Source organism: Pan troglodytes, chromosome 7 (genome assembly GCF_028858775.2).
Source record: "Pan troglodytes isolate AG18354 chromosome 7, NHGRI_mPanTro3-v2.0_pri, whole genome shotgun sequence".
NCBI classification, from domain to species: domain Eukaryota; kingdom Metazoa; phylum Chordata; class Mammalia; order Primates; family Hominidae; genus Pan; species Pan troglodytes.
Genome location: NC_072405.2, coordinates 139,045,275 through 139,189,453, shown reverse-complemented (window position 1 = coordinate 139,189,453; position 144,179 = coordinate 139,045,275).

Below are 144,179 nucleotides of genomic sequence, written 5' to 3'. Positions count from 1 at the left end.
GGAGGCAGGAGAATGGCATGTACCGGGGAGGTGGAGCTTGCAGTGAGCTGAGATAGCGCCATTATACTCGGGCCTGGGCGAAAGAGCGAGACTCCATCTCAAAAAAAAAAAAAAAAAAAAAAAGATAAGAAACGCTTTTTAAATAATCACAGCAAGATGCAAAGGAAAGAATCCATATACATGGGTTGTAATATCAGATGGTTTTCTAATCAAACATGAATCTTTAGGAACTCTTAACTTCAATGTTCTTATCTCTAAAGTACTTCTTAACTTCAATGTTCTTATCTCTAAAGTAGTACTTGTTCTAAAATTTATTTAGCTTTAAATTTTAGAATCTTGCCTATTTGCAGACAGATCTCTAGAGCAGAACTTTAAAATAGAAAAGTGTATCTGTGGAAAGCACGCCATTAAAAACAAAAACAACCACTGCAACAAAAATGCTCCTTTACTTATAAAATGAGCCAAACAAGAACACAGAATGATTTAAAAACAAATCTAAGTCATAATTCCAAGAAACATAGTTTGTTCTTTTTCCTTCTCTTTTCACTCCGTAGGACACTTTTCCAAGCCTTTTAGCCTTTGATGCAGAACAAGCAAGAGGACTCTACTCTCATAATAACTGTAATCCTCTGCTTCAGGCACCAGACACTAACACTCCGCCAGACCTTCACCACCCCGTGAAGCCAAGCACCAAACCACAAGCGGAATGGCTTGCAGGGTAGACAGCATATTGCCCTGATGTTAGACATGGAACTGCTAGGTCAGCTCCTATATTTAGACAGCTGTTTCACCATTGGAAAAATTACTCTCTCTTTTTCAATCTAAAAACACACATAACTATATATATATGCAAATGTATACATGCACACATACACACACACACACACACACACACACACACACCATCCTGAGGGCTAGCTAATTCCTAAAGAGAGTGAACAACTTGTCTGTGAGTGCACCCTTCATATGAGACCAACCAATCCAATAAACCATGTACTTAACCACCTCTTTTATCAAGTTTTTACACCCCAGGCCACTATTCCCCTGTATTAATCACCCTCAGGTCAGGTCGTTGTCAATTAGGGACAACCTCTATGCCCTAGAGCCTGTCAAAAATCTTCAAATTAGCCAGTCTATAACCTGCTTATCCTGTCTTGCCCTTTTCTTCTTGGAGAAATCACAATAAAGACTGGTTGCAAATTCACCTCACCCCCTCTGCTTTCTGACCAACTCTGGTGTTTCTCTGTATGGCCCTCCCATTACCTGGAGTGTCCCTTCTTTTGGGATCTGTAAGTCTAATTGTATTTTCAGAAATAGTTATTTCCTGACCTATTGGCTTTTCCATACCTAAATAGTAATAAAACCTATACTTTAAAACACATACAAACACACGTATATACATTAATGGCTAACAAAATAGTTACCTTTCCATTTATAGTATCTAGTAAAAGATGAACCTGATTTCAAATCCCACATTCTAATTTTGGTTTAATTCTTTTGGGAAAATGTAGGACTCAATTTCATTCATTGTTATAAAAACAGGGCAATAGAAACTTGTAGGTAATTCTAAGAAAAAATGCATTTATGTATGCGTGTGTGTATGTGTGTGTTTAGAAGGAGGAAGAAAAAGAAACTTCTTATAAAGTATAGCTACATTAAAGTCAGTGTGTAAAGAAGAAAACCTTGCATTATCAATGCTACCCTTGAAAATTACTTAGGAAGCAGCCTAATGATTTTCTATGTGCCATTTTTCAGTGAGTTCAGTAAAACAATCTTTTTAACCAACATTGGAAATTTGTTCTTGTGTTGAGGTGCCAGATGAAATTTTGGCTTGGCCAGGTGCGGTCGCTCACGACTGTAATCCCAGCACTTTGGGAAGCTGAGATGGGCTGATCACCTGAGGTCAGGAGTTCGAGACCAGCCTGGCCAATATGGTGAAACCCCATCTCGTCTAAAAACACAAAAGTTAGTGGAGCATGGTGGCAGGTGCCTGTAGTCCCAGCTACTCTGGAGGTTGAGGCAGGAGAATTCCTTGAACCTGGGAGGCGGGGGTTGCAGTGAGCCGAGATAGTGCCACTGCACTCCAGCCTGGGCAACAGAGTGAGACTCCATCTCAAAAAAAAAAAAAAAGTTCAAAGAATTCTCTAATGCCCCCTCATTGCCACCCCAAATGTTTTCTGTTATTTGCATGTTCTATTAGTATGTTCTTCAAATGTTACATTTAATGAACCAATAGCAATTCATTATTATCAACTAAAGCGCATAGTTCACAATAGATTCACTCTTTGTGTTGTACATTTTATGGGTTTTGACAAATCACAGTTTTTCCTTTTCCTGAATGTTATATAGTTAAAATTATGTAGTATGTAGCCTTTTCAGATTGACTTCTTTCAGTTAGAAATATGCATTTAAGGTTCTTTCATATCTTTTCATGACTTTATAGTTTATTCCTTTTTGTTGCTGAATAATATTGCATTGTATAGATATACCACAGTTTGTTTATTCATTAACCTATTGAAAAACATCTCTTGGTTAAAGCTATTATAAACATTCTTGTGCAGTTTTTGTGTTGATATAAGTTTTCAACTCATTGGGTATATACTAAGGAGTGTAGTTATTGTGTTTATGGTGTCTTCGTCCATTTGGGCTGCTATAACAAAAATATTATAAAGTGGTTGGTTCAAACAACATTTATTTCTCACAGTTATGGAGGCTGAGAAGTCCGAGATCAAGGAACCAGCAGATTTGGTGTCTGGTGAAGACCTGCTTCCTAGTTCATAGGTGGCTGCCTTCTCCCTGAGTTCTCACATGGCAGAAATGGCACTGGAGATTTCTGGATTCCTTGTATAAGGGCACTAATCCCATTTATAAGGGCTCCACCTTGATGACCAAATCACCTCCCAAAGGCCTTACTGTCAAATGCCATCACATTGGGAATTAGGTTTCAACATATAAATTTGGTGGAGATGTAAACATTCAGTCTTTAGTATATGGTAAGAGTACTTTTAGCTTTATAACAAACTGCCAAATTATCTTCCATTTTTCATGTGACACTTTTCATTTTTATAAGCAATGAATGATAGTTCCTGTTGCTCTACAACCTCACCAGCTTTTGGTATTGCCACTGTTTCGAATTTTAGCCTTTCTAATAAGTGCATAGCGGCATCTCATTTTTGTTTTATTTTCAGTTCCCTAATGCCATATGATATTGAATATCCTTTCAAATGCTTATTTGCCCTCTCTATATCTTCTTTTATGAGGAATATATTCAGATTATTTTGCTCTTTTTAAAATTGGATTGTTTTCTCACTTTTTTTTAGGATTTTTTGGTGTATTTTGGATATAAGTTCTTTGTCAAATCTATGTTTTGCAAATGTTTTCTTCCTATCTGTGGCTTGCCTTTTTATTCTCAACTTTCTTCACCATTTACAGTATTTTTAATTAGGATATTCATCATATAACATAAAATTCACTACTGAAAAGTCTACATTTCAGGATTTTTCAGATATTCACTCTTTTGTGCAACTACCACATCTGTCTAATTCCAGGACATTTTTATCACTCCATACCTACTAACAGTTAGTTCCAATACCCTTCCCCTCTTCCCTGGAAACCACTAATTTAGTTTTTGTCTCTATTGATGTTCCTACTCTTCAATTTTCATGGAAATAAAATTGTACAAAATGTGGCGTTTGTTTCTGGATTCATTAAATTAGTATAATCTTTCCAAAGTCCACCAATGTTGTAGCATGTAACAGGACTTAAATATCTCTTTTTATGGCTGAATAGTAAAGGTTTGGGTTTTCTTTTTTTCTTTTTTTTTTTTAACCCGTGTAAATCCTCACAGCATTTATTATTAAACTTACTCACTCAATATTAGCAGACTTATATATAAGTCAAGATTCTAACAGGAGATGAAAGATACACTCAGAAGGAATTCAGAAGAGAACTTAAGGTAGGCACTACTTATAGGCAGGGTTCAGAGAACCAATAAAATGTGTTGAAGTACCAAGAGATTGACAATTTGCGAACCCCTTACATCCTGAGGAGGTAAGAAGAAGATAATATGTTCCTAGAGTCCCTCGGAAAGCTAAAACCATGAAAGAAGGGCATTCTGGCAGAAGTTTTTATTTTAGAGGTACACAACTGTTGCAAAAACAGCAGAAAATACATGGACAAAGAAATATTAGTGTAGATCCCCAATCTCTTGTTGATTGATTTTCATTGGTTGAATGAAAGTGGAAGGTTGATCAAGTCTGATGGCTTCTGCAACTCAGAGAACAGAGGAGAATGGAGCAGAGACTTTTTGCGGAGAAGGGGTAAATAGGATAACCAGCATAAATTATATTTAATTCCTTTCCAACTTTACCTGTTCACTGGAGACATTGTTAAATGAATGAGCAGATACAATTTAGCACACAAAGATCTGACTGTCTACACCCAGAATGGTTGCATTGGCAAAAGCCAGGACTTGGTATCACATCTGTGTACCTACTGCTGTGTTATTTTGAAAAACTGATTCATTATGCCTCTGAGCATGAGTTGTTTCCTTCATGAAAAATAATAATATTACCAATGTAATGGCTGGTTTTGCATCTCAATAATTTAGTGTATTAGACATATTGTAGTCACTCAAATGGTTGCTATGATCATACAATATTAACACTTCTTAAAAAATCAGTTGAAAGTGAATAATTAAATATAACTGTAGTTATAGATATTCATTCTAAATTTTCCTGAAATTAAATAAAAAGATATTCAATAAAAGGCAAAATGATCCAATTCTAGTCATTAGCAAAACTCTGTTGTTTTAGTCAATCAATATTTGTATGAAAAATTTCAACATTATTTCCTCCAATACTATTCTCCAGTTATTGGGAGAATCTTTCTAACCATCACTGCCCCATTAAGTCATGGTCAAAATGAAATTTGCCATGATTGCATTATGTTTGATCACTCTGATTTCTGGCTTAAAGAAGACTTTCAGAAAGAAAAAGAAATAACATTAACAATTCAGTTTTTGGAAATATTCATTATATTTAACTACTGATAAACTTTTTCTTCCTTTTCTGGTAAACAGTCCTGTTTCTATTGGAGAAATCCATGCTCTATGGGTTGAATGTGACATACCTGGCTCTTTTCTGCATTCCCTCATACAAAGATGCATACTTCACCCAGGTTAATAAAACCAATGTACCTTATTCTCTGAAATTAGGAACTTTAAATAGATTGTTCTTATTTATAGTTGCCAAAAAAGACTATTTTTCAGTGAACTGGCAGTATAATGTGGACTTGGGACCTTCAGCAGCCATCTTTTCCATTATGTGCAAGGTATTTGAGAGGGAAGCAAAGTGAAGGAATGGGAAATGAAATAGACTAACAATGTAACCCGAACCTCTAGGTTTGGCCAGGCTTGGCTTTCAATTCACCAGTTTTGTAAATAGAAGTAATAAATGGTTGGCCGGGCGCGGTGGCTCACGCCTGTAATCCCAGCACTCTGGGAGGCTGAGGTGGGCGGATCACGAGGTCAGGAGATCTAGACCATTCTGGCTGACACGGTGAAACACCGTCTCTACTTAAAAAAAAAAACAAAAACAAAAAATTAGCCGGGTGTGGTGGCGAGCACCTGTAGTCCCAGGTACTCTGAAGGCTGAAGCAGGAGAATGGCATGAACCCGGGAGGCGGAGCTTGCAGTGAGCCGAGATGGTGCCACTGCACTCCAGCCTGGGCGACAGAGTGAGACTGTCTCAAAAAATAATAATAATAAATAAATATAAAAAATAAAAAAGAAGTAATAAATGGGTTTTTTTGTTGTTGTTGTTTAAGACAGATTGATTTGTTTCTGTTTCTTGCAACTGTCATTCTGTTGTATAATATAATCATTTTAGTCATCACAGATTGAAACATGGACTATGAATCTATTCTCTGAATCTTCCACCAACCACCTACCCAGAAGCAAGGTCTCAAATGTGTATGTGTAGAATTCCATCCAAGCAAATGTATACCTGTTCCTCCACCCACTGCTAGTCATCTGGGGCAATTGGCATCAAATTCCCTAGTGGCTTCATTCTCTGACATTCAGGCTGTATCACACATGAGTGGTGTGCTTCCTTAACTAGCCTACCTCAAAGCTCTTACTAAAATTAGGTCTCACAGCCTCTTCAGCTGCTTTCTCCGATGCTCACGCCCTCATCTTGGTATGCTGGATCCCACATCTGTGATGATGACATGAGTTGTCAGATAGAAAATGGCTCCAAGGGAAAAAAATAAGAATATTCCTCTCTAAAGATTGAGAAAAGGGGAAGCCAGATCCAGACTATAAACCCTTTCTAAGACTTTCAAGGTAGGCTAAAAAGTGTTCTTCTAAGCATGGAACATCCATAGTCCATCTTTCTACAGGAGAAAGAGACAAGGAAATCACCCAAATTTTAACCAATAGATAAAAATAGTTTTTAACTATTCAGTATACAGGCATGTATGTTTGAGTTAATTATATGTCTCAGTTTATGGCACATATTATTATTGTTTCATATAAGATTGCTTTAGTTTTTTATTATTTTTATTTTCTTTTATCTTTTTCTTTCCCGACTCTATTTCCTGATCCCTCTCACAAGTAATCTTTCTATTTATAGTTTTCTTTTGATTTGTATGTATTTTTACAAGTTTTTTTTTTTGCTTTGTGTGAATTGCATTATCTATCTCATTTTGTATTTGTCTTTCTCTGACAAACCCTCCATTTTTAACAGCCATCCGTTTTTCATGTGAACATACACTGCTCCGTTTTTCTTTTCTAATGTTTTTTATTGGAATACATATAAGATATACTATCTTAATAATTTGTAAGTGTACAGTTCAGTGATAGTAAGTACATTTATATTGTTCATGCAACACCATCATCAATCTTCAGAACCCTTTTAATGATATAATACCGAAACTACACACATGGAACAATAATTCCCCATTCTCCTCTGTACCTAGTTCCTGGCAACCATCATTCTCCTTTTTGTCTCCATGATTTTGAATACTCTAAGTACCTCAAGTAAGTAAATTTATACAATAATTGTCTTTCTTGTGGGTAGTTTATTTTATTTAACAAAACATCTTAAAGATTCTCTCATGTTGTAGAATATGTCAGAATTCCATTTCTTGATAAGGCTGAATATTATTCCATTGCATGCATATACTGCATTTTGTTTGTCCATTCATCCATTGATGGACATGTGGGTTACTTCCACATTTCAGCTACTGTGAATAGTACTCCTATGAAGACGGGTGTACAAATATCTCTATGAGATACTGCTGTCCATCTTTTGATTATATTCCCAGAAGCAGAATTGCTGGATCATATATTAATTTTATTTTTAATTTTGAGGAACCACAATAGTGTGTTCCACAGTGGCCAGTGGCTATACCCTTTTACATTCCTACCAACAGTGCACAAGGTTCAATTTCTCCACCAACATGTTATTTTCAACAAAAACATTCTATTTTCTGTATTTCTTTTTTTGCTAGATTATAGCCATCCTAATGGGTGTCATTTTCATGCGCGTCCATGTGAAGAGACCACCAAACAGGCTTTGTGTGAGCAACAAGGCTGTTTATTTCACCTGGGTGCAGGTGGGCTGAGTCTGAAAGGAGAGTCAGCGAAGGGAGATAGGGGTGGGGCCGTTTTATAAGATTTGGGTAGGTAAAGGAAACTTACAGTCAAAGGGGGTTTTTCTCTGGTGGGCAGGAGTTGGGGGGTCACAAGGTGCTCAGTAGGGGAGCTTTTGAGCCAGGATGAGCCAGGAGAAGGAATTTCACAAGATAATGTCATCAGTTAAGGCAGGAAGAGGCCATTTTCATTTCTTCTGTGGTGGAATGTCATCAGTTAAGGCAGGAACCTGCCATCTGGATGTGTACGTGCAGGTCACAGTGGATATGATGGCTTAGCTTGAGCTCAGAGGGCTGACATTCCTGTCTTCTTATATTAATAAGAAAAATAAAACGAAATAGTGCTAAAGTGTTGGGACGGCGAAAATTTTGGGGGATGGTATGGAGAGATAATGGGCGATGCTTCTCAGGGCTGCTTCGAGTGGGATTAGGGGCGGCGTGGGAACCTAGAGTGGGAGAGATTAAGCTGAAGGAAGATTTTGTGGTAAGGGGTGGTACTGTGGGGTTGTTAGAAGAAACATTTGTTGTGTAGAATTATTAGTGATGGCCTGGATACGGTTTTGTATGAATTGAAAAACTAAACAGAGTAAGAGAAGGAGAAAAACAGGTATTAAAGGACTAAGAATTGGGAGGACCTAGGACATCTAATTAGAGAGTGCCTAAGGAGGTTCAGCACAGCCTTGCCCACAAAGATTATTTATTTACTTTAAGAGTTAAGAGTGGCGGTTTGGGGATAGCACCAGGAGATATCAGCTGTGATGGCTTGGAGAAACAGCGTAAACGGCAGTGGAAACAAGAGCAGGGCACGTGTGAGTAGTTGAGAATGGTGAATAGGAGTATGACTAGAGAGAAGATAGTAGGGATGACAAGTTTTTTGGGGCACAGTCTAAGTTGGTCTGGTGTCTGGAATGAGACTGGGGCCTAACAAAAAGGAACGTCCATACAGGAGCTCAAATGGGCTGTACCCTGTAGCATTCCAAGGACAGGCCTGAATTCTAAGAAGGGAAAGCGGTAAAAGTACGTCCAGTCCTTTTAAGTTGGTGGCTGAGCTTGGTGAGGTGTGTTTTTAAAAGACCTTTAGTCCATTCTACTTTTCCTGAAGACTGAGGACCGTAAGGGATATAAAGTTTTCACTGGATACTAAGAGCGAAAAACTGTGTGGCTGATTTGACTAATAAAGTCCGGTCTGCTATCGGACTATATAGAGGTGGGAAGGCCAAACCGAAGAATTATGTCTGACAGAAGGGAAGAAATGACCGCGGTGACCTTCTCAGACCCTGTGGGAAAGACCTCTACCTATCCAGTGAAAGTGTCTACCCAGACTAAGAGGTATGTTAGTTTTCTGACTTGGGGCATGTTGAGTAAAGCCAATTTGCCAGTCCTGGGCGGGGGCAAATCCCCGAGCTTGATGTGTGGGGAAGGGAGGGGGCCCGAATAATCCCTGAGGAGTAGTAGAATAGCAGATGGAACACTGAGAAATTATTTCCTTGAGGACAGATTTCCAAGATGGAAAGGAAATGAGAGGTTCTAAGCGGCGGGCTGGTGGCTTTTACTATAGCATAGCCTGCCTCTGCTGGCGTGTGGCGATTAGGCCTGGTGGAACCGCCATCAATAAATCAAGCGTGATCAGGGTGAGGAACAGGAAATAAGGAAATATGGGGAAATGGGGTGAATGTCAGGTGGATCAGAGAGATACAGTCATGGGAGTCAAGTGTGGTATTAGGAATAATGTGGGAGGCTGGATTGAAGTCTGCACCAGGAAGAATGGTAATTGTGGGAGACTCAACAAAGAGTGAGTACAGCTGAAGGAGCCAGGGAGTATATGTGTCAGGTGTGAGGAAGTAAATAGATTTTGGAAGTTATGAGAACTGTAGAGAGTGAGTTGAGCATAGCTTGTGATTTTGAGGGCCTCTAAAAGTATTAGGGCGGCAGCAGCCACTGCACGGAGACATGATGACCAGCCTAAAACAGTATGGTCAAGTTGTTTGGACCAAAAGGCTACAGGATGCGATCCTGGTCCTTGTGTAAGAATTCTGACTGCACAGCCCTGCACTTCAGCTGTGTGTAATGAAAAGGATTGGGATGAGTCAGGGAGAGCTAGGGTGAGGGCAGTCTCTAAAGCTGTCTTCAAGGAACGGAAAGAGGAGTGGGTAAAGGATTTAGGATCTATGGGGTCAGCTAGGTTTCCTTTTGTGAGTTTATATAATGGTTTTGTTAGGATGGCAAAATCAGATATCTAAAGTTGAAAGTATCTAACCATGTCTGGGAAGGAAAGGAGTTGTTGTTCTGTAGAAGGGATTGAGGTTTGGGAGATTAGTTGGACACGATCAGCAGGGAGAGCACGTGTGTTTTTATGAGAATTATGCCGAGATAGGTAACAGATGAGGATGAAATTTGGGCTTGACTGAAGTAATTGGGGCTATTTGTGAAGGCTTCTGGCAGTACAGCCCAGGTAATTTGCTGAGCCTGATGGGTGTGAGGGTCAGTCTAAGTGAAAGCGAAGAGAGGCTGGGATGAAGGGTGCAAAGGGTTAGTAAAGAAAGCATGTTTGAGATCCAGAACAGAATAATGGGTTGTGGAGGGAGGTATTGAGGATAGGAGAGTATATGGGTTGGGCACCACAGGGTGGATAGGCAAAACAATTTGGTTGATAAGGCTCAGATCCTGAACTAACCTGTAAGGCTTCTCTGGTTCTAGGACAGGTAAAATGGGGGAATTGTAAGGAGAGTTTATAGGCTTTAAAAGGCCATGCTGTAACAGGCGAGTGATAACAGACTTTAATCCTTTTAAAGCATGCTGTGGGATGGGATATTGGCATTGAGCCAGGTAAGAGTGATTAGGTTTTAATGGGATGGTAAGGGGTTCATGATTGGTCACTAAGGAGGGAATAGAGGTGTCTTATACTTATGGGTTAAGGTGGGGAGATACAAGGGGAGGATGTGAAGGAGGCTTTGAACTGGGGGAAAAGGTGGCAGTGAGGTGTGGCTGTAGCCCAGGAATAGTCAGGGAAGCAGATAATTTAGTTCAAGTGTCTCAGCCTAATAAGGGAACTGGGCAGGTGGGGATAACTAAAAAGGAGTGCTTAAAAGAGTATTGTCTAAGTTGGCACCAGAGTTGGGGAGTTTTAAGAGGTTTAGTAGCCTGGCCGTCAATACCCACAACAGTTATGAAGGCAAGGGAAGCAGGCCTTGAAAAGAAGGTAACGTGGAGTGGGTAGCCTCCGTATTGACTAAGAAGGGGACGGACTTACCCTCCACTGTGAGAGTTACCTGAAGCTCAGCGTCCGTGATGGTCTAGGGGGCTTCCGAGGCGATTGGGCAGGATCAGTCTTCAGCCACTAAGCCGAGAAGATCTGGGAAGGAGTCAGAGAGCCTTGGGCCACAGTTCCAGGGGCTCTGAGAGTGGCTGCCAGGTGAGTTGAACAGTCCAATTTTCAGTGGGGTCCCACACAGATGGGACGCAGCTTAGGAGGAATCCCGGGCTGCGGGCATTCCTTGGCCTGGTGGCCACATTTCTGGCATTTGTGGCAAGCTCCTGGGGGAGGCGGGCCTGGAGGAACACCTGGCCACTGCAGTTTAGGCGTTTGGAAGTTCTTGTGTGCTGGAGATGTGGCTGGGGTTTGTCTCACAGTGGAGGCAAGGAATTGCAATTCAGAAATATGTTGCTACTTGGCTGCCTCTACTCTATTATTGTAAACCTTGAAGATGAGGTTAATTAAGTCCTGTTGTGGGGTTTGAGGGCTGGAATTTAATTTTTGGAGTTTTATTTAATGTCGGGAGCAGATTGGGTAATAAAATGTATATTGAGAATAAGACAGCCTTTTGACATTTTAGGGTCTAGGGCTGTAAAGCATCTCAGGGTTGCTGCCAAACGAGTCATGAACTGGGCTGGGTTTTTATACTTGATGAAAAAGAGCCTAAATGTGCTCTGATTTGGTATAAAGAAAAAGGAGCATTAACCTTGACTATGCCTTTAGCTCCAGCCACCTTTTTAAGAGGAAATTGCTGGGCAGGTGGGGGAGGGCTAGTCATGGAACGAAACTGTAAGCCAGACTGGGTGTGAGGAGGGGAGGTGATAAAAGGATTATAGGGTGGAGGAGCAGAGGCTGAGGAAGAATTGGGACCTAGCTTGGCCTGGCGAGGAGGGAAGAGGTCAGATGTGTCTGTACAAAGGAAGATTAGAAAGACTCAGCGACGCTTGGGATTGGGACTGAGGGGACAGGTGGGAGGGAAAAATGGAAGATTTGGGATGAGTTGCATTGGGAACAGAGACTAGAGAGGGACCGATGTGTGAAAGAATACCAGGACGTCAGGCACCTCAGACCATTCGCCCATTTTACGGCAAGAATTATTTAGATCTTGTAGGATGGAAAAATTGAAAGTGCCATTTTATGGCCATTTAGAGCCATTGTCAAGTTTGTATTGGGGCCAAGCGGTGTTGCAGAAGAAGATAAGGCATTTAGGTTTTAGGTCAGATGTGAGTTGAAGAGATTTTAAGTTTTTGAGAACACAGGCTAAGGGAGAAGAAGGAGGAATGGAGGGTGGAAGGTTGCCCATAGTGAAGGACGCAAGCCCAGAAAAAAGAGAGAGTAGAGACACAGAGGGAAGGGGTTCGGGGGTTGTTACCCTCCAGAAAAGTGGGAAAGGGGTCGGGGCACGGAAATAAGGGATTGGGGAGCAGAGATAGGATGTTGGGGAGTGGAAATAAGGGATGGGGCACAGAGATAAGAGGTCAGGGCATGGAAATAAGGGATTGGGGCGCAGAGATAAGAGGTGGGGGTGTGGAAATAAGGGATCAAGGCACAGAGATAAGAGGTCGGGGCACAGAAATAAGGTATCAGGGGTTTCTTGCCTCCCAGAAAAGCAGAGAAGGGGTAGAGACATGGAGAGAAGGGGTTGGAGTTCTTGCCCCTCCCCCAGAAAAGCGGGACTTGCTGCTAAGGGTGAAGGACCAAGGCAGGCATCCCTGCATGGTCAGACACCTCTGAAACATGGGTGAATAATCAGAGAGGTGTCCCGGCAATGATTAAACACCAAGGGAAGGCTGCCTTCCCAAGTCCGTGACCGGCGCCAGAGTTTTGGGTCCACAGATAAAACGCGTCTCCATTCTCTACCAGAAAAGGAAAGGAACTGAAATTAAGAGAAGGGAGAGATTGAAGGGTGACGCCAAGATTGAAAGGAGAAAGTGGTTGAGGGATAATGAGAGAGGTGGGAGAAGAGAATAAGAAGAGGCTGCTTACCCAACTTAAAATTGGTGAGATGTTCCTTGGGCTGGTGGGTCTGAGGACCCGAGGTCGTAGGTGGATCTTTTTCACAGAGCAAAGAGCAGGAGGACAGGGGTTTGATCTCCCAAGGGAGGTCCCCCGATCCGAGTCACAGCACCAAATTTCATGCATGTCCGTGTGAAGAGACCACCAAACAGACTTTGTGTGAGCAACAAGGCTGTTTATTTCACCTGGGTGCAGGTGGGCTTTGTCTGAAAAGAGAGTCAGCGAAGGGAGATAGGGGTGGGGCTGTTTTATAAGATTTGGGTAGGTAAAGGAAAATTACAGTCAAAAGGGGGTTGTTCTCTGGCAGGCAGGAGTGGGGGTCACAAGGTGCTCAGTAGGGAAGTTTTTGAGGCAGGATGAGCCAGGAGAAGGAATTTCACAAGATAATGTCATCAGTTAAGGCAGGAACAGGCCATTTTCATTTCTTTTGTGGTGGAATGTCATTAGTTAAGGCAGGAACCTGCCATCTGGATGTGTACGTGCCGGTCACAGGGGATATGATGGCTTAGTTTGGGCTCAGAGTCCTGACAGTCATGGTTTCCTCATAGTTGTGATTTCCATTTCCCTGTTAGTGATGTTGAGCATCTTTTCATGCTAATTGACCATTTGTGAATCTTCCTTGGATAAATGTCTATCAAAGTCTTTTGCTCATTTTTAAGTCAGGTTGTTTATCTTCTCATTGTTTAATTTTAAAAGTTATTTCTATATTTTGGATACTAATCACTTATCTGATATAAGATTTGCAAATATTTTATCCCATTCTGTGGGCTGCCTTTTTACTCTGCTGATAGTGTCTTCTGATGCACTGTAAAATTTTTTTCATGAAGTTTGTCTATTTTTAGCTTTAGTGCTTGGGCCATTGGTGTCATATCCAAGAAAGCATTGCCAAATATAATATTACAAAACTTTTGTCTTATTTTCTTTTAGGGGGTTTATACATTTAGGTCTTACATTTAGGTCATAGATACACTTTGAGTTAATTTTTGTATATGTTGTTGGGAAAGGGTTTAATCTCAAATTTTGCATATAGATATCCAGTTTTCCCAGACTAGAGTCTTCCAGCTTTATTCCATTTTTTTTCAGGATTATCTTGCCTATCCAGCATCTCTTTAAAATTCCATATTAATTTTAGAATGGGTATTTCTATTTCTGTAAATAATGCTTTTGAGATTTTGGTAGAGATTACATTAAGTCTATAGATTACTTTAAGTAATACTGTGGTTTAAATGTGTTACCCCAAATTCATATGTTGAAAACTTAATCTAAAATGTAACAGTGTTGGGAGGCGGGGCATTTTGGAAAGTGTTTAGGATATGAGGGCTTTGCCCTCAGAAATGAACTACCATTGTTATAAAAGAGCTTGATGAAGGAAGATTGTCCCTTTTACTCCCCAGCCTTCCACATCTGAGGATGTAGCCAAAAGGCTTCACCAGACACCAGAAGTTGACCCTTTGATTTTGGACTTCCTAGCCTCCAGAACTCTGAGAAAATAATTTTATATCTTTATAAATTACCCAATCTGTGGTATGCTAATATGACAGCTCAAAATGGATTAAAGCAAACATTATTGACATCTTAATATTGTCTTCCCAGTCTATGAAGACAGAATGTCTTTCAATTTATGTCTTCTTTCATTTATTTCAGATACATTTGGAACTTTTCATTATGCAAGTGTTTTACCTTCTTAATTGATTACTATTTTACTCTTTTTGATGTTATTACAGATATAATTTTAAAATATTTACTTATGAGAGTGTTGACAGTTTATAGAAATGCGACTGATTTTTTTCGTGTTGATTTTATATTTTACTACTTTGCTGAATTTTTTTATTCTAACTGGGCTTTTGTTTGTTTAATCTTTAGATTTTCTACATGTAAGATCCTATCATCTGTTAACAGACATAATTTTATATTTTCCTTTCTGATTTAAATGCCTTTTGTTATTATTATTATTTGCCAAATTGCTCTGACTAGAACTTCTATTATTATGCTGAATAGAAATGGTAAAAGCAAGCATTTTTGCCATGTTCCTTATCTTAGGGGAAAGGTTTCAGTTTTCAGCATTGAGTACGATACTTGCTGTGGGTTTTACATATATAGGTTTTGTTATATTTAGGTCATTTCCTTTTTTTCTCAGTTTGTTTAGTGTTTCTCTCATAAGATGGCATTGAATTTTGTCAAATGCTTTTTTCTGTATCAATGAAGATAGTCACATGTGTTTTTTTAATTATATTAATGTGATATATTACATTTATCCATTTTTATATGTTGAACGATCTTTGCATTCCAGAAATAAATTCCATTTGGTAATAGTGTGAATCTTTTTAATATGGCTTGCTAGAACTTTGTTGAGATTTTTTGTATCAATGTTTAAAAAGGTGTGAAGGTTTTTTTCTTGTAGTATCTTTGTCTACCTTTGGTATCAGGTTAATGCTGCTTCATAGAAAGTTAGTAACTGGTTTCCTTTGGTTAGTGTTGTGTTTCCAAGAATTTGCCTATTATATCTAAGTTATTCAATTTGTGTAGACTTATAGTACGCTCTTATAATCCTTTTTATTTCTGTACAATTGGCAACCATGTTCCCACTTTCATTTCTTATTTTAGTAGGTTGAGTCTTTTTATTTTTAGTTCATCGAACTTAATACAATTAAAAATGTTAATGTGGTTCGGTTTTTCAAGGCAGAATCTTTTGGTATTATTGATTGTTTTTTACTATTTTTCTATTCTCAGTTTTATTTTATTTCTGCTGTAATCTTTATTTCCTGACTTCTGTTACCTTTGGGTTTGTTTGTTTCCTTTCTCTAGTTCATTAAATTATAAAGTTGTTTTTGCTTTGAATGTTTCTTATTTTATAATGTAAGCATATATAGCTATAAATTTCTTCATTTGCACAGCTTTCTCTGTGTCTCATAAGTTTTGGCATATTGTGGTTTTATTTTCATTTTTCTCTATTTTCTAATTTCCTTTGTGATTTCTCATTTGATCCATTGATTGTGTAAGACTTTTTTGTTTAATTTCTGCAAATATATAATTTTTTTAGTTTCTCTCCAGTTACTGATTTCTCACTTCATTCTGTTGTGGTCAGAGAATATACTTTCTATGATATCCACCTTTTTAGACATGGGGAGGTTTAACTTGTGGCCTAACATATAGTCTATCATGAAAATGTCCCAGGTACACTTGAGAAGAATGTATTTTCTGTTGTTTTTGGAAAATGTGTTCTGTATATGAGTTAGATCTGTTTGCCTTATTGCATTGTTCAAGTTCTCTATTTCCTTACTTATCTTCTGTCTGGTGGCTCTATCAAATATTGAGTGTAGGGTACTAAACTCTGTAGCTATTACTGTAGTATTGTTTATTTCTCCCTTCAATTCTGTAAATTTTTACTTCATATATTTTGATGGTCTGCTATTAGCTTTGTAAATTTATATAATTGTATTTTCTTGCTGTATTGCATCTTTTATTATTTATATAATGTTCTTTTTCTCTCTTGTAACTTTTTAAAAACTTAAAATCTATTTTGCTCGATGTTAGCCTAGCCACCCCTACTCTCTTTTTGATTACTGTTTGCGTGGAATATTCTTTTCCATTCTTTCACTTTCAACCTATTTGTATCTTTGGGTCTAATGTGAATTTCTTGTAGACAGCAAATAATTGGATAATTTTTAAAATCTATTTTGTCAATCTCTGTCTTTTGAATGGAGAATTTAGTCTATTTGCAATTAAAGTAATTATTGATAAGGAGGGAATTACTTCTGTTATTTTGCTAATTGTTTTCTATATACCTTATAGCTTTTTGTCCCTCACTTCTTGCATTACTGTCTTCTTTTGTGCCTAGTTGATTTTTTGTAATTAAACTTTTAAATTCTTTTCTTGTTTCTTTTTGTGTAAATTCTTTACATATTTTCTTTGTAGTTAATATGAGGATTATACTCAAAATCCTAAAGTTGTAATACCCTTAAGTTAAATTTATGCCTGCTTAACTTATATAACTCTGCCCTTTTTATAGTTTTTAGTACAAAACTCTGCTCTTCTAACAGTTCTGTCCTCATTTCTTTCTGTTATTAATGCCACAAAACTTCATTGTTGTACATTGTGTGTCCAAAAACATAAACTATTAATTTTTAAATGTAAATGAATCCTAAATAGTGTTGAAAGAGAAATATGCAATACTTACATTTTAGACTAGTTTTTTAATGTGTTAGTCTCTTTAATTATGTAGACAACAAATAAAAATATGGTGCCACACATCATCATTATAATAATACTAGTTTTAATAATTGCCCATGTATTTACATTGACTGAGATCTTTATTTCTTCATATGACTTAGAGTTACTATCTAGTTTTCTTTCATTTCAAAATGCAAGATTCTCTTGAGCACATCTTGAACAGCAAGTCTAGCAGTGATAAACTCCCTCAGCTTTTGTTTATCTGGGAATGTCCTTATTTCTCTCTCACTTTTGAAGGATAGTTTTGCTGGATATGTGATTCTTGGATAACAGGGGTTTCTTTTGTTCATTTTTTGTTTTTTGCTGGACTTCTACATTCTTACAAAAAAATCAACTGATGATCTTATTGAAGATCCTTTGTGTGTAATGTGTTACATCTCTCTTGCTGCTTTCAAAATTCTCTCTTTGACTTAAGACAGCTTGATTATAATGTTTCTCAGTGTGATTCTCTTATAGTTCATTCTTTTTGGAGTGGGAGTTTATTGAGCTTCTTAGATGCTTATATCATGTCTTTCATTAAATTAGAAAAGTTTTCAGACATTATTTCTTTAAATATTGTCTCTGCCCCTTTTACCCTCTGTTACCCTTCTGGCAATGCCATGACATCTATGTTGGTCTCCTTGAAGGTGTCCTACAGGTCATGTATGCTCTGATGCTCTGATCAGTTTTCTTCATCCATTTTTCTTTCTGTTTCTCAAATTTGACAATTTTTTTGTCCTATCTTTGAAATAGTTTTTTTCGCTTGCTCAAATCTATCTCTAAAATATTCCAGTGGATTTTCATTTTCATTTTTATTTTAATTTTTCAGCTCCAGAATGTTTTTTCTGTGTGGTTTATGTTAGGTTTTATATCTCTTTAGACATTTTTTATTTGTTCATACATTTTATTATTGACTATCTCTGTGTCATCTTTTGGTTCTTTGAGAATCTTTAAGGCTGTTGTCTGAAAGTCTTTTTCTAGTAGTTCTGTCATTAGGTCTTTTTTGGAGACAGTTTTTATGGATTTACTTTTTCTTTTGGGTGGGTCATACTTTCCTGTTTCAGTTTTTTATTAACCTTGAGATTTTTTTGGTGCTGTTTTTTGTTTTGTTTTGTTTTGTTTTTGTTTCTTCATAGTTATAGGCTGTCTCTGTGTGAAAGATCAGTCTAAGTTGTAAGCTTAAGGTATTCTCAGGTCTTTTCTGAGCTTGGGCCTACCCCTGAGCATGCATGGTGACTTTCTAAATTTTCTTACATATGTAGTTGCTTTTGTGTATTCTACTCTTCAATGTCTGACTCTCAAAAAAAGATGAAGAAAAAAATGAAATGAGGGGGATAGCATCAGTCCTTTAACTTCTCTGGAAATCACCTCAGCAAGAGCAGAAGAAGCTTGCAACAATGGGAAGAGATATAAAAACAATGGTCACAGCCTCATTGTCTGGACTTCTGTGGTCAGAAGCAGCAATCAATTATCAAATCACAGTTACCTAGTACTTAAAGACTAGGGCTCTTTTGGCCCACTCCTTCCCCTTTAAGCTATCAGCAAGCTGCTCCAGGAACAAGTTAACATCTGCCCACCATGGGGTTGAGGGATGGGGAGTGGGTAGCTGCTAATGTGCTAATAGCTGAAATCGGCTGAAGTGAGCAGCAATTTATGAAGCAAGGCTTCCTCTGGAAGTTTTAAGCCTTCAATAGACTTCAAAGTTCCAAAGTAGTTACTTTGGATATATTCTGCCATTGTAATTGTTGTCTAGGTATGGAGACAGATTCCTGCTGCTTCCTACTCTGCTACATTTCCAAAATATTCCTTTATGGTTTGATTTTTATTGCTGAAAAATTCTCCATATTGAATGTCCAACATACATTACCTATTCGTTCTCCAAGTGATGGATACCCAGGAGGCTTCTAACTCTGTCAACACAAATAAACTGCAGTGAGTAGCTTCAAGCAAAATTACTTATAGAGCTGAGTGGAATATATATCTCAGAGAGAAATTTTAGGGTTACTAGAATGTATAAATCCATTAGTCAGCAGTGTATTAAGTCTCCTTTATCTGAACATCTGTCCATGTCTGGTGTTAGCTATCTTTCTAATTTCTGCCCTTTTCACTTATAACCATAATTGCATAAATTGAAAGAAATCATTTGCTAAATAAAGCTGATCATGCATTCAAAATAACACATTTTGATCAAGTACAATGATCAGAGACTCCATCAGTAAAATTCACCACAACTTAACTAAATTTATAAAGACGAAAGAAGAAAAATCAATGGATACATTTAATTTAGAAAAAGAACATAATAAGCGTTAGCACCATTAATGGTTAAACAAATAAACAATAACAACAAAAACAAATAGGAAATAAATGGAAATATTCTCAACTTGATGGACATTACATAATGAAACAAACTAATAAGCAAATAAAACAATTGATTGGCAAACTTTGGCCACACATCTTCTAGTATGATTAGCAAGACATGAATGCCTATCTCATCAGCAATAATATATGAAGCAAGGAAATGAAAAAAATAGGTATTAATATGTAAGTAAAGATATAATCCTTAAAGATGATTTTTTTCTACCTGTTAAAAAGTAATCAAATCAATAAACTGTTAGAATTTATAAGAGTTCAACAATGATTCCTGATACAATGTCACTCTTGAGAAATCAACGTTCTTTCTTTACACAAGAAATAAGCAACTAAAAATGTTTGAAAATAAAATATTATATAATATAGCAGAATACTAAGGTTCCTAGAAATTAAACTAACCAGAATCACTAGATTCCTATGGGCAAAACATTAAAACTCCAAACAGGACATAAAAAGTAATCTGAATAAATGGAAAAGCTTCCATGCTTTTAGACTGGATAACATTTTAAAGATATTAATTCTCTCCAGATTAAGATACAAATTTGATGCAAGCTCAATAGAAATTCTAATTATATGGTTTTAATATACTTAGTAAACCTATTCCAAAACTTTAAGTTGACTAAAAATAGCTAAATTAACTATAAAAATAGTAAAAAGGGGAAGCTTGCCTCTACCAGATATCAAGAGATGTAGTAAGACTGTAGTAATATAAAGAGCGTTTTATTGGTGTAAAAACAGGCAAATTGACTAATTTGATAATAAGTAGCTCTGGAACAGCCTCATTAGCATGTGACATCTAAATATATGACAAAGTTGGCACACGAAATTAATGGGAAAAGGACAAATTATTTAGTAGACGGCAAGAGCACTACTGGTTCATTTTCATGTGAAAAATGAATCCAGATCTTTATCTAACACCACATATAAAACATTGAAATCTGGAGGGATTAACATCATAAATGTAAAACATAAAGCTATAAATTTAATGGGAGCTTTGCCTCGTGTTTAAAATAAAAAAAAAAAGAATATCTAGAACAGAAATCAATCTTCTGCTGATTCAAAAGAACATTTCCTCCCCCAAATACACCAGGCTCAAGATACAAACAGGCAAGTTACAGAAAACTAAAGCAAATACGTGCATAACAAGATGATCAAAATTATTCATAAACAGAGATGTACAAATTTAAACACAAAGAGATAGTACTGTGCACTTATAGAGTAGCTAACCATATCTTTCTAGACCATATAATTCCTCCTCCTTTTAGAGTTACAGAGGTCTCTGTATTAAAGTCCACCATTAATAAGTCGAATTTTAAGAGGAGCTCAGAGAGAGCTTTATAAGATATTTATTATAAAATCATTACCCTTTAAAAATAAGCTCTCCCTCAGAAAATAGTTATTAAAGGGTCTCAATAGAAGGGCATGGGTATAATCATTAGAGTCAGTAACAAATGTTATTACTCTGGTCATCTCAGTGATACAAAAGAAACTGTGCTATTTAGCTGTGTGCTATGAAAGAATAAGTTATGGTTTGGTTTGTTAAAGTACATCATGTCTTCTTTATTTCTAGTGCTGCACTTACCTCCATGAGCTGTGAACATTAAAGGTTCCTATTATAAGAAATAGTAAAACAAGTTTGATAATTGAAACCATTCCATTCAATTATTTAATTAGTATTCATCTATTCATTATCATATCTTTATTCTTCATATTGTCTGTAGTCAAAATGGACGGGAAGAATAGTCTTCTTTGTCTTATCGGAGTTTTTAAATGCTCCCATTCTTTTCATAGATTTCATGAGTTCAGGGCTGCTTTGAGATTTACTTTTTTAGTCTCTAAAGCATTACTTCCAATGTATATTCTGTAAGATTCTTCTTTACAGGTTGACCACAAATAGTACATAATTGTGGTGGGTAATTTTATGTGCCATCTTGACCATGCTAAAAGATGCTCAGATAGCTGGTAAAACATTATTTCTGGGTGTGTCTGGGAGGGTGTTTCCAGAAGAAATTAGCATTTGAATGAGTATCTGCGAGAGAAGATCCACCCTCACCAATGTGGAAGGGCATCAACCAATACATTAAGGAGCTAAGCAGAACAAAAAGGTGAAGGAAGAGTAAATTTTCTTTCTCTTTTCTTGAACTGGAATATCTATCTTCTCCTGCCCTCAGACATTGGAGCTCCTTGTTCTCAGGCCTTCAGAACATGCCAATTTCTACAATAAATTCACTGATACACACACACACACACACACTCACACACACACACACACACACCCTATTGATTGTGTTTTTTTCTGGAGAGCCCTGAGTAATATGAAAATCAGGATTCTTCTTTACCAGTTATTCACCAACAATAGAGGACTGTTCAATAAAAGAATTTCACTTCATTTCAACAATCTCGTTATCACTTATAGGATATTTTGTCACACACACAACAACAATGAAATCTAACCTTGCTATTGCAAAACTCATAAATTTAAAAATACTCTTTAGCAATTTGTGTAGGAGGTTTGTGGCCTTTATTGGGAAGAATAACACCAAGCGTTTATTTAGCTGTCAATCAAGGGAACAATGAATGTGAACGCTAGCCAGTCTATTGTTCTCCTTCCCAGGCCAACAGTCTTTCAGTGAATATCATAAAAGGAATGCACAGGTGATTAAACACCAAGTTTCACACACATATGATCATGAGCTCTTCTGGTGTGATTATTTCCCCAGAAGCCTCATAAAACAGTTTTGAATCACCTCTTCCACTATCCAGGTGAAATTTCCTCCAGTTGAATGTACTAACTCCTATCCCTTCAGCTAATTGGTTGAGTACCCAGATGACTCTACTTGGAGAAGAAAGACAAGATATTATTGTACACACCACTTTCAATGGGGGAAACACCTTGGGAAGTGTTACTGCAGCTTACTTTTAGAGAAATGGGTAGAACTTGGCCAGTTAGCAAAGGGAAAGGCAAATGCAAGCTGCAGAGGTCGAGGGAGATAAATCTAAAGGGTCTGGCAAGAGGAGGTGTTCCAATAGAAATTGGGTCACAGATGATGTGACAATTGTGCAAGAATGTAACAAACCATTCATATAGTGGTTGGTTGTACATATTGAAACAATCAGTGGACTCTTGTATGCATTTAGTCTGCTTAGTTCAATAATGTATACAGTTGACCCTTGAACAACGTGGATTTGAACTGTGCTGGTACGTTTAGATGGGGATTTTCTTCTATCTCTGCCACCCCTGAAACAACACGACCAACACCTCCTCTTCTCCGTCCTTTGCGGCCTACTCACTGTGAAGACAATGAGGGTGAAAACCTTCATGATGATCCACTTCCACTTCATGAACAGGAAATATGTTTTTTCTCTTCCTTATGATTTTTAAAAAACATTTTCTTTTCTCTTGCATGCTTGATTGTAAGAGTGCAGTACATATTATATATATATATACATAAAAATATACAAAATATGTGTTAATCAGCTATGTGTTAGCCAACTATGTTATTAATGTAAGACTTTTTATGATTTTCTATATAACATTTTCTTTTTTCTAGCTTACTTTATTATAGGAATACAGTATACAGTACATACAACATGCAAAATCAGTGTTAATCAACAGTTTATGTTATTGGCAAGGCTTCAGGTCAATAGTAGGCTATTTGTAATTAAGTTTTCTAGTTAAAGTTGTATGTGGATTTTCACCCGCTTGGGGGGTCGGCACCCCTAAGCTCTGTTTTGCTCAAGGTCAACTGTATAATTTTTCAGCCTTGGCCCATTGGCAAATGGACAGAAACATTTGTAAACTTTGCAACTACAAAGAAAAGTACAATTTGGGGGCAATAAAAAGTTAAAATTTCTTTTGGATGTTGATAGAAACTTCAAAGAAAGATGATGCAAGACTATGAATACAAATAAGTTTTAAAAATCATGTCAAAGATAATTCCTTTTATTGTTCTTAGAACACTGTAATGTATAGAATAAACTCAGTTTTAAATGTATTTGGAAATGTTTTTGGGTTTTATGTCATGTGAATGTCTACATAGAAAAATGTCCTTTTTGTTGTTTAAGTTAAACTTTAAGTGTAAAGAGCTGAGCTAGTCATCTTAAGAACACTGACATAATCTATCCCTGCAGGTAACAGTGGAGTTTAATTCACCTTTTCCCCCAAATCTTTGGTGTCCAGTCCCATTCTCTAGTTCAAAGATAACCAATATAAAGCGCTCAATATATGCCCTTAAATATTATTAATAGTATGTTCTTATAACAACTTAGTTTTTATATGTGTGTTTTAATTCACATAAATTATATTATGTTGTAACCTATCTTTTTTCTAACTCAATACTTTTGTTGTGATCTACCCATGTAACTATGAACATCTAGTTTGTGTTCCCTACTGATGCCCAGAGTGTGTTAGTGAACAACCATCACTTACTTATTTCCTTAAAGATTAGCTTTGGTTGACTTCAGTTCCTTGACACCAAAAATAACACTGAAAAACAGGCTTTTATATGATCACTTACAAACATTTGCAAGAATTGTTCTGGTTTATACACATGGGAAAATTGCTTACATGCCTCCCAGAATGGTTGTTACACTTTACTTTCCATCAACAGTGCATAAAATTTCCTATCTCTTAAAGTCCTGACAACAAATGATAGTCTCAATAGTTGTATTTTTTGCCATTCCAATCGGTGTAAAGTAGTATCTTGTTGTTTTAATGCTTATTCCTGTGATTTCCGATGAGCTCAAGCATATCTTTGTATACTCTTCAGACACCTGTGCTGCCATTTCTGCAAATTGCCTGGTCACTCTGCCCATTTTTCTACTATAGTTTTCTGCTTTATTCCGCTAATTTGGAATTGAGGCATATCTCAGAAATTAATTTCTCTTTAATTTTAAATATTAAAAATATATTTTCCCAACACAGCACTCATTTGTTAACACTGCCTAAGGTATTGTCTCAAATAAAGACCCAGAAATGTATAGAATTATTTCATTTGATGATTTTGTGCATTGGAATCTTGTTTAACTAGCTTTTCATCACTTTTAAGTCATTAGGATATTCTTGTACAAGCCATTCTATTATACAGGTACCGTTTGAAGTATTTCACACGCCCTAGCATGTTTAGGTCTAGGAACTACCTCCAAGCAAATAAGATCGCTGTTGTTGTTGTCCCCATTTTACAGATGAGAAAACTGAAGCATCAACAAATTAAATAACTTGCCCAAAATTACATAGTTTGGACGTGAAAGAATCTATGTTTGAACTCAGGTTACCTGGGCTCAAGAATTCATGCTCTTATAGTTAGGTTTTTAATACCTCTAGTGTCCACTTTTTCAAGTTAACAATATTAACTTCTTTCTTTCCTTCCTTCAATTTTTCTTTCTTTATCCCTCCCTCCCTCCCTCCCTCCCTCCCTCCCTCTCTCTCTCTCTCTCTCTCTCTCCCTCCCTCCCTCCCTCCCTCCCTTCCTTCCTTCTACTACCACTTAAGCCCCTGCCGTATGCTGAATATAAATTAGTAGTTATAGTTGTTATTTAAGCCATAAGCCTAGATGAGGTCACCAAGAGAGAATGACTCCAGATAGGGCAGGGAACACCAAGGCCTGAGCCCTGGGATATTCAACATTAAGGTGGGGTCAAAAAGGAAATACCAGAAGAGGAGGCTGAGAAGGAGCAACCAATAATGTAGCAAGAAAATCAAGAGTCTTAAATTTCCTGGAAGCTCAGTGAAGAAAATGTTTCCAGAGGGAGGAGCGATCAACTGCGTTAAATGTTGCAGAGGATTCTAAGTGAGTTCTCAGAACTAACTGCTGGGTGCAGCATTAATAACCTGTACAAGAGCAGCCTTGCTGGATGATAGGAGCTTAAGAGAATGGGGAAAAGAAGAGTTGAAATCATAGAGCAGAAACCATGGGTTTTTTGTTTGTTTTTGTTTTTTGAGACGGAGTCTCCTTCTGTCGCCCAGGCTGGAGTGCAGTGGCGCCATCTCGGCTCACTGCAACCTCCGCCTCCAGGTTTCAAGTGATTCTCCTGCCTCAGCCTGCCGAGTAGCTGGGACTACAGGCGTGTGCCACCACTCCCTGCTATTTTTTTTGTATTGTTAGTAGAGACGGGGTTTCACCGTGTTAGCCAGGATGGTCTCTATCTCCTGACCTCATGATCCACCCGCCTCGGCCTCCCAAAGTGCTGGGATTACAGGTGTGAGCCATTGCTCCCAGCACATACCAGGTTTTTTTTAAAGGATTTCTTCAAAAGAGAATGAAGAAAGAGGGTAGCAGCTGGAAAAGGAAGTAGCATCAAAACAGTTAGGAAACTAGTTCACTGCTATCTATCTAATTATACCACAATTTATTCAACCATTCTCTGTTGATGGCTATTTTGTTGATGGTAATAATGTCATAATGAAGATACTTATACATAAAAACTTATAATATAAATCATGTTTTTCCTACCAGCCAGTCATCTCAATACTTACCCATATATACTTATAGATGACAGTGTTTTGTTATTTCTATGGGCCAGATTTGCAGGTGATATGGTTTGGCTGTGTCCCCACCCAAATCTCATCTTAAATTGTAGCTCCTATAATTCCCATATGTCATGGGAGTAACCCGGTAGGAGGTAATGGAATCATGGGGGCGGGTCTTTCCAGTGCCGTTCTCGTGATGGTGAATAAATCTTACAAGATCTGGTGGTTTTATAGAGCGGAGTTCCCCTGCACACACTTTCTTGCCTGCTGACATTTAAGTCATCCCTTTGCTCTTCCTTTGCCTTCTGCCGTGATTGTGAGGCCTCCCCAGCCATGTGGAACTGTGAGTCCATTAAACCGCCTTTCCTTTATAAATTACCCAATCTCAGGTATATGTTTATTAGCAGCATGAGAACAGACTAATAACAGCAGGTATTGGATTTCTGAATAGAATTGCATAAGTATCTTACATTTCTTAGGTATCAATGTATTGAGATATATATATGTATATGTATATATATATAAAATATACAACATAATTTACATATAAGTTACATTTCCACCAGAAATATTCATGTATATCTTTCTCTGGAATACTCACTGCCAAGAAAAACACATCCGTGGATTGTGCTCTTTGGTGCAAAAGTGTCAATCATGATCAAGTAAACTTACAGCAAGTGCTTGATTTGATCTTCAAAATGAATGTGTGATGCTCATTATTCTATGATCCCCAGTTTACAGATCCAGAGAGAGAAAGATGCTTGCACAGAAGCACACAGCTAGGAAGTGGTAGAACTATCTTCAAACCCAGGTCATCTGAGTTTAGATTCATTTCTCATCCTTTAATTTTCTACTGTCTTATTTGTTACTGGCTCTATTCATGGACGCTTCTCAGTCCCTCCCACTGGGAATAGAGCAAACCCTTTGAGGTTGGGCTGATATCTGTGACACCCTCCATGTGAAGACCTGGATGCACAGCCTGCTGTCTGCCCTTCTTCCCCAGGCTCCAGGTCCCCTTGGCCCTGAGTGACTGTCTTCCCACTCTGAGGCCCCAGGAATCTCAGCACATATTACACATTCCTCCAGCAAAATGAGTCCACTGGCAGGTACCCAGGGACACACAGTTACACACAAGCCTCCCCCAGCTGACTGGACTTTCTCCAATTGTGGTCAGAAACAGCCACAAAGACAGACATCAGTGCAGGTTCTGGAGACTGGACGAAAAGCATTTTGGGTTGGGTGGGTGGAACCACAGGCATTCTGTACAGACGGCGACCAGTGACCTCTGCTCCAGCGTGCTAAGAAAAACAGAACATAGTAAAAAGCAAAAGGATTCTCTCACCTCCCTGCCCTATGTTCTTCTCCCTCAGAAATGCGTTGCTGATAATCTTGAGTCTAAGATTGTTAGTTAATCACTAGATAACACTAATAGTTACAGCTATTGCTTATTTTGGAAATCAACAAATAATAAGTTATGGGCATCTCACATGCATTATCTTCCAGCTTCAGGAAACCTTTGAAATGTAGGCTTGATTATTTCTGATTCAGAAATGTTGAGTAACATACTCAGGATTACACACTTCGCAGGGGCAGAATCAGCATTGAGACTCAGACCTACTTTCCTGGTGTCAACTCTTAATAGGTTTCTACTGTAACGCATTGCATTCATCACAAAGTTAATAATGATAAAAGAAATTTGTGAGTATTTAATATGAGTTGGGCACAGTGTTGAGTAATTCACATAATTTTTTCAGTTATTCTGATAATTCTAATTTTATCAATTCTTTCCTCCACTATGATTTGTTTTAAATACTACTTTCTTGAATAGATGAAGGAAACAAATCTTAGATATCTAAACAATTTTCCCAAAGTCCTAGGACTAGTGAGGTCTATAGATAAATTTGAGATTAGGTATATATGACTCTGGAGCCCCACATCTTGATTTTCTTGTTTCCCAAATACATATATAGTCTCTACTATCTCTGTGGTTTTCTGGAGTTCCCAACAGCAATTCAAAATAATGTCTTTCTCAAAGTTCAGGAAATATTTAAGATTTAATAAGGGATTGAATTATCAAATGTATTTTCAAATGAATAAATGGTTTTTGCCTTCAGGAAGCTGTTACTAAGACTTATTTTTAGAGCTATAAGCTTTCTGTTTAGTTTCTCTTTGGATAACCTCAAGGTTTAATGTTAGAAGGTACAAGTTAATAAATAAATATTCTTATGGAAGTAATTGGTTAATTTAAATCTCAACTCTTAAGAACAACTTTCAGTCATACTATAGAGGAGGATGCCTGCTGTTATTTAACGAATGGCCCCTCCCTCTGTTTCTATTCCCCACCTTCAATAATGACCACAGCTGTCAGTTTAGCTGAGCCAGTCAGAATAAGAGGTTAAAATCATTATCTCCATGATAGAACCTCTAACTCCAACCAGAATCAATGACTTCCTAGAAATGGAGGAAGAGTTCATAAAAAAAAAAAACTTCTTGCGTTCCTTAACTAGATTTCTTGGACCCAGGCCAAGCCAGTAAAAGATGGATAGGGACACATATGCTATTTACAACACAGTGCATGTGGAATCCTCATTTCCTGGAAATGCATATTAAATCATTAACAATTCTAAGACTTCAGGTGATGCTGTAAAACAAATTAATACAGCATAGGCATACAGACACCCCCAAGTGTGTACATGTGTGTAACACACACACACACCCACACCATATTTCTCATTAGAAAAATGACTCTTCAAAGTTTCTTTTTGTATTAACTTTGTCTTTTGTTTTCTGTATGCTAATGCTTTAACATCTGGGGCCTTGGTTACCTTGGTAACCCTAGAGGGCCTGCCCCTGCCAGAGCTAGCCAATTTCTAGAGCCCAGGAGCATGCCTTTCAAATGCAAGCAAACCAATTCAGAGCCCACACCCCATCACACTCCTTGCCATTATCCACCTGCCTTGATTACCTAAGGGCCAGGTACCTGTGAACTAGGGATAATGCCTACAACCCTGAGCCCACTGAAATTATTCAAACAAGCCAATCCTACACCTGCTTACCCTGCCTTGTCTGTTTCTTCCTACAGAAATCTTACTAGAGGCTTTTGTCCATAGTTCCTCCTCTCCCTCTGCCTCTTGACTGACCCTAGTATTTCCCCTGTATGGTTTCACCTGCTACAGCATGCCTGCTCCTCTTGGGATCTGTAACAAACTGTCTTCCCAATGGCAATCCTCTCCTGATCTGTTGACCTTGACATTCCTAAATATTCATAAAATCTATATTAAAACACCTCTGGACACATTCTTCTGGACCTTATTTTCCCAACAAGAATGCAAGGGCTGGCATCATTAAAGAAGCATAAATTTTCCAAGGTATTCAAGAGTGTCAGCAAAGGCAAGGGAGATCACTCACTCTTTCCTTTGGATGATACGATAATACAAGGACACACATGTCAGCGGTCACTCCTACTGATAAAAGGAAAAGGTGCACTAATCGCAAAAGACCTCTGCTATGGCTGCTCTGAATGTGCAGGCCCTGTAAATTCAAGGTTCTTGGCACTCTCTGTGGCATGTATGACTACATTATTGATTTAGGTTTGCAAGACTGTGTGAAGTATCCACAAGTTTCTTGCTCCACTGCTTCAAGAGCTAACTGGCTAAGCTTTCTTCAGCATGAGTAGCAATATAGTAAGCCTTCTAGGTAATTATGCCTTTTCTATTAAAGATAATGCTTTGCCAATTTAGGAAACAATTTAATTTAACTAGCCAAGAATTGCTAAGTACTTATAGCAAAGTTTAAAGAAACACCAATACTTAGATACAAATTAAAAGGCCTCTTGACTGCCCTGCATGTATTGTCAGTAGCTGCTTCATCATAATCAGAATGTTCTCAAGAGTCAATAAAAAACATCCCCGACCCCATATTTTGGAATTAAAGAGCCACCAGTACTTAGCTCCCTGAACAAAGGTAGTGTCAAAAGGTGGTAATAATCAAGTGTGGTGATTAAATCATGAGCTCTAGCATCACCTGGACATGGGCTTGATGCCTACCTCCTAACTGTGTGATCTTGGGCAACATAATTAACCTTTCTGAGCCTTAACATATTTATCTAAAACTGGGGATAAAAAGAGCATCCACTTTAAAACATTGTTGTAATAATTAAATAAGTTAATACATGTGCTTAGCGTATTGCCTGGCTCGGTCATGGGCACTATACAAGTTTGCTATCAATAGATAGCCCCAACAACTGGTTAGATACTTCAAATAAATGAAGACTGGCTGCATCACAGGTTTTCTTAGTTCCTTTCAAGGTACTTTCTCCTCATTTGGTGTGTTATTCTCAACAGCACAAGACTTATATTTTTATTCTCTATTCAAGAGAAATATGACTCCAGCAGAATTAGGTACTACCTCATGTATGTTAACAGGAGAATTCATAACTTTCCCATGTGTGTTTAAAGTCCTATAAAAGGCTTTTAAAAAATAGAGGTAAATTTACCTACTGGCTCAATTTCTTCTTAATGCTTCAAACCTCAATTTTTTACTGTAATTTTATTTCTGCTGATATTAATTAACTCCTAGCATTAGTCAGGTCATTGGAAGACAGTTTATTAAATAGCTAGGTCTCACACCCCACCTTTGGAACACTACAAACCATTAAATAGAACAGTTTTTAAGTAGACATGCACTGTGGTTTTCTTACATCTTTCTCCAAAGCCTTCGAAAATTATTATTAGTGTCATTCAAGTTGGGAAACTTAGTCATATTTTCTAAACCTTATGGCTGTGTCCCAGAATGAGAAAGGACAGAGAATAAGTCTTCAACAGCTGGGAGAGGTTTTGTGGATTTCATAGTGGTTGGGAGCTACTAACAAGGAAATATTACACATGGCCTTTGGCAGGAACATATTATAAAATCCAGAGCCTTTTGTTAAGGGCTGAGTAGGGTATTATTCATAATTGTTATTTAATTTGGTCTTCTTCCCATCTTCCTTCTAACAGAAGGCTTTTCTGCCTTGAAAAATTACACCATTTAAAGGTGCCCTATGTCTGTGATTATATGCTATATAACCTGGCAAATATTCTTCAAATAAAAGCCCACAAGGCCAGTAAAATTTGCAGTAGCAGATGGCATTTTCACCAAAGAACAGAGCCAGTTTTTCACGAAGGTAGAAGAAGGACCCACCCCCCCTTGGCTATCTTATTTATTTGACTGACTTCATTAATCCCTGGAGCATCCTGATAACTCCCAGAATATCTTATTTATTTGACTGACTTCATTAATCCCTGGAGCTTCCTGATAACTCCAGGAAAGCATCCAAACTCATCTCTGTCTGGCTCCTTCTTGTGTCACCAGCCCCATCTCGTACCATTTCTCTGCCCCACAAACACTAAACTCCAGCCGTGTGTACCTTTAATGTTTCAGTTTCTACAGCTGACAAGTGTCGTTGAGTAGCTAATGACATGTAGTAATAGGTAAATTTATTGACGCACTAATTTTAATCATGCATACTTCAGGCTGGTGAGCTTAAGGGAGTCATTATGCTGCTGAATGAAACTAGCTGCCTGCCCGGCATTTGCTTTTCAATAGCATTTTGCCATTCTTCTGTTTATTTCTATATATGCTCTTTATAGGATGTGTTAGTTATTTACTGCCACAAAATCCTGTGCTACGAACAACCACACCCCTCAGTGGCATACTGCAATCAATGTTTATTTTGCTCCTGTGTCTGCAGGGTTCGGAGGACTGGAGTCCTCTGAGGAGAGGAGTATTTGTTGATGCTACCTGGGCTTTCCCATAGTGCGTATTCAGCCATGAGTTGTCTGGTAGTTCTGCTGCTCTTGTCTAGACTTCTGGATTGACAGGCTGTCTGCTGACCTAATATGGCCTCAACCAGGACAATCAAAGACAACTTGTCATTCATCCTTCTTCAGGGTAGTCCAGATATATTCTCACAGCAGTGGCAGAACTACAACAGTAACCAAGAGCAACTGTACAAACACTTTCGAACCTGTGCTTGTGTGACGCATGCTAATACCCCATGGGCCAAAAGAAGTCAGATGGTTACACCCAGAGTTAGAGTGTGAGGCAATGCAAAGTTATATGGCAAAGGGCGAGGCTATAGGAAGGGTAAAGAATTTGGGTCATTTTTGCAATTAATCTATCCCACAGAGAAAATGAATTTCAGAGTAGGTCTGAGAAGGCCTCCTTTCTATTCTACTTGAATTCTGGACCAGATTATACTGTCTTTCACCTCCATGCCATTGCACTGGTGGCTCTTTCCCCTGTTCTTCACATTACCTCTCAACCCCATCCAGTGCTGTGCCAACCTCTGGAGGTAAGAAAGAGGACAAAGAAAACACAGCTTTTAACTTTAGGGAGAATATGATTTATTAGGGCAACTGACATGTACATACAAATTGAGTTGAGTAATTAAAATAAAGACAGTAACATAATGTTTGGTTCATGGTAAGAAGGTATAGGGGATTGTGTTGAGATGGACCTTATCCAACATCTCCATGGCCTCAGGCAACATCACTCTCATTACCCTTAGGAAGGTGCTGCTGAGACCACTACTGTAATAATCTGACCTTCACTGTCCCGTGTACTTGGCAGCAAGACTTTCATTGGCTAACTGAAGTCATAGCTTAGCCTCATAACCCATTTATCTCTATTACTTGTGGAAAGGTGGACCACGGGAACCCCCCTTGAACTGGGTCATATATGCAATGATGTAGGGGTCAATCTCTGCTGGGGATGCTCCTCAGAAAGGAATTGGAAAATAAGCATCTAAAACACAAAAAGTAACAACAGCTATCTCATAAATGTTCATTTGATTGCTTCTTTTAAAACATGCCTTTGAACTAGGTTATTGGTTCAGTTTTCTCCCAGTGAGGATAGTGGAAACTTAAAAAAAATAAAAAAAGAAAAGAAAAATAGGCAACGACTTAGAAAGCATGGTGAAGTGCCAACATTTATTCTATAGACAGAAAAGTTGGCCTCTCACAAGTGTAAAATGTAAAGACAGCTCTTTCAGAAGTGAGATTGCTATGGAGCTACACAGTTGGGATTAGAAGGGCAGTATGCAGGTATCAATCATGAATGTCCAGACAAGTATAACAAAAAGATACAGAATCTGCTGGTAAGAGAGAGTATGTGGGGGAAAGGCTTCATTTGAGCTTATAAAATATGGGTTGAAGGGTTTTCTTTCACAAGAACACAGGGAGGTGGCAGGTGGAGATAATAGACTTGAGAAACTAGTTCAAGAAACTGCAAGGGGCTCAGTCTAAAAGACCTATGTCTTGGCTTTTTGCAGGAGTTGCATGTCTTTGAACTTCACCCTGATGTAAGTATTGAACAAATACACACACTCAACTTGGCAGGTTTGCTGGCTGCCCTCCTGTAATGTAACCACTTTGCAACTTCACACATTTCCCTAGAATCTCTGCAAAGGAAGGTAGAAAAAAAACCCCACTAGGTTATAGGTCCACTAAAGCTTCTCCACGCACAATGAAGAGAAACAGCATCTTTCTTTGACAGGAACACAGACTCGGGAACTAAATACATTTGGCTTCAAATACTACATCAGTGGAACACTGAGCTAGACTTCTGTTCTAATTCCTACTGTAGTTACAGAGATGATGCTACTTATCTTGCAAAGATTTTGCTAGGATTAGAGAAAAGTCATGTTAAGTACCTAGTGCACGTTTCTATCTACCATGTACACATAGAGTTGTGTGACTACCTTTTTTTTTGTTTTATTCTGTTCTTGCTTTTCAGTGACTGCTGTAATGCTTAAAATAATTTGTGATCGCTCCCTAGCAATTTGGAAGGTCATTCTGAATCTTTTTCCTTTAAAAAAATTTTGTTTTCTTCTCTACCTTGGGCCAACTTACAGTAACTTGCTATGTTTTAAGGAAGCTGCTTAAAACGTTTCTGCAACAAGACTGTGAATCGATCAATCATCAGTCAATCAACATATTATCATCACTATGAGAGATCCAGAAATTTCCACAGAAATAATCATCAGAATGACTCAGAAAGGATAAGTTGGATAGAACACTATTGGTAGAAGATTTCTTTTCATTAAGCAATGAATTAAGCCATTTATTTTTAAGATTTTGGAAATCATACTGATATATTAATGTTAATTACCACATGTAAGTATACTCAGATAATGGAGCCAAGATTCCTGGCTTGGGACATATACTCTTTACTTCCTGGAAATCCCAGAGAAGGAATTTTAGGATACCCAGGGAAGATGCTCTTTCCTCCACCAAAAAGCATTCCCACCTCCCTCCTCACTCCTCTGAGCCTATTTTATCCTGAGGTCTAGTCTCCTTTTCTCTAAAGGCTTTGGATCCTTGTCAACTGATCAGAGCCTTTCAGGCCTCCCTAGCAGGTGATTCAGGTTCAAACCACACAAACTAAATGCTTTTTATGTGGAAGGACCCCAAACTCAACTGGGGTCTTAGATTTCCACTCTGCTTCTTTCCAGCATTTCCTGGCCTTACAGGCTTCCTTATTTCTCATAGGTAGATGGGATCAAAGTCACAGGCTTTACTAAGGTAATCTACTGTAGTAATTGAGACATGGGGTCTGGAACCAAATGGTGTGGCTTCCACATGGGCTATGTCATCTATTAGATTATGACATGATAGCTGACAACTCATTCAACTGGTCTGTGTCTCAGTTTTACATTCATAAAATGGGGTTTGTGATCATCCTTATGTTAAAGGAGTGTTGTAAATCGAATAGGTTAAGCCATGTGTAGCATGACACTGAATCCTCTCCATTCTGCGTCCGCAGACTGTGGGCAGTAAATACACTAAAGATTCTATATTTCTCTTTTGTTATAATTTCAACTTTTATTTTAGATTCAGGGGGTACATGTACAGTTTTGTTACATGTATAGCTGTATAAAGCATATTTTGAATGTGGAGTTTTGGGGTATTAATGATCTTATCACCCAAGTAGTGAGCATAGTACCTAATAGGTAATTTTTGAACTTTTGCTCTCTCTCTCTCACCCATCTAGTAGTCCCAAATGTCTATTGTTCCCATATTTATGCCAATATGTATCCAATGTTTAGCTCTCACTTATAAGTGAGAACATGTGGTATTTGCTTTTTTGTTCCTGTGCTGTGTTAATTCACTTAGGATACTGGACTCTAGCTGCATCCATGTTGCTTCAGAGGGTATGATTTTGTTCTTTTCTATGGCTGTGTAGTATTCCATGTTTTCTACCTACCACATTTCCTTTATCCAATCCACCATTGATGGTCAGCTAGGTTGATTCCATGTATGTTATTGTAAGTAGTGCTGCAATGAACATACTAGTGTGTGTGTAGTTTTGGTAGAATCATTTATTTTCCTTTGGGTATATATCCAGTAATGGGATTGCTGGATTGAAGGTTAGTTCTAAACTCTTTGAGAAATCTCCAAACTCCTTTCCACATGGTTGAATGAATTTACATTCCCACCATTTGCTTTTCTTTGCAGCCTCTGCAGCACGTATTATTTTTTGACTTTTTAATGATAGCCATTTAACTGGCATGAGATAGTATCTCATTGTGGTTTTGACTTGCATTTCTCTGATGATTAGTGATATTCAGCATTTTTTTCTATGTTTGTTGGCTGTCTTCTTTTGAGAAGTGTCTGCTCATGTCCTTTGCCCACTTTTTAATGGGGTTGTTTTTTGCTTGTTGAATTGTTTAAGTTCCTTGTAGATTCTGGATATTAGACCTTTGTCAGAGGCAAATTTTGTGAATACTTTCTCCCATTCTGCAAGTTTTTTGTTGATGCCCATGACAGTTTATTATGCTGTAAAGAAGCTCTACAGTTTAATTAGTTCCCAGTTGTAAATTTTTGGTTATGTTGTAATTGCTTTTGATGACCTCATCATACATTTTTTTTTCCCCAAGGCTGATGTCCAGAATGGTATTTCCTAAGTTTTCTTCTAGGATTTTTATAGTTTGAGGTCTTACATATAAATCTTTAATATACATTGAGTTAATTTTTGTATATGGTAAAAAGTAGGGGCCCAGTTTCACTCTTCTGCATATGGCTAGCCAGTTATTCCAGCACCATTTATTGAATAGGGAGTCCATTCCCTATTGATTTTTAAATCAACTTTGTTGACCATCAGATGGTTGTAGGTGTCTGGGCTTAATTCTGGTTTCTCTATTGTGTCCCATTCATCTATATGTCTATTTTTGTACAAGTACCATGCTGTTTTGGTAACTATAGCTTTATAATATAGTTTGAAGTTGGGTAATGTGATGCTGCCAGCTTTGTTCTTTTTTCTTGGGATTTCTTTGGCTATTCAGGCTCTTTGGGCATTCTATATTGGTTTTAGGAATTCTGTATTTCTACATGATGATCAGAGTCACATCTTTGTTAGACAGAGGCAGCAGGGAAAGGGTGAGACACTCCCCTCATTCTGAGCACAATGCTATGGAAAGAGTATAGAGTTTCTAGTTAGATGGATTATGGTCTGCCCTTGGTTGCTATGGAAGCTGGAAAAGATACTTAACACCAGTGTACTTCATTTTTTAACCTTGTAAGTAATTTGTGGCTCTTAAATGAGATAATGTAAATGGGGTTCCTTGCATAAAAGTTGAGACTTTTTATAATTCTTCATGTTTCCCTTTTTTACTTCAACTATTTGGAAGCTCAATACCTGACAAAAGCTCAAGCACTGTCACCATATAATCCTTTTTTTTTTTTTTTTTTACAATTTTATTCTCTTCCATCGGTGTTACTTCTGTTGTCTCAGTTTTCATGATTATTGATCCGACTGAATATGTGATTTTATTGTGAACCATATGAAAAACTTATAAATTATAAAAACAAAATGTTAAAGGTTATACCTCTATTATTCCTGGTGTCATAAATTGCCAGCCACCCAATCAGGTGTTATTTTGTATACTATATTTGCATATTATATTTATAATATGTTGTAAATAAATATTAAATTTACTTAAGACTCAAGAATATTCAAATATATTTGGGTGGAAAACAATTGCCCTTGATTGACAAACTTATATCCACAAAAACAGTACTTTTCTAGATAATTATCTCATTCACTTTTTAAAAAATAAACAGCAGTAATAAGGAAAGGGATACCTTGTTTACTAGTTGGTAGGTACTTGTAGGCCCTTTGCATATGTTGACTCATTTGAACTCCAAAACGACCCCGAAAAGTAGACATTTTTATAGTGTGAAGAAATGGGCTGAGAGAGGTTAAGTGATGAGTCCATGGTCACATCACTGGTAAGTAGAAAGATGGGCTTTAAGCTCAGTTTAGTCTCACCCCAAAGTCCAAGATCCCTCCATGTGACAGGTTTGTAGTCTAATTAGTGTCACATAAAGTGTAGAGAAATGCTCTAGATTTTCCAAAATCCCATAGCAGAGCAGAAAATAAACAAAACAATGCCTAGACTCCAAGGCCTCCACAACAAGCAGGAAATCACATCTTCCCATTGTCTGGGCTAGCCAAAGAGAATTTTGTAGGGGCCTGCCTGCCAGGGTCCATTTCAGTGGTGTCCCACCCATCCCCCATAAAAGCATGATTTAATAAGGATCTAGCATCCAGTTCCTTCACGCACTATGGTTGGAATTGATAATTAGGCAAGGGGTCTCTCAAGGAAGGAGCTGCCAGAAGTTTTTAGCTTCTGGATCTATAATTTTGTCTTTGCAATATTTTTTGAGGTATTTCAATGGAAAGTAACCCCAGCACAACACATTGGCAGGTATATCCAAGAACCTCCAGTCCAGTGCCAGGAGCAGGAGCTAATGAGGATATATAACATTCACATTTCCAAAGAACCTCAAAGAGTTCTTCAGTACTTCTCAGGATTCCCTGTAGCACAAAAGCCATTGCAGGAGAGAGAAAGGGTGTGTGCTTCCCTCCAGTCTATGGCACTTCATATATGTTGCTTTGAAGCCCAGAAAACTAGAAAATGAACAATCTTTATGACTAGGGTCATTGATGCCAGAGCAGGAGGCTTCCCGAAAGAGGCCTGTCTCACTGAGAGGTGCCATCCATGCCCCCATCCAGATCCACATTCCCCTCCAGAAGGAAAAAGTGAGGACATAGGTCCTACCTTCAGATTCCCACCTTCCCAGTAGCTTCTCAAGATTAAGTTCTTTCACAGCTTCTACCTGATCAGTAGACCAGGAGATGGTGTTTTGGCCAGTGATTTTCAGTAACACAGCCAATTCTTGAAACCCTAGTGATCACACAATTCCATCCATGATTAATCTCACGGTGAGAAAGAACCCACTTTTCACCAAGCATCCACCAATACACAGGCACTTGATTTAATTCTCACAACCTTTTGAGATAATAATATATAAGCTTCTTTAAGCATAAGAAATTAAAGTGGCCTAGATGTCAGTTTGCTAGTTAAAATTGAAGCTAAGAATGGTACTGAGGCATTCTGTTTCACAGTTCAATATTCTTTCTGCTACAACACAAGAACTTGACTCATTCATTTTCATTCAGTCATTCTTTTATGAACTCATTTAAGAAACATTTCTTTGAGTGCCTGGTATGTGCTGCACATGGTGCAGATCACAGAGATACAGCAGTGAGCAAGACAGATCAAGTCCTCGCTGAAGTTACATAATACTCAGGGGAGGAATCTAGTGAACAAAGAATGACATAGAGTGCTGAGAAAGTGACATATTAAATGCCCGGAAACCTACAGGACACTAATTAGTCTTGGGAAGATGGGTGTCTCAGGAAGATGGGTGGGGTCACAGAACAAGTCTCTGAACAAATAAGGCCTGAAGCAGCATGGAGAAAGGGAAGCACTCCCAGGCAGGGAGGGGAAAGAGCATGTGCAAAGGCCCCGAAGCAAAAAAGGGCTTGTGCCATTCAAGGAACTGGAAGAAGTTAAATTTGATCAGAGCATCCTCTGATTGCTCTAAATCACATCAATTTCCTAATAAATGCCAGCCGACAGACCCCATCATCTAATGAGATAAAAAGAAGAAAGGGATTCAGGCCAGAAGTTTATTTCATGAATGAGAATATGCTTTTCCCTGGAGTGGCCTCTGTGTGAATAGCATGCAGGAGCAAGGAAAGAAACGACTTCATACTCAAGAAGCACATGACAATTCCCATCAAGTCCCTGTTAAGGGGATGAAAATAAAGTTAAATTCCTGACACCACATCTTACTCCATCTATCATTATTTTAGCCATCACACTGGCCCAACTACTGTTCTCCTTTTAACTCCAGAATTAATGACATTTAAAAGTTATTCTTTTATGTAATGTATATACCAGGGGTCCTAACTGATATATTCCACTTAAGCCCAAAGAAAGCTAACTATACGCATTCTCTAGCCTTCCAATATGGACTTATCTTTATCTGCCACTCCTGACTTCCAGGAATACGGCAATGAATTTGATTTCACTTCTAGTTATCCAAAGCTTTATTCTAGAAAGGAACTGGTAGAAAGAAAATGAACATTTATTGGACATTTACTGTGTGACAGCCACATTTTATTTAATACTATGTATTGCATAGAGGCATATGAGGCAGATGTAATAATGCCATTTTCTGAAATGAAGTTCTGAAAATTACATTATTTGTTTATAATCACACACAGTAAAAACAAGAGTGAGGACTTGAATCCAAGTTTTGATGGGAAGCTCATGTTTAAATTTAGGACAAAGAACTTCTGAAGGCATTTCCTATGTGTTACTCTGCCCATCCTTGGAATCTGGCTACATTTGAGACTCATTTCCCTTCCTTGGAAATTTGTCAGCACAAGGTCTGAAACCCAAGTATGTAAAATGGGTCCATCAGTTTTTAAATAAATGATCTAGATAAACTAAAACCTAAATCTCAAAATGGAAATTTTCTAGTTGAGAAATTTGGCTTTCAGGACGAGAAAACTCAGAAAACAGAGAAATATTTTATTTTCAATAGTACAATACTCCATATGATAACTTTATTCATCATTTACTTTAAAGAAGAGAAGCAAAATGAGCATCTCATGACCACATTCCATAGGGAGACAATCTCCTTTGTTCTCATAAATCATCATGGTGAAATAGAAAGAAAGTAGGTCTCAGACATGGTCACACTCGGCTTTTAATTCTGCCTGCGTTGTTTTCCAGATGAGTCATATAGACATATTACTAAATTTCTCTGAACTTTTGTTTGCTCTTTTATACATTGGCCATCAAAAATCTCAAAATAAGGCAATAGGAGTTTTTAAAAACCCCACTGTCAGCTAGTAGGCATTCAACAAATGTTAATCCTGTCTTTTCACATGAACTCACTGGGTACTCAACAGTCAATATTGGTTTCTAGTTTTACTGATCCCCATAGTTACAATAATATCTGGTACTTACATGTTATTTTCTAGCACTTACAAAACATTTTCTTTTTTTGTTTGTTTGTTTTTTTGAGATGGAGTTTCACTCTTGTTGCCCATGCTGGAGTACAATAGTGCAATCTCGGCTCACCACAACCTCTGCCCCCCAGGTTCAAGCAATTCTCCTACCTCAGTCTTCCCAAGTAGCTGGGATTATAGGCATGCGCCACCATGCCCGTATAATTTTGTATTTTTAGTGGAGATAAGGTTTCTCCATGTTGGTCAGGCTGGTCTCGAACTCCCGACCTCAGGCGATCCGCCCACCTTGGCCTCCCAAAGTGCTGGGATTACAGGCGTGAGCCACCATGCCTGGCCAAAATATTTTCAAGTGAATATCTTATGCAATTATTCCAACAACCATTTGATGTAGATACCTTTGCGTTAGCCAGTTTTACAAATAAAGAGAATAAAGCTCAGGCAACATGACCTGAAAAGTAAGTATGAGACCTCTGGGACCCCAGTGCCTGGGTTTGAATTCTGGCTTTTGCTCCATGATCTTAAGTGAATTACATAATTACTCTGTGATTTAGTTTACTCATCTTAAAAACTGAGAAGCACAATGAGATCTATCTAACAATGTTGTGAGCATAAACTAAGTTAACACAATTATATACTTAGAACAGTAAGCACTCCATTAATGTTATATATTATTTCACTCTGCAAAAATATAGCTAACTCTTAGGCAATTAGCAAAATGAAAGAAGGCAATAAATAAGTTAATAGAAGTAGAGTATTTAGACTCATTCTTGGCACATAGTAAGGGCTTAGCAAGTGTTACCTACTCTTGTTGGCCAAGATCACACAGATACGTAGGAAATGTGGTTCTTGAATAAGAGTCCTTGGGAATTAAAGCCATTACAGGTGAGGACGGAGGTGGTTGAGGAAGTTAATAGTGGAGATCCTGGTCTCCTAGTCTACCTAAAATACGGGAATTGAACACCACCTCTGACAATTGTGGGCATAGAACATGAAGATAATTAAAGTACTTTGCAAAATTTGAAGTTCTATAAGAGGATGTTATTTATTATTATTTGTGTATATGGTTTGTGATAGATGAATTGAGAGATAATGACTTAATCTTAATATGAGACTAACTTCCAGATCTGTAAAAGTGGCCAAATCTCCTGGTACAGTAAAGAATGAAGAGTCTTTGGTTTTGAGTTGTATACCTGGCCTAGGATCTAGCCTCTTCCAACTAGTATGTGGTTTTGAACTTCAGGCTTTAGAAATACAAACATAGGCCAGGCACAGTGGCTCACGCCTGTAATCCCAACACTTTGGGAAGTTGAGGCAGATGATCACCTGAGGCTAGGAGTTTGAGACCAGCTTGGTCAACATGGCGAAACCCTGTCTCTACTAAAAAAAGAAAAAAAATAGCCGGGCATGGTGGTGGGTGCCTGTAATCCCAGATACTCGGGAGGCTGAGGCAGAAGAATCGCTTGAATCCAGAGGCAGAGGTTGCAGTGAGCTGAGATAGTGCCACTGTACTCTGGCCTGGGTAACACAGGGAGACTCAGTCTAAAAAAAAAGAAAGAAAGAAAATAAAAGAAATATAAGCATATTAATTTAGTAAACTTTGCTATGATCTAGGATTCTCTTTCTCTCTCTCTTTTTCTTTTTCTTTTTTTTTTGAGACAGAGTCTTGCTCTGTCGCTCAGGCTGGAGTGCAGTGGCATGATCTTGGCTCACTGCAACCTCTGCCTCCTGGGTTCAAGCAATTCTCCTGCCTCAGCCTCCTGAGTAGCTGGGACTACAGGCACTTGCTGCCACGCCCGTCTTATTTCTTTTGTATTTTAGTAAAGACAGGGTTTCACTGTGTTGCCCAGGCTGGTCTTGAACTCCTGAGCTCAGTCAATCTGCCCGCCTCAGCCTCCAAAAGTGCTAAGATTACAGGCGTGAGCCACTGCATCCAGCCCATCTAGCATTTTCTTAGTTATCCACTAGTTGTATATTTTGGTTAGATAGTAAATCTTCAATTAGCTGAAATTTTCTTGTTCCTGAAAGAGGAATGACTACTGTGCACAGAGTTCTATGTGCTAGTGTATTAGTTATCTACTGCTATATAATAAAGTACCACAAACTTAGCAACTTAAAACAATACCCATTTATTATCTCACCGCTCTGGAGGTCAGAAGTCTAGGTGGTATAACTAGGTTCTCTGCTTAAGGTCTCACTAGGCTGAAATCAACGTGGTGGCTAGCTGCATTATCATCTGGACCTTGGGCTCTTCTTTCAATTCCTATTATTGGCAGAATTCAGTTCTTCATGGTTCTAAGACTGAGGTCTTCCTTGTTGGTTGTCAGCTGGGGGCCTCTCCCAGCTCCAGTCCTTGCACATGGCCCGTCCATCTTCAACATCAGCAATGGCATGTAAAATTTTTCTTATGGTTGAATCTCTCTTACTTCTACTTCTCCCACCAATCAGAGAACATCCTTTGCTTTTCAAGAGCTGATGTAATTAGGTGACAGAGTCGGAACTAAGAAAGTAATGGTCAAGATGGAAAGAAGAAGACTCACCCTGAATTAGGAGGTAGTAACTCATCGCAGTGGGAGATGGGAAGAAGGGGTGTGCTGTGGCACACTTACATTCCCAAGGTTCTCTCGGTTTAATTTCGACCAGTATATTTTTCTTATCAAAGAAATGGCTTATTTTAGACCAGTATATTTTTCTTATCTAACCAAATAGGTTAAGATAACTTAGGGTTTGAGACTTGAATAGAAATACTTTCCACTTAATTTTGTTATCTTATATTTTATTTAAGTAAACTATTTATTTATTTATTTATTTATTTATTTATTTATTTATTTATTTATCAGATGGAGCCTCGTTCTGTTGCCCAGGCCAGAGTTCAGTGGTGAGATCTTGACTCACTGCAACCTCCACCTCCTGGATTCAAGTGATTCTCCTGCCTCAGCCTCCCAAGCAGCTGGGATTACAGGCATCCACCACCACACTCAGCTAATTTTTTGTGTTTTTAGTAGAGATGGGGTTTCAGCATGTTGGCCAGGCTGGTCTCGAACTCCTGACCTCAAGTGATCCGCCCACCTAGGCCTCCCAAAGTGCTGGGATTATAGGTGTAAGCCGCCATGCCTGGCCAAGTGAATTATTTAAACGTGTAGGATCATATTTTGCAGTGTCAATTTCTCTGTTTTTGATCATAGTTTACAAAAAGTCATGGGATCTACAACAGTGCCAACCTCCATGTACCCTGTATCCTGTCTCCATGTTAAGCTCTACATTCTGGCAAGGCTTATAGGTCTAATCTTAGAGAGTAGGATAAGAGGCCCTTAAAAAGTAACACTATAGAATAAGACAATAGTGTAATAATCATAATAATAATAGAAAAATATAAATAGAAGAACTCATAAAGTGACTTTCTCTGAGAATTGTGTACCACTAACTAATTCATGTCACTCCACAGGATTATATTAGCCCTTAAGTGAGAATATACTGTGCTTTCCAATGCCCTGGTTGGTCAACACTGATTCCAAATAAAGAACTCCTTATTTATGTGAGAAGATGAACCCAGTCACTCAAGTATTTTCCTCCTACAACAGAGCAAGGGAAAATATGACCCAAGGGGTTTCTGCCTCTATCAGGATTTGCTGTGGCTTCCTCTTCGTGAGAACAGACTCTCAGGACTATATTTCCTCTTCCCTTCCACAAAGGCATGTGAAAATACAAAGCAGTAAAACCACACAAACAGCCAAAAAAGTACAATCAAACCCTCTCTAGCCTCAGGAGGCAATGCTTGGCCTGGTTTTGTGTGCTAGCAAAAGCATAGTTTAGGAAGAGGGGGTGGAAAGTTCTCATTTTTTTCTCTTCTGATGTTCTCTTCCTTGGTTAATAGCCCAAAGGGTCCTTGCTCTGGATATAACCAAATTCCTCCAGCTATTAATTATCAGCTCTTGGGACTTTGTGGGCCTATGGATAAATTCTTATATTTTTAATATCAAAACTTATATTAAATAAATAGTACTAAGTTTCTCTTCTTTTTGAAGTCTTACCCAAATTAATACTTTTGCATATGCTGTTCTTTTTTCCATTCCTCTGTCATCTTCTTCTTTTCCTCCTCCTCCCCCTCCTCCTGCTTCTCCTCCACCTTCCTCTCCTCCTCCTCTTCTTTCTTTTCCTCCTCCTCCTCCTTCTTCTTCTCCTCCTCCTCCTTGTTCTTTTCTTCTTTAGCCTGTCATTGCTGTAGATGCTAAGGAAAAGTAAAATTGTCTCAGGTTAGGCTATAATAGAGAGAAATCCAGTAGATACAAAAATTGGAGAAATCAGCTCTTAAATGAGTTTTTAATTTCATCAAGGCGAAGGCAATAATCACTCACTGAGTGCTCATTTTCTCCCCGTTGCTGCGCTAGACCAGGAGAAGCAGAGATGAAAGGCACAGGAGGAAGGAGTCACATATACATAGACACTATTCGAGGAGGAAACCAAAGTGCAATTTGATTAGGGTTATAGGATAGGAATGTTCGCTGTGCTTGGGGAACACACATGCGGAAGCAATTTATTCTGGCTGATGGGCTCCAGTAAAGTTCTAGTGCTGAAAGACTGGACTGACCCCAGCTGTATAGAGCAGAGTTGTAGTTTTCAACATTTTTCTGATTGAGTCCTATAATACAAAATCTATTTTATGTAGCTCTCCAGAACACACAAACACGTGCATATTTAGACAACTTTTACAAAACTGCGCTAACCAACACTTACTTTGTGTAATATACTCACTTTTTTTCTTCCATTCTGTTTCAATTACTTTAGATGCTAGCTGAAACTTATTTAATCGAGTTTCTTAAATATATTCATGAATTGAGACCCCCAGCTTAGGAAACCCTGGAATACAGCATGGACTTTGGGGTGACACAGAACTGGTTTTGAATCATGATATTGCCAACAAATAGCTCTGGGATAGGGCCAGTTTGCTTAACTTCTATGAGTAAAAAAAAAAAAAAAAAAAAAAAAAAAATTGGTAAGTGGCTACTCTCTACCTGATTAGGTGGTTATAATTTTTAAAGGAAACAATACCTGTAAACAGCTTAATATAGTGAAAGCTCAATAGATGGGTCAGGCAAAGAGTAGGAAAAAGGAGCATCCAAGGCACCCTGATTTGGTAGGATTGACCTACCATTCAAAACAAGGTAATTCTCGATGACTCAGTGTGTAACGGGCAAGGTGGAAATGAAAAATAACAGTCTGTGAAGCTTCTGCACCCAGCAGACTCCAGGTGTGTATGTGTTTTCACATGAATATGTGAGTGAACAGGTATGTGTTTGTGTGTGTTGTGGGGGTGAGTTTTTTGGGGCAGTTGCATGTGTGGGCATCCATGTGTGAGTCGGGGAGACAATAGAGGCAGTAGTGTCAGTAGAAGGATTAAATCAATTCCCTTTCATTCAACAACCTATTAACCAATTCCAATGAGTTTTTCTTAAACCAACCATCCCAAATTTTTTCCTGAGACCTTCCTTTTACCAAGAGACCACAGCCTCTCTGTGACCTTGACACAGTCACACCATTTCTGGATTTTATCTCCCTTGTATTGGACTACATCAATATGTTTAAAGAGTCCTTTAGAAAAGCAGTAGAGTCCCTTTTCAAGCACAATATTCAGGGATTCTAATATTTAATTACGGTTTTATATATACAGAGAAATAGCGATATAGACATATAGTAATAGCTAACATTTATTTTGCACTTAATATATTGCTAGCTCTGTGCTAAATGCTTTACGCACATCAGCTCACGACAACGCTATAATGTATAAGACTCGTGAAGACCCTATAATCTAATGGCTATTTCTATCCCTATTACACAGATACCTGGCTCAAGGTCACAAAGCTAGTGAGTAACATGTTTAGGATGCAGAGCTAGATGCTGTATTAGTCCGTTCTCATATTGCTATAGAGAAATACCTGAGACTGGGTAATTTATAAAGAAAAGAGGTTTAATTGGCTCATTGTTTCACAGACCCATTAGAAACTGCTCCCATGATCCAATCACTTCCCACCAGGCCCCACCTCCAGCATTAGGGATGACAGTTCCACATGAGATTTGGCAAGGACACAGATCCAAACCATAGTAGATGCAAATATATCTCACTGCAATGAGATATATATTTGCAATGTGATTTCATGAGGAAATAAATAAGACACTAACCCCTGCAATCCTTTTCCACATCCAAGGAAATAGATACATCCACGCTTTATTTATACAAAGATATTTTTATATATTTGTGTATATATTTATGTATGTGTATGTTTAGATAGATGTATACATTTACATATTTCTGTATTTATGTATGAGTTTAGTCATATATTATGTTTATACATTTATGTATCTGAATGAATATATATTACAAATCTATATGAAAAAAGTATATGTATAATGAAAAAATATATATAATTAACTAAATGCATGTTGTCGTATTACAGAAATCAGATGTGCAGTAGGTAAATGATATAGCCAGGACACTCATCAATGTCATCTCTGTGCCTTAGAACCCAGCACTCCCAACACTTCTCTCTACAACTATCTCCAAGACTGGAAAAGCATCAGACTTGGGAAGTGACCATCACACCTAATTGAGCTTCTGTTTTGCAACCAAAAATGAATTATAAATCCTAGATAACAAATCAACCCTCAAAGCCTATATATTGATCCCAGTCCTTGTCATTAGGCAGTGCATTCTGCTGGGGATGCAGTCACAAGACTTTTTGTTTGTGATTCTAGGGTAGCATTCTGAGACACATTAGAGAGTATTTATTTTCACTGAGACCCATGCTTAGCTCCAGGGGAGCATGATTGTTAAATATAATGCATATTTACTATTGTGCCTTGAAAGAGGATTAGTGAAGGAGGACGTTACTTTAATTTCTTCCATGTGACTCAGAGCAGTGGTGGTTAATTTCCTCTCCATACTTTAAGATCACATTGTGGTTAAAGAGTTAAAGGCTAATTAAGCTCTCTGTCAAAAGCGACAAAACCCTGGCTTCAATAGATTCCCCCTAGGAAAAACATCTTTTGCTATGAGGCTTCCTCTGCCTGTTTCCAGTCTCTGATTGCAGTTCATGCTGAATGGAGGCTTCTTAAACGGGGTGGGAGGTTTGTCTCCTAAATATGCTGGAGTCAGGGAGTGAAAGCAGGCGTTTACATAGGAAAGCAGCTTGTGATTTTCTGTCATGGTTGCAGGCAGTAGGAACCGAGTTGGCAGTACCAGACTCCTTAGCTGTTACAGGAGAACTCAGTAAGGGAGGCAGGTGGGCGATAGTTCATCAGCCTCTCCTTATGCCTTGTTATTACAGGAAGTTAATGAGACAATCTTTTTCCCATTTAAGGATCAGCAACTACAGGAAAAACGTATTGAAACCTTTATACTTCTTGTCAATACCTGTATCTTATTCAATCACTGCAACAACCATTTGATGTAGGTACCATCGTGTTAGCCAGTTTTACAAATGCCTCTAAACTCCTTGTTGATGTCTGTAGCTTTTTCTTATAAGGTTATTAGCAGAAAAATACAAGCAAGCTGGCAAAAACTGGCACTGTGCTTGGCACATAACAGTAGTTTCCCAAGGTCAAATAGAACAAACATAAAAAATAAAGCAAGTGTTTCATTCCAAATTTTAATAATTATGTTTTTGTACTATGCAGCTTCCATATCATAATCAATCAAACTTGGAAATATTGTATTGAGAAATGTCTATTTTTACATGATGAAGGAGAAGGAAAACAATAAAAAGCTATAGGACTAAAACCAATGTCCGTTATGAGTCATACTGAATCCCAATAAAACCACTACTCACTACTGTGGCCCTGGTCCCTGTCTTAGTGCTTGTCACATGGGAAGCTTTTATTAACTGCCTGTTGACCAAATTGGTGAATCCACTGATAGCACTCACCCTCATTTGATCAGAATTTTTAAATTACCCTACAAATGACGACTGGGTTGCTGGACTAAGCAGAGACTTTCGAACTTTGCCTGACGCAAAAGAAAGCCTTCACAAAATACTTATTTACTGAATATCTTTTGGTATTTTGGTCAATTATCTTGAAGCCTAAAATAAATCAATGTAAATAATGACATATGTTATTGCGTCTTAGTAATAACAATACTAAAAATAATATAGTAATAATGACAATAAAGATTCCTAGCTCTCTAGTATAAATGATGCTCTCACAAATGTGAATTGCTGCAATGCTTCTGGAAAATATTTTATTACTAATTTTCAAGAGATAATACATTTTCCTATACTTTGCCTTAGAGAGGTAAAAAATAGTTAGACACTTTTTAAGTTCCAGACTCACATCATCTCTTTGACCTCAGAAACTTTGTTTTAAGAAATCTGCCAAACAATGTGTTTTTTTCTACTTTTCATATTTTATCATAATTAATTTTGTGATAAAAACTTTGTAAATACCTTTACCATTAACACATTGTTTGGCAGTCAATATAAAGATGCAAATAGTTTAAGTGTGAAAATCATAGCTCTTATTAGGTAAAAGTAAGTCAATTGCTCAGAAGAACTACAGTTATTCTATACAGGTGGATTTAAAGGCAATGCCTCCCACACGTCCTCATGGAGACGACGTACCTAAGTCAGATTTCTATAATAAAGTCTTCATGTTAAACAGAAGAAGGATTTTTGCATTATTTCTTTTAACATCCCATCAGGATGAGAAAAAGGCAAAATTACAAAAGGGGCATTTCTCCTTGAGTAGCTAAAGTGACAGGGTCTAGTGCCTTAAAAAAATCTATGTATATGTCTGGCACCACAGTCCTGCCCTATTTAGCTTAAAACAAAACAAAAAAGGAACAGGGAAAATAAGCGTTCTTTCATTTATTCACTCACTCATTAGAAAAATAGTTATGAACTTAATTTTCTGTGGTTCAAAATATTACACAAAGAAATTATTTCTACCAATATTAGTCTCAAATTCAATTATCATAAGAATATGTAACTATGAGCAAGTTTGTAAACCATCATTTTGCAATATCTAAAATGTGGTGGTTGGAATAGATGACGCTTAAAACCTCTTCTAGTTTAACATTCTATGATGTTGATTGTTAAAAACAAAATGGTTGGCAAAAAACAATGTAAGCAGAACAGAAAAATATATTTTGAGGGTGGAATGTAATGGGATTTCCTTGGACAGTTTCATAGTTTATGCCGTATAGACAGATAAAGATGGCATAGTTCATCTGACTGAGTAACCTATTCTACTGCTTTTAATCAGTCATCTTTGAAAATTTTCAGATCATTTTGCCTTAGAAGCTAAAACTGTGTCCAACACGGCAGTCAATGAAAAATATAAACCTCTGGTGTCAGAGAGAGTTTGTCTAGCTTTTTCATATAATAATCGTGTGACCTAGTCAATTTATTTAATCTGTCTGTGTGACAATAATATATACCTCAAATGTTGTAAACATTAAATAACAATGAAAGCGCCTAGTGATTCCTGCAAGGGGCATTCTAAATTCGTGTTTGTTTCCTTCCTCTTAGAGAAGTTTTATTCTTATAAATAACGAAGTTGATATACACTTAAGAGCTTCCATGTCTAAATATATCTCTTAAGTTCCTCATAAGACGCTTAAGTAAAATGTAAAGTTAGGGTACCTATAAACAAAGGGAAACTCTGTGCTTTTCCAAAGCAAAGGCACTTCATTTTAGCTTCTGGAAGTGTAGTTCACATTAATTCCCTGAACAATTTCCTGAGTTAGAAATATGCCATAGAGACATTTTGACCCGAGCAATATCATTTTCAGCAGAACAAAGATGTTTATGTGCTGTATAGTATTTTGGCATTTGATGCTGGGAGCAAAGTTTGAAAGTTCTGAATATACATGAATATCCTAACTTCATTTAGCAGCATCTCCTTTGAAAAGGTAAACTTGATATGCTTTCAAATTTCATGCCGTTGGGTCTAGTTAAGATGGCAGTCCTGAATGAAACACATGTAAAATCTACTCCGTGAAGTGGAAAAGTTGGGCTAGAAGTTTCTCTTCTTCCTCCTTCTTTTCTTTCTCCTTCCTCTTCACAGACAAAAATGTTGGCTAATGAAAAATACTTTAAGGAGATTCTCACTTATAAGGACATAATTTCTTAAAAGAAAAATTAGTAAACAACAAAAAAATAGTTGAAAGAAAAAAACTAATCAGAGGCTTCTAAATTAAAGCAACTTCTTTTACTAACAACAATGACATTCATAAAATTTTTAAAAATTTTAACAGCCAGTATTGTCCTATTGTGATGAAGCCTGTACATTGCTAAAGTCATTGGCAACTGTATGACTCTTTAGGTAATATTTAACAAATATTAAAAGCCAGATAGCTATTCATATCTTTTGCCCCAATGATTATGAATCTTAGAATTATTTTATTTATTTTATTCAAAAAGTCCTAATTGTGTGCCCCAGTTGAGCACTTGATCTGCAAAAACAAACAAGGCAAAAACTGTTTGAAAAAGTTTATAGTCTAGTGAGATATTTATTTTAATAAAACAATTTAGCAAGACTGAATGGCATACGTAAGAAATTTTCACTACAGTGCTACTTCTAGGAGCAAAAACTATTATGTCTACCTAATATCCAACAATAGGAGGATAATTAAATCCATAAGTTTATTAGGTAGTAAAATATATGTTTTAAATATGATAAATGTGAACACTGCACAATGTAGACATCAGCATAAAAATATTAAGCAGGATTTTATAAATAGTATGATTTTATTCATGTAAAACATATTTGAATGGAATAAAATGGGAATATGAGAAAATGAAAACCGTGTATTTGTCATATAGTGGTAGACTTTTTTTTAAATTCAGTATTATCTTATGAGTCACAATATTGCAAGGAAATCACAGTTTTTAATTTTAAAAAGTAGCAAAAAACTCAATATTTTCTGATCAATAATAATTATATGGCGAAATATAGAATTGGCATGTTACATGGAAATCTGAAGCTTACTTTTTGGCATATAGTTTTGTCCTACCCGTGAAATACTGTAAGTTCTTTGAGAAATTTTAGTTTTTTAAAATTTAGTTTTATTTTTGATTTCTAAATATTGCCCTTAAAATCCATTTCTAAAATATAGGGTAAAGGCAGTTCAGGAGAATGCAGATAGAATAGAGATCAGAAACCCTGGGCAAGTCACTTCATTTCTTTATGTTTCCTCATCTGGAAAACGGGGATAATTGTGTTCACTTGATTTTAAAAGAAAGGAAGGAAGGAAGAAAAGGAGGGAGGGAAAGTGGGAAGAACAGAGGGTGGGAGGAAAATGAGTACAAAGAAAGAAGGAAAGAGGGGAAGGAGCAAGAATGAGAAGAATGGAGAAAGCCAGCCTGAAAAGGGGGCAGAAGTGGTGTGCTTCTGGATTTGAGGTACACCAAAAAAGAAGAGCTGCATCGGTCATGGTGCAAGAGAAGGAAACTGGACACAGACGGAGCAGATGCTGCAGGCTGGGTGGTCAGTATTACACTGTAGGGAACACTTCAAAGATGCATGATCTAAATCTCTATGGTTCCTGAATTACAGGGCAGGGAAGTTCATAACGTTGTTTTTCAAAGTGGATATGCTAGTGAGAGAATTTATCATTGGAATAACATTTTACAGTGTAGAATGAATTCCTTTTCTTACAACCAGGAAACCAGTCTGAACTCCCCTCATCCGAACCCCATGGAATGATTCCATCCTTCCTTTGAAAATCCCTTTCAATTTACTTTCTAACGTAAATTCTCCATTCAACTCAAACCCTTTAGTGTATGGTTCAAAACTTACTTTGTCTGTCATCGCACAGTGTCCTTCTCTCACTCCTACATAGCAAGAAATTCTCATCCTATCCCCGTAGCCTTCAACCACCTCCTGAACTTTTCACCATCTCAAAAAAGCCATCTTATCTGTAATTATCCCCGGAACACTGTCTGAAATGCCAACCCCTGACTCGTTTCCCTTTGGGATATTCAGTGAACTCCTTCTCCTTCATCAATACCAAATTCAACCTGCATTTCCTTTGAAAAACCTTCCTTAATTCCCCAGCAATACATCCCCCTTTCTCTTCTAAAGCTTTGTTTAATAGTTGTGCTTTTGAATAAATAAATGGAAAGACGAATGGATCAAGAAATAAAGCAAGGGAGGAAACCTATATTTGTGAGATCAGAATCTTGGCCATTTTGTTTTTGCATAGGAAACAACTTTATTAAAAGTTGTAATAAGACTATAAACATAGCAAATCCAAGCTTTTACTTCATATACTTCTTATTTGAAAGGTATGTGAACTAAAATGAGAAACAAGCATTAAATGTAACTAACTGCTCAGCAGTGCATGAACCTGGAACACATCCATCTTGAAAATTCAAATCCCAAATCCATCTCTAATAGTTCTAGCTTACCATTACTTTTGGTTCTTCTTCCACTTGCATCACCAAAACACAATACCTTTAAAATTTTTGACAACCTATACTGTTGTTCAGGAAGAGTTGGGCATCTTCTTTGCTCTATGGTTATGCAACTCTCTTATTTTCAGATTTATAAACAGCAATTCAATGTGAACTTTGGATTTGAGGGCCCTAAATTTGAGTCATGGCTTCATGCCATGTTATTTGGGTGGCCTTGGGCAGAATATTTTACCTATCTACAACCTCAATTTCCTCTTTTATAAAATAGGGAAAATAATAGTACCTGCTTAATAGGGCCCCTTTCTCTCTTCCTTTTTTTTTTTTTTCTTTTAAATTTTAGAGAGCTATGTGTTCAGTGCTTTCCACATAGCAACTCATTTATCTTGGCCAACAGCCCAATGAGTTGAAAGTGGGAAAATGCTTCAGCTGTGCTTCATGCAGTGAGGAGCACATCAAGAGCTCTCCTTTGTAGATGGTCCATGCTAATTTCCATTGATTCTTCTTAATCTTAGCAAGAAATCAGTGATGGTGGAACCTTAGAGGTTTTCTAGTCTACCTCTTCATTTCAAGCATGAAAACATGGCAGAGGGATAAATGATGTTCTAGATCGTAAATGGTGTTCTCAGATCACAGTGTGGCTTTTCTGGTGTTGGTCCATCTCTATTTCCAATACACATTTACTTTGGTCTAAAGGCATAAAGACATAGGATGCCCTGGAAGAGTCTCCTTGGTTAAGCATGTATGTGGCCCATTAGCAAATACTTGGAACCAACCCAAATGCCCATCAATGATAGACTGGATAAAGAAAATGTGGCACATATACATCATAGAATACTATGCAGCCATAAAAAAGGATGAGTTCATGTCCTTTGCAGGGACAGGGATGAAGCTGGAAACCATCATTCTCAGCAAACACAAGAACAGAAAACCAAACACTGCGTGTTCTCACTCATAACTAGGAGTTGAATAATGAGAACACACGGACACAGGGAGAGGAACATCACAAACTGGAGCCTGTTGGGGGTGAGGGGTTAGGGGAGGGATAGCATTAGGAAAAATACCTAATGTAGATGACTGGCTGATGGGTGCAGCAAACCACTGTGGCACGTGTATACCTATGTAACAAACCTGCAAGTTATGCACATGTACCCCAGAACTTAAAGTGTGTGTGTGTATATATATATATATATGTATATGTATATATATATGTATATATATATGTATATGTATATATATGTATATATATATGTATATGTATATATATATATATATATATAAAATCACACAACAGAATGAGGAGATATTTGATTATGGCTATTAGGGAGTATGAACATGGCCAAACCATACTTTTGTTAAATGCTGTCTCTTCTTTAGCCTACCATACATGTACCTATTAAAACATATATTGAGAATTACACCAGGCTATTAAGGCAGTGTATGTAAATGCCAAAACTAAACTGGACTCTTTGGGATAATGGGATTGACTATCTCATTATAAAAAGCCTGTAATGCTTCTTTAGGAAATTCCTGGCTTGATATTTGCAAGTTCAAATATTCTCATGTTATTTAACTTTTGCTTCTTATTTCAGTTTCACAGAACCTGGGGGTGGAGGGAGTACGGAAATCAATAGCTTCCAATCTCATGATTTTGCATTTACTGACTGCCTCTCTTGCCCACCCACATGCTATGTTTTTTCATTAAGATGGATTTTATATCACAAATATATATGGTAACAATCTCTTGCTAAAACCAACAGCCTGCTTCAGCAGTGATAAGTTTATCACAGATCATAATAGAACAATGTGAATACCTCAAGCCAGTGGGTAAATCTTGCCCCTTGTTATGCTCTGGGACAATGACTTTTACCAAGTAGAAATGTCACACCTGCCTCTATAACTTTGTGCAGTCCCCGTAATCTATGAATTATGTTACTGGTGAATTACTTTTAGGGAAAATAACTTTGGAAAGAGCATACGTTTTGAAAGTTGTTAAAAGGGAAACTGTTGATATAAATATGTACAGGAGAAGATGAACATATGGAAATTTTCATGGTGAGTTTTCCTCCAGAGTAAATGAAAAGGAATGTCAAACCACAAAGAATCTTTTCCCTGAGCTTCAGAGAATGATAGCAGAAGTCTTAAAAAGGCACTTAATGGAATCATATCTGGAAATGGTTGAATCATAAAAAGGTGTAGCATCCAATTCTCTTTTCAAAATGCCTTGGAAACTTTAGCTCTCTTTCCAAGAAAATGAATAACACTGTGGCCTCCTTTGAGGTAAGGCGAGCTTATTTTGTGAGTCATTTCTCATGTAATGGTGGGTTAAAGATGAACATTGCCTTCTTTCACCTTCCCACCCACCCAGATCATGCTCACCCTTCAGGACTTAGGCACTAGCGTCGCCTCCCTGAAGGATTCTGTGCTGATCTCAGCTCCATTTGAATTCACTGTTTCCTAAAATCTAAAGTACTAGATGTTTGTAGCATACAATTCTACATTTACTTCCAAAAATACCTTGCATTGTACTTGAACCATATTCCACTAGACTACTAGCTTCCTAAATGCAGAGATTAAATTCTGCTTCCTTAGTGCCCAGTTCACTCTTGGGTTTTTTGTGGTGGCTCAATAAATATTGGCAATAATTGGCTTAACTATTGGAATAATGTATCTGTAACCTCTTCAGTCAAGGGCAGAGACTTGGTGTGCCAAACAGAAAGAACTGTCATTTATTGAGCTCCTCCTCTCTATCAGCAATTATGTCTTTTTTTAAAAAAAAAATTGGTTATGTATTTCTAATAATGACATCATCATTGTGTCCTCATTTGGCAGCTAAAGAAACCGAGGCTCAAACATGGTGAGCTGCTTGCTCAAGAGAAAATTGCTATTAAAAGCAAGGTTTATCCAGCACTAGGATTACCAACATATATGCGCAACAAATGAAATTAACCACTAAAAATATTTCCATTGTATCAGAGATAGTCTCCCCAAAAATCAATGGAAATGGCCCATAGGAAGTCTTTCCTGGTCCTTCTTTCAGGTAAAGCACGAATCTTGTCCCTTTCTGGGTGGTCAGAATCTCCCTGTTTGGCTCTTGGATTCCCCAGAAAGTTCAGGTTGCCTGGGTGGAGAGGAGTAGGGCAGCAGCAGATTCCATCTTACTCAGCCCAGTGACTTCTTTGTCTACACTACGTCTCCCTTTCAGCTCCCAGGTAAAAAAAAATTATGAAAATAAAAAATGGTTCCTTTTCAATGGCAGAGTAAAGATTGGTTCAAAAAGCAGATTTCAAAAATTTTTAAGTGTATGATGTTTTATTTCAGCCTGCAGGGTAGAAAACATCCGGCTGTTTACAGAATTTTGCCGATGCCTTCCTATACTAATTCTTACTCTCTTTCTCCTTCCTTCTAAGGGCCCAGGGCCTTTGTGCTGCCTGTGATAGGCCATGCTTGCACTGCTATAAAGAAATACCTGAGACTGGGTAATTTATAAAGAGATTTAATTGGCTCACAGTTCTGCAGGCTTTTCAGGAAGCATGGTGCTGGCACCTGCTTGGATTCTAGGGAGACCTCAGGGAGTTTTCAGTCATGGCAGAAGGTGAATGAAGAAGAGGCACATCATATGGTAAAAATGGGAGCGAGAGAGAGAGAGAGAGAGAGAGAGAGAGAGAGAGACGAGAAACATCTGGACCGGATCTTGTGGGAAGCTCAGACCCACAGCTCACTTATCACCAACGGGATGGCCTAAACCCTTCATGAGGCATCTGCCCCCATGATCCAAACACCTTCCACCAGGCCCCACCTTCAATATCGAGGATTACATTTCAACATGCGATTTGGGTTGGGACAAATATCCAAACGATATCACAGCCCTTTAGTTAGCCATACCACTCCATTTTCCCCCCAACCTCCGTTATCACTACTCCAAACACTGGAGTTAATTTTCCCCAGCCCCAAACCATATGCCCAATCTTTCATTGTCCTCATCTGAGCTAGTTAAATGAAGCAATCTATATTAACATGAATGGCTGTGTAGGGGCAGAAAGAGGATTATCCCTTTCCTTCCCATCATTAAAGTTGCAGCTGACACTCTTATAACAAAAGACAGTTTAACAAGAGAAATGGATAACAAATTTATTTGATTAGACTTTTATTCAACAATGGCCTTCAGATTGAAGACCCAAAGATACAGGAAAAGCTGTATGATTTTATGCTTAGGTTCAATGAAGCCAGGACAGTCATGTAGAAATGCGATTGGACAAAAAGGTTATGAGCTGATGGTAGTTGAGTGAGGAAACCCACCAAGGCCTGTCTGTCCAGATTCTTCTTGGCCTCTCTGTTGTAGCTTTTTATTTTTTTTCCTCCCAGGTATGGGGTAGGACTTCTCTGGAATAAAGGTCTCAATTTCTTAATGGCCTGCTGTTACACAGAAAGATGAGGGAAGGTTAGAGTAATATTTTCAGGCTTTCTAACTGGCTTTGGGGGAAAGGGGTTCTGGTTTCTCTGACCCATCCTGGGGAAGAGGTATTCTAATTACTATTCCTCAGGAGAGAATAAGGGGCGAGAGACAGGAGGGCAGAAGTTCAAAGAGAAATTTTGCTTATGAGACTTTCATTTTGGAGTATTGGCTTTTCTGAGCCTCAGCAGCAGATTGTCTGAGTCTGTAGCTTTTAGTACTCTACTCGTTTGTAAAAGAAAACACATTCACTATGCAGTATAGGCTTTGGGTGGCCGTGCAATGCAAAAAGTAAAACTTTGCCAGTCCCTGATGACTTTCATTCTCTAAGAGCTTTACATCAATTAACCTATTGATTCCTTTCAGCAACTCTAAGAGTCAAATTATTATCCTTATTTTTTACCGAGAAGGAAACTGAGGCACAGAGAGTTTAAATAGCTTGCTTATAATGAAAAAGCTGGTATTAGGCAGACTTCAGTTTCAAATCCAGGCAGCCTGGCGCTAGAAGCTGGGCCCATTCTTAACCACCGTGCACACTGCCTCTCATCATGTGGTTGTTAACGACATGGGTTGTGGAATCAGGAAACATTTTCCTTCTGGGCATGGCTTTGGACAACTTACTCAATCTCATTAACTTCAGTTTCTTCATCTGTTACATCATAATAATATCAGTACCTGATTTACTTTGTTCTAATGTGGAGTAAAGGGAGTGAAACCTGAAAAGACTAAGCATGATGCCTAACATGTGGAAACAGCACCCCTAATCAATATTTGCTTTCATTCTTATAGTTTTATTTTTGCCAAGGGTGTCACTTGAGACAGCATAGAGGGCCAATATGGGATCATACTTGAAAAACAGCCTTTCTTGGTGTCCTTAAATTACTCTGCATAGAAAACCTATCTTACTCATTCATGAAACTCACTCTGAAAATATATACATGGACATAATGTGCACATATGTTCTTTCCTGATGAGGAAGGTAGGGAGGGCTCCTCCAGTTCTGCTTTGTAATGCATCTGAGCTCCTGAGTATAATATAATCACTTTCTTTTGTGGCTTTGGATTTATATACACATTACAGCCACAGGCATGCAGGCATATATTTTTAGATCACTCTCTGAAAATGGAGCATCCACATTTTTAAAAATAAACTTGTGCTGGGCTAAAGCTGGAATCAATGAGCGGGGAAAAAAACCCCACAATCTACTCTGCCTGCTCCTTGTCTTTGCAGCTAACCGCCAAGTCTTATTCTTCCACCCTGATTCCAACTGATTCTTTTCTTTTCTATGCTAGAACAAGGGGTGCAGATCTCAGCAAATGACCAGAGTGGAGTCGGCTGTTAAATATACATTTCTGGCTCCTAGAAATTTGGCTCCTGACAAATGTTCTTGAAAACTTTTAGGATGTGGCGGCATATTTCAAAGGCTCTCTTAGGAAACCTCAAGTGAAATCAGGCTTCTCACAGATCCTCTTCAGGCTGTGACCTCACCTAGTGCCCATTGCAGGGGACTGGATCCAGTGAATACAATCAACTCCTATCCATGGACTCCGTGAAAGACAGGAAGGACACACCTCTGCTCCCAGTCCACTCAGTGTATCCAAACAGCCAGGAAAAATGTTTTCATGGCTGATTACTGTTGCTGAGGCAACTCTATTGATCCTTCCTATGGTAATATTGGCAGCTTCCCCTGGGGATTGGAGAGTGGGGTTGGGTGACAGTTCTCTGGGTAAGAGACCAAGGCATTGTTAAAAAATTATCCCCATACCACACTCTGTTCCCAGTCCCCAAAAGTCAAATTGCAAAGCCTGATTTTAAACTCTGAAGAAATGCCCAATCTCATGATTGTAGACAAACAGAGCAGAGGAGGTCCCTGGGATTGATGGGAAAGACCTCACTGGAAGAAGCTCAACTTCCCAAGACAGGGATAAGGGGAGGAGTCAGGAAGAAAAGAGAGGAAACAATTGTCATTCAGCTTCTAAAGGGTCAGAGGCAGCACCAGGGGCAAATCCTTTAATTTGCCACTTAGGAAGATTTAGAAAGGTTTTGGGGGGATAGGGGAGGTCAGTGAGAAAATGGGAGATTACAACAATTATAAAGGAAAAGAATTCTGTTCACCCGGTACCTTGGGGAAAGTTTTAAGGCAGACAAGATAGAGAAAAGATATTAGTAAAACTCTCCAGGAATTAATGGTATTGCCAGTGACACAGATTTGTAATCTTCCGGGTTAAACTCAGACAAGATCAAATCCTTTTGGAAATGCAGTCTGCACTTTCGGAACGACAGCAGTCACTGTGACTTCGTCACTTTATGTGCTATTTTGCTTCTAAAGGGCTTCAAAGTGTCTGCTTCTCTTACTCCAGCCTGCCTTCAGAATGAAATGAAAAAAAAAAAAAAAATTGAGGGAACAGATTGACTCTGAAGCATTCCAGAGAGAAGAGGTTCGGCACATAATCCCATTCCAAAACAATGTTATCAAAAACAACTCTTTGCCTTTCACCTTTTCATTGTTTTCTGAACACACCCAGGTGGAAGGAGCTCTAGGTTTGCTTTCAGATTTGCCAGGGATGGAAACTCAGACCCCAGTATCAGCAGCATAACTGCACGATTTATATAACCTCTCTGAGGCTGAGTTTCTGTCACCTCTAAAGTGGGAAGCATATCATTTGAGGAGGCTACCCCAGCATGCTACAGGCTCTTGGAAAACATAACCTATTATTTCTGTTGTATCTAGTGACTCCCAAATGTAAAGCTAACCTATTATGTTAAGAAGACTTAACAAAAGGTTTATAACTATTTGAGGAAATTGATTCCATGCAGGCTTGGGAATTGTTTTCAAAGTCAGAAGAGAAAATGCTATTTTATCAGTATTGCTTAAACAGAGCTTAAATAGTGTCGCTGTTTCTTTTAAGAGGCGAATTGGACTGGGCTCACATTGCACGTATATTTCATCTACAGTTGCCACATATGTGTGTTTTTCTCAGCAAGCAGCACATATGGAACAACTCTTTATGGAAAATAAGAGTGATGTCATCTGCCTAGCAATACCAGGATATGAACTCAGACTCCCACAGTGCCGTTGGATCCACACAGCTACCAGCGCGCTCTGAGGAAGGGAGACTATTTTGAATGTTTCCGGAGTTGTATGCTTTGATTTTCTTCTGAGAAATCACTGGGAGGGTGTAATCTGATTTCCACAAAGAGAAATGGGTGTGTGGGGACAGAAATAGTTTATTCTTAGGGATTCCTAAGGAACTCTTTGAAAGTGTTTCTCATATTTCGGAACAGAAAAGTAAAAAATGGAGCAAATGTGTTCTATTCCCTTTTATGTTGAGGAAAACAGTTCCCCTGTCCTTTCAAGAACTCCTGTCCCAGGGAATCTGCTGAGACTTGCTATTCAGTCTGCATTCTTCTGTGGCATTGCTGAACAGATTAGCTGTAAAGAGAAGTTTAGTGCTTCTCCGATGATTTAAGTTATTTTAAACAAGGATTTCAGGATGAAATGAAAGGAAGCCAGCTATTGGGGCATGTTCTCTCCTTGAGGAAAACCTGTTTGTTTGTTTCCTTGTCTTACAACAGATAATTTAAAAAAATTAAAGTTTATTCATGCAACTGTATTGTGATGGCTTAAATTCCATTCTTTGTAGCTCTATACAATGCCCTTCATTAGCGTTGATCTCCCTATAGAAAGATCCTTGGTAGTTACTTGGAATTCAGGCTCCAATTCAGGCTCCAGTCTGTTAAGAACTAATCCCTATAAGCTTGTAGGAATTGCCACCCTGGGCTGCACTGAGAGAACTGCCCGGTGTAGCTGGAGAGGTCAACTGGTGGTCCCAGGACTGATTTCTTGCAGAAAGTAGGTTTGGTTTGGCGGAGTTTTTGAAAAGGATTTAAGTTGACATGCTTTTAGCCAGGGGTATGCACTCTTTTCACCTCTGATCCTAGCTGTCCCTAGTACAATTACCATTGGCCTTAGAATCATGTGAAATTACCTGTTTAGTTCCCAGAGGCATTTGAATTTGGGACCCTGGAACTGGAAGGGGCACCCACAAGATCTAATAAGGTGTAAATTCTTATAAAAAAGTTCACCAAATCCTGACAGTGATCAAAGTGAAGTCACTTACCTCAAATCTCAAAGTCTCTGTTTTTTCACTATGGGTTGATGGCAGCTGTGCTCCATGTCTTCATTTAAACGTCCAGGCTCTATCTGGATGTAGCCATGTTTATTGCAGAGGAAAAATGGAAAAGAACCAGTGTCTTTTAAAACCTCTGGCCAGAAGTTGCACATGATACTTCCAATTCCATTGGCCAAAGCAAGTCACGTGCACAAGCCTCACTTCCTAGAAGGGAACAAATATTAGCCTTCTGCAAGAAAGAGCAGTGGATATTTTAGACAAAATACTACTAATCTCATCAATAAAAAGTATTTATGAGCTTAGCAGAAGCTAAGTGACGTGATAAGAGGGGAATCCAGCCTTCTATCAATTAGAAAGTGAAAGACACATGAGAAAATATTCAAGAGTATAAAAATTCTGTTCTCAATGCGGGCCCAACATTTATTCCATATTTTATCTGGTAACAGAATCTGATTTCTCCTTTGAAACCCATTTCTCTTTCTCATTTATAGTTCTGGAGTAACTGACTCCAGATGTCCTTCCTCTGCCAGAAGTTATTAATTATATAGGGTGGGAAAAATGCTAGTTTTGTTAACTGAATAAATAAATACTATGGTTGCTGTTGTGAGTTGAATTGTATCCCTTCCCAAATTCCTGTGTTGAAATCCTAATACCCAGTACCTCAAAAACATGACATTATTTGGAAATAAGTTTGTTGCAGATGTAATTCGTTATGATGAGGTCACGCTATAGTAAGGGTGGGGCCCAAATCCCGTATGACTAGTGTCCTTTTAAAGAGAAAGTTTGTGTGCAGGTGCACACAGGGAAGCACACTGCGTGAAGATGATGCAAAGACTGGGGTGATACAGCAGAAGCCAAGGAGCACCAAAGGTTGCCAGCAAACCAACAGAAGCCAGAGGGCCATGGAGCAGATTCTCCTTCACAGTCCTCGGAAAAAACAAATCCTGCCAACATCTTGATTTTGGACTTCTTGCCTCCAGAACTGTGAGACAGTAAATTTCTGTGGTTTAAGCCATCCAGTTTGTAGTACTGAGTTACAACAGCCCTTGGAAACTAATATTTTGGCCTTGGTTGAATATGCAAGGGAGAGAAAGAGGTGTTTGATGAAACACAATCTTGGCACAAGTGAAGGATCAACAATCAAATAATAAACAAATAAAAGTTCCTTTGATCTTCTGATAAGGAAAGAACATAAATAAGGAGAGTGAAAATCACCTGGTGACCACCAAACAGACTATTCGGAGGCAAAACTCCTTATCTTAGGTATTTAATAGAAGGGAACAAAGACCACCTGGTCGCATCTGGTTCCAGGCCTCTTTCAGCTTTTATAAGTAACTAAAGTCTCGATGTATCCCTGAAACTCATTTTACAACCCTAAGCTCCCGCCTTAAGCTCCATAAATACCCCGATGATATATCCACCAGGGGGCGCTCAGTCCTCTCGCCGAGGCATCCCGCTACACTCTCGTAGCTTTCCTCCTTTCTAATAAACTTTCCTTTTTCAAACCTACGCTGTTGTTGGTAAATTCTTTTTACCAACACGCGAGTTGACCACTTCCTGTTTTGGGGCTATCACACCTCGCCCAGTAGATTGGTATGATTGAGGAACCTTTTAGGGAATAGAACATAAATAAAGGATTGTAGGTCAATGTTTTAAACTCTAACATACATCATAAGAAGTTTTTAACTCTGACAAAATTCATAAAAAGTTGGGGGTATCCTGTAAGCCTTCCTGTTTCTATAAATGTCATAATGATTTTATAAACTGATATAAATACTTTTAAAATAATATGCCCTGTGATGATATTCCTTTCAAATGGCGGGGTGGTGGCGGGGGTGGGTTGTAGTTTTGTGTTAATGATTTAAAGTAAGAGCTGTAGACCCAGAATATCTGAGTTGAATCTGGCAGTATAATTTCCTGAGTTACGTAAACCTTTTGTCTTAGTTCATTTTCTGTTGCTGTAACAAAATACCACAGACTGGGTAATTTTTTTTTTTAATAAATATATTTAGCTCACAGTTCTGGAGGCTGGGAAGTCCAAAAGCATGGTATGGATATCTGATGAGGGCCTTTTTGTTGATCATAACATGGTGAAGGGCATCTCATGGTGAGAGGGCAAGATCATGTGGGTCAGTTCAGGTTTCTTTTCCTCTCCTATAAAGGCTCTAGTTCCATCATGGGGACCCTACCCTCATGACCTTATCTAATTCTAATTACCTCCTGAAAGTCCCATCTCCAAACATTATTGTTAGGGACAAATTGCCCCAAGAAAGCTTATTGGTGCTGCCCACCCCTCCCCCTAATGCTCTGCAACTCTTCACCATGCCGCCCACCGTTTCCCCAAGCCTCTTTACATTTCTAAGCCGTTATCTAGGCACCATGGTGAAGCCCCCAGACCACTTATCAGACCGTGCTTCAATAAGCAAACCCCAATTACAAACCGTCTAGGCCGCACAGGGTGAAGTGGTGGGAAGCATAAACAAACTTTTACCTACACCTCCTGTAATAAACATCACAAGGTGCTATGTGGCAAAATTCACCAGCAAACAACCCCGGGATGCGGCCATACCAAAGAACTCCCTCAAACTCCTCTCCCCAGCATAAACCCCTCATTCTGTAAACTTGGGTCTGCTTCCCTTGACTGTTAAGGGGGCAGCTGGCAGGTTAATAAATTGCTTGCCTGGGCCGGGTGCGGTGGCTCACGCCTGTAATCCCAGCACTTTGGGAGGCCAAGGCATGCGGATCACGAGGTCAGGAGATCAAGACCATCCTGGCTAACACGGTGAAACCCCAGCTCTGCTAAAAAATACAAATAAAATCTATAATTAGAAAAAGAAAAAAGAAAAGGAAGCCAAAAGACCAAAGTAGGAGAGGAAAAGTTTTGGTTCAAATTATTTCATTGTTATAGTCTTATAAGCATGTAAAAGTTAAGTACTTTTCTAATCGTTAATTATTAATATACAGAAATATGATCAATACTTGTACACAGATCTTTCATTCAGCAACCTTCCTAAATTCTCTTAACAATTTTTATCTGTTGTAGATTCTTTTGAGCATTTTAAATATACTATAAAATAAACGTATATGTGCATTATATGTGAGTGAAGATATTTTTACTTTTATTTTTTCCCAATCTGTACGTGTTTCCCCCTTTCTCTTGCCTTACTGAAATGGCTAGAATCTCCTCTATAATGTTAGAGATAGTAATAATAGAAATCTTCAGTATGTTCCCAATCTTAGGGTGAAAGCATTCAGATTTTCCCTACGAAGTGTCATGCTAGGTTTTTATTTTGTTTTGTTTGGTAGTTACCCTGCGTCAGATTAAGGAGGCTTTCTTCTATCCCCAGTTTCCTGAGAATTTCATCTTGAAAAAGTGCCAAATTTTATTAAATGCCTTTCTATGTATACTTACATCATGTTGTTTTTCTCATCTATTTTGATGATTATCAAAGTTGCTTATCTTGTGGTTAGTTATCTTGATTAATTTTTTAAAAGATAAAACTGTATTACAATCACAGGATAAGTCCCATTTGGTCACGATGTAATATTTTTTACTATCTCTCTAAATTTCATTTGATAATAGTTTATTTAGGATTTTGCTTATATGTTTATGAGAAATATGGGTCTACATTTTTTGCGGGGGATGAGAGGTCATATTCTTTTCTGCTTTTGGTATTAGAATTGTATCATCTTCATAAAATGAATTGGGGCATATTCCTGTTCTCCATTTTTCTGAAAGCTTTGTGTAACCTTTGCAGTGGGTTCAGTACTAGACCCCTAAAAGATATGTTTATCCAGAACCTCTGAATGTGACTTCTGTTGGAAAAGGGTCTTTGTAGATGTAATTAAGTGAAGGGTCTTGAGAAGAAATCATTCTGGATGGCAACTGTCTTTATAAGAGATTTCAAAGGGAGAAAATGGAAGAGACAGCCATGTACAGGTAGAGGCTGAGATTGGAGTTATACTTCCAGAAGCCACACAGTACCTGGAGCCAGCAGGAAACTAAAAAAAGATAACAAGTGATCCTGGCCTAGTGCCTTCAGGGGTAGTGTGTCCTATCAACACCTTGTTTAGGGTCTTCTGGCCTCCAGAGCTGTGAAAAATAATTTTCCTTTGTTTTAAGCCATTCTGTTTGTGATAATTTGTGATTGCAACCCTAGGAAATGAATATGATCTCCTAACTGACACCAGACGCAAAACTTCAAGATGAGTCATAGACTTAAATGTGAAAAGTAAAACTCTAAAGTTCCTAGAATAAAACATAGATATAGGAGAATTATCTTCATAATCTCATTGTTGGCAAAGATTGCTTGAAAAGCACAAAAGGATCAGAATAAACAGCTAATGCATGTGGGGCTTAATACCTAGGTGATGGGTTGATAGGTGCAGCAAACCACCATGGCACATGATTACCTATGTAACACACCTACACGTCCTGCACGTGTATCCTGGAATTTAAAATAAAAGAAAAGAAAAAGAAAAGCACAAAAGGAACCCACTATAAATTTTAAAAATCGATAAACTGGACATTATAAAAATTATAAAGTAAAAAGTTAGGTTCATTAACCTGAATATACTTTTAAAAACTCCTAAAAATTGACAAGAACAGCAAATAACTGAATTTTAACTAAATAGACAAAAACTTTAGGCATTTCTAAAAAGAGAATATCTAAACAGCCAGTAAGTATGAAATGGTGCTCAACACCGTCATTTTGAATCTTAAAATTGGGATAATTTCTTTTTCTTCAGCTAATATTACATATGTCACAAGCTTGTTTTAGGACATAAATGAAAGAATGTCTACAAGACACTGGGCCCAGTGTGGGACTCATAGTAAGTGAGCAGTAACTATGATTCCATGGGCAGTGTTCAACTAACCTATTGCACAACAATGTATAAAATACATTGCAGAAAATTTGAAACAGATTTTTAAAAAAATAAGATCTAACAGCAAAGACCTTCTGTTGTAATTTCTTGAGTTGTTACAGTATTTGAATACTAAATGCACACAACTCTCACTTTCCAACTGGGACTAGACAACAACTTTTTGGTTTAATTAAGAGCTGCTGAATAAAATCACCTTGCGAAATAACCCAAAGTACCAGCAGACCCCTGTGACTATTGAGAAGTCTTTATTTCTTTTCTTGCCTCATTCTTCTTGTTTGCTTCTGGAGGCGAAAATGCCAAACAGTAGAGGTTTTGATAGTCTGTTAGTAAATTTATGCTGATGACAATACAGAAGGTGTTTCACGATGTGGCTGTTACTCTCCCTCCAACTTTGTCTTTACTGTTGTCTTTCTTCCACCTAATATTTTAGCAACATTGAACTAAAAGTTGAAAGTAGATCTCTGATCTTGTCATACTATCTATGTCTTACTTGTATTTATATCTGCTATTTTCCCCCCGAAACACACTTCCCCCTCAACTACTTTTCCCCAAGCTAGTCTAGCTCTTACAAATCTTTAAATCTCTGTCCACAAGTCATCTTCTTCTAGCAGCCCTGAGCAGCCCTTCCAAGTTTCTACAGATCTCTGTCAGAGCGCTTAAGACAACACATTAGTGATGTCTCAATGCCATCCCTCCCTCTCTAAACCCGTGTTTCTCTAGCATTTTGGATTTCACTCAATTACAAGGGGCAAAATACTTCACAGCATGCTTCTCCCACTGTTATTTGGTAATGGATTAAGGACTCTCTGCAATAACAAAGAATTGTGTCCATTCCTTTCTTATCCAAAAGATCCTGGAGACCCACCAGTGGGCCACATATAATACCCTGGAAATCACCAGGCACACAAATATTCTCAAAGTCAGGAACTGGCGTAATGGTTAAGTATGTGAGATCAGGCCAAGTTCTCAAGTTTGAATTGAGGCTCACTCACTTACCAGTGGTGTCTTGTGCAAATCACCTAACCATTCTCTCAGTTCTCTTGTCTGTACAATGACAATCATAATGGTATGTTTCTCATCAGAATAAAATCAGTTAATGCAAAATATTTACAAGAATGCTTAGTGCATAATAAATACATTCTAGGCAATAGCTATTATAATTAGTGGAGTTATTTCTATACCATCAGCCCTTACTACATTTCCTACAACATAGTAGATGTTGAATAACTGTTTACTGAATGAATTAGTGGATCAGCTCATATGGGCTGCTAACTGCCTAGCATACTGATAAGTGCAGAGAGGAATGTGACTCAGCTGCACCTCAACCCATTTTTGTCATTGCTTATAACTGCATTAAGCAGTTTGAGGACATCTGAAGAAAAGAACCAAGAACCATCCCTTCCTGGGGTGAACTTCAGTCTGGAGAGTTGTGAGAAGACAAAGAGGTGCTTGCCTTCTTCTGTGTGCACAGAAGCAAGATGATCCTAAGGAGGAAAGAAAGGGCTGAAGAGAGAAAGAGAGATAGAGAAAGAGAGAGAGAGTAGGGGAAAGAGAGAGGGAAACAGAAAGCGAGCGAGTGAGAGAGTGTGTGTGTGCAGGGGAGAGGCAGAGAGAGAGACAGATCGTGTGTGTGTTTATGTGGCGCGTGTGAGTGTGTGTGTGTGTGGAGAGAGAGAGAGAGAGAGAGAGAGAGAGAGAAGTCGGATTAGAAGCCAGGAAATTGGGGTTAATTCTCTCTGTGTGGCATTGGGCAAAGTCATTTAATACTATCATTTTCTCCATCATATTGGAATTATTTATGCTCTAGTTGTTCCCAGTAGACAAACTCCTTGGGGAAGAATCCATGTCTCATCCATCTTTAGTGTCCTGTGTTTCACACAGTAATGGCGCATGGCTGCCTTTGGGTAAGAGTCTTTCAAAGGGAACTCAATGCAAAGCCTCTATTCTTTATTTATGAAGATGCCTGCCCAGCCCATCTTTGAGATCTTGATTAATTAATTAGTGAGAGTGCTTCCTTTGAAGACCTTTAAACATTCCAAAGGCTACAGAAATGTATGCTATTACTATTAGCGTTTTCTGAAAAATAGCAAGTAATCAATACACACAAAAGGCACGATTTACAAAGCATTTTCATATCCAATGACCAATTTAATTCTGACTGACACCTTGATTTATAGAAAGGCATTACTATGCCAGTTTCTCCAAAGTTCCTGTTTTAATGAACATTTTGGGAATAAAAAAATATGTTTTACATTCATTGAGAGATGCTTGTTTTCAAAAGATTTTTAGAGTAATTCTTGCCTAATAAAAATAATCTGTTGTTTTTTTTTCTCACAAAAGTTTGGATGTTTCACACTGAACTTGCATTTACCTGGGTCTGAATATGAACATTTTTTTTTCCCTCAGTATCAGAGAACTCTTCAGATAGAACATTTCCTGTACATATCATGGTTTAGAAATTTTGAGGCTGGGTGCAGTGGGTTGTGCCTGTAATCCCAGCCCTTTGGGAGGCCGAGGCAGGCGGACCATCTGAGGTCGGTAGTTTGAGACTAGCCTGACTAACTTGGAGAAACCCCATCTCTACTAAAAATACGAAATTAGCCAGGCGTGGTGGTGCATGCCTGTAATCCCAGCTACTTGGGAGGGTGAGTCAGGAGAATTGCTTGAACCTGGGAGGCAGAGGTTGTGGTGAGTCGAGATCGCGCCACTGCACTCCAGCCTGGGCAAAAAGAGCAAAACTCTGTTGCAAAAAAAAAAAAAAAGAAAGAAATTTTGAAAATTGATATATTTATTTGTTTTAAAAGAGTATAAAATAAAATAAATGTTGAGAGTGAGTGCAGATTAGGAGTTGGATATATACTTATGTCTCATTTCTCTCATGGCCATGTGCATATAAGAATCCTTATCTGAGCCCGGCGCGGTGGCTCACGCCTGTAATCCCAGCACTTTGGGAGGCCTAGGCGGGCGGATCACGAGGTCAGGAGATAGAGACCATCCTGGCTAACACGGTAAAACCCCGTCTCTACTAAAAATACAAAAAAATTAGACGGGCGTGGTGGCGGGCGCCTGTCGTCCCAGCTACTCAGGAGGCTGAGGCAGGAGAATGGCGTGAACCCGGGAGGCGGAGCTTGCAGTGAGCTGAGATCGCACCACTGCACTCCAGCCTGGGCGACAGAGCGAGACTCTGTTTTTAAAAAAAAAAAAAAAAAAAAGAATCCTTATCTGTAAAACAGAGAAAAAGCCTGTAATAGCTCCTAAAGTGATTTTGAGGACTACATGAAATAATGCTGGCGAAGAATTTAACACTGGGCTCAGCAAATAGCAAATGCCTAACAAATAACACGTTTCACTGTTTCTAATAACTATGTTGTATAAATGAATCATCGTTATTAATAAAATACTTTTACACTAATAATAGTAAATGTAGGGGTGGTTTTGTTGTTAGGAAAACCAGTGACCATGCTTTGGTATGACTTCCAGGCCAGTGAATAATTCACAAGTAAGATCAGTTTAGGGGCTGGTAAATCACAGCATTTTGTTCCATTCTGTGGTTGCAGTTGGTATCTGTTTTTCATGGCTGCTGTCAAAAGCCACCGCATATACAGTTCTGGAGTTAGAAGTGTAAAATGGGGGCCAGGCACAGTGGCTCACGCCTGTAATCCCAACACTTTGGGGGGCCGAGGTGGGTGGATCACCTGAGGTCAGGAGTTCGAGACCAGCCTGGCCAACATGGTGAAACCCTACTAAAAATACAAAAAATTAGCCATGCATGGTGGTGAGTGCTTGTAATCCCAGTTACTTGGGAGACTGAGGCAGGAGAATCGCTTGAACCTAGGTGGCAGAGGCTGCAGTGCTGCCCTCCAGCCTAGGCAGCAGAGTGAAACTCCGTCTCAAAAAAAAAAAAGTGTACAATGGGTCTTGCTGGGCTGAAATCAAGGAATGAATGCAGCAGTGCGGCAGTGTGTTCCTTTCTGGAGGGTCCTGGTTAGAATCCTTTTTCTTTTCTAGACACCACCTACATTGCTTGGCTCATGACCCTCTGACATCTTCAGTCAGCAATGCCACATCTTTCTGTGCATTTCTTCCATAGTCATCTTCCCCTCTGATTTTCTTTCCTACCTCCCTCTTCTACTTTTAAGCACCTTTGCAATGATGTTAGACATACTCATACAATCCAGGCTAATCCTACTTTGAGGTCAGCTGACTGGCAACCTGAATTCCATCTGCATTTGATTTCTCTTTTCCATGTAGCCTGACGTAGTCACAAATTTCAGAGGTTAGGACATGGACATCCTTGGGGTGGAAGTGGGAGGCATTACTCAGCCTCCCACATAGCTCCAAATAATACTAGGTTAGAAGACAATTATCTGCTCTGAATCTGAAATTAGGAAAGATGTAGGTTTTGATTCTGATTTCAGATTTTGAACTGATACTTCCTATGGCCCCAGGCCCTGTTTTCATATGGCCCTGTTTTCCTACCAGAATGCATTCTTAGATATACCTGTTCTACAAGAGAGTCTTTGTTTCTGGGAGGGTCGTGAACTATCACGAAATCCAGCCCAGTCTGATACAACAGCAGAAATTGACAATGGCTTAAATTTTATGTCTTTTTAATTTTGTTCTGACTTCCTGTATTTTCCTGCTTCTTTGAAAGCCACCTAAAAAGGCCCAGTGTTTACAGCATCCTTCAAAACCCACATCTAATTTCCTGCAACGTCAGGAAAGCTTAGGGGTGAAATAAAAATGTCAGAGGATTTAGTGGCTGTGAAGTTCCCCCTGACAGTGGAAGGAGCTGCATCCCATGCAAGTCATGACCAGCTTTGAATTGTCCCATCCGGATGGGAAAATATGAACAACTGTGGATCATATGGCTTTCCTGTGCCAAGCGCTTTATATGCAACATCTCTAAGTATCATCACCATCATTGTGCAGCAAATAAAAATAAATTTTAAAGGGACTAAATAACTCATAGGACATTCAGCTTGTAAGTAGCATCAGAGGCAGGAGTCAAATCACAGTGATTATGATTCTAACAGCAAATAGTTTTCCAGCTTCTCCAAGCCTCCCCTGCACACACTTACGCTGGTTGTACATCACAGTGCTTGGTTTACAATCTATCCTAGAATGAGAGCTGTTGGAAATCTGAACCACGATTCTTTCATTTGTCTCCTGCTTCTAGTCTTGTGCCTGGTGTGTAGTCAAGCTTCAGCAACATTTGCTTATTTTATGAAAGTGTGGCTCAGCTAGGACACTGGTATGAGTGTCTTAACTGCACCAACCTACAGAAAAACCCATTTTTGGAAAGACAACATCAACTTTGGTACTGGTGGAAAATTGGCTCAGGATAATTTTTTCTTCATAAGCCATTCCCGTGATATTTGATTTGGCTTTCTGAGACATATTAATCAATCCTCAAAATTCCACTGAGGAAGCAACTCTACTCATTGGTAATCAGCTGGTATTTATCTACTGAGACACTTGGGAGGCAAAATGGAAAATGAAGCCCTTTTCCTGGAGTGCTTTAATTTAACCCCTCTCTCCCAATTTCATTTGAAACTCATTTATCTTGCAGAGGTGCACCACTCTGCCTAAAAGTAATACTCTTAAGGCAATTAGCACATATTTTCTGAATGACTCACACTTACTAAGTAACAAACATTGTTTTTGTCCCTGGGTGGTGTATATTTGGATATCATAGGACTAGCAAATGTTCAATCCACATAATACAACATTTATCTAAAATTCAAATATATCATGTATGTAGTACTCCACAAGTACAGGCTAAAGTATCTTTTAAGAGTTTTTTTTAGTCTTCTTGGGATCTTTTTCTTTTTGGATGGCTTTTTAATACTATGGAATATTTTTAGTCATTTAGGACCAAAGTGCCCTTTGACAAATTTGCCTGAAAATATCCTGCACATAAGCAAACCAGGAAAATACATGAATCCATTTAATGCTTGAAACAGTATCTATCATAACACATATGAAATGTGACAATTATGCTAAATATTCAATATTTGAAACACTTTTTAAACCTCTTCCAGAATGGCTAGAATTATAACGATAATGTTAAGGACATGGAGCAACTGGAACGTTTATGCACTGAGAATGAGATTATAAATTTGTACATTCAGTTTGAAGATGTAATGACAGGATTTGCTAACGCTAAACAGGCATACATCTTAGGATTCAGCAATTCAGCTCCTTGGTGGTATATGTTTGTGTCCGTGTGTGAATACTCCTTGGTTTTACACATATAAATGTGCTGGGTTTTTCACCAAAAGATGCATTCATTTCTGCCCAAATAATTTTTGTATATGGCTTTATTGATAATAGTCCCAAAGTAGAAATAACTCCTATTTCCATGAAAAGTAGAATGAATTAATGTGATCACACACACATACACACACACACACACGGAAAACTGCATAAGAATGAAGAACAAGCTATTACAGTAGACACCAACATAGTCGAGAGTCACAGACATAAAATTATTATGTAAAAGTCTGAAACAAAATGAAGTTAAAAACTAATCTATGATAAATGATTGAGGTCTCTGATGATTGAGGTCATGTTCCTTGGGAGGATCTGTGAAGGAGGTTTTCAGCATGCTGCAAATGTTCTATATCTATTCTGGCTGGTAGTTATGTGAGGATATACACATGTAAAAATCCATTGAGGTATATATTCATAGCACATTATGATATGTAAATTATACCTCAATAAAAAGTGAAATAAAGTACATGCATAAATCATATATTTTAGGTAAATATGTGGAAAATTGACTACTAGGCCTATGGCCTTATAAAGAAAGGCATAGAGCCTTTAAATGCAATTTTCTCTATAGATCCTTTAAGTTAACACTGCTATTGGAAGGGTGCTCCTCTTTTTTTGAGCCCCCATAGCACTATGTGAGTGTCCTTCACATGGGACCTATTTATTCTTCTTTCTCACCTATAGGTGTGTTATGTTATGCCCCCACTCTATTCCACAAGATAGGGGATCTTGGAATGCAGAGATGCAGAGGTCACATCAGACTCATTCTTGTCCCCCTCCTCCCTCCATGGAACATTGCCACAGTGTCCAGGTCCCCCTGTAGGGACAGCCCACATGGGTGTATTAAATTTGATACCTAATCCATGCCACTTAACCTGGGGGAGCTACTGTATTAATCTGCTTAGACTGCCATAAAAGAATATCACAGACTATGTGGCTTACACAATAGAAATATTATTTTCTCAGTGTTCTGGAGACTGGAATTTTAATATCATGACGTCTCCAGGATGGGTTTCTGGTGAAGGTCCTCTTGCTGACTTGCAGATGACCACCTTTTGTCCTCCATGGCCTTTCTTCTGTGTGTGCTGCAGAGAGGAGGGGTCTCTAGTATCTCTTCGTCTTTTTACAAGGCCAGTAGTCCTGTGGGATCATGGCCCTACTTTTATAATCTCATTTAGCACTAATTAGCCCCTTAAAGGCCCTGTCTCCAAATATAGTCTCATTAAGGGCTACAGCTTCAACAAATAAATTTGGGGTGTGGAGGACAAAATTATATTTATAACAGCAACATTGGCTGAGCCTCTTTTTCAAGTTCCCTTGGCTCCTGAAATTCTCTACTCACCTCATCTTCACCATAGGTTCTGCATGGACTTCTAGTCCCATTATTCCTCCTGCTCCCATGGTCTGATCTCACATTCTCTCACCCCTTGGTTCGTTCCTCAGCTTGCCATTCCTAGTGATTAATTGGAAAAGTCCTTAGATAGAATCCTAACCAGGTAGAACCCCACAGAGGACACCAGCCCTGGGATCCTCTGATGTCTGTCTTACAGTATTCGTAACATTTCTTCCATGACACTATGTATTTCCCCAAAAAACTCATGTTCTACGAAAATGCTTACGAAAAGTCACAAACCTTATGAGAAAAATCAGATTAGAGGAAGATGACTCAAAATTTATAAGAGACTCTAGCTAGAACCCTAATAAAAACAATAACTATTCTAACTGGAAACATAATACACAGTTAGATTTCTACTGGCTTCTTCCTACATTACAGTCAATATTTGTCCCCTTAAATATGGGGCTTAAGCCTCTTTCTTAGCAATGTAGGTCTTTGAAGGTCATTTGCTTCTATTAGAGCACACAATGATCAATCTTAAAAGTCTGATCCAAGATGTAGCTTTCTCCATTCATTCATTGTTTCAATTCAGAAGGAGATGTCGTCGTAGTTCTTTGTCTGCACAAATGTCCCTCCCTGTTAGGTTAACATACTGGAAAGCCTGCAGCTCTGGAAGCCAATAAATTAGCTACCACTTGCACTAAAGAAAGTCCCTTCCATAGATTTTCCATTTTTACTTCTGATCTTTCTCTTTACTTGTTGTCCTTGATTGCTTCAAAAATACCCACATATTGAAAAAACTGTGCAGGGATCAACACAACTTCTACACTTTATTGACATCATTTCCCCATTTACCAATGGCCTGCCAGATAATCCCTGCCGAAGAAATACTCATTATAACTAAACAGAATGTGGCAAACCTTCAGGCCCTGCTCTTTCAAGATACTCCTTGCCACTTTCTCTATGTTTCAATCACCAGAGCTGGCAGGGACACAAAATTAACCTTTTGTGTTACTGACAGGCAATTAAGAAATACATCATTTCCTAAATCTACAATCTGGGAAAAGGAATTTTAAGGCAGAAGAGGAGACAGTGTCCAAGACCCTAGCAAGGATTAATTAGCTCTTTTATTCACATAGTCATGCATTCAATTAACATGTTTTGAGCATAAACAGTTTATTAGATAGTAAGCAAAAGAAAGAGACTCAGGTTCTGCTCGATGCTGCCACTTATGTTACTTTACACAATGCCCACAGCCATCTGGTGAGGCAGATATTCTTTCTCATTCTCTTTTGCATATGAGGAAGCTGAAGCTCCCCAGTAGATGACAACACAAGTATGATGCACCCAGAGTAGAGGACTCATTTGTGCTGTCACTCAAAAAATCGCTGATACAAAACTGATAGATTCAGAGCATTATTTTAGGCTCTCTCCTGACTTTCCTCTTCATTGAGCCAAGATTCCCTTCCCTCTGACCCATCTACATTCTTCGAATGTAGATTAGCTTTTCTAATCTTCCTGAGTTGTGATTTAGCTTTTCCCTAACATGCTGCTTCTATGATGGCCCTCTCAGTTTGAAATCATATATCCCACATGCAAATGACACCCATTCCTGGTCATGCTTGGGGTCAGAGAAATTGTACTTGGCCTAAACATAGTGGCTTGAGGCCCTAGATTTCTAGAAGGTGACATTGGGCATAGACACGTAGTCATACATTGGGGTATCTACAAGTATTCTCTTTTTCACTTGCTTAAAATTATGCAACAATAGGACAGAACATTATTTGAGAATTGCTCTGTGTGCATCTAGATTCCATGCTCATTTAGCAATGCTATTATTTCCTTCTTGTATAATTAAAAAGACATGCAAGATACAGCTTCTATTCTTAAAGCATCACAACTGATTGGTGGGAAGGGAGAGTCACGTCCATTAGATGCATGATCTAATGCCATCAGTGTGAAATGTTCAATTAGAGACACAGGTTCTTAGAGTGACTGGAGTCGGAAGAGCCACGTGACATTGGATATTGAGTGGATTAAAAAAAAAAACTCCGTAGAGGGCCTCAGATGTTTAACTGGGCCCTGAAGAAATGGGACTCTAGGTTACCAACGGGAAATTGGATAATTTAGTCAATCGTTCTTCTCCTCTTAAAAAATGTTTACATATTGACAAAACTGTTCAGGGATAAACCTCCACCTCTACCACCACAGTTGCACATGATTTTTAAGTTGTCTCTTACGTGTTTCAAGTTTGTCCTGTGTAGGACATAATCTCACTAACTCCATCTAGCTATATTGTCTCCAGCCACCATTTATTTATAAATTATATGGAAACATTAATTCTTCCTGGACCATAGAGTGGAATTACAACCAAGTGAAACTTGGCTGTTCTTGGCCTTTCCCCCACCTCCTGAATGTATTAAAGCTTTCAATGTATTCACTCATCCTTAGCCTTAAATTGCTGTAAAAACGTCTGTCTTCAAGTCAGCCCAGCGCTCTTGGAATCAGTGTTCCCACAACTTAATCCCTGTGGGCACTTTCTGACATCCCTTTTGGGTTGTACAAGTAATGAATCATCTCTGAAACTTCTGGAATCTGACTTCTCCTCCTCCAAGGCTCCTTTTAGACTTTCCTTTCCATTTGCCAAAGCCTCTGATAACTTAGAAAATTCAGTAATGCACCCATTGATTCCAAGGAAAAGTTTTTCCTATGTATTTCCCTTATGGAACTGTGCTTTTCTTCTTTCTCCCTTTTCATGACATAGATTTCTGCAGTTCCAGGAAACACCTACACATAGGCATTATTTGAAGCCATGAAATTTCTCTGGTGAGTCACAACATGTCTTCAGTTCTCCCTTTCCTCTATAAAGTTATAGAGAGTTGGATGAGAGAGGTGGTAGAGCACAGTCATTAAAAGCCCCCACTAGAGTCACTCAGTCTTGATTTAAATTTCTGTCTGACATTAGCTAACCTTCACTAAGTTATTTGACTTCTTTAAGTTTCCACTTTTGATCTGTAAAATGGAAGAATAATCACAGAAAGAATTAAATAAACCACATGTAAAATGCTTAGGGCAGTGCCTTACCCACTGAACATATACACTCCCTAAGTGTTGACTATTTTTATTTTGATTCATGAGTTCATCAATTATTTATTAAGATCTCTCTCCACACCCCTTATGCCAGGTACTAGGCCAGACACTAAATATAAAGTGATGAACAAGACTGATGTAGCCCCTGCTCACCAGGTCATTAGAGTTCCTTTAGTTGGTTAGTGACATGGACAAACCACAATCTTCCTCTGTGTCTTGTCACTTCCACCTCCTTGTGTCTCATTCTCATGGCTACTGCCCATTCATGAGGGGAAGATAAAACAGAGGACATAGGTACATACATTAGATACTTATTATTGGCCAGTGTCCATGGTATATCTTTTTCAAAAGAATAAATGCAGCATAAAGTGATTAAGGGTGAGAAAGCAACGAAACAGGGGTGCGCTCACCTGCTCATCATCAGCAAGGAACTTCTTCAGGGTGCAAACGGCAGGCCAGCATTTCCACAGTAAACTTATCTGGTAGTTGAGCCACATTGTGCACGTACAGAAACGGTGATATACAAAAGTGACAGTAGCATTCAAGTTCCCTGAAAAGAAGAAAAGTAGAGGGGGATATTGTGACGTTGCTACATAACTCCAGTCTTGGCTCAGCAAGAGAGCTGTAGGAATAAGAATAAGAGGAATAATGTTACTAATACTACTACAGTAATGATGAAGTAGCTTTGTATTTGTGTAATATAATTCACATTACCGACAACAAGAAGTGACAGCCAAATTATGCATTATTTCCATTTATTGATGAAGAAATGGTCCTGAGAAACTAGAAGAATTTTCCAGAGACACACTCCCTTAGAATGTAATGGAGTTAAAACCTTTCCCCCACTAGATTGAGCCACCATTGAGGTCAGGGGCTATGATCATTCTGAGCAATACTTAGAAGAGGTTAGCATGAGAGGTTCTGGGGGTCAGCATATCCTTGTTTTAAGTTTCAAATCCTAGCCCTGCACTCACTCACTGTGTGTCTTTGGACAAATCACATAAACTCCCAGAGTCAAGTTTGTCATTCACTGAACAGGGCTTAATGTGATTACTTCTCAGTGCTCTTGTGAGGATTCAGTGGGATCATACACATAAAGGGTTTAGCCCGGTGCATGTAGAAAGTGCTCATTAAATGACAGTCATAGTTTCTTTTTTTCATTTTCCTCCCCCTTATCTGCTTCTCCTCCTCATCTTCTCATTATTATTACTACTTTTATTGTTGTTATTATATTACTACTATTACTGCTATATAGTGATATAGTGAAATACATAATGGGTTTGGAATTCTAGTTCCAGCTATACCACTTTCTAGCCTTCTTGATTTTGCTGAACTGAGAGTCAGAAGAGATATGTTTCTAGGTTATTTCCAATCATTATGCCATCTCGGAAGTGGCAGGGGTGCTATACTAGACTGAGACAAATACCCCATTTTCTCATTCATTAATTACTCTTGAATGCAACCAGCCTGCCTCTAATTCATATATCTCTAAATCTGTATTAGACAAACAAGTCTTCTATTTAGTCATGATTAACGTGAAGGGCTTGCTGTCTGGTTGGTTGATTTAGTGGGGAATCTGGCCTGTAAGTCACATCTTTTACAAACAAGCAATATCAGTCATTGGTTTATCCAGACCAGTCTTTCATTTCCAGTGTTATAGGCCAAAGCAAACAGACTTCCCAACATCAAATAGTCTCATGAGCTGAAATGGCATTCCTTGCTTGTAGGCATGTGGTAGTAACACTCCTAGGTGAAAGAATTGGATCAAGGGTGACAATGGCGGCCAGGAAATGTCTATTATGCATGGGGTGTTTCCTTCTTCTTGCTGCCGTATCATAGTGGAAAGGGTGAGAATTCAAGACACGTTGGATCTGTATTTGAGTTCTAGCCATGTGATGGGTAAAGAGTTAGATCTCCCAAAGTTGTGGTTTCCTCATCTTTCAAATTGGATTGGCAACACTTGAGTTGTTATGAGAATTAGAATTGCCTTATAAGCTGGGCACAGTGGCTCACGTCTGTAATCCCAGCACTTTGGGAGGCTGAGGCAGATGGATCACCTGAGGTCAGGAGTTTGAGACCAGCCTGGCCAACATGGTGAAACCCCATCACTATCAAAAATACAAAAGTTAGCCAGGCATGGTTGTGCATGCCTGTAGTGCCAGCTACTCAGGAGGTTGAGGCAGGAGAATTGCTTGAACCTGGGAGGTAGAGGTTGCAATGAGCTGAGATCACGCCACTGCACTCCAGCCTGGGCAACAGAGCGAGACTCCATCTCAAAAAATAACAAAAAAACAAAACAAAACAAAACAAAACACCCCAAATGACTTAAAAATGCTTTACATGGAGTGTCTGACGTGGTATTTGCCACATAGCACAATAAACTCAATATTGTTTAATGCTCAATAAACTATAGCTGTATAGCTGTGATTACTATGGTTAGTATTTAGCTAAAATGATTTAATTTTGTTTTCCACAAAGGTAAAAAGGTGGTATTTATCTTCTAACCAGATGTAGGTTATTCTGGTATCAGAATGTGAAGCATGTGCTCCTGCTATTTGCTGGGCTCTGGGGCTCAGCATTGCCTTTACTTCTCAGATACTGATGTAGTGTCTCTGCCATCCTCTGTCCTGAGGAGCTCACTTAGCTGGTGACAGCATCAACTGCAGAAATTTCCACCCAAGCAGAGGTAGATTTCTATTTCTCACTTTGGCCTCTCTGCTTCTCATTTCCCAATCAGCCTCCCTGCAGAGTGGGAAGGGACAAGTTCCCACCCTCTGTTATCCCCATGGTGGGTGCATTACCCAAGTATTAGTGTATCTAGTGGCATACCCTGTGTATCAGGCAGGGCTCTCCAGAGAAGCAGAACCAATAAGAGATTATATATATATACACACACATATTTTATTGAGAGGAATTAGCTTATATGATTATGGATGGTGAGAAATCCAATGATTTGCTGTCTGCTAGCTAGAGATCTAGGAAAGCTATGGGTGTATTTCAGTCTGAGACTGAAGGTTGAGGGCCAGGAGAGCTGATGGTATATAAATTCCAGTCAGATGTCAGCAGAATGTGAGATGAGATGACTGAGCTGAAGCAGTTCTTTTGTTCTATTCACTTCCTCAAGGGATTGGATGATGCCCATCTGCATTGAAGAGGGCAATTTACATTACTGAATCCACCAACTTAAATGCTAATATCATTCAAAACACCCTTGCAGACACTCCCAGAAATAATGTTTAATCTGGGCATCCCACGGCCCAGCCAAGTTGACATATAAAATTAACTATCACACCTTGTTCTTTTTTTTTTTTAATTTTATTATTATTATACTTTAAGTTTTAGGGTGCATGTGCACAACGTGCAGGTTTGTTACATATGTATATGTGTGCCATGTTGGTGTGCTGCACCCATTAACTCGTCATCTAGCATTAGGTATATCTCCTAATGCTCTCCCTCCCCCCTCCCCCCACCCCACAACAGTCCCCGGTGTGTGATGTTCCCCTTCCTGTGTCCATGTATTCTCATTGTTCAATTCCTACCTATGAGTGAGAACATGCAGTGTTTGGTTTTTTGTCCTTGCGATAGTTTGCTGAGAATGATGGTTTCCAGTTTCATCCATGTTGTTCTTTAACTACTTACAAACACCACTAGGAGAGCTGATCAACCCATATTCAAGTGCTAGCTGTTATACTCTTCCCTATATCACACCTCCCCTTTGCTCCCAACCAGTCTTCAGGCCCTGTTGGTGAATTGATAAAGTTCTAGCAGGCTCAGTTTCTTTTATGATAGATCTTCTGGCCTTTTAGTCCCAATTGTGAGGTTGGCAGATTTAAAAAAGTTTGAACTCCCAAAACTGAATATAGTTCAAGTCATTATCCCACATCCCTGGCCTCATGAGGCTCTTCATCTTAAGTGCCCATCAGTGGATGCACTGCCCATGGATACATTGAGGGAGGCAGAATGTGGGCTCTGTCACCATCAGACTCACTTTTTGGTCATATCAAGTAATTGGTATGAATTAATTCCAAGGAAATGTGTGGTGTGAAGAGAGAATAGAAAGGGAACTAGATCTGACAGAAATCTCTGTGCCAATATGATGATGATCTTCAATGTGTATGTGGCCATTGGTCTGGTGCTTGCTCAGTTCCATTGGTTTCTTCCAGCATGCAGTAACAGAATACTGCATAGTATAGCAATAGCATAACTCTATGTAGACGCTAGTGTCTGGTGAGCAAAAGCATAAGAACTAGTTCCATTTAATGAGCACCTAAAATGTGGGCATTCAGTCATAATCCTCACAACCATTGCAAGGTGACTGGTATTTATTCTATTTTACCAAAATAGGAACTAAGATTCAGGTAAGTTACACAAGATTCTTAAGGTCACACAGTGGGTTAGGGACAAGGGAAGAAAGAAATCTCAGGTTCATAATAAATCCAAAACTCATGCTCCCTTTTCTTCTACTCAGTGGTGATGAGTCAGCATCACACTAGGGATGGTTCTGATTACTCTAGGCTAAATCTGAATACATATTTGCTTTATTTAATCAGCCTACACAGAGGTTTCTTTTCAGCACAAAGAAGTACCATTTGAAAACATCCAAAAATAGTTCCTTTTTCCTTTTGAGAATTAAGTTATTGGATCACCCCAATAAAAGCAAAGCAACAAAACAGAAAGATGTTCAGATTTTTCTCTTTTAAAACTAGGATCAAACAACATAAATAATCCATGGAAGATGCAGGATCCAACTAACCTAATATCTTCCAAGCTGACTTTCTCTCTTTCTAAACTGGTTCACTTTCTCACGTTAATTCTATTTGGCATATATAACAGAGGCCAAGGACAAAACTTGTAGTACATATGGCTAGGAAAAGACTTTATATCTCCTATGCAAGAAGGCTCCCCAACAGGGCAAAGAAACCCATGGAACATTGCTTAGATTGCCTTGTTGTCACTTTTGATTTTATTTTTGTTATTAACTTCTATGCAAGTTCAGCAAACTGATGCAAAACATAACGTGAGAACATATTTATTTAGTCTTTGTGAGCAAGACTTACATCACAGTTGGGGAAGTTTGCTAAATTAACTATCTCAGACTCCCTAAATATTCAGTCAGTAATTTATTTTACTCTCTAAGTTTCGTTTTAGTTACTCCTTTATTGCACCTGAACTCTTGAGTTCTGGAAAACTTAGTGGGTATCAAATCTTGCAAACCTGAGCAAGGTTTTTCTCTTGTTTCCTACTGATTAAATTAGTAAGAACGGCTGGGCGAGGTGGCTCACGCCTGTAATCCCAGCAGTTTGGGAGGCCGAGGCGGGCGGATCACCTGAGGTCGGGATTTCGAGACCAGCCTGACCAACATGGAGAAACCCCATCTCTACTAAAAATGCAAAATTAGCCTGGAGTGGTGGTGCATGCCTGTAATCCCAGCTACTCGGGAGGCTGAGGCAGGAGAATCGCTTGAACTAGGAGGCGGAAGTTGAGGTGAGCCGAGATCGTGCCATTGCACTCCAGCCTGGGCAACAAGAGTGAAACTCCGTCTCAAAAAAAAAAAAAAAAAAGAAAAAAGTTAGTAAGAACATATCATAGCTATTATCCACTCCAGAATTGACTACTTAATACACAAAGGCAACATGAAATATGTACTTTTGACCATTTCGGAGGTGAGTAGCATCAAAATCTCATCAACTGGGCAAGTATTTGCGCTCGACCTCCTGGTATTTAGGAGACAATAATAAGAATAAAAGCAGAAAAAGAAAAGCCACTTTTCTTCAGGAATTTACAGATACAATTAGCTTTATATGAGATGGTAATCGTTTATTAAAAGAGCTTACTGTGTGTCAAACACTACAGGAAATTCTTTATATCCAGATTCAATAGAATGCAGAGATTTCTTTGGATTTGGCAAGAGGGCAAACCAGAATTTTTCTTCATTTTTGGATAAGTGATTTTAGGCAATTATTTTAACCTTTCTTGACATCTTAAAATCATTAAAAATAGGATTTTAATTACATATACCTCATAGAACTTACCTCATAAGATAAATCTTCTGAGTACCGAACACAGCATCTGGCACACAGTAAGGACTTTGTAACTCAGTATTTGTGGCTGTTGCAATTCAGCTTCTAATTAAGACTGTGATGTGTCATTGGTTAAGGGAACAGAAGACATCAGTCCTGTAAGACCCCTTTAGCACTCAAACTCTATGACTTTAAGATTTCATACAACAGGGATCCTGGCTGTGTCAGAATCCAAAGTTTGATATCACCAACAAGTGAGTCTGGTGGTGACTGAGCCCACATTCTGCCTCCCTCAGTGTATCTGGGCACCCCATGGCACAGCCAAGTTGACATATAAAATGAATGATCATACCTTGTTCTTTAACTACTTACAAATCCCACTAGGAGAGCTGATCAACCTATACTCAAGTGCTAGCTGTTAATACTATTCCCTGTATCACACCTCCCCTTTGCTTCCATCCAGTCTTCAGGCCCTGTTGGTGAATTGATAAAAGTTCTAGCAGGCTCACTTTCTTTTATGATAGATCTTCTGGCCTTTTAATCCCAATTGTGAGGTTGGCAGATTTTAAAAAGTTTGAACTCCCAAAGTTGAATATAGTTCAAATCATTATCCCACATCCCTGATCTCATGAGGCTCTTCATTTTAAGTGCCATCAGTGGATGCACTGCCAATGGATGCATTGAGGGAGGCAGTGCCAAATATAATTAATGTGAGAAAGTAACCAGTTTAGAAAGAGAGAAGATCAACTTGGAAGACATTAGGTTAGTTGGATCCTGCATCTTCCATGGATTATTTATGTTGTATGATCCTAGTTTTAAAAGAGAAAAATCTGAACATCTTTCTGTTTTGTTGCTTTGCTTTTATTAGGGTGATCCAATAACTTAATTCTCAAAAGAAAAAAGGAACTATTTTTGGATGGCTTCAAATGGCCCTCTTTGTGCTGAAAAGAAACCTCTGTGTAGGGTGATTAAATAAAGCAAATATGTATTCAGATTTAGCCTAGAGTAATCAGAACCATCCCTAGTGTGATGCTGACTCATCACCACTGAGTAGAAGAAAAGGGAGCATGAGTTTTGGATTTACCATGAACCTGATATTTCTTTCTTGCCCTGTCCCTAACCCACGGTGTGACCTCAAGAATCTTGTGTAACTTACCTGAACCTTAGTTCCTATTTTGGTAAAATAGGATAAATACCAGCCACCTTGCAGTGGTTGTGAGGATTATGACTGAATGTCCACATTTTAGGTGCTCATTAAATGGAACTAAGTTCTTATGCTTTTGCTCACCAGACATTAGTGTCTACATAGAGTTATGCTGTATTCTGTTACTGCATGCTGAAAGAAACCAATGGAATCGAGCAAGCACCAGACCAATGCCACACACACATTAAAGATCATCATCATGTTGGCACAGAGATTTCTGTCAGATTTAGTTCTCTTTCTATTCTCTTCTCTCTTCACACCACACATCTCCTTGGAATTAATTCATACCAACAAGGTTATGGATCATAGGATTTTCCAAGTTTTCCTCATCCTCCTTGCCTTTCATCATGCCTAGAACACCCCTCCCTCCTCAATTTCCATAACAACTCTCCTTTGTGTTTCAAGACCCTTCTTAAGCATCAGCTGTTCATGGAAATAGCTGACCTTCATTTCTACCTCTAGACTGAATGATGGGGGGGACCTTCGTCCATGTTCCATCTCTGCCCTCCCATATCTATAGGACTTATAGTACCTGTAGTATAGGACCTATAGTACCCTCATCAACTGCTATTATTATGATTAATTTACTCTTCTATGGCAAAAGCAAACTGTGAGCTCCCAAATATGGGAAGCAAGTCTATTAATTTCAGTATTTTTAGCAGCCCAATATTAAGCCTGACACTATAAGTTACCAAATAAATGTTGAATGACGGAGTGGCTGAATAAATAAATCTTCTTGAAGTAACTCTTATTAATATCCTTCATACATAAATGTTATCTTTAAAGATAAATACATAGAATAAACATTACTTCAAAATATGTGGCTTTATAAATATTTTGTGACTGGGTCTATCATTATCTTTCTACTTACTTACCTGCAGTGATTTAATCTTTTTAATTTAAAAAATAAAAGCAATAAATTTGCTGTGAGACACAATTTTCTATTGCTTGAAAGAAAATGTGTCTAAGCATACATATTAATTGATTTAATTACTCTTTCACTCAGTCTGCTCTGTTCCCCAGACTGGAGTGCAGTGGCATAATCTCTTCTCACTGCAAACTTGGCATCCTGGGTTCAAGCAATTCTCCTGCCTCAGCCTCCCGAGTAGCTGGTGTTACAGGCATGCACCACCATGCCTGGATAATTTTTGTCTTTTTAGTAGAGATGGGGTTTCACCATGTTGGCTAGGCTGGTCTCAAACTCCTCACCTCAACTGATCCACCCGCCTTAACCTTCCAAAGTGCTGAGATTACAGGCGTGAACCACTGTGCCTGGCCCTATATGAAACTGCTTCTACTCCTGGAACTGTGCTAGGTGCTGGGGAGATAGTGCTGTACTAGAGATATGCAGTCTTTTTCCTCCCACGGACTGTAATCTTGGGGAAACAAAAAGGAACATTAATTACTAAATATAGCTACTACATAAAAATCGAAAACTGAAGCAAGTCCGTTGAAGGAAAATGGGAGGGTCTGAAAGGAAGTTCTGCCCTACTCAAAGAGGACCAGGGAGGCTTTCTTGGAGTAGTAACAGTTAAGAGAAGTTTTGAATATTGAAAGAGATCTAGGCAGATAAATGGGTTGGGGAGAGAGCAAGTGGAATAAGAGATGGGGACACATTAATACTTTACAGCAGGCAGCAGCCTTACAGAGATCAAGGTGGCTTTCCAAATATCACCTCTGCTGAAATCGAAACCCAAAGGAAACAAAACCAATTCATTTATTTTAAAATGGCTTCCTGATTTCCATTAGTTTCCCTGCCTGCTTTTCATTAGATAAACTACCTATATTCCACTGGATATAATCAGGTTTATTTGGAGCCTGGGACATTTGTAGAAAATCTGCATTGAGTATAGTCTGACGAAATAGAGTGCCTTTATATGCTAAACAGGAGAAGAATTTCTGTAATATAATCAAGAAATCTGGTGTGTTGACTTCTGCTTGGTTAATCTGTGAAGCCAGTCACACGTATATGTTTGGTTGTATTCAGAAAAAGCGATAACCAGGTAGTTGGCTGTACATTCAAGGCAGAGGATGTTGCTGAAAGAGCGAAGTAATAGAGCACTGAATTTCAAGTTAGTCAAAATTCTAGCCTCTGTTTCTACAGTGGTCAGGAAGCAACTTCTCCTCGATTTTCTATTTTCTCAGAAAACATGGAGTTGGATAACATGATTTCTCTGGGTCTCTTCTTCTAAATATGTGTAGATTATCCCTCAACATTAGCAGGAGGGCAGCTGAGACGTCACAGAACCAATTCAGTCATCCCAGGTGCTTGAAGACCAACTGTAGCCCCCGAAAAAATGAAGCAAATCAGACTTCCTCCAGGTTGAATTTATGCTCATGGTAGCTTCTTCTTCTGTGTTGCTCTTCCTAACAGAGAACTCTCATTCAATTCTAGGTACTTGGCTGGAAATCACACTTTAAGGAGATAAAGTGCTATGACACCAGAAGGGTGTTATTGTTCAAATCATTTAAGGGACGTAACTGTAGCTAATTAACAGGACTCCTGCAAGGGTGGTAGACTCTTTCTTCCTTAATTGTGGACATTTGTTTTCTTTAGTTGAAAGCCCAGTTTAAATTAGTTTTGTGGTAGCGATATTACACCATGAGTGCATATGGATCTTGGATTTCTCTAAGACCCCAAACTGGAAGATCTCATTGTAGGACATTGCTGAGAGCCCTACTTCATGCTTCCTTTTAATAGTTGGCTCTTTTTTTTTTTTTTTTTTGGATGTAGAAGTCATTGGGTTTCTGATTATTTCATTCAATATATAAATGGCATCTTGTAGCATTTTGCCATATGCACATTGAGCATGTCCAGTTGTGTTCTTGATTCCAAACCACCGTTTTATAGCATTAACCTGTGGCATGTATGTGAGTTAACCTCTGATATGCAGTCCCCTAGGGCTATAAATTTCCTTAAGTTAGAAACAGCCTATTTCTGCTGGCTGCCACCTAGAGAACTCAGTCTTAAAATTCTACTGCATTGATTCCCTCTAGCCCTTCCCAATTTGACATCTGACTTCCCTGTCCCTGTAATTCAGCAGCACATGGCTTGTCCTTTAATACAGAATTGAATTGAGTTGGCTTTTGACCAGTGTGGCCTGCCTTCCAGTTAGTACACAATAACTGTAAAAAATGGGTAATTCTCTTTGATTATTAAAACATTTTTGGGCTTGGTGGAGATCTCTTTCACAGTCTCTGGACAAAAAGATGATTGCAAGGGGAAAATTCTACAATAGAAAAACTCTTGGTTTTGACCAATTCTGCCAACTCTACTCTGTGTGCTTATTAGCAAGTCACTCATATTCACCAAACCTCAATTTCTTCAGTTAAAGAAAGTAATAATATTGATGTCAGGCATTGACCAAGGATTAGAGTAAATGGTTCTCTTTTCAATGGCTTTTTCCTCTTTATTCTTTTCTACTTTTCCAGCTATTTTCTTTTATTTCTCTTTTTGTCTTCTTGGTTTTGTCTTTATACTTCATCTTTTCCTTTTGTTTTTATGTTTTGCTTTTATTTTCTTGCCTCATCTGTACTAAGTACCATATCTTCCACTCCTCTAATGACCATGATGTCTTCTCTGTTTCTACCTAGCATCCTTTACCCCTTTTCTTATTCAGTGCATTGTGTGTCGCTTGAGGGATTCCCCCTATACCAGGGGTTTCCAATTTTGGATACCCTGGGCCACATTGGAAGAACAATTGTCTTGAGACACACATAAAATACACTAACACTAACAGTAGCAGATGAGCTGAAAAAAATATGAAAAAAAAAGAGAAAAATCTGATAATGTTTTAAGAAAGCTTACAAATTTGTGTTGGGCCACATTCAAAGCCATACTGGGCTGCATGCAGCCCACAGACCATGGGTTGGACAAGCTTGCCCTACACCATAGTACCATGGAAAGACAATCAAGCTGGCCTGACCTCTTCCAGAAAATGGGTGGGCTGGGTGTCCAAGCTACATCAATAAAATGCTTTCTCCTTAAATGGAGTGGTACAAATGCTGAAATTCCATCATAGATTTATCTCATCCATGGTGTCCTGAAATAACTGTTCATTGGATCCTTCCAACTAGATCCCTAGACCAATTATGGAGCTCTTTCTTCTCTACAGCTAATTATTTAACTTTTATTTTGTTTCAGCAAGCCAGAGAACTAGTATATATATATATATATATATATATATATATATATATATATATATATATAGTGCATATGCTTATGTAGCTTACCTCTATTATATATATATGTATACACATTTGCTTATGTAGCTTACCTCTGAAATTCCCTAAATAATTCATTCTTATTTTTTTTCACCAGAAGTGTCTCCCCTATCCCAACAGCAGATACTAAACCCCAGCGTATACTAGAAATATACACACAGGAGCATGCTATACAGAGCAAAAGCAGATGTCAAATGGTATTTGCAAGTCCCCAGCTAGTGTGGGACCCAGCACAGCATTACCCTGGATGCCGCTCTTCTCATGCCATAAAAGCTGGCTCCAGTTACTGGAGTAATGGAGAGAGCATGTATAGGGGGAATCCAGTCACTGCTAAGTGTTCTCAGAGACCAGGCACCAGAGATGGGGTTCTTCTGGCTCATGGAGCATTGAAATCTCTTAACCTGACTGCTCCTTCATTCAGATTCACTTTTTCACAAAGGCAGATGGGATTGTTTTTAATGTCCCTTGAGCTTCCTTTTCTCAGAGGTGTCAGTTACCACCTCCATCTTCTACTGAAGCTTTATTCTGTGAATTCTGTTCTTCCACTTTACACACACACACACACACACACACACACACACCTTTAAAGTTTATTTTTCTCCTAAGCCAATAAAAATATCAAGAATTCTGGGATAGTGGAAGCTCTCACTGAAATTTAAACTCATGCAGATCTAGCTCTCAATATTCACATTTTCCTTTGGTGATACACATGGACGCCATTTAACTCTAGCTCCTCTATGCAAGACTGGCTATCTCAGTATCAGGCAGCATGGGTTTTAGTCACTTAATTTCACTGAGCTGTATTATACACCTATATACTTGTAAGGATATATACTTGTAATGGAGAATTTAAATGGATTGTAAACCTAAAGAACAGAACAGGGTGATTTGGGAGACTCTCCTTTACCAACTCAAGAGCTCTTCATCTCTATTGTTTACTTTTCCCCAATTTAAAGAGAATAACATTTTCTAGTACAAAAGAATGAAACAGCATCTTCTTGTTGGTGACAAGCATGTAAAAAACGTATGCTAGCCTATTGCACATAAGCAATAATATGACTGCTCTATAAACTCGTTGCCTGAAATGGTCTAGGAAAATTGAACAATAAATATATCACGGTGATGGTATTACCATCACATCAGGATCTTATTTATCTAGGGAAACTGTTAACAGCTCTGTGCTTAGGACAGAAGTTCAAAAGAATTTGCCTAGAAAAGACCAAGGCTTTAAATATTCGCTCTGAAATGTGGGCTGCTGAAGCAGATTGTAACAGTCATTTGTCTGCTGATTAGTTTAGAGCATTTGTTGTACTGTAATTGCAGGGAGAAAAAGAGTGTGATCATGTGGCTCATTCTACCAGTCACTGGTGGGCATATTTTTCTCCAGGGAACAAATCATTGTTGTTGTTTTTTTCTTTCTTGGAAAAGCTTACAGTGCAATGGGCTATAACCTCTAATAGATACAATACATCTTCTCTGAATAACTTACAAAAGAAATCAATGGTTTGTTTTATACTCATTGTCTCCCCGAATTCCCTTATACGTTTGCCTTGCCTTGGTTGGATAACTTAAGAACAACCATACTTCATAATAAAGAGTTGTCTTGTAAACATGGACTTGGGCTGAAAACATTAGTGGGGCTTGTTTATTTATAGCATTAATTGTAATCCTAGCTCAAAGTAGTCTGGAAGAACATCCAAAAAAGGAAAGAAAAAGAGTAAAACTGATAAAGCACACATCCACACACAGGTTACTCTGTACAAGGTACACTAGAATCATTGAATCTGTTCCGAAGGAGTGGAGTGTAGAAAAATGAGGTTTAGGTACAGTAATAATAAAGAACTTTATAACAGTTCAAACTGCCCAGTGATGGCTCAGGATGCTTTACAACACTCTAAGTAAGTTTTTCCTCAAAAGAAAAAGATGGAAGACAAATATTTTTGAACTTGAAGGAAGAAGGGACAAATGAGACCGTGGGGTCAACATTTAGTAGCAATGTGGACCTGAACGAATTACTTAACCTCTTTGAGCCTGTATTGTTTTCTATAAAACGATGATGATGATAAGCAACAGGATTTTGAAGATTGAATGAACTTGTGTGTACAAAGTGGCTAACATAATACTTCAAATATATCTGGTATTCATTAAAAGTTAGTTGCATTTTTCTAGCAATACTGAAAGCTTAGGTATTTCTCAGGATATGAACAGTTGGCACTTTGGATTCATTCTCACCATCTTCTAAGGGTATCAGCCTATGCTGCTGAACATAGAAGGCTGGAATCTACCTTTCCAACATTCTCGTCAAACTCAGGTTAGCATGGAAGTTAATTCTCACTTATTCAATGCACTTATGCAAGTTTTGAAGGCAAAATTGTAGTAGAGGGCATATTCCTAGAGCTTTGGAATATTTCTTGCTGGGAAGCAAGGCTGTGGAGGAATCGGTGTCCATTCTCCAGCTTCATGATCTTGAAAATCAGCTGTGGTGGCAGAGGAGGAAGGACTCTGAGTTCCGGTGTCCACGCAGAGGTGCTGGCATTGGCATTGGCTTCTTGATTGCAGCTTCCTGATCTTGATCAGAGCCACGGCAGTTTGTTCTTGAGCTCAGTAGCAGTGGGCTATCCTTTCCCTTCCTGTGTCACTTTAGAATGCTTACTTTAGCAGGTCATTCCACTGTTGAGACTATTCCTCAGGTCTTTCCAGGAAGTGTACAAGCAGCTATTTCTGTTTTAAATATCTTTCTTCTTAAAAACACCTGTGGTGGTTTCTGCTTGCTACCCTGAGCCCTGAGAAAAGTATAAAAAGGGTTCCCTAAGAATGCGCGGTTTAAAAAGAATAAAATCTACAATTAAAAAGAATAAGGAGAATTTAAGAATAGGATATAGCCTCTTAAAGATTTAAAGATTTCATTGATTAGCATGAAGAAGATATTTTGAAGTAATTGCAAACTTGTAATTAGTTTGTTTCATAGACAAACATATAAAGTATGTTATAAAGTAATTATTAATTCATAAAAATAATTTTTAAACAAATTATTTATATAATAAATGATATTTGAGGAGTAAAGGAAATAGAAAAGTTTATTGTTGAATAGAAAACTAAGAAAAACCCTTGCATAAAATATGGAGGAGAAGTTGTGCTCCTTCTTAATAGATAACTACACCCACCAGGTGAGGGCTACAAACAGACTGATTTGGTTCAATGTGAGCAATAAGTTTCTAATGCCCTATAGTGAACAGGCTGCCTTTGATGGGGATGAACATATTATTTAAATAGTGAACAAACAGCCATTTTCCCAGTATACATTACAAAACATTCTCAAATAAGGAGATGAATTAGGGAAACCTCATGGTCTCTTCCAATTTTAATATCCTATGATTTTACTATCATGTTTATTGTAACCTCACCCTTTTCATTTAAAACTGATATGTGAAAGCAATTTAAGCTAAACTTTTTAGAAACATAACAATCATAATAATGGAAGCATAAGGTAGCTCATTGATATTAGTACAATTAACACACTTTTTTTGTATTCTCCTTTTAAGTGTATGCTTATATATAATGCACAAATATATGTACATATAATATACATGTATAGGAATATGTGTATGTTCACAATGAGCACAAATGATATGCACGAGTTTATTAGTCATTGATCCAACCATTAAGCTATTCATTTATTCCTCTTTTTATCATTTGACAAATAAGTTAGGTCTGTGTTATCTGGAAGACCTAATGAGTATACATACATACTTACAACTGGTCATTAGCTACTAAAATAAAGGAACAGAGCAAATTGGATGAACAAGTCAGAAGAGAAATGTGTTCTATCTAGATGTGTGTTAGAAAGTCTATCAGGGCCGGGTGCGGTGGCTCACGCCTGTAATCCCAGCACTTTGGGAAACTGAGGCAGGGGGATCACCTGGGGTCAGGAGTTCGAGACCAGCCTGGCCAACATGGAGAAACCTCATCTCTACTATAAATACAAAATTAACAGGGCATGGTGGTGCGTGCCTGTAGTCCCAGCTACTCGGGAGGGTGAGGCAGGAGAATCACTTGAACCTACGAGGTGGAGATTGCAGTGAGCCAAGGTGCACCATCGCACTCCAGCCTGGGCAACAAGAGCAAAACTCTGTCTCAGAAAAAAAAAAAGAAAGTCTATCAGAAGATGACTCAAAACTGAGCTGATGTTTCTGAAACCCAAGGTTTTCTTCTTAATCCTCTGATGGCCTATATTGAAGCTTATATATTTATCTGGTGCATTGAAAAGAAAATTTAAAAATTATAATGTATTTTGACTATAAGATGGTATTTTATGGACTCTAACCCTATTTCAAATACTCTTTTTCTTAGCCAGGAAACTCTGAAATTAATACTATCATAGAAGTTCATTTTATACCAAAAGGAAGTTTTTAAAAATATAATTTTCTATTAGATAACCTCTAACTTTCGGACTCGAAAGTCAAGAAACTTTTATGGAGTGCCTTCTATGTGCATGGCACACTACTAGGCAGAAGGCAATGAAATAACAGATACGGTTAATATATATTTTGGTTTCTTCCTGACTAAATCACTAGTAGGATCAATGAGATTATGGATTGATAAGGTGGTTTAAGAATTCTAACTTGCTATGCAGATGTAAGTCACCATTTATATCATGGTTATGAACCTGGATTTCAGTGATGTGCATACAGATTCTGATTCTGACGTTACTTAACTGTGATTTAGGGTAATCTTTCTGTGCTTCAGTTTTTTTGTGTGTGTGTGAACCACGAACAGGTGTTATAAAAGCAGCCTCATGAGACAGTTGTAAAGGTTAAGTAACATGTGAATGTGTTTGAAAATCAGAGTTTATTACACGTTTGTTGAATCTGTTTGAATTATAGGAATATAGTGGAGTATGAGAAAGAGGAGCAAATAAAAATCCAGTATGTTTATATTTGACCGGATTGAGTCTAGAACAAAGATTTTTTCCCCTTTGTAAACAGAAGACTTAGCTTTAATTTTACTGTTCTTTAGTTCTTTCTGTCCATCTCCAGCTCCACCCAACTCTGAGTACTCCATAATCTGCCTATAGACCAACTCCTATCCAGAGCATGAGCTAATTCACACCAAGCCTTGCTGCATAAGAGCCTTATACCTAGAAGCCATGTAGGAATTGAGAATTGTTTCTTCAGTGTTGTGCCCTGTATTCAAGATACCACCACATCTAATAAATTGAAGCCTACCCTGTGTTTGTAGAGACTACTTTTCAAATCAGACAGATTTTCATGGAATTGTGAGTCTGTCTATCTACCTGAATATGTCACTGCTGGAGATCCCTAACTATCAACACCAGCCCAGACCTAGCCCTTCAAATTATATGACCTTTGAATGCCATGAGTTGGATGACTGGACGTTTCCTTCAAGTACCTGAATCACATTAATTCTCTAGCATTTCCCTCACTATTTTAGGGGGTCTTGGCATCTTAGTCATGTGTGTGGCCAACATTTTATAGGTTATAGAAATAAAACCTTTCTAGAGCTACCAAGTATGATATAAAATCCTATGAGTAGGAAGCAGGAAGGGGCTTTAAAAGTCCTATATCATTGTGCAAATGGACAGTTATTTTATCTGAATGTGTGTGCTTTCTCTATCTAGTACAGGAAGCAGATTGTGGGGAAAATGAATGGTAAGTATGGGTTCACTTTGTGGTGGAATAAATCATGTTTAGAATATTCTTAGAGTTCTGGGAGGCTCTGGGAGACTCCAGATCATTTACTCCCTGTAATTACATTTCATCATATTTGCTTTTGGGTTTGTCTGTTAATACAGTCTCTTGATCTGCTTAACTGCCTCCTCTGTAATTAAACAGTCGAGGAAAGCATATGGATAATACCATGCTAATGATATAGTTTTAAAATTCAGGATGATTTAAAAGGAAATTTTAATCTACTAAGTTCAGCCTCAAACTGCTCTGGTTATAATGGTGATTTTTTCAAGCTTATCATTCCTGAGAAAGCTTCACATTTCATAATGCTTGCTTTGCAGCCAAGAAGCCTTAATTAACATTTGTTAAGAACTAGAAGATGCATCCCACTCTTTACTTTTTATTCCTAATTCTCATCCATAACTGAAAAGGTTAACATTTCAAATGGGATTACAGAATAGTGATGTCACTTTCCTATATTCATATACCAAGTCAATGTTTAAAAATAGCTTATGTTCACATTTATCATATAGTTTGAAGATCTGCTTGAGAAGTAGGCTGTGTAAGTCAGTTTTGCTGCTTAACAACAATCCTGAAATTTTAATGGCTTATGGCCACAAAATTGCCATTTTGTTTGTTTCTTTTGTTTTTTGTTTTTTGTTTTTTTTTTGAGCTGGGAGTCTTGCTATGTTGCCCAGGCTGGCCTTGAATGCTCAGTCTCAAGCTATTCTCCCATCTCTGCCACCCTAAGTAAGTGGGATTATAGGCATGAGCCAACATCCCTGGCAACAAACTTTTTCTTCTGTTTTTGGATCAGATTATGTGTCAGTAACTGCTCCAATTCTGCTTGCTCATGCTCCACATGTCTTAGCACTTTGGAGTCCTACGTGAGGGAACAGCCCACATCTGGTACATGCCACACTCATGGCAAAAGGCATAAAGACAAAAAAAGCTGCATAGTCACATTTAAAACCAAAACCTGGCGTGTAAAAAGTCGATTAACATTCTAATGGCTAGAACAAGTCAAACAGCCAGGCTCAATATCAGTGGAGTGGGAAATACCTTCCTTCTACAAGGAGAGGGGAGTGAATATTTGAAAATGATAAAATAATTTATCACATAGGGCCAAATGATAATTCTAGTTACATGCATGTCTAAATGGCCCATATAATCCTACAAATCTTCTGAGACCTACAATTTGGCTCCACTACTTGTATTTGACCAAAATATCTTCTCAAAGCCAAGTATGTATCTTCTCAGTTATCGCTCTTCCTTGAGACAGTATAGAACAATAGAGAAAAGATAGAACTTCAAACTTCTGATCAGAAGACATGAGTTAGAGCTTCATCTCTACGAGAAGCTAGTGTTTGATTGTGTTTAAGTCAGTTCACTTCCTTAGGCCTTGGATTCCTTGTCTATAAAATTGTGCTAAAAATAATAACACCTTCTGCAAAAGTTGTTATGTGGCTCCTCTGAGTTGTATCATAGGAGAATAAGTACATGTGTCACCTGCAAAGTACATGTATAGGTATTGATAAGTGTATTTTGATAAGAGATAGGAAAAATGAAATAAGAAAGTCATGATTAGATCTTGGTGATATAAATGGAGTGGGAGAGGAGTAGGGACAAGGAAGAGAACACTTTGAAGAAGAGAAGAAAGTTACAAATATGGCAAGGTGCTGATAATGAATTTCATCACTTCTCCAACTGTATCCACACTGAAAATGAAAAATTGACACCTCCATATTTCTGTTATTAAAAGATATCAAGAGCTTCCTTGGCTTTCTCTTTTTCCTCTTGGACATACAAATAACATGGAAGACAGGACATAATTATCTGTATGCTCTTTGGTCCATCACATAATTCTTGCAAACCTTAGTTTCCGTATCTGCTAAACAGGGTGATCAATCCACCTAGTGGGTTTTTCTGAAAATGATTGTCATGAAAGTGCCTTGAAAACCATGAAGCATTCTGTACAAGAAGTTATGAAGTCATCTGTAAGATAAGAGACCTGGAAAATCATTAAGAGCCTTTCTATCTCATAAGTTTTGTGATTTTGATATTACTTGTTTAGACTTGAAAAGGGTTTTAGAAACCAAAAAGTTTAGGCCTTAACTTCACAGATGAAAATATTCTCAGTTCTATTATTTCAGTGCTTATAATGTAGGTGATATATAGAATATTGCATTTCAGAAATTTGGAATTTTAGTTATCTTAGTGCAAATAAGAAATCTTTTTGTTGTAATGTGTAGATGGCTTGCTTTATTCTAAATTTCCACTATAATTTACTATAGTTCCCGTTAGTCTTCAATCCAATTCAAATAAATGAATATGCATGAATTCAGTGAATATACATATAGACCAATGCTTCTTAATCCAGCTGCAATTGAAATCACTCTGGGTACTTGAAAGTATTGATTTCTGGGCCCTACCTCTACAAATTCTGGTTTACCTGGTCTCAGGTGGGTTTCAGGCATAGTTTTTTGTTGTTGTGTTTTATTTTTTATTTTTATTTTTTTATGTTTGTCTGTTGATTGGTTGTTTTAAGATCTTTGGGTGATTCTGCTGTGAAGCCAGTTTGGGAACAATTGCTCTAGAGATAGCAATTTGAAAAAGGCAAAGCTCCTGTTCTCAAGAAACTCAAAGTTTTTTGGTAAGATAGATGTGAAAAAAGTGACTTACAGATGCCCTATAATAGAAATATGTTCCAGGTGAGTCTAATCCAAGATCTCAGAGAAGTCTTCATAAAAGAAGCAAAGCTTGAACTTTTTCTCCAAGCAACAGAAAGAATTTTCTAACAGCCTGACCAAAGGAAAGGCTCTTCCAGGACAGGGAGAATATGACTAGACAAAATAGTTTGAAATCTTTACATGCATTTGAAGACTATAAATAACAGGGTATGTTCAAACATAGAGTCTGAGGTAGAGAATGTGGCAAGAGATCAAGAAGCAGGTAAGAATCAGATTCTTTCTTTCTTTTTTTTCTTTTTTTGAGATGGAGTCTCACACTGTCACCCTGGCTGGAGTGCAACGGCACGATCTCTGCTCACTGCAACTTCCGCCTCCTGAGTTCAAGCAATTCTCCTGCCTCAGCCTCCCTAGTAGCTGGATTTACAGGCACCTGCCACCACACCCAGCTAATTTTTTTTGTATTTTTAGTAGACAGGGTTTCACTATGTTGGCCAGGCTGGTCTTGAACTCCTGACCTCGTGATCTACCCGCCTCGGCCTCCCAAAGTGCTGGGATTACAGGCGTGAGCCACCACACCCAAAGAATCAGATTCTAAAGATGCTTGCTCCAGTTTGAACTTTGTCCATTGGAAATACACTAAAAGGATTTCTAAAGCAACCAAGTCACTGCTTCTAACAAGTCTGTGCCAATTAAACTTATCCAGCTCTTTTTAAGTCTTCATCCTACCTTTCATTGATCTACTTTAGATCACACTAAACTAAGCTTATATATATACATGCATATATACATGCATATATAATGCTCATCACACACAAATCCTAGAGTATCCCTGAAAGAACAACTCACTTGAAAAATCTGCTACCTCAAAAATATTATTCTACGCTTATGCAAACATACTGATCTTGAATTCTGTTGATCTTATCCTTATTTCTATGATTCTATGATGCCAATGATCATAAGAAACTACTTTGATTTAATAAATGCTTTTTCTGGATAAAAGTAAGTAAAATGATCACTGTTACCATATTAAATGTATTCCTTATTTGTAAGAGGCAGCCTAATTGTCAGACAAATTAAAATTTTTAAAAAAATGCATGTTAGAACCATGTAATAAAGGTAAATGGTAAGTTCCTCAAAAGTTCATATTTTGCTTGAATAATAAGGGCAAAGAAAATTCTGAGTTTCTACTGTAGCAAATTATGATTTTGACTCTTATTTTTCTTTTTGTTTTTCTGAGTTTTTATTTATATTCCTTCTAAAAAATGACAAAAGACCTGGAAGTCCCAAATAGTGTCAAAAGGAAAGGGATAAAAAGAATGCTTTCCTTTGGATAACATTTTAAAATCTAGATCAGTGATCAACTGAAAGTCTAATGCTTATTGGCTGCCTTCTATGTGCAAGTCAGCATGCAAAATATTAACAGGTGATTCAAATAATTGACTCACTCATTCATACCACTTATTGTGAGCACTTATGCACCTGGCACCATAGAGTTTTGACATACAAAAACAAATGAAACATTGTCCCTGTCTTTGGAGTGTCAATAGCAGTACCATTCAATATAAGTACCTGGAGAGCCATATATATAATTTTTGAAATTTCTAGTAGTCGCATTAAAAAACATAATATAAACAATTAAAAACAATTTTCATAATATATTTTATTTAGCTCAATATCTCCAAAATATTAACATTTGAACATGTCATCAATACAACAAATTAAGATATTTTGCATTATTTTTCTTACTAAGTCTATGAAATCCCTATGTATTTTATACTTACAGTACATTTCAATTCAAATGCTAAATTTGCAACAGTTAAAATGAAACATTTTCTTAGAAAAATAATAAAGTTGTGTTAATGAAAATACCCTGCTTCAGTTTTTAAATTTAACTTAATATGGAATGTAGGGAGGTAAGCAAAATTCATGATGATAGTCTTTTATATCTGTTCAACCTAATATTCTCACCTCCTGTCTTTAAACTGGGGCTGAGATAAGCTTTATACAATAAATAGAAATTTTCAGTTGGAAGAGCTTTACTACTTGTAGTTTTGCCAAAGTGGACAAAAATAGTAAGCAACTTTTCCTTATTCATGCTACTAGTTACTGGCAAAGCTAAAACCTTGGTCTTCTGATTTTTCAGTCACATGATATTATAGTCTATATCTAGTGGTGTACTGGTTAATATTCACATCTAGCTCTCTGAAAAAGAAACACATACACACAGAAATTGTACTGATATAAAGAATGTGTAGATGGAATTTACAAACAGTAATAAAATATATAATACTTTTGATTGTAAATGTTATATAGTAGATTGATTCATACATTATGTTTTGTTGATTTTTTTCTAAATTCCTATATCTGTAGGCAAGTCACAGTTGCAATTTATATGCGACTTACGATTTAACAAAAAAACTTAAGAAATTTTAATAAAATTAAAATCCAGTTGTGTAGTCATACCAGCCATGTTACAATTACTTGAGAGTCATGGCTAGCTACTGTCTATCCTTGAACAACATGGGCTAAAGACTAATTGGAAAAGAAAGAGAGCTGAATAAATGATTATAGTGGTGTAATAGGGGAGGTAGAAGGCATGTAGGGAACACAGAGAAAGATGAACTTAATGTTTCTTGGTGAGTTGCAAGGATTTCAGAGAGCTCATCACCTTACTATATGCTGCAGGAAAGCCAAGCATACAAGAAAAAGGGAGAGAGGGATTCATGGGGAAGGCTCAGTGCTAAGAAAGAAAAATGGTAGAGACAGCACAGCATCCACTCTCAAGATTGACTGCCAAACTGGGTAGACTGGCAAAAATAAATAAATAAGTTAGATATTGAAATGCAATATAAGATTTGAGTGTGAGCTAGAAAGAACATCAAAGGTATTTAGGTTTGTGCAAAAGTAATTGTGGTTTTTGCCATTAAAAGTAATGACAAAAACAGCAATTACTTTTGCACCAACCTAATATTATACAACACCTGCATTTATAACCCATTTCTGCAGCTTACTACCTGTGTAATATTGAGCAATCATCTGGGCATTTACTCTTCTGTAAAACTGGAAATAATACCGACCTTAAAGGGCTATTGTGAGAAATAGATGAGATAATATGCATTAAAGAGCCCAATGCATGTTTGCGAAATCAGAACCCCAATGGGAAAGGTCACGAATGACTAACTGCCATACCCAGTAAAGGGAAGTCAATCACTCAGCTGAGACTTAGAGGAGAGGTAAGACTTCAGGCTTAGTGGAAAAGAGGAATTCCCTGTCGGAGGCAGGGGCAACAGGGCTTCTGTTACAGGTCAGATCCACAAACACTGGGGAAGTGGAGGAATGCCTTCCAGATATTGTCCTCATTGTAACTGATGAATAACTTACAGTTATTCATTTTGTAGAATAGAGGGGGAAAGAAATTAGTGCAAACCTCTGCCAAGAAAGGAGATATAAAGAAAGGCAGTGAGAGAGAGAAAGAAAATAAAAGGTAAATAAAAGTCAAATACAAAAGTTTCACTTTGAGCAAAACTAAATAATATAAAGAGAAAGAAATGAGATAGAATGCTTCAGTACAAGTTTTCCCAGAGTTGGCCAAGCCTTGTGTACATTGCACTGCTCTATCCCCTCTGTTTCTTACTGGTGCCAGCTCCTCATCCCTCACCACATTCCAATCCACTCACATTTCTGGCTCTTCTTGAGTGACACGTGTATTTATTTCTGCCTCAAAGACCCGTACTTGCCCTTCTCTCCCTAGAGTGCTTTTACCTCTGCTTTGGTTTCCTCTCATCTTTGAGGTCTCAGCTTAAAAGTCTCCACATCTGATCCACCCATCTAGAACACCCTCAACCTAAATCCAGTCAGTCTGTGTCATCTTAACCTCTATTGCCTTCAGAGACCTGATCTCCATATAAATACTTTATTTCATTGTCCCCCATTGGTTGCCATCCCCTTCCCAGAATATCAGCTCTATTAAGACAGGGATATAATACCTCTGCTCACCATCATATCCGTAGGACCTAATAGGTCCTGGCTGAATATGTGTTGAATGAATGAATAAATAGCACATCATCCATAACATTTGAATTATCACCAGTGCTGACCCACTCAAAACTCAAGCATCTAGAGGCCAATAAAATGAATATTAGAAACTCTGTGTCTGTTAGAGTAATTACTAGGGCCCTCTATTTACTTCTGTCCCTAATATTCCTTGCCTCTCATTGTCAGTTTTTTTTTAAATTTTATTTTATTCTCTTCCTCTGAACCTTTGGGATTAATGCCTAAACTTAACTCTTAGTGTCTGTCGTACTCATCCTGTGGCTCCAGACTATTTTAGCTACAGTGCCTTGAAGTCTATTTCTGGATTCTGGAGGACTAACTTGTGACTTCTGACTCAGTGAGAAAGAAAGAAAGAGAAAGAAAGACTGAGAGAAAGAGAGGGAAGTGAGAATTTGAGGGGGGAAACAGCAATCTAGAATGTGAAAGAAAAGAAAATGTAATATAAAACTGTAATGTCTGCTAGGAAATAAAACTTTATGATAACATAGGTTCAGGTGTTTATTAAATAAATCCTGAATAAAGCAAAAAAAAAAAAAAAGAAAAAGCAGGTATTGCTTCAAAGCCTTGGAAGATGGGCTACTTAGGGTAGGGAAACTTATTTCAAGAAATGTGTAAACACCTCTTGAAGATGTGAACTAGATGTTTCAGAGACATGCAACTTCTTTAGCTCTGCTCTCATTCTGACAGCTTCTCCTTATTGACCAATTATGCTATTCCCTAGGTTTTCATTTCAGTACAAATAAAGAGGACACATATCTGATTCAACAAAATGGGCCTCCATCGCCAAGCGTTTCCTCAGTCCTTACACTTGGCAAAGTCCGTGTAATGGTGTCAGCTGTATCAGGAACAGGGCTGCACCTCGGCTTAAGGAGAGTCAGAGGGAAGCTGAGAAATGCTGGAGTCCAGAGGGTCTGTTTCATAGATGCAGAGTCTGAGGACCAGAGATAGGGACACATGTTCAGTCCTAAAATCCCTAATTATCTTAATCTCTCAGATGCTTCTTTCAAATTCACAGTGGTTCCCCATAGCCTGCTATGACTACCTGAAATTTGAACAGTCATTCCTTAGGGTCATTGACTTTGATGTTACATACCTACCTATTAGAATGAGGAAATGTTTCCAGGGCACAGGGACGCATCTGTGTTTATTATTCTAGTGCAGAGTAGGAGAATAAAACAATGGACTGGCCAGTGTTGAGACAAGAAAACATAGCATAAATGGCACTTAACCAATGATAATTATAGCTCACATTATTCTGCACTTATGATGTGTCATGGGTGGTTCAAAGTGCTCAACATAAAGCTAGTTTAATCTTCACAAAAACCTAATCTGATAGATATTATTATCTGCATTTACAGATGAGGAATCTGAAGTACAGAAAAACAAAACAACTAGTTCAAGGTACACATCTAGAGAGAACAGAGCTGGGATTTGAACCAAAGCAGTCCTTGAGCCAAGAGAATCTATCCATTATATTCTCCTTTGTCTTCAGAGCAATGCATTCACATCGAAAGTTATATCAGAAGGATACCTAGAGATGTGGAAATATGGAATTATGGACTATGACTTTAAGACTCACAAAATCAAATGTTCTTAGAATCACAAGGTCTGATGATTGAAGGACACCCTGGCTGCCCTGAAAGTCCACATTCACTGCCCACATTTGCTCCACAGTATTTGTACTAAATGGTCGTCCAATCTTACTATGTCTTCAAGACAGTTGATGATAAGGAACTCACTGTCTTCTGAAGGTACCCTCTTTACCTTTGTGCACTTTGCCAAATAGAACATATATATTTCACAAAATAAACTAAAGCCTGACTTCTTAAATATTCTATCCACTGGTCCCAATTTTGCTCCTTAGGAACACAGAGACTAAGGCTAAAGTGTCTTGCATTTGGTAACCATTCATTTGAAAATAATAGCTCTTCTACCGTATTTCTATTTTGTCTTATCCAATATTAGTATTGCTATTTCCTCAAATATTCCTTTTATAAAATTTGTTGAATTTACCTTCCAGGTACTGAAGGCTTTGATGGGAGAAAGCATCTCATTTCCCATTTCTGAGGGAAAAACAAGACAAAACCAAGAGAACAAAACCAAAAAATAGATGTTGGTTGTCAAAATATACAAAAGATAAGAACATCTGATCACTAGCTTTGACTAAAAGATAGAAGCTATGATTTATTTAAATTTACATTGGGCAGTGTATTGATTAGAGTAACATTTTTTTCTTGTTTATATAACAGTCCAAAGTGAGTATTCCTGGTTGATATGTGTTTTTCCATCACGAAGTGATTCAAGGGCCCAGGTTCCTTTTATATTGTCATCTACTATCCCCTAGCACTCTTTTGCATTGGTATTCAACATATAGACTCAGAAAAAATTCCTGGAGGAGGCATATATCTTCCTTAAAGCCTCGAGGTTAGTGGAAGAGCCCATTTCTACTTATAATCCACCCATAAGAAAGCACATATCACTATATGTAGTTGCAAAAAAAAAAATGCTGGGAAATGTAGTTTTGTTATGTGCTTAGGAAGATATAAAAATGGATTTTGGTGAACAAGGAGTGATCTGCCACAAGGACTACATACAATGCTAAGAAATCAGACCTGGAATAGAATCCTGGTCCCTCTTTTTTATGAGATATATAAACAGGGGTAGCACTTAGTGGCTGTAATCTTCAGTCTCCCCAGATGTTAATAGGATGTCTCCTCCAGGGTTGTTGTAAGGATCAAATGAGAAAGCACATTCAATGTTCTTGGTCGTGTCCAGCAAGTTGAAAGTGCTAACTCATTATTATCTTTATCTATTCTTATACTATTACTGCCAGATCCCGGCTCAGATCCCAGCAGATAATGGAGCTCAATACATGTTTGCTGAACTGAACTAAACTAAACCTCACAGTCATTACCAAGGTCAGCCATACCCTTATAAGGAAGTACAAGGGGAGTAAGTCTGGTCCATGTTCCCTCTGATGCTAACACGGTCACAGTCTGCTTTCTTTGTGTTCCCATGCCTCTGTGCTGCATTCATCTGTGGGGCTGATTTATACCTTCTCCAGGGACACACTTTCACTAATTAAGGACTGAAATAAAAAATGAAGAGCTGAATTGAAGAAGTCAGACAGTCTAATAAGTGCTGCTGGTCTCATTTCTCCAGCTCCCAGTGACTGGTGCTAGCTGTAATATTGGGATACACACAATCCTGGCCGTTCACCCACTGAGCAGTGTGGCTCACATAAAGGGCTTTCCAGTGGCTCTTCTGTTTCATACACAGAAGCCCTATGCAAAATCCACCAGTCATCTGACTCAGAGACCTCATAAGCTATTTTGCTTCAAAAGGCAATGCTGAGCCCAATCAGCCCCACTCAAAATGCTCTGTGGAAAATTTGCTTTCTCTTAAGTAAGATCATTGAATAAAAAATCATTATTTCCAGGATTAGCAAGAGCCATTGTGCACAGTTCTCCCTAGGGCTGCGATGACAAAGGCTGGATTATTCATTACAATCTGTTCCTTCAACTAATATCTTTTCCATGGGTTCCATCACAGTTGCTATTCCTGCTAATTGTTCAAACAGTGAATTAGTGGCCAAGTTGCCAGGTGAAATGAGGATGTGTTAGATAAAGTATGTCTTTCTTCACTTTCAGTGTCTGTGAGGCACTTTGACCTGATGAAGCTGGGTGGCAGAGGGGTCCTATCCAAAGGCCAGCCTGTCTCTGAGTGGCAGACTGAATGTGAAGTTGAAGCTCCTTGAGTTTCAGTTCTTTCAATAACCCTCTATTCAACTTCTGCTCGGATTTTCTCTGTGACCCCATCCCTCATTTTCTTCAGTGCTGAAAAAAATATTCCCTTGGAAAACTCATTAGAACTAATTGTTTAGTACTGGGGAAAATAGCTCAAGCATGAATAATTATCTCATCAGCTAAACTCTTTTTCCCCAAAGGTTACCAGGGCAAGGATATCAGAATTTCCCTTGGTATCTTTAATGGTCCTGAATGCCGAGCAGTTTCTCTTCAATTTGGTCCCTTTCCTACTTCTAGCAGTTTCCTTTCATCCTCTCCCTGGTGAGGATAGAATAGATCTGGAGAGCCGAAGCCTGTAACTATCTCCTTGCGTGACTTACCATTCAGTCTATTGCATACGAGTTTTCTCGTCTTTTCTCTTGCAAGAAACAGAAAGATAAGACCCGAATAAAGCCCATGACAATCAATTTGAAACTACTCTCAAAACCAAGAGGCCAACTGGAGGCATAGTGGCTATAATTGCTCCTTCAAAATATCTTTCTTAGCTTCAAATTTTCTGTAGCTTGAAACTTATACTTTTGTCAGGGAGAGGAAGAGAGAGAGACAAAGGGCTGTGTTGAAAACTCACCTGCTTTCTGGGGCCAGACCAGTCATTTAGATGAGTTTGTGATGCCTGCTGTAGGTGGATTGTAAGGTAGCTATAATCAGAGGGCCATGGTGTGTTAAAAAGAGCAATACTCTCAAGTTCAAGTCCTGCCTGTCCATTTGTGAACCATTGATCTTGGACAAAATTATCAGCTTTCTGGGGCTCCATGTTTTCATCTACCCAATGCAGCTCATAATAACTACTTCACAGGCTGCTTGTGCATATGGAATGTGCTAGGATGTGGAAATGGCCTTGTGAACTATAAAAGAAGGCTATAAATAACAGCTGTATGTTCAAGGCAAGCAGTAGGGAAAACAGCCTCAGATCAGTGAGACCGAGTGTGAAGGGAGGACAGAGGGCGGGGGAGTGAACAGCCCCTGCACAGAAAATGTGCCTCCCTCCCCACAGGCTACAGGCTACAGATCTTTCACCTGTGGTCTTCAGCTCAAACCATCTCTACTGGCTAGTATGGAGGTGAGTCGGGGTAGAGGAAGTTCATTAATAAGAGAAATGAAAAGTAGGATGAAAGACGGGGGTAAATTTTTTCACCATCGTCACCATCTTTTAAAAATATTTATGTTACTTGTAGAGCCCTGAGTCAAAAGCTGCCCTAGGTGGGGCTCTGCTGCAGTGTATCAAATGGAGGGAATCATTATGACATTTGTAAGCAGCATGGTGCTTCCCCAAACACAGGCACAGTAGGGCCATGATAAATGTTTTTGTTAATAAAGAAGAGACATACAGGTCTGTGCAAAGGTGTGGGAAAAAAACAAATTTTTTGTCTTTATTGATGTGAGAAATACAGACTATGATTAATAACTAATTTTTTTCTATTCAAGTGCTTTTACTTTAATTATCTATATTTTTATGTTTTAATTATGAATTCTTCAATTTTATCTTCTAGTGTTTTAGAATGCTGCTAGGTCACCTAACCTGCTTAACATTTAGTTTCCTGAATTTTATAAAATGGGCATCATTTAAATTTCATAGGATTAATTGAAAGATTAAGTGTAAATTAGCAGGCTCATTCCAGAGGAAGTTCCTGATAAATGATGGTTCTCTGTTCCATCTCCCAATTCTTCAAATGGTCCTGGATGGAAAGTATTTTGTAAGCCAGAATCTACAGAATCATAAAACTCTGACTTCATGTATATGTGAAGGAGCACCATGTTCTTCATACACTTTGTGGGGACCAATGAAGTCTGTAAAGTAAACAGTACTTACAAAATCAGCGATGAAAGGTGTCTGCATATTTCATGATTTAAAGATGCCATACCTTGTTGGTAAATGTTAGATTCCCAAATATTCACATCTAAGGGTTACTGAAGCGTTTTAACTTTAGGGAAAGAAAATTAAAATAAATTTCATGTCATGAGAACTTTACCTGAAGCAAGTAAGTTACTATTTTAAAAATAACTTGGCAGACTCCAATTCAGGAGTGCTCCTCAATCTGGATAAATTAACAAGAGATACGAGCCCTTTAAAATAGCTAGAATGGTTTTGATGGAGAGTTAAAGGAGAATCATCACTAATTCAGTGCTTACTGTGTACCAGGGACTCTGCTACATGCTTTCTACATGCCACCTCATTTAATCCCCACCATACCTCCAAGAGGTAGGCAAGGATATGCCCATTTTGCTGATGAGGAAACCAAGACTCTGCAAAGTTAAGCAAATTTTTAAAAAATCACAGTTAGCAAAAGACAAGACTAACAGATAAACTTCCATCTACTGCTAACTTGCTTAATGAATGTGTATTAAGATGGTTCCAGTGATGAATCTTTTAGGTGTTGAGGACTTAGCAATAAATAAAACCAACATACGCCTGTGTTCTTAGACTTTAGACACAACAGCAAAAAAAAGATGTAAAAAAATATATATACCTATTAGAAGCTACCTAATTGTATACTTTATACCAAATTTTATACTTTATACCAAGTAGTAGTTATTTATCTCTTAGGGATTCTAAAGCAAGATATCTGGGAGAGGGTTATTAATAACTTTTAAAAATACTTATTTAATTAACAAATACGGCCAGGCAAGGTGGCTCAAGCCTGTAATCCCAGCACTTTCGGAGGCCTAGGTTAGTAAATCATTTGAGGTCAGGAGTTTGAGACCAGCCTGGCCAACATGGCGAAACCCCATCTCTACTAAAAATACAAAAATTAGCTGGGTGTGGTGGCACACACCTGTAATCCCAGCTACTCAGGAGGCTGAGGCAGGAGAATCGCTTGAACCTCAGAGGCGGAGGTTGCAGTGAGCTGAGATTACACCACTGCACTCCAGTCTGGGTGACAGAGTGAGACCCTGTCTCAAAGGGAAAAAAAAAAGTCTAACTTTCAATTTTAAAATAATTTTAGACTTATAAAAATTTTGTGTATTTCCCATCTATTCTTCATTCAGATTCCTTAAATGTTAATCTTCTGTATACATATTTAAAAAATGGTCAAAACCAGGAAGTTAATACAGATACAATAGTTTCTTCTAACCTACAGACCTTATGTAAATTTCACAATTGTCCCTTTTCTAGTCCAGGGTCCAGTCTAGATTTTGCATTGTACTTGGATTTCATGTCTTCTCAGACTCCTTCAATGTGTGACTTCCTCGCTCTCTCTTTGTTACTCATGACTTGATATTTTTAGAGTATGGGCCTGTTATTTTGTAAAATATCCTTCCAATTTAGATTTATATAGTATTCCCCATTATTAAATTCAGGTGTGCATTTTTGGTTAAAAAAAAAAGTCATCACCAAAGCAATATTGTGACCTTCTCGGTGTATCTTATCAGGAGGTACAAAATGCTGATGTTCTATTACTAACAATTTTATGAGAACATTTGTGTAAGAATGTGTCTGACAGGTTCCTCTCCTGTAAAGTTACAATTTACCCTTTGTATTTAATAATTACTTTGTGGGTAGATATTTCGAGATTGTGAAAATAATCCAATTCTCATCATACTTTTATCCATTAATTTTATTATCTGTTAATGGTTCTTCCTTGCAACAATTATTACTGTGGTGTCCCCAAATGGTGATTTTCTATTTATATTATCCCTTCTACATTTATTAATTAGAATTCTACTGTAAGGAAGAGTTTTTCCTTCTCCCCTATTTATTTCTTTATTCATATTATTAAATTTATGTCAGTATGAATTCTCAGATGTTTATTTTCATCTATTAGAGTTATAAAGCATTAAACTGGTTTAAACCAGTTATAAACTTTTGTATTTATAATATAGATTGGCCTTGATTAGGCTTTTAGGAATTTCTTCACATTGGTTTCTGGTTTCCTTTGATGTAACACTATAATTTTTAAAGCACATTTATACTCTGCCACCACATGACAGTGACATGCTGGTAGAGTACTGGTTTCCCCCTAGAAAATTTAGAAACCAAGATCTGAGTGCTAAGTGTGCTAATTGCTATTGGAATGTCATTGCATATAGATTCTTTCAGAGATCATAGTTAGAAAAAATATATATATGCATCTCATTTGCTCAAATGTTTATATCTCTTTCTGTTTCTATCTATCTATCTATCATCTATCTATCTATCAATCATCTATCTGTATTAAAAACTATGAGGTCACACTAATACCTTAGATTTGAGTTTCATACCACAGAGTTTATTCTTGCCTTCCTCCTTTCTACATTGTCAATTCTTTCTGACAGTGAGAAACCTGGCTTTAATTATTTATAATGTGTTTATTTATTCACTTTGTCTTAGAGTATATGTAAACTTTCAGTATTGGTAACTCATGCTATCTTTGTCTGTTCCTGCTGCTATATTAAAATACCTGAGCCTGGGTAATGTACAAAGAACAGACATTTATTTCTAATGGTTCTGGAAGCTGGAAGTCCAAGATGAATGTGACAGCAGGTTTGGTGTCTGGTGAAGGCATTGTCTTTGTTTCCAAAGATGTTTGGAAACCTTGTTGCTGTGCCCTCTAGAGGGAACAACCACTGTGTCCTTACATGGAGGAAGGGACAGAAGGTCATAAAAAGGAACTGGGTGCTTCCTTCAACCTCCTTTATAAAGTTACTAATCCTATTCCTGAGGGATTAGTCATGACCTCACGACTTAACCATCCCCTAAAGGTGCTACCTCTGAATACTATCATATTGGTGATTAAATAACAACATATAATTTTGGGAGGCACATTCAGACCTTAGCATTTCACCCCTGAACCTCAAAATGTATGTCCTTTTCACATGCAAAATATATTCATCACATTCCAATAGCCCCAAAAGTCTTAACTCATTTCAGCACCAACTCGAAAGTCTAAAGTCCGGAGTCTCATCTGAATCAGACGCATGAGACTCAAGGTATGATTCAACCTGAGGGAAATTTCCCTGCACCTCTGAACCTGTGAAATCAGAAAGGTTATCTACTTCCACAATACAATGGTGAGACAGGCGTAGGATAGACATTCCCATTCCAAAAGAAAGAAATAGGAAAGCCGTTATTATAATTCTTATTTTCCTCTTGCCATTGTTTTGCCATGATTATTATGATTATTATTATTATTTGTATTGAAGCAGAGTCTATTTAACTTGACTTTACTATATTTATTGTCTTTATAACCCAAGGCATAGGGGCAGGGGGAAACTCCCAAAAGACATTCTTTTTTGTGCGTTTACTCAAGGCAAGTCATTCCAAACATTTCTTAATGCATTTGGAAAGAGAATCAATAAGAACAGTGCCTCAAGTTAACTTTCATTGCCCTCCAGGACAGTTTCCAATCCCCTGGGCAGAAGTAATATCTTCTCTGAAGTCTGAGGCAGCACTTTGTCAGGGGAAGCACAAATGCTACTTGTGGAGGACAGAGTTATTTTGTTCTTTACTCTGAGTTTGCACTCTGAAAACTCTGTGTTAACATCATTGGCACAGAAATTGAATTTCCTCCCTCTGAGTGGGAAGGAACTTCTCTTGGAAGGAGTTTTCTTGCTTTATTTCCTACAATTAGAGCCTCTTTTCTACTTGACTTAAGGGTTTTTTGTTTTGTTTTGTTTTTCTAAGCATTCAATTTCCTGGAAGTTCTAGGGATACAGTGGTGAACAAGAAGAATAAGACCTCTGCCCTCATTGAGCTTATACACTAGTAATTTTAAGGGTGCTTTCCCTCTTTCTCTGGGGTGCATTTCACTTAAATTTAAGCAAAAACTATGGGAGAAGTTTTATAAACAGTTCCTAGACTGAAATTTTAAATTAAAAAGCCAATATTTGCTTGAAAGATGCACTAGGAAAAGAAAGTTCCAAATATATTCCATAGATAATTTTTGAATATGGCAAATATTACATTTTAAAATTAGGGTGAGAAATGTAACTGCTTTATATAGAATATATAAAGGTATCTGTTTACCTTTTAGCTGTATTTTCTTGTTAGATAAGCCAGGGAGCAAAGTACATAGAGGATCATGAATGGTTTGCAGTGATTCAATACAGCTTGTTCAACAGAGACACTCATATGACCAATTTTATCAATACATAAATATAATACCTGAGCAAGCTTAAAATATGCTGCTAAGGAAAAGTAGTGACATTGTCAGGGCTAGAGGATGCAAGAAAAATACAAGCACAAAATAATAATAAACTGTTAAAGTTGGATACCAACTCAGAGTTCTAATCTACCTGTCCTATTGCAGAAGTTACTTCAACAGCTTCTACTTCACTGACAAAGAATATTCTAGATCCTGGTTGGCACAGCTATTGAGAGAATAAAATGTTGGGGCTGGGGGAGGGGTCTTATGTATGCTGCTGCCCATGGTCCTGAAAGTTGCTTTTGCTGTAATATGTTTTGTTCTAGTAGTCCTGGGATAAATGTGGCTCCTGTTCAATCTTGTTTCAGTAATCTTGAACCAAGTGGGAAAAGGGAAGTGTTAGGAGAGACAATGGGAAAGGGAGAAGAAAAGAGAGAATAAAGGGAAGGAGGACGGGACATAGCCTTTAAAGAATGTCAGAAAAAAAATAGTCCTTGATTTCTCAATCATGTTCAAATAATAGCAGTAACCGACAAAGAAAATGTCTTTTATTTTTGATATAGTGTATGTGTTGGTTTGTTCACGCTGTATAACAAAATACCATAGACTTGGTGGCTTATTTACAGCAGAGCTTTTTTTTCTCACAGTTCTGGAACCTGTGTCTGGAACCTGGGAAGTCCAACTTCAAAGCACTGATACCTTTGGTGTCTGATGATGTCCGGCTTTCTCATAGACAGCTACCTTCTTCTCACTGTTACCTCATATGGTGGAAGGTAAGAGATTACTCCGTGGTCTCTTTCATAAGGTTGCTAATCTCATTCTCTTATAACCTAATCACCTGCCAAAGGTCCCACCTCCTCTTACCATCACCTTAGGGATTAGGATTTTAAAATGAGAGTTTTTGGGGAAAATGAACATTCAATCCATTGCATTTGATGATGCCGCAAATTGGATTTCCTGGGAAGTAGGTTGTCAGAGTTAGAGTAGGCATACAGAGTATTTTAAGTCATGTCCTTGGAATCAATACTTGTTGATGAGAAAGAAAAAAATATAGAATGGCAGAGGAAAAAGTCAAGCTGCAATAGAGTCTCAAAAGCCTAAGCTGACCAGATAAAATATGAAGGCACTAGAATAGACATCCAGAGTTCTTTAAAGTTGAGTGAGGCCTTTATAGTCCCACATTGTTCAGTCATTAAATCTAGGTTATCCTAAGAAGGAATACGACCTTGAGTGAGGTGAATATAATCATGAACTGAGGCAGTTCATAAAAGGGCTTATTGCTGGGGCTACAGGTACTTCCCTAAAGGCAGATGTGGGTGGCCAATCCAGTGTGCACCACAGCGGTCACATGTCACATTATTTCTCAAGCTATGTTTATGTGTAAGCATCCTACTTCCCAAGTCAACTTATGACAGAATTGTGCATCTGTTTTTTCATTTTTATTTATTTTTTTTATTATTATTATTATTTATTTTTATTATTATTATTATACTTTAAGTTTTTGGGTACATGAGCACAACGTACATGTTTGTTACATATGTATACATGTGCCATGTTGGTGTGCTGCACCCATTAACTCGTCATTTACATTAGGTATATCTCCTAATGCTGTCCCTCCCCCCTCCTCCCACCCCACCACAGTCCCCCGTGTGTGATGTTCCCATTCCTGTGTCCATGTGTTCTCATTGTTCAATTCCCACCTATGAGTGAGAACATGCGGTGTTTGGTTTTTTGTCCTTGCGATAGTTTGCTGAGAATGATGGTTTCCAACTTCATCCATGTCCCTACAAAGGACAAGAACTCATCATTTTTTATGGCTGCATAGTATTCCATGGTGTATATGTGCCACATTTTCTTAATCTAGTCTATCATTGTTGGACATTTGGGTTGGTTCCAAGTCTTTGCTATTGTGAATAGTGCCGCAATAAACATACGTGTGCCTCTGTCTTTATAGCAGCATGATTTATAATCTTTTGGGTATATACCCAGTAATGGGATGGCTGGGTCAAATGGTATTTCTAGTTCTAGATCCCTGAGGAATCGCCACACTGACTTCCACAGTGGTTGAACTAGTTTACAGTCCCACCAACAGTGTAAAAGTGTTCCTATTTCTCCACATCCTCTCCAGCACCTGTTGTTTCCTGACTTTTGAATGATCGCCATTCTAACTGGTGTGAGATGGTATCTCATTGTGGTTTTGATTTGCATTTCTCTGATGGCCAGTGATGATGAGCATTTTTTCATGTGGTTTTTAGCTGCATAAATGTCTTCTTTTGAGAAGTGTCTGTTCATATCCTTCACCCACTTTTTGATGGGGTTGTTTGTTTTTTTCTTGTAAATTTGTTTGAGTTCATTGTAGATTCTGGATATTAGCCCTTTGTCAGATGAGTAGGTTGCAAAAATTTTCTCCCATTCTGTAGGTTGCCTGTTCACTCTGATGGTAGTTTCTTTTGCTGTGCAGAAACTCTTTAGTTTAATTAGATCCCATTTGTCAGTTTTGGCTTTTGTTGCCATTGCTTTTGGTGTTTTAGACATGAAGTCCTTGCCGATGCCAATGCCCTGAATGGTATTGCCTAGGTTTTCTTCTAGGGTTTTTATGGTTTTAGGTATAACATGTAAGTCTTTAATCCATCTTGAATTAATTTTTGTATAACGTGTAAGAAAGGGATCCAGTGTCAGCTTTCTACATATGGCTAGCCAGTTTTCCCAGCACCATTTATTAAATAGGGAATCCTTTCCCCATTGCTTGTTTTTCTCAGGTTTGTCAAAGATCAGATAGTTGTAGATATGCGGTGTTATTTCTGATGGCTCTGTTCTGTTCCATTGATCTATATCTCTGTTTTGGTACCAGTACCATGCTGTTTTGGTTACTATAGCTTTGTAGTATAGTTTGAAGTCAGGTAGTGTGATGCCTCCAGCTTTGTTCTTTTGGCTTAGGATTGACTTGGTGATGCGGGCTCTTTTTTGGTTCCATGTGAACTTTAAAGTAGTTTTTTCCAATTCTGTGAAGAAAGTCATTGGTAGCTTGATGGGGATGGCATTGAATCTGTAAATTACCTTGGGCAGTATGGCCATTTTCACGATATTGATTCTTCCTACCCATGAGCATGGAATGTTCTTCCATTTGTTTGTATCCTCTTTTATTTCATTGAGCAGTGGTTTGTAGTTCTTCTTGAAGAGGTCCTTCACATACCTTGTAAGTTGGATTCCTAGGTATTTTATTCCCTTTGAAGCAATTGTGAATGGGAATTCACTCATGATTTGGCTCTCTGTTTGTCTGTTATTGGTGTATAAGAATGCTTGTGATTTTTGTACATTGATTTTTTATCCTGAGACGTTGCTGAAGTTGCTTATCAGCTTAAGGAGATTTTGGGCTGAGACGATGGGGTTTTCTAGATACAGAGTCATGTCATCTGCAAACAGGGACAATTTGACTTCCTCTTTTCCTAATTGAATGTCCTTTATTTCCTTCTCCTGCCTGATTGCCCTGGCCAGAACTTCCAACACTATGTTGAATAGGAGTGGTGAGAGAGGGCATCCCTGTCTTGTGCCAGTTTTCAAAGGGAATGCTTCCAGTTTTTGCCCATTCAGTATGATATTGGCTGTGGGTTTGTCATAGATAGCTCTTATTATTTTGAGATACGTCCCATCAATACCTAATTTATTGAGAGTTTTTAGCATGAAGGGTTGTTGAATTTTGTCAAAGGCCTTTTCTGCATCTATTGAGATAATCATGTGGTTTTTGTCTTTGGTTCTGTTTATATGCTGGATTACGTTTATTGATTTTTGTATGTTGAACCAGCTTTGCATCCCAGGGATGAAGCCCACTTGATCATGGTGGATAAGCTTTTTGATGTGTTCCTGGATTCGGTTTGCCAGTATTTTATTGAGGATTTTTGCGTCAATATTCATCAAAGATATTGGTCTAAAATTCTCTTTTTTGGTTGTGTCTCTGCCCAGCTTTGGTATCAGGATGAAGCTGGCCTCATAAAATGAGTTAGGGAGGTTTCCCTCTTTTTCTATTGATTGGAATAGATTCAGAATGAATGGTACCTGCTCCTCCTTGTACCTCTGGTAGAATTTGGCTGTGAATCCATCTGGTCCTGTACTTTTTTTTGTTGGTAAGCTATTAATTATTGCCTCAATTTCAGAGCCTGTTATTGGTCTATTCAGAGATTCAACTTCTACGTGGTTTAGTCTTGGAAAGGTGTATGTGTTGAGGAATTTATCCATTTCTTCTAGACTTTCTAGTTTATTTGCGTAGAGGTGTTTATAGTATTCTCTGATGGTAGTTTGTATTTCTGTGGGATCAGTGGTGATATCCCCTTTGTCATTTTTTATCGCGTCTATTTGATTCTTTTCTCTTTTCTTCTTTATTAGTCTTGCTAGCAGTCTATCAATTTTGTTGATCTTTTCAAAAAACCAGCTCCTGGATTCATTGATTTTTTGGAGGGTTTTTTGTGTCTCTATTTCCTTCAGTTCTGCTCTGATTTTAGTTATTTCTTGCCTTCTGCTAGCTTTTGAATGTGTTTGTTCTTGCTTCTCTAGTTCTTTTAATTGTGATGTTAGGGTGTCAATTTTAGATCTGTCCTGCTTTCTCTTGTGGCATTTAGTGCTATAAATTTCCCTCTACACACTGCTTTGAATGTGTCCCAGAGATTCTGGTATGTTGTGTCTTTGTTCTCGTTGGTTTCAAAGAACATCTTTATTTCTGCCTTCATTTCATTATGTACCCAGTAGTCATTCAGGAGCAGATTGTTCAGTTTCCATGTAGTTGAGCGGTTTTGAGTGAGTTTCTTAATCCTGAATTCTAGTTTGATTGCACTGTGGTCAGAGAGATAGTTTGTTATAATTTCTGTTCTTTTACATTTGCTGAGGAGAGCTTTACTTCCAAGTATGTGGTCAATTTTGGAATAGGTGTGGTGTGGCGCTGAAAAGAATGTATATTCTGTTGATTTGGTGTGGAGAGTTCTGTAGATGTCTATTAGGTCCACTTGGTGCAGAGCTGAGTTCGGTTCCTGGATATCCTTGTTAACTTTCTGTCTCGTTGATCTATGTAATGTTGACAGTGGGGTGTTAAAGTCTCCCATTATTATTGTGTGGGAGTCTAAGTCTCTTTGTAGGTCACTCAGGACTTGCTTTATGAATCTGGGTGCTCCTGTATTGGGTGCATATATATTTGGGATAGTTAGTTCTTCTTGTTGAATTGATCCCTTTACCATTATGTAATGGCCTTCTTTGTCTCTTTTGATCTTTGTTGGTTTAAAGTCTATTTTATCCGAGACTAGGATTGCAACCCCTGCCTTTTTTTTTTTTCCATTTGCTTGGTAGTTCTTCCTCCATCCCTTTATTTTGAGCCTAGGTGTGTCTCTGCACATGAGATGGGTTTCCTGAATACAGCACACTGATGGGTCTTGACTGTTTATCCAATTTGCCAGTCTGTGCCTTTTGATTGGAGCATTTAGCCCATTTATATTTAAGGTTAGTATTGTTATGTGTGAATTTCATCCTGTCATTATGATGTTAGCTGGTTATTTTGCTCATTAGTTGATGCAGTTTCTTCTTAGCCTTGATGGTCTTTACGATTTGGCATGATTTTGCAGCAGGTGGTATCAGTTGTTCCTTTCCATGTTTAGCGCTTCCTTCAGGAGCTCGTGTAGGGCAGGCCTGGTGGTGACAAAATCTCTCAGCATTTGCTTGCCCGTAAAGTATTTTATTTCTCCTTCACTTATGAAGTTTAGTTAGGCTGGATATGAAATTCTGGGTTGAAAATTATTTTCTTTAAGAATGTTGAATATTGGCACCCACTGTCTTCTGGCTTGTAGCGTTTCTGCCGAGAGATCTGCTGTTATTCTGATGGGCTTCCTTTTGAGGGTAACCCGACCTTTCTCTCTGGCTGCCCTTAACATTTCTTCCTTCATTTCAACTTTGGTGAATCTGACAATTATGTGTCTTGGAGTTGCTCTTCTCGAGGAGTATCTTTGTGGTGTTCTCTGTATATCCTGAATTTGAAAGTCGGCCTGCCTTGCTAGATTGGGGATGTTCTCCTGGATAATATCCTGCATAGTGTTTTTCAACTTGGTTCCATTCTCCCTGTCACTTTCAGGTACACCAATCAGACATAGATTTGGTCTTTTCACATAGTCCCATATTTCTTGGAGGCTTTGTTCGTTTCTTTTTATTCTTTTTTCTCTAAACTTCTCTTCACGCTTCATTTCATTCATTTTGTCTTCCATCGCTGATACCCTTTCTTCCAGTTGATCGCATCAGTTACTGAGGCTTGTGCGTTTGTCACGTAGTTCTCACGCAGTGGTTTTCAGCTCCATCAGGTCCTTTAAGGACTTCTCTGCATTGATTATTCTAGTTATCCATTCGTCTAATTTTTTTTCAAAATTTTTAACTTCTTTGCCATTGGTTTGAACTTCCTCCTTTAGCTCGGAGTAGTTTGATCTTCTGAAGCCTTCCTCTCTCAACTCATCAAAGTCATTCTCCATCCAGCTTTGTTCCGTTGCTGAAGAGCTGCATTCCTTTGGAGGAGGAGAGGCGCTCTGATTTTTAGAATTTCCGGTTTTTCTGCTCTCTTTTTTCCCTATCTTTGTGGTTTTATCTACCTTTGGTCTTTGATGATGGTGACGTACAGATGGGTTTTTGGTGTGTATGTCCTTTCTGTTAGTTTTCCTTGTAACAGTCAGGACCCTCAGCTGCAGGTCTGTTGGAGTTTACTGGAGGTCCACTCCAGACCCTGTTTGCCTGGGTATCAGCAGCTGAGGCTGCAGCACAGCGGATATTGGTGAACCACAAATGCTGCAGCCTGATCGTTCCTCTGAAAATTTTGTCTCAGAGGAGTACCCGGCCGTGTGAGGTGTCAGTCTGCCCCTACTGGGGGGTGCCTCCCAGTTAGGCTACTTGGGGGTCAGGGTCCCACTTGAGGAGGCAGTCTGCCCATTCTCAGATCTCAAGCTGCGTGCTGGGAGAACCACTACTCTCTTCAAAGCTGTCAGACAGGGACATTTAAGTCTACAGAGGTTATTGCTGTCTTTTGTTTGTCTGTGCCCTGTCCCCAGAGGTGGAGTCTACAGAGGCAGACAGGCCTCCTTGAGCTGTGGTGGGCTCCACCGCATTCGAGCTTCCCTTTGGCTTTGTTTACCTACTCAAGCCTGAGCAATGGCGGGCGCCCCTCCCCCAGCCTCGCTGCCACCTTGCAGTTTGATCTCAGACTGCTGTGCTAGCAATGAGTGAGGCTCTGTGGGCATAGGACCCTCTGAGCCATGTGTGGGATATAATCTCCTGGTGTGCCATTTGTGAAGCCTGTTGGAAAAGCACAGTATTAGGGTGGGAGTGACCCGATTTTCCAGGTGCCGTCTGTCACCCCTTTCTTTGACTAGGAAAGGGAATTCCCTGACTTCTTGTGCTTTCCAGGTGAGGCGATGCCTCACCCTGCTTTGTCTCACACACAGTGCGCTGCACCCACTGTCCTGCACCCACTGTCCGGCACTCCCCTGTGAGGTGAACCCGGTACCTCAGTTGGAAATGCAGAAATCACCCATCTTCTGTGTCGCTCACGCTGGGAGTTGCAGACTGGAGCTGTTCTTATTCGACCATCTTGGCTCCACCCCCACCCCCTCCACCCATGCATCTGTTTTTGTATATACCTTTTATGTCAGGTTGAGTCCATAGTTTCCTCCTTCCGATTCCTCACTCATCATCTTCATATGACTAACCCCTAACTCATTTTCCATCCCATTTGTTATTCAAAAGAAGCTGCCGTGCTTCAGTATCGCCTCCAAATCTCTAAAATTTTCTTTTCCTCATGCACCATCTTTGACACTTTTTCAAAGTTTTTGAGGTGATGACCATTTTCAAGTCATCTTTTGTCTTATTTCCTTTCCTTTGGTTGTATTTTTTTTTTTTTTTTACCAAAACCCTTTATAAAAATAGTACCTGATGTTAAACTACCCATGAAAAGGTCATCACAAAGACACCTGGAGCAGATTTTAGGTACTAAACAAATATTCCGGCATTGATTTGAACTGTATATATGAAGATGAGTACCAAAGAGTAAAGAGAGGAAAGAAGGGGGATCAATATAAAGATATCAAAAGAAGCAATCTAAAAATACATAATTTTAAGATTCAAGAATATTGAAAAATATTCAAGAATACTGTTTGGCAGAACAAAAGACAAAGCAAGTCTTTGTCAGCTGTCTGTTATTCTATCCAACAGAGTCCTTTAAAATAAAGCAATCTTGTTTATATCACTCAGTCCATTCTGCAAGAAGTGAGCCTCCAACATCTGCACATTATTCTCTGTCTTGGTTCTGAACAGCCTGTTCTGCTATATGGCATTCCATCTCACAACAAGCTGCTCACTTCTAATTTTGTAACTCCTTGTCCACTTCTGGTCTCACCTCTTACTTTGAATAAGTGAATTGGCACCACTTTGCCAGGTGAAACTACAGTTTTTCTCACCATTTTTATCCCTGGTGTGTAGGATGGTGTCTGGGGTCAAGGAAGGGCTTAATGTGTCTGGCTGATTGGGTGGTGCCATGGGTGGTTGCTGACAAACATCTGCATGGCCTGGTCTATACTTGGGACCCTCTGCCTCAGCCTCTCCCATGAGCATGTTACTTATCAAACCCATGTCACTCTTCCTAAGAAAGCCACGCCAAAACATTGAGCCCCTCTTTCTCTCTTTACAGAGAAAGTATCATCTGCCAGGATTCTTAGTCCTGGACAGCAAGCAGTTAACTCTGGGGAAGGGAGAAAGGAGAAGACAATGGAGGAATGGTCTTCATTTCCAGGGGCATCTGCTTCCCAAAATGAAACATTTGGAAGTTTTTTGAGGGCTCAAGAAGGGAGCTCTAAAATGCAACATGTGAAGTGAGGTTATTTAAATTCTGATCTAACTGTGTGGCCTATCTTCATGCCTGCATTAAAATTGTTCAGACTTTGACCATCCACCCCCGTCATTTTGTTTGGATTAGCTGAGGGCTCCACTTGTGTGGTACGTTTTGATTTTGTCTGACACAGTGTTCCCATCGCATCCTCCCTCAAGTAGGTCTGGAGGAAAAAATGTACTTAGCTGAGAAGTCACAATCTCTGTTTTTTATGCTTCCAAGGAAACTTAACAGGAAATGGCTTTGCTTTGCCATATTTAGGATAGATTAGAGTACAGATTCAAGGAGTTTTCCTCAAGTTACATTTTACACAGAAACTCAAGGACAAACGCAAAGAAAGAAATGGTCTCAGAATCCAACTCCAGGATGCTTATAGGGTCCGATTAAAGCTTTCCATTTGATAGATGAGGGTATTAATTTCTGGTAAGGGAAAAGGTTTTACTTAAAGCTGTGTAATGAACTACTGATGGCTTAACAACCAGGACTAGAACCCAGGTCTCCTGTTGCTCTTATCCATAAAATAGAAATTCAGCTAAAACATACTCTATGGATCTGTAAAGTCATACGTTTTCATTTTAACTCTGATTCCAATGCAGTGACCAAAAATTGTATTTCTCAGGTTTGGTCACCTGTATTCTCATGTGTGTGTGAAGGGTGGGTACAGGGAACAATGCAGAGAATATGGGCTTCTCAGGAATCATCATGGAGGGAGTTCTATGGGGTCTATAAAGAGTGAAAGCAGTAAAGGTAAGATCAACTAGTTCTAGATTTGCAAGATCTTCATAGGACGTTGTTCCCTGCCACCTGGAGATTGTCTTCTTTTTACTCTTTAACAAAAGTGTGAGGAGAGATGGGGTGACAGAGAAATATTCAACACAAACTAGTGCATTACATTGTTTTCTTCTAGAGGAACAGTAAGACAGTCTCTACAGCAGAATGGTGAGCAGTGGAAGCTTCCACAAGATGAAGCAAGCTTTATTCAGTACGTTTTTGCAGAACAGGACATGTACCTCAGCATGCTGTAGAGAAACAGCTTTTAAGTTGGTCAGAAGGTAGGCAGGGTTGTACATTATTTTCCCCCAACTTTGTGAGGCAATAGGAGGGAAGGAATAAAGGTAGGAAAAATGAAAGGTGACAGGGTGAATTTAAAAGAGTGTTCTGAAATATTCCGAGTGTGTCTTGATTTCCTAACCATGGTCCATCGATAGGCCATGCATGCAGGCTTTGATCCATTTTAGTCACAGAGGAAATCCTATTATAAAGAGAGATTCAGCCCCACTTTCTGGGAAGAGTGAAAACACTGGGAATTAAGTGGAGTTTCTAAGCAAAAGGAAAATCCAAAGTGCCAGAGATGACTCAGCACAGGTCAGTATAGCTCCTTTGTTGTAAAATAGGAGTTTTCTAGTCCCTCTTCATCCTCCCAGGTATGCTGGGATACTCTGATTAAACAGCAATATCCATATTAACCAACACTTCAGTTCATTTGAGTGCATTTCAATACATTAGGAACTGTGAATGTATTAGGTATTTTGAATGCATTATATTTGATCCCAGCAACAATCTTGAAATGCAGATATTATCAATGAATCTTCTATAGAAAAACACAACAGAGACTCAAAGTAAATTATTTAGTCCCAGGTCACATGGTCCCATGGCACAGTAGCTGTAGAGTTTAATGGTTAAGAGCATGGACTCTGGAAACAGAATACCCGTGTTCAAGTCATAGCTTTGCTGCTTGCTAGTGGGGGAAAATAGACAGCATCTAAGATGGCCCCAGTTGATCCCCATTTCCTGTTATTCATGGACTTCTTCTAATCTTTTCCTCTTGAATAACCTACTTGTAACCAACAGAATATGGCAACATAGTGGGGCTGTTATTTTGTTGAGTAAGTTACAAAAGATTGTGGTTTCTTACTAGTGGACTCTCTCTGCTGCTGGCTTTGATTAAACAAGTTGTCATGTGAGAGAAGTCTTTGTGGCAAAAAACTGAGGGTACCTCACACCAACAGCCAGTGAAGAATGAGGGCCTTCAGTCCAATGCCCATGAGGAATTGAATTCTTCCAGCAGCTATGTGAGTTAACCTGAAAACAGATTCTTTCCCAGTAAAGCCTTCAAATGAAACCTGTTTCAGAGGACGCCTTAATTACACCTTTCTAAGGTTTGAATTTGCGCTCATGAAAACTCATGTTGAAATTTGTTCCCATATGTGGCAGTGTTGGGAGGTGGTCTAGCGGGAGGTATTTGGGTCATGGGGACAGATGCTTCATGAATAGCTTGCTGCCTTCTCACTATAGCAAGTTCACACTCTCTTGAGAGTTAGTTGTTATAAAGTCAAGACACTCTTTGGGTTTTGTCTCTTTGCACATATCTGCTTCCTCACTGACCTTCTTTGCCATGTTATGAGACAGCATGAAAGCCCTCACCAGGAGCCAGGGCTATGTCCTTGAACTTTCTGCCTATAGAAACATAAGCTAAATAAACCTCTTTTCTTTATTAATGACCAAGCCTCAGATATTCTGTTACAGCAACACAAAATAGACAAAGACGCAACCTTATGAGAAACGTTGAAGCAGAAGATCCAGGTAAGCCATGTTTTGATTCCTACCTCACAGAAAATGAGAGATAATAAATATTTATTGTTTTAAACTTCTAAATTTTGGGATAATTCTTTATGCAACATCAGGTAACCAATATAGGGAATGTGAGCAATTTCTTTAATTTCTGCCTGCCTCAGTTTTTTTACTCCTACTGTAGAAGTAGATCATCATGATTATTTCATAGGGTTACTTAGAGGATTCTGTGTGAATATATATACAAATATATATATATATAGCCTGACATTGGGCAAATGCTGCCTAAGTTTGAAAATAGCAAAGCTGATATTCAAACCTGAGTCTGTCTGCTGCCCAAGCCCTTTGCCCTGGCAGCAGGCTCTCATGCACCATGCCAGTCCATACAAATATTGTCTTTAAAATCTACTTTACACCTCAGTTATGATTTTGTTTCTTGTTTCTTGCTGCATCCCTAAATTTATTTTATCCCTGACTCAGTGATGGCTTCAATTCCTAAACCCATTCTTGACCTTTGAACCAAAGAAGGAATTGACTTTTCCACTTGACTGCTTAGCATGTTTTCCTGGACTCCTATTCATTCTAGGCTTCCCGTGTCCTGTGCCCAGTTTAACTCATGCCTAGTATCACTGTGCCTCATTTCTGAGCTTGGAACTAAAGTTACATGCTACATAATGGCATTTTGGTCAATAATAGGACATATATATGTCATGGTGACCTCATAAGATTATAATACTGTACCTTTTCTGTGTTTAGATATGCAAATACTTACCATTGTGTTATAATTGCCTACAGTATTCAGCATAATAACATGCTGTAGAGGTTTGTAGCCTGGGAGCAATAGGCTATACCATATAGCCTAGGTGTGTGGTAGGCCATACCTTCTAGGTTTATGTAAGTACACTCCATGATGTTCACACAATGGCAAAATGGCCTAATGATGCATTTCTCAGAATGTATCCCCATGGTTAAATGGTACATGCCTGTGCCCATGGTTAAGTGACACGTGCCTGTGTATCAGGATCTGTATGTGGTATTCTGGAAAGCCAGAAAGAACAATGACTAAGGGCAAGAAGATTTGTCTTCTTTCTCCAATTCCTCCTTAAAGTAACTCACTTTATCATTTTCTGCATCTCAATTCATCACATGTGACATGGGTATTATAATTTCTATCTTATGGAGACACCATATGCATTAAGTACAACGTGGAAGATAGAACAGTTGACATTAATTAGGTGCCCCGATAAATACTAATCCTGCTCTTGCATTCCTTAGCTATAGCACTCCATGGTTCTAGCTGTAAGTGCTTCAAGTAGAGGCCATGGAAAGTACTAGAACATCTCTCTCTCTGTTATGACCCCTTCTCCATTCTTCCCTGACCTCTTTCCCAATGGAATTAATATTTCTATTTGGGAAAATGTTAGGCAGCTTCAGAGATAAGTCCTTCAAGTTTTCTGAATGTGCGTTGGACTTCTGGGGCAAAAAGTCAGCCTGTTTTATACCCTCTACTTCCTCCCTCCTGCCCTCATTCCATTGCTAAATCACAGGAACCCTGCCCTTCTCTCCCATCTTCATTCCAAGTACCTGCTTGTTAAGACTTCAAGAATATATAGACATACAGCCACCGTGTGTCCCAGATATTCTAGTTTGATCAATCATATTATCATGTAGTTTTTACCCACTGGCTCCCATAAAGTTCTCTAAGCCTTAGTTACTTCATGCATAAAATGAGGTTAGAAGTCCTGTTCTGGAGCATAATGATAATGTATATAAAATGCCTTACACACAAGACTCAATTTAGAATTATTATTGTCTTAAAGGTCGTGCAAAGCTAAATTGTTATTTATCTTTGTAAAGATTTCACTATGCATATATTGGTAAATTTAAAAATCCTTTGTCAGATTATTTATTCCTCCTAAACCAGAAAATTTTCAGGATGTCAATAATACTGAGTGTAGTTGTGGTCACTTCAGTGTAGGCCAATGGAACACATGTGCAATGTAGACCAAGCTAGGCTTCAATCTCATCTGGGCCTCATAGTAGCTCAGTTCAGCTATGCAAACTTGGCAAGCTCCTTGGCCTTGCAGACTTAAGTTTCTTCATCTGCACAATTGTTATACTGCAACACACCTTGCAAGGATTTTGTATACATGAGCTATCTATCATATACTGGGGACTCAATATGTTAGCTCTCTTTCCCCAGCAACATAGCCTTTCCAAGATATCCATTTTTACTAATTGAAGATAATGCCTTGCCTTGTTTTATCTGGTGTGGGATTTTATAATGTTAATGTTCCTCCATGAGTGAAAGCTGCCTTAGATTAGGCACTTAATACATGACCTAAAACATGGATAACCCATCCCCCTCACCACCCACCTCCTCCTGTAACTCAAAGATTTGTTTCTCATCTAGAAAAATCTTTCTTTAAAATTCAAAAGGCCAAGGCCAAGGGGTCTTCTGAGAGAAATCAAATCCCTTTATACTTTGCCAGAGAATTTTCCCACAAAAAGGAAATTCTACAAATACTCAGATGACATCAACGAGAAAAGGCTCTTGTTTCCCCCGGGCGCAGCCTCCCTGGAAGATGACAAGGGTTAGGAATAGAGGAACCCTGGGCCACTTGTCGGATTTGGCAAGCGGCAGCCAACAGCTGGTCTGGCCGGTTAATTAGCTCTGCACTCTGCTCCTGTCCAGCCTCTACTGGCAAAGGCAGAAGCAAGCGGCTCTGGCCTGCTTTTCTCTTTCTATTAACAAAGCCCAGTGCCACTGGATTACCTTGGTCTCCAGCCAGGGCTGTGTGCCCTTTGCCTGCCTGTGGGTTGCCATGGCAATAGTGATGTGCCTTTTGCCAAGGCAGCAGCTGGTGGATGGGCAGCCCATTACCTGCCAAGCAGATCCACTAGCTCCAAAGTACAAATCTTTCTCAGATAAGTAAAATAAATGGGGGGGGGGGGGTGGTTGGGGTGGGGGATTTCTAGACTTAGGAAACAAGGAAGGAGGATTCTCTACACCTTTTGCTCCATTTTCCCTATTTTAATTTACTAACAAAGGGTGATTATCTTCCTTCGTTTGTCCAGACGCCCATCTGCTAAACACATAGGCCCATCTCATGAATTTTTCTGAAGAAAGGCAATAAACAATTTATTCTGTGTCTTTGCAGCAAAAAACATGCTGCCTGCCCCTAGCATCCTGAGGCAAAACACAGTGTCTTCCACACTGCAGAGCAGGGCTTCAGCAAAGCAAATGTGTCAGTCTGTTTGTGTTACAATAGCAGAATACCAGAGACTGGGTAATTTATTAAAAAAAATTTTTTTTCTTACAATTCTGGAGGCTGGGAAGTCCAAGGTCAAGGGGCCCCATCCGGGGACATACTTCTTGCTGTGTCATTATATGGTGGAGGGCACCACGTGGCAAGAGGGCAAGAGTGTGTACACTTGTTCAGTTCTTTCTTTTTTTGTATAAAGCCACCAGTCCCATCACGGGGAGCCACCTTAATGACCTTATCTAATCCTAATTAGCTCCCAAAGACTCCATCTCCAAATATCACCAACATATAAATTTGAAGATTGTTTCCAACACATGAAACATGGGGAACACATTCAAACCATAGAAAAAGGGTTCTAGGCAGAGGAAAGAATTTCTGGAAAGACAGGAAGGTATTGCCTACAGTGAAATTATTGTGAAAATATTGTGGAAAATATAGAGTGGGTGATGGTCCTTAACTAGGAGAAAATAACCCAGAGATTCTGGGTCCTGATTGTTAGAATACCTTATTTCATCTTAAATTTTATCCAGAAAGCATTTGTTAAATGCCAACTGTAGATACAGTTAGTTTTTATGGCATTTCAAGCATCAGTTTCCTCCATCCTCCACATATAATCAATACTGGGACTATCTAGATCAGGTAAGATTTCAAAAGGCAGACCAAGGGAAGTGAGAAGGACATTCCAGGCAGAGAAAGTGGGTTAACCTAGGGATACAAACAGGATTGAAGTGGGGAATCATGAATGCTTTGCATAGCTTGAGTTTGGGAGCTTGTGTATGGAGGAGAGTAGAGTAGAGGTGCAGTCAGGGAAAGCAGGCTGCAGTTTTTCATGGATTAGAGGAATATGCACTGAGAAATTTGCATTCTGTTCTCTAGGCAGTGTGGAGCTAGTAAGGTTTCTTAAGCCTGGAGTAAAGCAACTGGTTATGCTTTAAGATTTAAACTCACTGTGTTTTCCAGAATGGATTGGACCAAGGCAAAAGACAAATGGGGTAGGGACATGAAAGGCCTGAAAAAAGGTAACAGTGGTAATAATGAAGAGGAAGCAAGTTCAAGACCTGTGTCAGCAATGACTCAGTATTACCGTAATAATAGCTAATATGATGAGAGGCCTTCTATGTCTCCATAATGATTGCTCTCTATGCATGTCCATCTTTAGCTCACGCGTCAACCTCATCACTGTCATCATCATTATTCCCACGTGGTCTCTATCTTTAAGTCCCACTTTACAGATAAGAAAATTGACTCTGAGATGTTACTGTAATTTCATAGCTGGTAGTACCAGCAAAGCGTTGTTTTGTTGTTTCAATTAAAAGAAGTCTGATTCTAGATATTTGAATCTTAACCATTTGACAGCAATGTCTCCCAAATTTCATTCATTTCTGGGCCATTGTTTTGTTAATATTGATTGTCAGCTTGATTGGATTGAAGGATGCAAATTATTGTTCCTGAGTTGTGTCTGTGAGGGGTGTTGCCAAAGGAGATTAACATTTGAGTCAGTGGATTGGGAGAGGCAGAACCACCCCTAATCTGAGTGGGCACCATTTAATCAGCTGCCAGCATGGCTAAAATAAAGCAGGCAGAAGAACATGGAATGACTAGACTTGCTGAGTCTTCTGGGCTCTTTCTTTCTCCCATGCTGGATGATTCCTGCCCTTGAACATCAAACTCCAAGTTCTTCAGCTTTAGAACTCTTGGACTTACACCAGTGATTTGCCAGGGCCTCTCGGGCCTTTGGCCACAGACTGAAGGCTGCACTGTTGGCTTCCCTACTTTTGAGGCTTTGGGTTTTGGACTGGCTTCCTTGCTCCTCAGCTTGCACATGGCCTATTGTGGGACTTTACCTTGTGATTGTGTGAGTCAATCTCCTTAATAAACTCCCCTTCATATATACCTCTATCCTAGTAGTTCTGTCCCTCTGGAGAACTGTGACTAATACAGCCATGCAAAACTCATAATCTAAGGCAAGGGGTGGGTTAGCAAACTTTTTCTGTAAAAGGCTAGTTAGTAAATATTTTAGGTTTTTTGGCCATGCGGTCTATTTCACAAATAATCTGCCATTGTAGCATGAAAACACCAATAGACAATACATAAACAAATGAGAGTGACTGTTTTTCAATAAGATAATCCTTTATTTAAAAAAGAAAAAGCAAAAATGTAACAGCAGCAGATCAGATTTAGCCTGTGGGCTGTAGACTGACACCCTTGATCTAAAGTTAAAAATATAGGAAGGAGGTCTTCTTTGGATGTAAAAATGGTACAGCTAAGGTGGAGGATTAATGCACTAGACATGGAGGAATCCTATAGTTCGAGAAACAAAAATTTGTGGTCTAAAACACCTTTAGATTTCATCTAGTCCAAGGGCTGTAAACCTAACAGATTGACTAGAGATCAGCAATATTAGGGAAGGACTGGGAATGATGAGCTTTGGGGCTTATCTCTTAAAGAAAGCTGGGTTAACTTTGAAGATATCATCACCAATATGCCTTTTGCTTTCCTAGCAAAATCAGTAGAGTAAAGCTTAACAAAAGTTCTTTGGCTAAAGTTAAGTTATATAACAGTTGAAATTAAAGCACATTATAGGGGACTCCATGATAGCATAACTGGTACTACAAATGGCCTTCGGAGGACTTGTAAGTCTCCTGAGATTATTGGCAGAATTGTTTGGAGATGTGCGTGCATATGATCACTCCCCCTACATTGTCCCCTACCTGCAGATAAATAGTACAAGTCAGTGGATGAAGATGCTAGTGTTGCACTGAGACAAGCCGAGGTGCAAACATGGTATCTCTCAGTTATTAACTTTGTTACAGAGAGCCAGCTTAACCTGTCTTAGTTTACAGATCTATAAAACGGGACAAAAATACCAACATTTGTGTGTAAGGGGGATGATATTCTGATGATTGAATAATGTAAGCCATTATGGTGTAAATTAGATATAAATCATTACATACAGAACCCCTTAAGTAGGATTTAAAAAAAAAAAAGACAAGAGTCTAGCTCTCCCAGAAAGAGGGTAGTGGAGTGGTTAAATTCATCATCTCTGGAGATAGAAACCTATATCGCATTTTTTTCATTTGCAAAATAAATAAATAAATAAATAATAAACATAGGTAAACACAGAATTCACTTCATTGAGGAGGTTGTGAGAATAAAATGAGATGGTGTTTATGAAGAGTTTAAAGAATACCTGACACATAGCAGGTACTCTTTGAGTTAATAATTTATACAGGTGGGTAAACTGAGCCCTAAGATACCATGTGACTTGCCCCAAATCACAATACTTCTTAGAAGTTTTCCAATTTTGGAAGTAAGAGAATAGTAGAAAGTTTAATTCTAAAATATGGCTTTTGTTTCTACATGAAATTTAAGAGGAAAATGTGCTATGAATAATAAACATTTCTACAGTGCTTACTTGATGCCGTTGATATTCTAAGTGCTTGCATTTACCTTTCATTCATCCTCTCAACAACCTTATAAGGTAGGCACCGTCTTTTGTTTTCTTTCTTTATTGTTTTTGAGACAGAGTCTCACTCTATTTCCCAGGCTGGAGTGCAGCGGCATGATCTCGGCTCACTGCAAACTCTGCTGCCCTGATTAAAGAGATTCTTGTGCCTCAGCCTCCTGAGTAGCTGGGATTACAGATGCATGCCACCATGCCTGGCTAATTTTTATATTTTTGGTAGAGACGAGGTTTCACCACATTGGCCAGGCTGGTCTCAAACTCCTGGCCTCACGTGATCCACCCGCCTTGGCCTCCCAAAGTGCTGGGATTACAGGCATGAGCCACTACGCCCGGTTGATTTTTTCATCTGAAGAAATCAAAGCACAAAGAAGTTAAAATACATTTTCAGGGTAATTTGGTAGTAAATGGTAGGGTTAGGATTTGAACACAGGCACTTTGCTGAGCTGCCCTTCCTATAACGTTACTAAGTTCAGGCAGAAGAATAGTAGAGGGTAATGAGAAAAGGCTATTGTGAAAACATAGGTATAACACATCGCCATAGATTTGAGAGCACAAGGACAGAACCCCAAACTCCTAATCAGAAGGCTTCAGAGTATGAGATCTGTCTGATTCAATAAGGTTGTCCAATCATTAGGTGTTTGCCTATAGTCCACCTCCTCGATGAAGGCTGAACTACACCCTTCTTCATCTCTGGGGAATTATTCTTTCCCTGTTGTGTGTTCCCATGGTTCCCTCATCCAGACTTCTGTTGTAGCCTCTGTAGCACAGTAAGCGTGTTGGATTACCTTCTGTCTATCTTATTTGTAAGTCCTTGAAGATGATGGCTCTGTCTTATCCATCTTTGCATTCTTGGACCAGCACAATGCCTGGCACAGTAAAGCACCTGATTCATTTTTACCGACTGCATAAACAAATCCACAAAGAAATGTGTGAGAGAAAGGGGTGGATTCAGATGTCATGCTAAGACTTGAGGAAAAATCAGGACTTTGTGGTAATGAACTCCTCAGCAGCCTAATGAAGCTATTGCATGACTCCCATCCCAGCCGGATGTTAAAATGAAAGCTGACACGAACCCGTGTTCTGCTAAGAATAACACCTACAAGATAGCAATGTTTGAAATAAGCCTGTCTCTGGAAAGGTTCCTGAGCCTTGTAATTTTACTTTTATAGTCATGGCCCCAGCATGTTTGACTTTTCAAATCCCCTTACTGAGATCCAAGGGTCTGTTTACAAAAGCCGTATCTTAAACTTGTTCCTCTGTGAAGTACAAGTGGGATTTGTACTCCTCTGTATAAACTGGTCCCCTGGAGCGACACTGCATTCTCTCCTTGCTGTATTTCTCTATTTCATGGAATGGGAAGAGAAAGCAAACAGCATCATACAGAGTTGGTTATAAATGTCTCTCAGGAACCAATCCCTCTAACAATAACAATAACAACAGTAATAATAATAGTCCCAAACCACTGTCTCCCAGAGCAAATGGGAACTTAACAAGAAAAATGAGATGAACACCAGAAGAGAAATAGAACAGTTTATGTGCAATGTTCTAGGCAGCAGACAGGAGCCGGGGACATTGGAAACAGGGCTGAAAAACAAAAGAAACCGTTTACAACACAAAGTAAAAGTATTCAGGACTTAATTCAGGATTCAGGAAGAGCTACCAAGACATCAAGTTTTTGGGATTCCAATGTGGTCTGGTTAAGATATTTAGGACCAAACCACACCCCTGTTATCACAAATACATCATGGTGGCTTTACAATGTGTCAGCTTGGCTCAGCTGAACTACATTTCCCAGAATTCCTTTTCTAGCACTTTTCTGGACAGCGTGGGCCACAACAGAGATTCATGAGCAATATTTTAATGGTACCAACACCATTTTGGAGATGACAAAGGATGTCACTTACCTGTTTGCTCACTTTGTCAGCATGGGGCAATAGTTGGACTGGAGGCTGCTCCAGCTTCCTCTGGTTTCTTTTTCAACTTCTCTCTCTCCTGGACCAGAGGTGTATGGTTAGCCCTGTGATGAAAGTGCCAACATCTCCTATAAGACACCCACATCCTCAAGGACAGAGGTAGCAAGAACTGACACAATTTTCGGCCCATCCTTGTGGGTTCCAGCTTGCCCTTGTTTCCCCTACTTTAATCCATCTTCTCTCCCTAATGGGCTTCAGGGTGCAGCATTGGATGGAAAGACAAGAACCTTATAGAAACTCCTTCACCAGCCCCACAATTGTGCCAGGTAAAATCCCCGTAATGAATCCCTTATTATATATGTATTTATATTACTTACAATTTTGCATTTCTGATTGGACACGGACACATCTTCAAGAAAATGGAAAGTTCACACACTTTGAGCCAGAGAAATGGACCTGGGTTCAAATCCCACTCTTGTCACTCCTTATTTTTAACCTTCTATATAGATTCTTTATCTTGATGGTCCTAGGACTTCTTATGTGTAACATGGAGATAATGCCCACTTTATAGGGATGTTTTAAAGAAAATAAATATGCAAACTACCTAGCTTATAGTAGTGACCCATTATGATGGGAGGATACTTTGTTCGCTCTTTACTTAAGGTAGCTTCTCTTTTCTCCAGTCCATCAAAATAAGCTTTATTAGGACAAATGGTACTGGATACATGTTCCTTGGTTAATTTGTGATGAGTTGTTACAGCTGCCCATTTCCGGAAAGTAATGCAGATGAGGCTGGTTTGACTCAAGCCATGCTTGCTTCCTATGAAGTGAGTCACTGTAGACCATTTCCTCTTCACTGCAGGGGTATACATGTCTCACTCAGAATGAGCTGAGAACATGTGGCACAGATTCTAATCCCCAAACGTTTCCATATGGCCCCTGGCTGTGGATTCCCCAGCTCTGACTCGTCCATCCCTCCTTGCCTGTCTTGGTTATCAGAGTGCTGTGGGCCAAAGTTGCTGAAAAAGACGATGAGGGCCTTGCTAGTCAGCTTAGTGAGTCTGACGAGCCCCTAGCTGAGTCCGCCAGTGATCTCTCAGTATTCAGACAACCAAGGGTATCAGTGTCCTGACCCTGGGAGCTGTCTTTGGATGCAGACAGCTTTCTTTAGCTTAATGATGGGTATTATCAGAACTAGATTCCCGATGACAAATCCAAAAATCTCCCTTATATTTATCTAACAAAGCAGAAGGTACAGAGAATTAGTTCAGAGAGCAGCAAATATCTAACCTTACCAGGTTAACTCACTGCAGAAGCAATTGGAGTTAATAAAAGAAGCATTGGGTTGAAAGTAAGAAGATGGAGATTCCAGTCCATGTCTATATTACTTATATGGCTAAGGGAATTGTGGAAAGCCACTAGGACTCAGTTTTCTCTACTATTACCAGCTCGAAGGTCCTTCAACGTGGGTTAATAAAGAAGACTATATTATCAAACAATAAATACTTTTGAATATTTATTATTTGTCAAGTACTTTGCAAAGTTATATAGAATAAACAAAAAAGACGTGATTTCTATCTTCAGGAGAAAGCCAAACATTGAACATTTAAAAAGTTATTACATAACAAGTCGATAACTGAAAAAGTGTCAAAGGCAGAATGTGATTTGTTGCTGTGTGACTTGTACAAAATATGTCTTTCAAAAAATCAAAGAAATTGAAAGAAAAAGCAAGGGAACTGTGAACTAATTGAAGATATGTTTGTTTTTGATAAAGTATAGGATCTGGAGAGGTTAAAAAAAGAGGAAAGAGAGAAACAGGCAAAGAATTAGATTCTCTGCTCAAACTAGACAACTGGTCATGGGACAAGATTCTGGGCATCTCAGTCCTCAGTTTTCTTACCTACCCTGGGGAGTTATCAGGTTAATCCTAGAGGGAGTCAGCCTGAGTAAGTAATTAGGTGATACTCCCTGCTGCTTTGAACATCATACAAATGGCAACCACTGTTTATCGGCCAAATGGCATCATTAAACCCTAGCGATACGTACACAGAGACCTTGGCAAGCAAAGGGAAAGGAACTAAAATAAGCATAAGCTATAGGATTGTCCCTAAGAAGGTTAACAATCCTGTTGGGAAGATGTGATTTTTAGTCAAGGAACTATTTCAGCCGCAGTCCTTGAAACTGATATGTAGACCCATTGTGAATCTACTAAACTGAAGTAAAATGAAAGTAGGTAATCTGGCTTGAACTACTGAGCCAATAAGAATCAGAGCATTTCTACTCAAATCCTCACTCCCTGCCACCCTGGAATAGTGCAACACTGAAAATTTATGCAAGGAGAGGAAAATGTGTGAAAATTTTCACCACAATCTCTTTTCTCACAAAGCCAAGAACTTGGTGTCTTTTTTGCAAATTTGCAAAATGACAAAAAGACTTCTCAGGCTGTTGGGAACAGATTGTCCCTTTGGCCCAAGTGAAAGGGGGGTGAGGGGCTAACTGCTGAGTAAGAAACATGTCTGATGCACTGATATGATATTTTTATTTAAACTTTAGTGGTTTGAATAGGATGACTAAGGCTTTTCATAAAATTATTATTTTGGCCTTGCAAATTTGCAAATCTGTTTTCAGTCAAGTTGATCTTTGTTTCTTGCAGGGCAATATTTCAAAAGGGGAAATTGGTATGGTTGACCTAGATGTGGGCATCTCAGCATTCTTCCCTTCATGGGGTCTTAGTAAGGTGCATTATTGGGCCTGACTCCCAAAGGCAACTGACTTATATTTTCTAACTTTTCAAGAGACTGTCTTTTGACATTTTAGAGTACAGAAAGATGTTATAGATTATATCCATGTTCCAGCCAGCTGGCACAAATAACATTATCATGATCACTTATCATAGTTCCTTAATTTGAAAAAGAGTTTTGGTTTAAAAAGAGCTTTCATATTCATTATCTTAATGACATTCTTTTCATTTCCTACTTTACCTAATGCTACCTGGCAAAGTTGTCCAGGTCCGACTTCTCTAATGGATGTCTGCTGAGGGTAGTGGTAGGTGTTGTTCATCTTGGTTTCTACCACAGTGCCAGGTGCTTGTTTTGCAAACAGTGAGCATGTTTTACCAATTATTTTCCAAAGCAATTTTGACTCCCGCAAAACAACCTTGTAGGTTAGGTGAGGCCAGAAATGTTGCCATTTAATTAACCAAGGCTAAAAGAGGCAATAGGTCTTGTCTAAGGATCAGCCCATCCACCATCATTTCCTCCTTTTTATCCAGGCCGATAATTCACAGATGCCTTTGTTTCACCCAACATCCCTGTCTTCACCTGGGTAACCTCTGGTTATTCCAAGATTCATTTCAGAGTATTTCTGCTCTAAAATAATACGATGATATGAGACCTTGACATACTCTCTTCTGTCTTCTCTCAAAGTAATTCTGATGATATATAGAGACAAAAACTCATTGAAAAGCCCCTAATACAGGACTCTCAAACTCTTGCCAGAAATTGAAGGAAATTTCACTTGCTGCATGATATGCTTTGGCTCTGTTTCTCCACCCAAATCTCATGTTGAATTGTAATCTCTGATGTTGGAGGTGGGGCCTGGTGGGAGGTGATTGAATCATGAAGATGGTTTCTAATGGTTTAGCACCATCCCCCTAGTGCTGTCTCATGACAGAGTTCTCACAAGATCTGGCTGTTTAAAAGTGTGTAGCACCTCCCACTTCATTATATTCCTTCTGCTCCAGCCATGTAGGACATGCTGGCTTCCCTTCAACTTCCACCATGATTGTAAGTTTCTTGAGGCCTCCCCAGCCATTCTTCCTGTACAGCCTGTGGAACCATGATCCAATTAAACCTCTTTTCTTTATAAATTACCCAGTCTCAGGTATTTACGTACAGCAGTGTGGGAACAAACTAATACACTGCAAAACTTCAGCAATTCAACAAAGAATCACAATTTATGGCTGTTGTGTTCACATTGCTCTTTGAAATGAGATAGGTCCACTGGTTAAAAAAAGAGGTGAGAAAATGCTTTGTCACATCCCCCTCATGTATATAGCTATTTTTTTTTGTCATAGACTCAGAGTTTTGGTCCACCAGAAAAGAATGTTATTTTTCAACTGAATAGGGCCAACTTAATGAAAGGTAAGATATTCTATCTCATCCAAGAATCTTTTCCAATAATAAAATATGCATAAGTGCACATACACACACATACACTACCCCCCACACTTACACACACTGTACATAAGTATTTTTTCAAATTCTTTTAAAGTGTTCTATCATTTGGAGCTTCAATTTTCAAATCATCTGGAATGCATATTTTAATATGGCATGAGTTTGAGATTTTTTTAAAAATCGAGTGTTCACTGTCCCTGTTTTATTTTTGAAAAGCCTGTTACACCTATTAATTTGTAATGTCACCTCAATAACTTCTTTATGTGCAGGGGTATATCTCTGGGCAATGTATTGAGTTCTACTGATGTTATAATTAACAGTTTTAATTAATGTGGCTTAAAAGTAAGTCTTGATACCTGCTAGGAGAAGTATATCTCATAAATTTTCTCTGCATTACTACTGCTGTCATCTTCATTGGTGATTTTCATATTCTTGCACATGGATCTATCCAGTAGCCCGTCTTCTTTTCCTGATCTTATTCTCCTTGCCACCTACACCTATCCAAACCTATGGTCATGATTTAGATCTGACTATTACCTATAATTATTCCCTTACAAAAGAAAACAGTCTCAGCTTCTATTATCTCCTTTGTCTGATGGACACCTCCTGTCTTTTCAGCTCTGACTCTCTAGCACTCCCTTTCTAAAATGCCTGCACCTCACTGGGAACTCTAATGCATGGTGCAGGTGGCAATCTGATATTAGACCAATATTCTGGCATTATAGTCACATGCTTGCTTTTCTCTTGCCAGGGTACTTGTGTTAGTTTCCTATTGCTGGCATAATAAATTGCTACAAATTTAGTGGCTTAATACAAGTTCATGACCTAATGATTTTGTAGGTCAGAAATGTAAAAATACATGGGTTTCACAAGCTAAAATCAAGGTGTCGGCAGGGCTGTGTTCCTTTTTGGAGGTTCTATGGGAGAATCCATTTCCTTGACTTTTCCAGTTTCTAGAGACTGCCTGCATTGATGCATTCCTTCCATCTCAAAGTTAGTGATGAGTGATCAAGTCTTTCTCACATCACATAACTCTGACACCAACACTGTTCTGCCTCTCTCTTTCACTTATAAGCATCTTTGTTATCTTTGTGATTACGTTGGCCCAAGTCAGATAACAGAGAATAATCTCCTCCATTTCTGGCCAGCTGATTGACAAGTCAGTTTCATCGGCAACCTTAATTCTGCCTTGTTACATAACCTAATAGAATCACAGATTCCTGAAGATAGGACATGGACATCCTAATGGGGCCATTATTCTGCCTACCACAATATTCAAATGGCAAGACCTCACATAGGTGAAATTAAAATCTTGCTCATACTCTGGCCCCATACTCCAGGAGATGAACATGACAGAACATGACATTCACCTCATGAGAACCTCAGGTGTTCCTCTGCAATTCTAAATTAACTCATTTAAATGCCACCTTTTCATTCACTCGCCATTCTCATCTGCACTCAACTACTGTATTCTCTTTTTGTGGCTGAGAAAATTGAACCAATTAGAAGAGAATTTCCCAGTCCTTTCACTAACATATTTGCCACCTTCGTAGCATCTAAGCACTCTGTTTCTCTACTGTTAAAATAGATGAACAGCCCTTGCTCCAATTGAGACCAACTCCTAGACTTGTGAACTAGATTTTATGCTTTTTTGCCTACACAGGTCTTTGTAGTTTCACTTTATCTCCTTTCCTTGTATCTTTATTTTTTTTCCTTCTTAAATGAATTTTTCCCATTAGGATACAAATATGCTATTATATCTTCCCAAATAAAATAAACAGCAATGACAAAAAGCTCCCTTTAGACAAATCTTACTCAAGATACTGCTCCTTTTCACAAAATACTTGTGTATACTTTTGGTTTTCACTTTTGCTATTATTATCTCTTACACTCATTCCTATTAGGTTTACATTACTCTGACTCCATTTAATTCACTCTTATCAAGGTAGGCAATGACTTCTATATCCCAAGATCTATTGGTTAATTCTTAGTCTGCATCTTCTTCATCCTTTTTGCAACAATTGACAGTGGGGTTCCAGGATTCTACATCCCCCAGTTTTCTTTCTGCTTCATTGCCAGTCTTCTACACTCAATTTCTTCTTCTCACTTTCTCAATTTCTAAGCACTGAAAGTCTCCAAGATTCAGTTTTCAGACCTCCTTCTCATATAAGTCCATGATTTTTAACACTATCTATCAAATTGATAACTCCCAAATTTACTCTTCCAGCTCTGATCTCTCTAGGAGTTTGCATTCAGATATTTAACTTGTGACTGGGCATCTTTACTTGGATGCCTATCAAGGATTACTTATTACTTTATCCGAAACTAACCTCTTCATGCCCCACACTGAAAGGTGCTCCCCTTCTATATTATTTTCAAATTCATCATCAAATAGCTATACCCATTGGCTCTAACTTTTAACTATAACCCAAGACTAACCTTTTCTCACCATCTCCTATAATATCTCCCTAGCCTACTCCACAACCAGTCATTGTTTGCTAGACCAAAGTAATAGTTTTTTTTATCTAGTCTCTCTTTTCTACTCTTATCTGGTAAAGTTCATTCCCTTTTTTATTATAAAAAACCAAGTAATCCATTAAAATTTTTATCTGTTCATGTCACTTTTCTGCTCAAAATCTTTTATTAGCTTTCCTGCATGCTTAGATAGAATCCATATCTTACCATGACCTATAAGTTCCTTCGTGTTATGGCCAACCTCACTTCCTCCTACTTGTTCCCTTGTTCACTCTATCCAGTCACTCTGGCTTCATTAGTCTTTAAATGTGCCAAACAAATTTTAACTTTAGGGAATTTGTTTTCAGTTTTCTTACTCCAGGAATTATCTTTTCTCACTCACATACTGTCATAGACTTGTCCTTCACTCCATCTAAGACTTTATCTAAATGTCTTCTCCTTAGAGGATATTTCTGATATTCCAGTCTGAAATACATTTGCAGTCACTATCTTTTCCCTCACTCCTGATTTATTTTTCTTCAAGACCTTTTTCTAAAATATCCAATATAGTATATATTTATTAGTTTATTTGTTTTCTGAATCTCCCACTAAAATCAAAGCTATGAGAGAGGAAAGATTTTGGCTTTTTGGTTTATCCCTGTATTCTGAGAGCCTAGAGGAGTAACTAGAACCACAGAAAGTTCTCTTTAGTTATTGATTGAATTGACTAAATAAATATATTTTGTTGAACTTTTAAATCTATACATAGTATAGCTCTTCACTTCTGTCCTTTTACAAATTTAAATAATGTTCTGAAACCTATAGTGATTTTCAGCAATAGAGTTCTTAGAGCTAAAGTGCTTTCTGATAGTGAGAAAGAGAATAAGAAAAAGAGGGTGGAGGAAGAGGGAGATGGAAAGTGAGAGGGAGAGGGAAAGAGAAAGGAAGAGAGAGAAAGAGAAACTTTTTACTTCTTACATCTCAGACAACTAGTACTCTATCTAAGTACTCTGCCATTTTGGAACATGTCATGTGAATTTATTTTCTGGAATATTCATGCTTTGCTCCAGATCAACTAAAAAAATTGTGGGTAGAGGTATAGGCATCAGTTATATTTTAAAGTTTCACAGATGATTTCAATATTCAGCCAAGGTTGAAAACCATTTTTGTAAATGCTAAGAACCAGGGATGAAGTCATAAACAGCACAGTTAAAACCTAGCTTCCTCTGAGGCAGTCACTCTCCCACTACCACCATTCTTTTCTCTGTCTTACTTGTGGGTCTCACAGCACTATGCTTTCATTATACTCTTGACCTTTACTTGTTACTGCCTTTGGGATCTCTGTCTCCCCTTCCTTTTCCAACTCTCATTTGTCCTTCTAGACTCTCCTCAGAATCCTCAAAACTTCCTCAAATTTCTTCTCAGGGCTTGTAAGAGAATGTCTTCCTCTGGACCCCTCAGCATTCCATCCTTTCTTCCACCATCGCGTTGGCTAAACACTTTTAATTATCTGTTTTTATTTCAGTTTTGATCAGACTGAATGCTCTTTGAGGTCAGAGACCATATTATATCAGTCTATGTCTTCTCAGCTTCTACAAAAATGCTCAGTGAATGTTGGACTAGTAAACTGAAATCATGAGGCTATTTGAGGTAAAAACTGACTGGCACTGCCACAGCTTTGAGACAGAGTTTAGTAGGACTTGTCATAGCCAGCGGAGAGTAACTTGTGATCACCAGTGCATGAATGTTGGGACTCACCTCTCAGGACATGATGGTTACCACTCTGAGCAAAAAAAATATATGAGACTTTCTATTGAGAAGGAGACAGTCCAGTGTATAAAATTGTCAGAAATGTATGTTTGATGTTATGTGGTCTGATTTCCCCAATTTAATTTTTCCTAGATCTTACTATACTTAAGATCTTCATCATGAAAAAGATGTATATAAATTGTGTCCCAAAAGACCATCAGTGGTTGTCTTGGAATTCAGGGGTTTTTTTTATTTGTTTGTTTTTTAAAGCACATTTAAGAAAAGACCAGAGGCATTCCTCTGAGACTTCTGCTATGGTTTGAATGTGTCTCCCAAATTTTGTATTGAAAACTTAATCCCCAGATTAATATGATGATGGAATCTGGAGACGGGGCTTTTGGGAGGTAATTAAGATAAAATGAGGTCATCAGGGTGTGGCCCCCATGATGGTATTCGTGGCTGTATAAAGAGTAAAAGAGAGACCTGAGCTAGCATGCTTGTCCTGTCTCATCACGGAATGCCTTCCACAATATCTTGACATAGCACAAGGTCCTCACCAGATGCCACTGCCATGTTTTCAGGCTTCCCAGACTCTAGAACCATGAGCTAAATAAACCTCTATTATTTATAAATTACCCAGTCTGTGGTATTCTGTTATAGCAATGGAAAATGGACTAAGACACCTTTCTCGATCAAATATTTTTCAAGTTGCTTGGTCAGGAAAAGCAAAAATTAACACCAAGTGTCCATTATTTTATATTTTAGATAGTTGCATAAGTAAGGTTGTCTTCATTGACTGTTTAACAAATTATATTTTTTATTTCATAGTGTGACCCTATCATTCTCAGCTAATATTCTGTCTCTCTTTACTAACTTAGGAGGTTAAAACAGTTCATATACTATTATAGATAGCTATCCAGACAAAGGTAGACACAGACTGATAATGGAGCAAAGATTCTGCAGCCAAATGTGGACAGACAAGGAAAGGAGCTTATTCCTGGCACAGTATGACAAATGCACAGCCAAGTGCAGATCTACGGTGATCCCTATTGAACTCAAATCAGATGGGAAGTGATGCTGTTACTGTAAAATTAAGTCATGTCTGGTTATTTTTACATTAAAACAAAAATGACAATAGGAGAGATGATCAATAATGATCTGAACAACAATAATAACAGCAGTAAACTATGGAACATCATCCTTTTTGAACTCACTTTTCTATAATGTGAAGGGCTTCCTAAACTTTCTTGAAGAATTAGTTAAAATAATAAAAAATTATAGAACTAGTGCAGGCTTTTTATATTGCTGAAGGAAATGTTTAGTGAAAAGAAGGAAATTCTTCATGATGAGTATAGACTTTACAAATATTTAATGTTGGGTGCAAAGAGCAGAAATGACACCATTGGACTCAGGCAGAGTAGGATACTTTCTGGTAAGGCAGTGGTTCTGAACTGGGACCATTTTACCCCTAAGGGACATTGGGCAATGTCTAGAGTATTTTTGGTTGTCACAAGCTGGGGAAGGGGCACTACTGGCATCTAGTGAGTAAAGGTCAGGGATGCTGCTAGATATCCAACAATACACTAGACAGTCGCCACAATAAAGAGTTATCTGAACCAAAACTTTAATAGTGTTGAAGCTGAGAAACTCTTCTTGTAAGGCAAACTCAGTTAAAATTCTGGCTCCAACACATAATAGCTGCGTGGCTTTGGAAAATTGTTCTTGCCTACCTATGCCTTAGTTTTCCCATATGTAAAATGAAAATAATCTACCTTGTGGAGTTTTCAGCAGGTTTAAATAAGGTAATTTGTGGAAAGTTTTTCGCAAGTTGTCTTACGTATAGTAAATATGTAAAGAAACTGGTGTATGACTATTGAAATATTGTAGCTGGATTCAGAGGTTAATTCCTTCTTCCACCCCAGAAGGAAGTTTCAGCAATTCTGATAAATGGTTTTTTACCTTATTGCCTGATTCCTCTGAAAACCCCAAACCATTGTAATATAGCTCTAATTGTTAGATATTGCTCTCTGATATTATACCTAAGCTTCCTACCAGAAATTTGAACTCATTTGTTTCAGGAGTTTCCTCTGGAACAAAACACCACAAGTTTATTACCTTTTAACATGGCAGCCCTTCAAATTCCGGCAAACTACATGACCTGAGACAAAAAAGTAAAGTTTTCTGGGCATTATCTGCAAAATGGGAATAAAAATACTTACCTTAGGGATTTCTTATACTAATATCATGAGCTAATGTAGGTTGCAGGATCAAATGTAATGCTTCACAATTTGAAGTCTTAGAAGTGTTTGCTTCTTTTTTTCTGCTATTGCCCCCTTTGGACATAGCCAAACTGTATCAGGCAGTAAAATGGAAGTCAAAAAGCATCACTGGATTTAGTCACAAATAGTTGACTTGATCCAAGTGGCTAGAATGAAAGCAGGGCTTTAAACAATTAGGTTTTAAAAAATTAAACAGTATGATCAGGCCAAGCTTACACCTGTAATCCCAGCAGTTTGGGAGGTTGAGGAGGGGAGATCACTTGAGGTCAGGAGTTTGAGACCAGCCTGGCCAACATGGTGAAACCCTGTCTCTCCTAAAAATACAAAAATTAGCCGAGTGTAGTGGCGGGCACCTGTAATCACATCTACCTGGGCAGCTGAGGCAGGAGAATCACTTGAACCCAGGAGGCGGAGGTTGCAGTGAGCTGAGATCATGCCACTGCACTCCAGCTTGGGCAACAGAGCAAGACTCCAACTCAAAACAAACAAACAAACAAACACCCTATGATCATTTATTATATATATATGGTCCTTTGATCTTATAGAAAGGGAATTGCAGCAAACGTTGGTGACAGGAAAATAAGTACTCAACAAATATGAAGACTCATTGCTGCTTATAGAAATGAAATTTCACAAAAGAATTATTTTTATTTTCCATCAAGTTGTCCTGTGAGATATTTTGAAAATGGACCTTCTCAAGTGCTCACTGGATTCATCAACCCACAATGACTGAGCCAATATAATGCTTCAGTGACTTTATGCGGCTGGAGAGATGGCAAAGAAGGGTTCATCTCTGCCCAGAGTATAAGGGAAGGCAGACACTGGATGAATCACGGCAATGTGACACAATCAGTTCTCCAGTGGAAACAGCATGCAAGACTTCTGAAAGCTTCAGTGCATCAAATCTCCAGGGTGTGGCCTGTTGATGTGTGTTTTCTTTTCTAGGATAGGAGAAAATAGTCATCAGATCCTACTTGCTCATATCTAAATGTTTGATATTGTTAATGTGTTTTGACAAATCCAAAAGCTCATTTTAATTTCTTTAGGACTTGTAGTGGTTGAGTCTGTGCTTAGTCTATGTCTACAGCAGAGTGTACCCTGCTAGTTTTTAAATCTGATATTGTGCTACAGGGAATTCTCAGTGAAGACTGTTTTTGCTTTCAACCTTTCTGCCAAACCTAGGGAGCAACCAGCAACTCAAGCCACTTTGAGGACATAATGAGTGTTCCTGCCAAGTATGCTGTGGTTGTCTGGCTACCCTGAGCTACTTTGCTGAAGAGACCTTTACAGTTAGGGGCCCAGGGCTTTAAGTACTCTATGCAAGCCAGAGACTCACATGTACATGTCTCCCACACTCACCCCTTTCCAGAAGTCCAGGATCATGTATCCAGAAGCCTACTTCACATAGCTACCTGCTTACCTAACATACATATCAAAGAATATATGTTCAAAAGAAAACTCTTGGTTCCCCCTACTGCAAAATTATGCCTCCCATAGACTTTTATAACTTAGGGAATGGTATTACCATCCATTCAGTATTTGAAGCCAAAAGTCTTTTAAAAAACATTATTTATTTATTTATTTTTGAGATGGACTTTCATTCTTGTTACCCAGGCTGGAGTGCAATGGCGCAACCTTGGCTCACTGCAACCTCCGCCTCCCGGGTTCACGCAATTCTCCTGCCTCAGCCTCCAGAGTAGCTGGGATTACAGGTGTATGCCACCACGCTCTGCTAATTTTTTGTACTTTTAGTAGAGACAGGGTTTCACCATGTTGGCCAGGCTGGTTGCGAACTCCTGACCTCAGGTGATCCACCCGCCTCAGCCTTCCAAAGTGCTGGGATTGCAGGTGCAAGCCACTATGCCCGGCTTTTCCTTAATTCTTCTCTTTCTTTCTTGCCCATCAGCAAGTCACCTCAATTCATCTCATAACACATCTCAAACCTGGTTATTTTCCTCCATGTCCAATGTAGTCACTGTAGTCCTATCCATTATTACATACTGCCTAGACAGCTGCTGTAGCCTACCAAATGGAATCTGTTTTCACGCTTGCTGCGTTTTAGTTCTCCAAACAGCTGCTTGGGTTACCTACTTAATACATAACTAAGATTAATGTGGCTCCCTACATTGCATTTCAATTCTACCAAACTTCCCCTAAAGTAAAAGATATCTAAATAATTATCTATCTGTTGAATAAAAGCCCATGGCATAGGGAAGATAATATATTGTAGAATCAAAGAGATCATTCATTATTAAATCCTAAGCTTTTCTACACAACAGTTGTGTAAATTTGAGCAAGTTACCTAACGTCTTTAAGCCTAATTTCCCACTTTAAAAAATAAATTAAAAATATTACCTTCTCTTGTTCATTCACTTATCCTGAAAATTATTCTAGAAGTTGTTGTTGAACTTCTAAACTGTGTCAGGTACTGTGATGAGCACTGATATAAAAAGTAAATAAAATAGATGTCACCTATCTTCAGGTTGCTTAAAGTTTATAACTGCATATAACAGGTGTTGAATACATAACAAGTACTTAGTAAACAATGGGTGTTTTGATTTTCTTCCCCTGCTGACACCCTAGGGATCACCTATGTCAACCCTCCTTAAACATCTCCTGATTCTTAATCCATGGGTATTTTTAGTTTACCATGGTGCCTTATGCTATCATCTATTGCAACAATATCCAGCTTTATATTTAAAAAAAAAAAAACCTGAAATTCTTAATCCTACAAAAGATCACTTG